The sequence below is a fragment of the Pseudophryne corroboree genome, chromosome 2 (genome assembly GCF_028390025.1).
Source record: "Pseudophryne corroboree isolate aPseCor3 chromosome 2, aPseCor3.hap2, whole genome shotgun sequence".
Classification (NCBI taxonomy): Eukaryota; Metazoa; Chordata; class Amphibia; order Anura; family Myobatrachidae; genus Pseudophryne; species Pseudophryne corroboree.
In genome coordinates, this window is record NC_086445.1 from 371,000,210 (window position 1) to 371,144,388 (window position 144,179).

A 144,179-nucleotide genomic window follows, 5' to 3' on the forward strand; every position below is an offset into this window, starting at 1 on the left:
TACTATATAGCAGTACGGTACAGAAGGCCACTGCTCTACCTACCTCTGTGTCGTCCAGTATACTATCCATCCATACCTGTGGTGCATTTCAGTTTTGCACAGTTTGCTGACCACCAGTATATACTATATAGCAGTACGGTACAGTATGCCACTGCTCTACCTATCTCTGTGTCGTCAAGTATACTATCCATAAATACCTGTGGTGCATTTCAGTTTTGCACAGTTTGATGACCACCAGTATATACTATATAGCAGTACGGTACAGTAGGCCACTGCTCTACCTACCTCTGTGTCGTCAAGTATACTATCCATCCATACCTGTGTTGCATTTCAGTTTTGCACAGTTTGCTGATCACCAGTATATACTATATAGCAGTACGGTACAGAAGGCCACTGCTCTACCTACCTCTGTGTCGTCAAGTATACTATCCATCCATACCTGTGGTGCATTTCAGTTTTGCACAGTTTGCTGACCACCAGTATATAATATATAGCAGTACGGTACAGTAGGCCACTGCTTTACCTACCTCTGTGTCGTCAAGTATACTATCCATCCATACCTGTGTTGCATTTCAGTTTTGCACAGTTTGCTGACCACCAGTTTATACTATATAGCAGAACGGTACAGTAGTCCACTGCTCTACCTACCTCTGTGTCGTCAAGTATACTATCCATCCATACCTGTGGTGCATTTCAGTTTTGCACAGTTTGCTGACCAACAGTATATACTATATAGCAGTACGGTACAGAAGGCCACTGCTCTACCTACCTCTGTGTCGTCAAGTATACTATCCATCAGTTGTGCGCAGTATATATAGTAGTAGGCCATTGCTATTGATATATTACTGGAATATAATTCCACTCATTAAAAAATGGAGAACAAAAATGTGGAGGGTAAAATAGGGAAAGATCAAGATCCATTTCCACCTCGTGCTGAAGCTGCTGCCACTAGTCATGGCCGAGATGATGAAATGCCATCAACGTCGTCTGCCAAGGCCGATGCCCAATGTCATAGTAGAGAGCATGTAAAATCCAAAAAAATAGAGCTCAGTAAAATGACCCAAAAATCTAAATAAAAATCGTCTGAGGAGAAGCGTAAACTTGCCAATGTGCCATTTACGACACGGAGTGGCAAAGAACGGCTGAGGGCCTGGCCTATGTTCAAGGCTAGTGGTTCAGCTTCACATGAGGATGGAAGCACTCATCCTCCTGCTAGAAAACTTAAAAGAGTTAAGATGGCAAAAGCACAGCAAAAAACTGTGCGTTCTTCTAAATCACAAATCCCCAAGGAGAGTCCAATTGTGTCGGTTGCGATGCCTGCACCTCTTTTTTCTTTCATTTTTCTTTGCAACATGTGCTGTTTGGGGACTATTTTTTGAAGTGCCATCCTGTCTGATACTGCAGTGCCACTCCTAGATGGGCCAGGTGTTTGTGTCGGCCACTTGGGTCGCTTAGCTTAGTCACACAGCTACCTCATTGCGCCTCTTATTTTCTTTGCATCATGTGCTGTTTGGGGACTATTTTTTGAAGTGCCATCCTGTCTGACACTGCAGTGCCACTCCTAGATGGGCCAGGTGTTTGTGTCAGCCACTTGGGTCGCTTAGCTTAGTCACACAGCTACCTCATTGCGCCTCTTTTTTTCTTTGCATCATGTGCTGTTTGGGGACTATTTTTTAAATCTGCCATCCTGTCTGACACTGCAGTGCTACTCCTAGATGGGCCAGGTGTTTGTGTCGGCGACTTGGGTCGCTTAGCTTAGTCATCCAGTGACCTCGGTGCAAATTTTAGGACTAAAAATAATATTGTGAGGTGTGAGGTGTTCAGAATAGACTGAAAATGAGTGGAAATTATGGTTATTGAGGTTAATAATACTATGGGATCAAAATGACCCCCAAATTCTATGATTTAAGCTGTTTTTGAGGGTTTTTTGTAAAAAAACACCAGAATCCAAAACACACCCGAATCCGACAAAAAATTTTCAGGGAGGTTTTGCCAAAACGCGTCCGAATCCAAAACACGGCCGCGGAACCGAATCCAAAACCAAAACACAAAACCCGAAAAATTTCCAGTGCACATCACTAGTATGTATGCACATACCTGGGGGCCCCACCTATATACAGACACACCTAGGGACCCGACCTGTGTGCACACACCTAAGGGGCAACCCGTGTACACACACCTAGAGGGCCACCTGTGTACACCTGCTGTGTGCCATTGTCAGTAGGTTGTAATAGACACCCCTATATGTATCTGTCACAGGCACCTATACCTACTGCTGGACTAAGTTACCACTCACACTCAGGGGACATTTATAGTAGTGCTGCAGTGAGTGTGTGTGGGCCAGGCAAGCAACCCCTGGTCAGTGCTAACATCGCATGTCCCCAGGCTTGGCCACCTCCCCCGTCTAACCAGGTGCTGGCCACTGCAAAACAAGTGCGGCAAATTTTTAAAATCAGAGACATCTCCATGCTGCAGCTGAAGCAAGTGACTCAACTCACATAAATATCAAGAACGGCTATGCATATAACAATATATTTCTAAGATGATTTTGAACATATAACTTTACCAATGACGTTCTGATAATTCATCCTGCCCCAAAAGAAAGATATACATATGGACTTAACCAATTCTAATATAATGACATACGTTATGTCTGCATAAATACAAATTGAAAAAGCTTGTATATACTATGCTTTACGTGATGCATCCCAAAAGCACATAAATAATAAACATGTGCTAACACGAATACATAAAGACTTCATGATGTTATAATGAGGTGTTCCAAGAGATGATTTCGTTTAACCATACGGTGCCACTGTATGTAATCTATAAATCCATGATGCTTCTCTTTTAATTAACATAGCCATCCTATCACCACCGCATGCCAGTTGAGGGATATGATCCATAATTTTATATTTTAATGATGACATTTGATGCTCTTTCTCCCTGAAATGTGATGCCACAGGTTGGTCCATTGGTTTGCCCTCTAATGCTGCCTTGATTGCCAAACGGTAGAGTGCCATCTGTTCCTTAAAGGCGCACAATGTCATGCCCACTTAATATAGTCTGCAAGGACAAATTATAATGTACACAACAAATCTGGTGTTACAGGATACTACATGTCGGATATTCATAATTTTGCCAGAAAGTGGATGTGAAAACGTTGTTCCTGGTACCATATAATTACATGTAGTACAAGAGGGACATTTATAACATACTGGATTCTTATTAGAATAATTCAACAGACTATAATCAGTGACATCTGTATGAACTAGCCATTCACGAATGTTGCAATTCCTTTTATAACAGGTGATTTGACGAAGTTTCTGTAGTCCAGGTAAACTTTTATCTATTGCTATAATCGGCCATATGGCTCTTGAGGCTCTAGGAACAACAGCACTCGATGAATCATAGGTAGTGACCCACGTAAAATTCTGTGTCTCATGTGTACAGTATTTGTTTTAGACTTCAATAATTCCTCACGCTGAAGATTCAGTACACGTTTCTTAATGTCCAATACATCTGTATAACAACAGCCTCTCTCACGGCACTTCAATATCATCTTGTCTAATTGCACTGATACTTCCATTCGATTACTAGTAATTCTTTCCACACGGAGCATTTAGGAAAATGCCAAACCTTTTTTAAGCGGAGGTGGGTGCTGACTGCTGGCATGCAAAAGGGTATTTCTATCTGACAGTCTGTCAGTATTAATGTTACTGAAGCACTCAATCTATACGTAAACTTCACAGGAGAATCTATGTTATTAATAGATGACATAAAAGTCTCAAAGAGATTTGGTCCCCATGCCAAAGCATGTGAATAGGCCAATATGAACCGGAAATTCCAACTGCTGAAAAAACAATAATTCCTGCTGATGAAACATGAAAACATTAATATTTTCTTGAAATTGTTGCAATTTGTCCTAACTAAAATAATTTTCTTTTTGATGGTCAATATTTTTTGCAAACACCAGTCATCCTAAGGAAGCAAAATACAGCTGTATTTTGCTTCCTTAGGATGACTGGTGTTTGTCAACCACCCTGACACTGCTAGATAAGTACTACTACTACAATTACCACACTGTTGGTTAAGATATGCATATCCCAGTCTCCTGTTTCTGATATTGTATACCTTTTTGATATGCACTGCACTTTTTTTTTTTGATATGCAGTAATAAAATAACTTTTGGATTGAATTGGATGCTGCTGGCTTTTTTCTCTATTTATTGAAACATATTATGAGCCTTGCAATCCTGGAGTTGGATTTGTTTATGTGTGCGGCTTGACATATATATATATATATATATATTGTATAACTAACACACTAGCCTTCATCCTGTCTGGTCCCACCCTCTACTCTGTCAGTCACCCCCATCTGTTTTTTTGACACCCCCCACCCCCATTCTTGTGAAGTGCTGGGGGCCCTTTCAAAATTTTGCTATGGGGCCCACAAAGGACTAGATATTCCCCTGCTTCCATCTCTGGAATCTCTGCTGCCTTAATGTAAATAAAGGGGCAGGGCCAGGAGTGGGAACTGCTGCAGCTGATGTCACCATGGTGACTATCAGCACCACCATGGACATAAAAAAATCAGGATCACATAACAAAATTAATTAAAGCAGACAAACTTATATGACAAAATAAATAAGATATGGCAGAAATTTAGTGTAAAATTGCACAAGGCAGCACTTCTCTGTCAGTGCCACTAAATTTCCAGTAGACAAGAGGGGAATTGCCAGCCAACAGCTTTTTATGAATAAAACCCCTCAAATCTGACTGGGTAAAAAACACTGTCAATTAATTGACTAAACCATAACTTAAAGTAGCAATATCAAAAAAGGGGCCTCACTCAAATACACCAAAGGGTTTAATAATTATGCTCTGCCAGATCCCTAACTTGTGCTTTCACATTTTAAGTGGCTAATGTTAACTGGTTATATTTGAAAAGTGCAGTTTTACATGCTACTTATTAATTTGAATAAAGTAACTGTATGGCACCCTAAATGTATTAACTTCTTGAATGGTCAGTTTGTTTATGAAAATTACACTAAATTGCATTTTTTGTTAAAACAAATTATACAGTACATTATTTGATCCATGAATTAAATAATAAAACATTAATGTTATCATGCATAAAGTACTATAATAGTCACTGATGCAGAAACGTACTAATTTATATACATGTACTCAATATACATACAAGTTAACAAAATAACAATAATAGCCTAAAATAAATTTGTAAAAGGAAGGTTTATAGTTGACTATTTTAATTATTAATATGTATTTAAACATGATCAAAGTTTTGTAGCTGGCATAACAATAAAAGTCTAATGGGGTAATGCAATTTTTTTTGTACGCCGCTGAGTAACTGGCGTCTGACAAAGCTATTCAACTGTTAACCCAATAGGGCGTGAGTGCCACCGGTGCCCATCATTTCTGCTCACACCCTCCTGAGGTGACAAGCAGAAATGTGTGAAAAGCCGGGCTTTTGTGAGCCAAACAATATTTTCCTAGTCGCGCTCAATATGTAATTTGGTGAAGCCACTTTACACAGCAAAACCATGGGCATTTGTGCACAACAAGCACGATTAGTTAGGCACCCAAAAACTACTTAATAGCTACGTCGGGAACACATTACTTATGGTCGTGCAAAAAACAATTGAATTCCCACCCAAGTTGTCATGATAATTGTCTAATGGGGATTCTTAGAAAACTAATATATTAATGTTGTGATCACTCCCAAATATATCAGTTGTAAACATGCAGATGATTCTCAGATATATCTATCAGTTCAATATCTTTTACCATGGTCTTGGATTGTGTTATGAAATATCTTTCTACCACCTCATCTTGGATATCTTCTTGCACAATGCAAGCATTATCTTTCCAAAACTGAGTTACTATTCCCACCAATCAACAGGAGCGGCCTTCTTGATATTTGTTAATCTGTTTAAAACACAAAAAGAAACACTTCCTCTGAATTCAGTGTCTTTCTTGATTCAGAACTGATTTTTGTTCCACACATATTGTATTGTAATTTGTATTCAAATGCTTTTACAGCTACTAAACATTTCTCAAATATTCTCATATCTCATATTAGATAATGCAAAACTTTAATCTTCATGTACTAATAATCTCATGTACTGACTATTGTAATTCCTTCCTTACAGTACTAGTCTTCCCGTAACCAGATTTTCGTCCCTGCAATCAATTTTCCTGCTCTGCTCTGTAATTCCTTACATTGGTTACTTGTAATTACAAAATCAGATATAAAATACTGTACTTTTACTGATGTACATAGAAACTGACAAAACTAACTGTACTAATATACATATCTTCCCTTGTCTATTGCTACTGTAGAGATCACTGATAGCACTGTTAGCTTAGCTACCTTAAGATGATTGGTAACTTGTTTTGTTGTGGCACAAACAAACAAACAAAGCACTTCAGCCACAAAAGTGTCAGTCCTTGTTGCTGGTTGGCTTGTTAAACTGTGTATGTGTAACACCCCTGGGATTGGCAGGGTATGTCTAAGTGGTTGAGATAGGTATTATAGTTGTTGGATGGCTATGTGATGCACCTTTCCCTTGAAAGGTTTTTCCCGTAACTTGTCTTGTAGTACCATGCTCAGAGATGAAAGCTAGATTAATATGTATCAGAAATGAGTCAGCAATTTAAACAGGAGGTATGTTTATTGAGCTGCAATGTACTCTAGATTGAAGATGATTGGTTGATTAATTGACTTTTGAATTTAAAGAAACAAAAAAGAATTGGGCAAGAGAAGACAATTTGCTACAGTTCACAAAAACAAACGATCATTCAGCAATCATAAACAATAACTTCCTAGCTTTCCCTAGCCAAGGGAGAGTTATCATCACTAGCAAATATTGTTGGAGCTCTGGTAGAAGTCTGCTGTGCCACAGCGTGTCAATGGGGAAAGGGGCACACAGATGCATGAGGGTCATCCTGGATTGGGGTAATGTCAATGGTACTAAGTACATTTATCCAAAAAGGGAGCAGCTAGTGAAAAAAGAGTAGAGTCACTTGACAACAGCAAGTATATACCTCATGGACCTGCTTCAAATGGTTCCTCGCTGACAAAAGATACTTGTGGAATCCACATCTCTCACCAGGCCTGGTAGTGTCCAGTCTCTGGCTGCAGCATCTCAACACTCACTCTCCACCACTTGAATCCCTGACCACACCCTGCTGCTTAAACTTCTGCAGCACTGCTCTCACCACCCAGCGTCCTGCAGCTGGCCTTGTACTCAGCTCCTGCGTTGCCTGCATCTCCATCACCTCCTGTCTGTACACTCCTGGAACCTCCTTCTTCTTACCACCAGGCTCTGGTCTACCCAAGCTGCATCTGTCCAATCAGCTCTCCTCCTTCAGACAACATGGGTGGGCCACGGGCTCAGCTTAACTTTTGCTATGCCAGTGCCTTCTCCTGAAGGGGCAGAACTAGCACATCCTGTCTGTACCCTTCTGACACCTCCTTCTTACCACCAGGCTCTGGTATACCCAAACTGCCTCTGTCCAATCAGCTCTCCTCCTTCAGACAACATGAGTGGACCATGGGCTCAGCTTACTGTAACTCCTGTTGTGCCAGTGCCTTCCCCTAAAGAGGCAGAGCCAGCAGTGGGAACTGATGCTGTCACCACCATGGTAGGCCAGAGCCTGCTCCGGATCGGTAAGCACTCTTAAAGGGACATGCACACCAAGTTTCCCGGGTACCACACATGTCCTTTTTTATATCCAACATGAGAGTGGGTGGGAGGGCACAGGACAATTCCATCTTGCACCACTTTTCTGCCACTAAAAATAGAGCTTCAAAACCAAAAGATGTGAGGGTGGTTTTGGCAAAACCAAAACATGGTGTCATTTTTCATCTCTAGTACATAGGTTGCTTCTGTACCGCATGATGTCCTATATGTATACTGAATAAAGGCTTAAGACACTGCACTGGAAGGCTCAATTTCTTCAGAGGTCCCCCATTGCAGAGAAACCACCATATAGGAAAGACAAGACTCTCAGGAAGATGTAATACATAAAGGTTTCAAAAAATAAAAAAAAACATGGGGGCACTCTAGTGACAAAAACTTGTTTGAATGAACCACATAAATAAAAACCTCAGTGGTATAGCAGAAAAATAATGAGTGACACTACACTGATGGCATCAAGTCCTTTTTTTCCATTTACTTGACCTAACATAGTTTCAGCTGTTAAAAAAGCATCTAAAATGTGTTTCACACTGTCATATTCCCTAAAGCTTCTGGGTGCCTGGGATGACCCCTAACTGTTCAATTCAAATTTCCATACCCCCACTTCTAATTTCCTACTTCATGCACTAAAAATAGTTATAACACTTACATGTGTTCAGCCTCATCTTACCAGCAATAATTCTCAATTTGCTGTGACTAGTGTGCCTGTGAATATATGCTGCATATGCACATGTGACCCTTAGGTTTGCTTGATAATGTACGCTTCTATGAATGCAAACTTGTTTGCGTCAAGGATGAACATGGACCTAACTGTACTTTTACTCTCATAGGGGAGGCAATTTTTAGTTACAAGTGACATGCTATTGCTGCTCACATGCAGCTCACTATCACAGATGCAAGGGACCTGTACAGGTCAATCCATTTCCATCGTAGCCTGTTGGCAATTTACCATATTGCAGTAACCCATATAATTTAGCCAAGCAAAGAAAGAAATTAGCATTATTAGCTGCACTGAATCTCACAATACAGTAAGGTCTGCCATCGACAATCAATGTTTCCAAATTATCGATGGTTAATGGCTGATGGTGAATACTTTTGCCATTGATGGGGGAGAAACAGATAATTTACCACCATCAGTATTATAACTAATTTTTCTTTTTTCTACAAGGTGACAGGACATGGAGCATAGCTCTGCCACAAAACCCATGAAGCCCCACCCCCAGGTACTGATTAGCCCATGGTCCAGTCAGTGAAAGAACAGGGATGACCCTTGGTTGGTGAAACCATTGATGGTCATCCATTGAAATTTGCAAACATCAATGGTCACTTGCCATTTCAAACACACTGATGGCCAGCCCTACATTACAGTAGCATTGCCATGGGACTAACCAGACTATCTGACACTCCCATGTTTATTCCACAAGACTGCCATCATACTCCAAATTTTCACATAAATTTACATTTCTTTTTCAGTTAAAAAATGATTGGTTCACATAGCCCCAATACAAACTTATGGAAAATGGGTGTGTGTAACTGCTGTTTTCTTTGAGTACCAAGGCCAACTTCCTGGCCTTGGCTATCGTGCTGCCTAGGCTAAGCTCAGGGTTATTTATATGGCCAATGGTCTCGCAAATGATCCAGTACTGTATCACAGCATGCAGCACTCAGATCTGCAATTCTGGTAGCAGGCATCTTTTTTCCTCAGATGCCCCCTGCTAAATTATTTCTTCTGGGGATTTAGCAACGTGGTGAGGGGTGAACCTGTATGCTCAATAGTGCAGTCCCCCACATCTGACTCAACTAATTTCTTTGTGTGTTAGATTCAGAAATAATATGCACCATTTATTTTTCTGAGATTCATGTACTGTATTTCTGTCCATATTTACAATCTAATATTTTTTGTTACAATCATACCTTGGATTATTTTGTTCAAATTAAAAGATAATTAAATCTAGCATATTGTCCATGTCTCTTGGTGAATATGCGACCCAGTGAGGCCAGAGATGCTACCGAAGCATAAGTGAATGTGAAATGAATAATTCTATATGAAAGTAAGAGCAAGAGCTTACCTAGGGTGGTATCAACAGACAGAGAGGAGGGGGGTGCAAATCCCCACCTCTAAATTCCCTTCCGCACACTGAAAATTACCTGTAACCATCCCTGAACCTATCTGGTAATAAAATTCAGAGAATTAGTCACAAATGTTTGCAAACACATGTTTAGCTGCTGGCCACGTGTTATGCACACCAGTGCTAACAGGAGTATACCGGTGTATGAACAGAGAGGGATGCGAGGCAAAACGAACTCACAGACAGTATAACACAACATACACAGGAGGTGATGGAATAACTAATAAACACAAAATGAACGGGGAAGAACAAAGGCTCAGGAATCGGGTGTCTCCCTAGTGTCAGGAATGCTCAGATGGAATAGAGCGGACAATGAAGCGAGATGTAGTGATTTAACATGTGGAGCACCCAAAATGATGTTGCTAAGAGCAACAGGAAAAACCCCAAAGGGTTACCAACGGGTGTGGGAATAAACTCCTTGGTCAGAGATAGAAATATAGACACAATGAGAGTATCCACAATCCTAACCCCCACTTGCAGGACACAGGTTCAGCTTACTGCCACTAAACTGACACCTGGACGCCCTGCACAGTGAGGGAGGATTAAGCAAGCAGGTCTGAGAGTACAGCCGCAAACCTGCTGGGTTCACAGAATAGCAAAAGAACCCCAGCAGGTTAAACAACTGACTCCAGTCTTACTGCTAGGTCCGGATTGGCAGAATGAAGTACCGAATCCCAAGGCCTATTCGCAGTAAGCAACAAGTAAATACAAAGTCACACAGTACTAGCTAACTCTCTGGAACTGACTAACAAACAAAGATTCAGCAGCATTTGCCTAGCCTGAGAGGATGGTTTATATAGCAGGTGCTGTCCACGCCCCATTCAGACCTCACAGACTGTGAGCACAAAACCAGCGCCGGATTCCCTGCCGTGCACAGAGCCTGTAGCCACTACACAGTAAAAACCCGGACCGGAGTATCAGCTGCGCTCAGGTTACTTCGCTAACACTTGCCTCCCGGTTGCCATGGCGACGTGGCAGTACAGAACAGGAGATCCTAACAGTACCCCCCCTCTGATGAGGGGTCAAAGAACCCCTACCACCGGGTTTATCGGGGGAACTGCGAGAAGAAAGAGCGTATCAGTCTGGGGGCATGAAGATCACAACTGCGCACCCACGACCGCTCCTCCGGGCCATACCCCTTCCAGTGCACCAAAAATAACAGCCGACCCCGAACCATCTTGGAGTCAAGAACCCTTTCAACCACAAACTCCCTCTGACCCCGTATCAGAAGAGGAGAAGGTCTACCACTGGAAGAAGGATTACTAACCGCCAGTTTTAAAAGGGAACAATGAAATGTTTTATTGATACCCAATGAACGGGGCAGATCTAACTGAAATGCCACCGGATTGATAACCCTGGTGATCTTATAAGGGCCGATGAACCGGGGGCCTAACTTATGAGATGGCTGTCTCAACTTCAAATTCTTGGTGGACAACCAGACGAAGTCTCCTAATTTAAAGCTGCAGGGTCTTCTCCGCTTATCAAAAACCCTTTTGGTCACTAATGACACAGACACAAGGGCTTTCTTAACTTTCCTCCAAATACCCCTAAGGGCCGAAACCACAGAGGAACCACCAGGCGTGGAATCCAGGGGGTCAAAAGAATTGGCCTTAGGATGATGCCCATACACACAAAGGAAGGGAGAGATCCCTGTAGCAGAGTGAGCCGCGTTGTTATAGGCAAACTCCGCCATGGACAGATGAGCAACCCAGTCAGTATGACACTTGGAGACATAACACCTGAGGAACTGCTCCAAGGACTGGTTCACCCTCTCAGTCTGCCCATTAGACTGTGGATGGTAGCCTGACGACAAGCTCACAGAAATCTGGAGATCAGAACAAAATGCCCTCCAGAATTTGGCCACAAACTGGGATCCACGGTCAGAGACCACATCAAGTGGCAACCCGTGGAGGCGCACAACATGCTGCATAAATAACTCAGACAGGCGTCTGGCCGATGGCAACCCAACCAGTGGAACGAAATGCGCCATCTTCGAAAACCTGTCAACGACAGCCCAAATGGCTGTCATCCCCGAGGATTTGGGCAAGTCCACCACAAAATCCATGGAAATGTGGGTCCATGGCTTAGATGGAATAGAGAGTGGATGTAATGGGCCGACAGGAACCCCTCTAGGAGTTTTATTTCGGGCACAAACGTCACATGCCCGAACCCACTGATCCACATCCCTATCCACCGAGGGCCACCACACCGCCCTAGACAGCAACTCCCGAGTTCTGGCAATACCCGGATGCCCTGCCGACCTCTTGGCATGGAATTCCAGGAACACTCGCTGTCTTAACCTAGGAGGCACAAACAAGAGACCTACCGGAAGGTCTGGAGGAGCCTGCTCCTGTGCTCTAAGGACTAATGACAAGAGGTCCTGGGTAATGCCCACTTTAATACATGATGGGGACACAATGGGCAATGGCTCCTCGGTGGTCTCTTGGACTGGAGCAAAACTCCGCGAGAGCGCATCAGCCTTGATGTTTTTTGACCCAGGGCGATATGTTATCAAAAAATTAAAGCGAGCAAAAAACAAAGCCCATCGTGCTTGCCTGGCATTGAGCCGCTTCGCTGACTCTAAATATGCCAGATTCTTATGGTCGGTGAGAATTGAGACCACAAACTAAGCCCCCTCAAGCCAGTGTCTCCACTCCCCGAGTGCATCCTTTATAGCCAACAATTCCCGGTTACCCACATCATAATTCATCTCGGCAGACGAAAATTTACGGGGAAAAGTAAGCACAGGGATGAAGGCGATTATCAGACACCCCCATCTGAGAGAGCACTGCCCCAATACCTATCTCAGAGGCATCCACTTCTACCACAAAAGGACGCTCTGGATCTGGGTGTCGCAGCACCTTGGCCGAGACAAATGCCCTTTTGAGACGGGCAAAGGCCGCTTTGGCCTCACAAGACCAGTGAGCAACATCCGCCCCTTTCTTAGTGAGTTCCACCAAGGGGGCCACTATAGACGAAAATCCAGCGATGAACCGTCTATAAAAATTCGCAAAGCCCAGAAAACGCTGAAGCGCCTTCAAACTAGTGGGCTGCACCCAATCCAGGACTGCCTGTACCTTAGAACCCTCCATTTGGAAACCTTCTGAGGAGATAATATACCCTAGAAATGCGATTTGCTGGACTTCAAATTCGCACTTCTCCAGCTTCGCCCCAACATGGTGGTCTCTGAGTTTCTGGAGGACTAAGCGTACATGCTTCCGATGTTCCTCCAGGGAATGGGAGAAGATTAGGATGTCATCTAGATAAACAACTAAAAATCTATCCAAATATTCCCTGAGCACATCGTTCATGAATTCCTGGAAGACTGCCGGGGCATTACAAAGCCCAAAAGGCATCACCAAATATTCATAATGCCATGAGTGGGTATTAAAGGCAGTCTTCCATTCATCCCCCTCTCTTATTCGGATTAGATTGTAAACACTGCGTAGGTCAATCTTAGAAAAAATGGTGGCAGTACGAAGCTGGTCAAACAAAATCGAAATGAGAGGCAGTGGGTACGAGTTTTTAATCGTGATACGGTTCAATTCCCTGAAGTCGATGCAGGGTCGCAACGAACCGTCCTTTTTACCCACGAAGAAGAACCCCGACCCAACTGGGGACTGTGAGGGTCTGATAAATCCCTTAGCCAAGTTCTCCTGAATGTACTCTGCCATAGCCTGAGTCTCAGGACGTGACAGGGAGTACAACCTGCTCTTGGGAAGCTTAGCATCCGGCAACAAATCAATGGCACAGTCATAGGGGCGATGGGGAGGTAGTACCTCCGCAACTTTTTTGGAGAACACATCCACAAAATCTGCATAACATCCTGGCAATCCTGGCAAACTTAGCTGCGAGAGCCTGACTGGAAGGCTCAAGCAACTCCTGAAACAATCACTACCCCAACTAAGAATCTCCCCAGAGACCCAGTTAAATTGAGGGTTATGGGCCCTTAACCAGGGTAACCCCAAAACCAATGGGGCAAAAGAACAGACAGTCACATAGAAAGACAATTTTTCAGAGTGTGTGGCTCCAATAAACAAAGGAATTTGGCTGGTGCAGGAGGTAATTTTACCCTGGGACAATGGTTCCCCGTTTAACCCACAGATCTCAATCTCTGATGCCAAAGGTACTGAGGGAACAGAGTGTTCCAGGGCGAATTGACGGTCCATGAAAACCCCATCGGCCCCACTGTCAACAAAGGCCTCAGTCTTGACAGTTTGACCGAGGATCTCCAAAGTCACCGGAATGAGAAAAGTCTTTTTGGGAAAATCTGACTTCTGGCCTGACAGGATATTTCCCATCACCCTCAGGCCCTGAAGTTTTCCGGCTTTTCTGGGCATGATACTACGACATGACCTTTATTCCCACAGTACAAACACAAACCCTGCTGTCTCCTCCGCGTCTTCTCACGTGAGGAGAGGCGGGTAGCCCCAATCTGCATAGGCTCCGTGGAATATTCCTCAGAGTCTGAGGTTCCCTTGGGAAAAAAGGAAACTGCGGTCTCCCTTTCACGCCTACGCTCTCTCAGCCGTCTATCCACCCGGATGGATAACTGTATGAGCTGATCTAAGCTATCAGGCGAGGGATATTGTACCAGTTGGTCCTTTATCTGGTCAGAAAGGCCCCTTCGGTACTGGTTTCTCAGGGCTGGGTCATTCCACTGGGTATCATGAGCCAACCTCCGAAACTCTGTACTATAAACCTCAGCTGGGCGTCGCCCTTGCTTTAGGACCGTAATCTGAGCCTCGGCTGAAGCCATCTTGTCAGGGTCATCATACAAAATGCCCAGTGCCGTAAAAAAAGCATCAACACTTTTAAGCGACGGACAGTCAGGCTGCAACCCATATGCCCAGACCTGTGGGTCTCCTTGTAGCAAGGAAATCACCATGCCCACCCACTGAATCTCCGACCCAGAAGACTGGGGCCTAAGACTGAAATATAGCTTACAGCTCTCCTTGAAACAAAAAAACTGCGAGCGATCTCCAGAAAAACGATCCGGGAGATTTACTTTCGGCTCCTTAACCCCTAAACTTGCTGCTGCTGCGGGAGCTCCGCTAGCGGCCTGCGAGGTGTTCATTTTAATGGACATCTCATTAAATTGTCGAGTCAGGACCTGCACCTGATCGACCACCTGTTGCAAAGTATTTTGAGGGGTATGCTCCATATTCCCACAAAATTTCAACAGGAGTAGGGCTGCTGAATATGTTACGCACACCAGTGCTAACAGGAGTATACCGGTGTATGAACAGAGAGGGATGCGAGGCAAAACGAACTCACAGACAGTATAACACAACATACACAGGAGGTGATGGAATAACTAATAAACACAAAATGAACGGGGAAGCCCAAAGGCTCAGGAATTGGGTGTCTCCCTAGTGTCAGGAATGCTCAGATGGAATAGAGCGGACAATGAAGCGAGATGTAGTGATTTAACATGTGGAGCACCCAAAATGATGTTGCTAAGAGCAACAGGAAAAACCCCAAAGGGTTACCAACGGGTGTGGGAATAAACTCCTTGGTCAGAGATAGAAATATAGACACAAGGAGAGTATCCACAATCCTAACCCCCACTTGCAGGGCACAGGTTCAGCTTACTGCCACTAAACTGACACCTGGACGCCCTGCACAGTGAGGGAGGATTAAGCAAGCAGGTCTGAGAGTACAGCCGCAAACCTGCTGGGTTCACAGAATAGCAAAAGAACCCCAGCAGGTTAAACAACTGACTCCAGTCTTACTGCTAGGTCCGGATTGGCAGAATGAAGTACCGAATCCCAAGGCCTATTCGCAGTAAGCAACAAGTAAATACAAAGTCACACAGTACTAGCTAACTCTCTGGAACTGACTAACAAACAAAGATTCAGCAGCATTTGCCTAGCCTGAGAGGATGGTTCATATAGCAGGTGCTGTCCACGCCCCACTCAGACCTCACAGACTGTGAGCACAAAACCAGCGCTGGATTCCCTGCCGTGCACAGAGCCTGTAGCCACTACACAGTAAAAACCCGGACCGGAGTGTCAGCTGATCTCAGGTTACTTCGCTAACACTTGCCTCCCGGTTGCCATGGCGATGTGGCAGTACAGAACAGGAGATCCTAACACCACGTCACGGCTTCTCCGATACAGCAGTCCTAACCTACATAATAGCAGTGCCCACATAGGGCCATGTAATTTGTCACAGTAGGCCTCATGATAAAGGCTATTACTAAAACACTTCCAGACAGAGAGCTAACTTACCCAGGAGCAACCCCCAGGATCTCCCATTGGCACTACAAGGAACAGAATGCCTTCCAAATGCTGCTCCCATTCAATGCCTCTTGCACACAAGCAGACAAACAATTTGGCAGTTGCTCAATCATACCTGGAGATAATTATATATCAGGTGCTGGAAGGGGGAGGGGTGTTCAAACAACAGACAGAGAGGAGGGGGGTGCAAATCCCCACCTCTAAATTCCCTTCCGCACACTGAAAATTACCTGTAACCATGCTACCGAAGCATAAGTGAATGTGAATTTAATAATTCTATATGAAAGTAAGAGCAAGAGCTTACCTAGGGTGGTATCACTAAATTAACTTTTGCTGGTGACAGTTACTGGGTTTTAATAAACCCCATGTGCTGAGGTAACCATAAGTCACTGGTAGCTATTTTCAGATTGAAGTATCTGGGAATCGGCTGGCCGTTCGTGAGAAAAGTTGTGACAAAATATTAGCATATTTTCACATCACTTGTACGTCCAAAGGCACAGCAGTGATGTGAGCTCTGTCCATCTCTAAATTAGGCCCTCTGTACAAATTTGAAAACAGCAGAATTAGTACATGACATAGTATGTTTAGTAAAGATTCCATACAATGTATTATTTTTCTTGTAAATATATGCAGGAAGTCATAACTGATATAGTAAACCTATAATCATATACCTGATTTTTCCTAATTGGGACAAAATTAGGCATTCCTCAAGAAATCTTGAAAAATTGGTAGAAAGCTACCCACTCGAGTCAAAATTGTTTAAAATATTCCTTGAAATGTATTTCTACTATACAGTATAAGAGTTTTGTATAAAAGAGCAAAAAATAAGCTTGGTTCATATAACACACCATATAAGGCGAATAATTATTTGTACACAGTAACACTGATTACATTAGGCTATAATTCTTGTTTGGGATCTTTCACACCCACATGTCACACGTCATGCCACTCCGTTGGCAATCTGTTACTAATAAGTATAATAGGTTATCTAACAACATCCTAAGCGGGTAAAGATACAGACATCTAAAAAAGTACCAAAGAGACATCATAGGAACCATTTTATTTCGAAGTCTATATTTAACCCTCCAGGTTGCAAGGTGCCTATTTCGTATATAGTTTTCATTCCCGTTTTGGCCAACTGGCTTGGTATATCATTTTGACGCCAGTTGCCCTTCACATGTTTTAGACCACAAAACCTAGTTATTGCTGTACTGCTACTATAATGGCATCTTCTAAATGGCATCTTCTAAAGTGCTCTGATAAGGCATGCGTGGTTTATCCTTTCTTAATATTACGCTCTCCAATGCGTACTTTCAATGGTCTTGATGTTCTACCTATATGCCATAAGCCGCATTTACATTATATGCCATAAATGACATTGCTGGTATTATGGGTCACAAAGTCCCGTATTTTAAACACATATTGATTAATTGTTTTTTTTCCGATAATTTTTTTCCACTGCCTTGTATCCCTTTTGCAGCCCAGGCATAAACCACATCTAAAGAAACCTTCAGATTTAACTGTTGTCATAGATTTCTTCGGAGGTAATGCACCAAATTAGTGCTGATATTAGGGACTCTTTTATAAATGCATCTTGGTTTAGATGGTAACAGGTCTCCTATTGTGGGTTCTTTTTTTTAAGATATTCCAATGTCTTTTTAAAGATCCTTCTTTATGTTTATATTGGCTGCTGACTGTTGTTACAAAAGCCCATTCAAAATCTGACAATTTTTTAAATCTTTTTTTAGGTTTAATAACAGTACAATATACTGTACATAAATATTTGGTTTACAAAAATGAGTAATTTTCCAGTACAAAAGCCCACCAATATGCTGTCTTACTATAAAATGATTACTGACTAATCTTATGCAAACATGTAAATGAAAGTGTTTTGCATGTCAAACATTTACAGTAGCTACACAAAGTCACATCACTGACTCTAATACTTAATATATAGAGTGTCAGCTAGCTGTCAGACATTCTTCTGGTAGTTTAACCTATAAACCCATCTTATATTCTTGAATTAGCAGGTGAAACAATGACAGGGCATATTAATAATGAATCTATAATAGTAGCAACACATCTGAGAAATCCTTTACTGTCTTAATTCTACAGCAAATTAATGCTGACAATTCAACATTTAATTTCACTCTAGACCAGGGTCATGATTTACATTTGTGCAATAAAAAATAACTGCATGACAAAATGTATTAAAATGATCACTAAACCATTAGCCATGTTCCTATTATAGTCACAACTTTCAAATCTTTATTAAAATTATTTATCAATCTGTTATAGATAATACAAGTACAACTGATTAGTAAACAATGGCAGCAATTAGTTTTCATTTTATGAGATGAGATAGTCTAATAGACTTCAAGGGAAGGAAAATTCACATTATTTAGACACTAGTATATAGGACCCCATACTGTTTCACGTCAGTCTGCCCCTCCGTCCCTGCTCACCCCTGCTATGTCTGGCTCCATATCCATAGTGCTGCAGCTGCTTATCCTGTCCCCTTGCTCCATCCTGCACCCTTCCTGATCCCATACTAACCGGCCCACCTTACCTGTTCCTCTGACATGTCTGTCCTATCTCCCTAGTTGTTAGAGATATCAGAGAACACAACCAGGATTCCACTGCACACAAATTGAGGAGAAGGGACAGACTTTCTGAAATTACTATGTAGAGTCCCATTTTAGCAAGTTCACACAGAACCTGTTTATTACTGTAGAATGACTTAATTTTTATGTTATGTCTGTGACAGGGATTATTGGACTTTAAAATTTACGGTTAATTGACACATTTTGCTACAGGAGAATCAAGGGGATCCCCAACATTTGTTAGGCTCAGCTACAAAGATCATAAATACAGTGTTGAAGCATTGAGATTATGGTAAATTGAATGTCTAACAAAAGAACCATTGGAAGTTATATAATAAAGACAAATAGCACTGCTTGTGAAGTAACAGCTGAAGGCCATAAACCAAATGATAATAACCACTAAACAATCAATATTCTTTTTTTATTTGAAGAAAATAAAAGGAAAAGAAAACAATGGGTAGAAAATCTATTACTTTTCAGATAGTAGATAACAATGTATAATGGGGGTAATTCAGACCTGATCGTAGCAGCAAATTTGTTAGCAGTTGAGCAAAACCATGTGCACTGCAGGAGGGGAAGAATTGGGTATAGTATGTGTTGCCGGCGGCCGGGCTCCCGGCGACCAGCATACCGGCGCCGGAATCCCGACCACCGGCATACTGACAGCTGGGCAAGCGCCACGCTATCTATTCTTCCTCCAGGGGGGTCATGGACCCCCAAGAGGGAGAACAACTGTCTGTATGCCGGTGGATCGGGATTCTGCCGCCTGTATACTGGTCGCCGGGAGCCTGACATCCGGCAAACTGAAGACCACCCGAAGATATAACATGTGCAGTGAGAGTTAGATTTGGGTGGGGTGTGTTCAAACTGAAATCTAAATTGCAGTGTAGAAATAAAGCAGCCAGTATTTACTCTGCATAGAAACAATATAACCCACCCAAATCTAACTCTCTCTGCACATGTTATATCTGCCACACCTGCAGTGCACATGGTTTTGCCCAACTGCTAAAAAATTTCTGCTGCAATCAGGTCTGAATTACCCCCTATGTCTGTATGTAGTTTTTGCTGAAATCCTTCTGCTTTACTTGCAAATGTGTGAAGGTTATGTGGGTGTTCTAGATGTGTGTGTGATAAGTAAAGTTACATTTATATATTAAGATACTCTGCACACGTTTAAAAGCCATGATAGCATTTAAATATTTTCCACGGAATATGAAAATAAATAACTACTCTGGATCTTAAACAATGCTATATAAACACAACTACATGCTAAAAACTAAATATGTATATTTATATTGTTTTTTTCTGCTCAGCGGTGACGTCACTTTAGGTCAACCGCAGGGCAGAAAGTTCCCACCATTGGTTACAATGGAGCGCATGGGCGCTACATTGTAACACTGCCGTGTGCCGCCTGTCAGACAGTACAGGAGCACACAGCCGATCAGGAGGGTGCTACAACGTAGCGCTCCCTGATTGGCTGAAGAAACCCACTTAGACATCAGTCAGAGTGGGTTTCTGGCATTCGGGGAAAGGAGTCCCATGTGAAAACATGGGGCCCCTTTCAGTTCTTGGCTCGGCTTTCCGTTTTGTTATTTTATTCATGTACCTGGATTACAAATGGTTGCCCCGAGGACCCTGGGACACGGGATCTGGTGAGTAGAATTTATTCAACAGGTACCCCTTGGATTCTACTGGAGAAGAGGACAGACCCTCGTGTGAACATAAGGTAAGTATGTATGTATGTTTGTGTGCATGTATGTAATAAATCTTTACTTTCACGGTGTGTGTGTCTTGTCTTTTTTTGGGTATTTTTTTAGTAGTAGTACTACAGGTACCAGCGGGCCCGTTTTTCCGCCGCATGCTGGTACTTGTGGTTCTCCAAGTACCAGCATGCGGGGGAGGCTTGCTGGGACTTGTAGTACTGCTACTAAAAACAATATCTTTTCATTATCACAAAAGGCTATCAGCCCCCCCATCCGCAGCCCATTGGATGGGGGGGACAGCCTCGGGCTTCACCCCTGGCCCTTGGGTGGCTGGGGGGGGGACCCCTTGATTGAAGGGGTCCCCACTCCCCCAGGGTACCCCGGCCAGGGGTGACTAGTTGGATATTTGATGCCACGGCCGCAGGGCACTATATAAAAGTGACCCCCGGCTGTGGCATTATCTGTCCAGCTAGTGGAGCCCGGTGCTGGTTTTAAAAATACGGGGGACCCTTACTCTTTTCCCCCCCGTATTTTTGGAACCAGGACCAGGCGCAGAGCCCGATGCTGGTTGCTTAAATATGGGGGAACCCCTGTCAATTTTTTTCCCATATTTCTGCAACCAGGATCGGCTCAAGGAGCCCGAGGCTGGTTATGCTTAGGAGGGGGGACCCCACGCAATTTTTTTTTGGGATTTTACAGTGTTTAATTTAAAAAAAAAAAAAAAATGAACCCCAGCACGGATCACACAGATCCGGCCGAGATTCATTGTAAAAAAGTCGGCAGTGTTTTGCTAATCACTGCCGTAAAAAACAGAAAAAAAAAAACGAATGACATCGACATCGGAAAACCCGAAAAGGCTAAATACGGCAGCTTAGTAAATTAGACGTAATCAATTCAAAAAGTTGCAATTTTACACTGTCGATGTCATTCGTGATTGAACTTTGACCTGAAACGGGAAAATACGAATCTTAGTAAATTTACCCCACTGAATTTAATTTAATCAGTTTTTACCAGGGACCAGAACAAAGAATATGTAATGGCAAACTGCTCAAATCAAATTGATAACATTCCTCAGGTGCTGCTGGTGAGGGTTGTTCTAGACAAGAAAAACCAAAAGGTTTTTTCCCATGCACCCCAAGGGCTATTAGTAACTAGACCTGTACACTATATGGTAATAGAAAATTCAGAGATCTTGGTTACATGTATTTATGATGAGCCTCCTGGCCATTTCAAGGCATCTCTATTACTGGAGGTTTCTAATACTAAGTATAAGTCCAGGGTGCGGACCCCACAAAGCTGGCTCAGATCCAACCACCCCAGTGCAGCACACCATTGAAATACTAAAGTGTTAATATGTCTTAATAGGAAAGAAACAGGAGCTATATGTTAAAAAGTGATAAAAAAATAAGGGTGTTAGTAAAATACTTAAAAGAGTAGTGTTAGTAAAAAAAAAATAGGAGTGTTAAAAAAGTGCTAAATACATATTATGGTGTGCTACCCAAAGGCAGCCCGGCCACACCAAATCCAGAGGGGCACCATACCCCAAACTCACACACAGCAATAATCATTGTATCCACTATGGGTCATATAATTGCTTAATGTAAGTCCACATGATAATGGCACATACAAAAATATATCCAGATTGAGAACTAGCTTATCTGGAGTCACCCCTGTATCCTCCAAATCACTACATTACCCAGCATGCGCTCCTAATGCTGGCCCCATCTATGCCTCTCTGAACTGCAATATATAATGGAAAACTGCTTACATCAAACTTTTTACATTCCACAGTTGCAGTGGAAGGGGGTTGTTCTAGACAAAAAAAATCCAAAACGGTTTTCCCATGCACCCCAAGAGCTATTAGTAACATGACCTGTACACTATATGGTAATAAAGTGATCTTGGTTACATATATTTTGAAACAAATATGATAAGCCTCCAGGCCACTTCAAGACGTTTCTATTACTGGAGGTCCCTAATGCTAAGAAGTTTGAGCTCCACTACAAGGTGATATGCAGCTAACAACCAGCTGCAGATTTACCGCTATGCAACCTAAGCGGTCACTTAGGGCATGGCGGGTCCAAGAGGGCCCGTGCCACCACCAGAGCAGTTTAAAGCATTTTTTACTCGCAGGCCCCTGCAGACTGTCAGCACATTGATTGGAATGTGTCTTGTTACGTCTCATGCATGGCAGAGAGAGAGAGCGAGGAGCTGAGAGGAGGTGTGCTGTTATCACACTCCCGAGTCCTGACAGACTTAAAGTGGCTCTGCAGAAGCTGCTTCAGTGTCTGAGTGGTTTCTCAGCTGCTCTAATGGCTTTGCTACACAGCCTGCTCCCCCTTGTATGAGCTGGGATAAATCAGACTCAGGACTCCCAATCAGAAGATAGGAAGCTTTCACTCTTGAACATTCTTTAGTACCATATCCTTTCCAATACACAGAAAATGTGCAATGGCAAATTTAGGATTTCATTAACTTCAAATTCATTATGATATTAGATTTTTTCAACAGATGTAATAGCAGGAATTGATGAGAACAATTTGAAAATCAGCTGGTAATCCACTTATGCCTACTTGGTCTTGTAGAAAAGATACAGGTAGTTTAAAATTTACCACTGTCTTTCAACTTTTGATCCAAACACTCTCTCCAAATACTGACCCATCTCTATCCTTTATTTTGCCTCCAAACTCCTTAAGCATATTGTCAAAAACTGCCTTACTGCCTTTTTTTCCTCCCACTAACTGCTTGGCTCATTCTAGTTGGGCTTCTGTCCTCTACACTCTACTGAAACTGCCTTCATGAAAGTCTGAAATGATCTCCATGCTGCTAATCCGAAGGCCACTACTCTCTGCTTATTCTCCTCGACCTCTCTGCTGCTTTTGACAATGTGAACCACCCTCTCCTTCTGCAAAACCTTAATTAATTTGGTCTGCGTGATACTGCCCTAATTTTGACTGTCCTCGTAACTCTCTGACCGTATCTTCTCTGACACCTCTCAAGACTCCATCTCCTGCCCACTTCAGTAAAAGTAGGTATCCCTCAAGGTTCTGTTATGGTCCTCTCCTTATCTCTCTCCATGCATACTCTTTATGTGAGCTCATGAGCTCTTTTGCCTTACAATATTATCTCTGTGCTGATGATATTCAAATCTAACTTTCCTCCCCTGACCTCTCCCCCACACTTCTCACTTGTATCTATAACTGTCTCTCTGCTAAGAATGAGCTGATCATCTTCACAGCGTCCTACACAACCTCACCTCCTACAATTTCATTATTTTTTGATGTCTTGGAGTAATACTTGACTATTCCCTCTCCTTCAAACCACACATTCCTTCAAACCACACATTGAGTTCCTCTCACAAACCTGCCATTTTTAAATAAAAAATATTTCCAGTATTAGATCCTTTCTCACCCAGGACACTACTAAAACCATTCTCCACTCACTGGACATCCCCAGACTGGACTACTGTAATCTCATCCTACTTTATGTGGCATCCCTAACAAATGCCTCTCTCCGCTCCAATCTTTCTTCAATGATGCAGCCTGCTCATCTTCCTAATGAAATGTACTACATCCACCTCTCCTCTCTTATAAAACGTTCACTGGCTCCCCTTCCCTTTCAGAATCCAATTAAAGCTTCTCACACTCACTTACAAAACCTTCACCACTCTTCTCCCATTAACACCTCTGACCTTATCTCCCTTTACACTCCTACCCATCCTCTTCGCTCTGCTAATGCATGCCACCTCTCCTGCCCACTGGTTACTTCCTCCCACTCCTACCCCCAAGATTTTTCACGTGCTGCTCCTTGTTTCTGGAATACTCTACCTTTCCCCATCATACTCTCTACCTCTCTACAAAACTTTAAACAGGCTCTCAAGACCCACTTCTTCACCAAACACAGCAAACTGTTATCCTAACCCTCTGTTCCATACTTACTGTTTACCCCATCTGCATCACCCCTGTCTGTCTGCTCCTCCCCTTTATAATGTAAGCTCTCATGTGCAGGGCCCTCTTCCCTCATGTGCCTTTCCTTCTCTTAAACAATCTTATACTCGTTACTCCCTTCGATGGCACCAAATGCTTGAGTTTTCTGTCACCCTAATACTTATTTCAGTGTCGTCTGCTGATGCAGATATGTTATTTACCCTATACTATATTGTCTTGAACCCTAAGTCACTTTTTTCTTGTCTTACTTCATTGTTTACATACTGGGTGCCACGAATCCCTCGTGGCACCATATAAATAAAGAATAATAATAACAACTCACTATGGAGCAAATGTATTAAGCACATTTCTTGAAAATTCCTCTGAGACATTTGGAAAATCACATTGTCCCGAGAGTCTTTGACATGGCATGATGAACTATTCTGCAACACACTATAGGCTACCATGCCACACTGTGCCATTTTTCTTTATTCTGTATGTAGCATGGTAGTATCAAAATAATGTCTCATGGTCAATTTTCTGTAACATTTTGGCTAGGGCACATTTTGAGGGAATTTTTCTGTAATTCTCTTAAAGTATAGTTTGTTGCTGGTTAAAGAAGTGTGCACTACTGCACATACTTCAGTCTTCCTGTCCTCCAGGGACACTTCATGCCCTGATCCAAGATGGCTGCTGAGATGACTACTAAGCATGTGCAGGGGCCATCTTGTCTTTTCATTGTGTAAAGTGACCTGATCGGAGACAGTTGTCTCCTACTTAGCTTCTTTGAAAGACCCGGTTAATTACCTGCTATAACGCTGTTACAGCATCCTGCACTGCTACCCTTTTGCAGTCTGCACTCACTGGTTGGTGAGCTGTATGAAACCCCACACCACTCAAGCTCCCCTTCACCTCCAGTCCAGTGTACATGTAACAGTAAGTACGATGGTACCTGCTATCTATCAACGCCACTACGTACTGTAAGTAACTGGGCTTTTCATAATTTGAGTCATCTGCTGGTGTTTGCTTATATAACTGCAATATCAATATCTGCAACCAAATCATTTCAACAGTTGGCATTTTTCTTAGAACACGCACTATTTTGGATTGTACTCATTTGCATTACTTGTTGGGACCAGCATGTGTTGAAGTTGTAGTGACTACAGTATGTCATCTGATACTTGTTTGTTGATCCTCGTTTCTAGGTTGAAAGAAATCAACCTGAAGGTTTTACATCATTTTCAATGTTTCTTGTAATATGATCTGCAGTGAATGCAGATCTTGATATGTGGAGAATAGTTGAAGATTGTGAATAATTTCATTTAATTTTCTTGTGTTATTTTGTGCAGGCCAACATGGATCTGGATTTTCTTTTTAAATTGTACAGTATGCGAAGAGAACTAGTACATATATTGAGCATTACAGTCCATATGTATTTATTTTGTTCATTTATTTATAGGAATATTTGTAGCAATTAAAGACTTATCCCTAAAAGGAAGTAATGATTATGATATCTTAATGAAGATATGCAAGCTCCAGGTTCTGAATATGTCCAATATACTTGGTGTGGGGTGTAGCCATAGTAGTAGGCACTTTATGGAGGTTTTTCTAATCTTTTTTAAGATCTCAGAGTATAGTCTGAGAATATAAAGGGCAGTGAGTCAGGCACGACTGCAAAAATAGGATTTTAATTACCTACCGGTAAATCCTTTTCTCGTAGTCCGCAAGTTGCTCAGTGTCCTGTCAGTGGAGATAGGGGCATAGAGGGAGGAGCCAGCCCACACTATTAAACTCTTAAAGTGCCAGTGGCTCCTAGTGGACAATGGCATCCTGGCCATCAGTATGCCAGCAGTGGGCTCGCTGTACTTACCATGCTGCGGGATCAGTGACTCGTTGCGCTCGCCACAGGATCTATTCCCACTCTATGGGTGTTGTGGAGAGCCACAAGTGGGAATAGTCCTGTAGAACCGGTGTTCCGGCCGGCGGGATTTCCTGCTGTTGGGATTCCGGTATCGGTATCCTGACCGCCACAATCCCCGAGAGCCAACAAATTAAACATATCCCCTTTGTACATCACACATAACATCCTGTTAAGAACTATACAATGCAGATGTACTCACCTCACTCCTAAGACTAAGTGCTCTGTAATGGCTCTGCAGTCGGAGACAGTTTGGCAGCAAATCAAAATGTAGCTACAGTACTTTATGGTCATTGCCTTTTAACTGTACCTGTAGACAAAGACAGCTGTAAATAAAAAAATGAAAAAGTATATTGACAGCTGGCATCCCGGACGCCGGTAAATCTTACTGAATCCATACAAAGATCCCTAGAACACTCTCTGTATTGTGTACTATAGCAGCCATGAGAATGTTGTTGTTGTTTTTTTTGTATGGAGGTCACAAGGTTGCTTTCTGTATTGAACAGTGGTCACAATGATGTACTCTGTTATATATCAGCCTCAAAATTGATGTGAATCCTTCATACCTCAGTGAAAGCTAGTTATAGAGTTCAGTTATTTAAAAAAAATAAACATAAGATAGACATTTGGTGGATAGTATTTTTCTGTATTATTTAATTTTGAGATAAGTTGTTTGTGTACACTACAACAAAAATATTTTTCTCACAGATTACTGTTGTGTACACAATGCTTAAAAACTATTTTGTACAATATTAATGACCTTTATTAACTTTCTAGACCAGTGGTTTCCAAACTTTTTTTAATCACGGCGCCCTAGAATATCAGAATTTTTTTCGATCACTATTTCTGACGCACACATGTATTGTGTGATGCTGTGGGTGAAGGTGGTTCCACAGTAATGTTTTTTTATTTCCTACTCATACACGTATTGTGCAACACTGTTGGTGAAGTTCAACCGCAGTGTTTCATTACTATTCCTAGTGGGTGGGAGTGTCCAAGGACAATTCCATCTTGCACCTCTTTTCTTTGCATTATGTGCTGTTTGGAGCATTGCTGACTGTTGTGTAGACAACAAACATTTGTCTAGTTAATTAAACTGCCATTCTGTCTACCACTGCAGTGCCATTCTGTTTCCTTGATGTGCCATGTTGGAAGTTTAAGTGCCACATGTTGGTGCCACCCACTGCTGTCACTTAGCTTAGTTATCCAGCTACCTCGGTGCATCCTTTTGGTCTAAAGTGGATGAAAACAATATTGCGAGCCATGGGTGGTCAAAATTGAGTGGAAATGAAGGTTATTGGGGCTAATAATACTGTTGGGACAAACAAAAGGCCCAAATTCTGTGTTTTTAGCTGTTTTATGATTAAAAAAAAACAGATCCAAAGCATTTTCTGCGGGAAGGGGTGCAGTCGCGGGGCGGAGGGGGGGGGGGGAGCAACGTTCCGTTTTCAGGGAGGAGACGGAGCACTGCAGGGGTGGCGTGAATGGGGCAGAGGCGGCCAGACTGGGGCATGTCGGGGACGTGATAACGGTGGCAGGAGGCTTCCTTAGTTTCTGCTAACAAGCAGAAATTGAGATGCAGTCAGTGGCGCACGCAGGGGGGGTTTCTGAGTACCCAGAAACCCCCCCTGATGGACCAAACATTTTTTTTTTCATCTGTGGTCCGGACGGCCGTCAATTGTAGCCCCGCCCCCTTGCGGCTATATGCCGCGATTCGCGGGTCTGTCGGGAGGGGGCGGAGCCAATGTGACAAGATTCTCATGTAATTGAGTCATATTGGCTCCCCCCCCTCAATGCCGACCCACTAATCGCGGCATTTAGCCACGAGGGGGCGGGGCTACAGTTTCCGGACCAATTATGTCATGGTGGCTAATTTCTGAAACGTGCTCCAGTCCAGCCCTGCATTAATAACAACTGCAGCATCCTCTTACTTCAGGACAGGGCAGTTTCCAAATGTAAGTGTACTGTATGTGGTGTGTAATTGTGTATATGTGTGTGTATATGTATGTGTTCCATGTGTGTATTTATGTGTACGTGTTCTATGTATGCATTGTATATCTATGTATGTATTGATGTGTTCTATGAGTGTGTGTACTGTATATATGTATGTTTGTGTGTTCTATGTGTGCATTTGTGTGTATGTGTTCTATGTAATATAAATATTATATATATCTACGTGTGTGTGTGTGTGTGTGTGTGCGTGCACATAGAAGTAACACCCCTTCCCCATTAATCCTGCGTTTACCCCTGAGGGGGGTATCCTGTGCACAGGATCTAGAGTGTTAATATACATATAATGAATGTATCTGCAGATGACATATGGGGACAAGCATAGGTAAACGCAGGGGGGATTTCCAGTTGCCCGATGGTCGGCACAGTGGGAAATTGCGGATTGCATTTGGAAACCCCCCTCTAGAAATCCTGCGTTTGCCCCTGGCAGTCGCAATTTCTGCTTGTTCAACTGGGGAAGGCTCCAGTCAGCATGCTGGGTAGACTTGCCCAGAGTTGAGCGGCCACCAGCATTGAGATCCAAAGGATTCCAAATTCTGCTAATTAGCAGTATCTGCAATCCTTACTGAATTAGGCCCCAAATACAGATCCAAAACTTGCATGGGAGGTTTTGGCCAAACAAATACAGATCCAAAACACGAAGGAGATTCAGATCCAAAACAAGAACCCAAAACCAGAGATTTGGGCTGGCGCACTTCCCTAGTACTAACCTTGGAGAGTCATAAAGTGGAAAGAGATAAAGAACCAACCAACCAGTTTCTAACTGTCATTTTTCAAACACAGCCTATAACATGGCAGCTAGGAGCTTATTGGCTTGTACTTTATCTCACTTCACTTTATCTCTCAACAAGGCTTAGTACATAGACCCTATCTCTGTTTAAATTCCACAACCATGCAGGGATGTTAGATTACCTGTCCACGACACTCATATGAAATTGGGGTTGCTCCTTACATGGTTGCCACCCAGTTACCGTCCACAAAATGTCCACTTCATTGAAAGTGTGGTCTGTCAACAGACAAATCATCTAGAGATGTGCGCCGGCCCAAATCTCGGTATGGGATTCCGACAGCCGGTATATTAACTGAATCCCCAGTAACTGATAACTTTCTTTTGTGCATGCGCATTATGCTGACATTCCTGCAAATTGTCCACTTTCCCACTTACTTTTGACTCAGATTCAGGCCAAATATCCCTAATGATTATATAGTATATTTATTTAAGTTACATACAGTATGTAAAAATTGTTTTTGCAAATAATTTTTTTATATTTGTAATTTACATTTTCAAAAAAGTAACAAACAAGTAACATAAACATTGACCTATACTAATGACAAACACATTTCTAATCTCTCCTAAATAAAAGAATTGGTAAATTGTGATACTATTTTCATAGTAAAATAGCATGTTTACAGGTGCTATGGGAGCTTCTGTAGCGGTTGTTTTGTGGTTCAGAACATTACAATGGTTTGCAATAATCTTAAATTAAACCCATTTTGCCAACAAGTTTACATTAATCAAATCTTAACATCTGGGCAGGGTTTCCTGCTATTGGCACACATGTTGTGTTCACATGAATAGCTGGCACAGAATTAGTTTCTATTATTTTGTAAATCAATGAGTTACTAGAATATTCTATCACTGTTTTTCTTTTCTTTTACAATTACCTCAGAATTTTGATTTTGCAGACACATATGGCTAAAGCATGACAAAAAGCTTACTAACACAATAAATATGTAGAATTGTAATTAAAACTCAAACCAAGTACAAAGTTTGAAGTTTTGTTTGCTGCTTTGCACAACTAAAGTTATTTATGTGTTAAAAAAATATCTTCAACTTTTTTAGGTCTGTATTTCATTCATAATGTAAAAAGTGGCTAGAGCGATAATTAGAATAAAACCCATAATTAAAAATGTAATCCTGGAAATCTGCAACATGCTCAATATATTGTTAAAAAATTATAGCAAGGAGCAGTGTAGAGTTAAGGGGGGTACTCACGGAGCGATCGCTGCTTAAAATCTAAGCAATCTGACTAGATTGCTTAGATTTTAAGCAGGATCGCTCCGTTTGTAGCCCCCACAGCAATAGTGATGCGCAGCCCTGCGCATCGCTATCGCTGGTGCTAGATTGGCCTACCATGCAGGCCAATCTAGCAGGTCGCTCTTTTCACCTGCTGGGTGAAATGAGCGCCCCCCCGTCTCCCCCCACACGCTCAGCACACATTGCCCTGTGCTGAGCGGCGGGAGAGATGTGTGCTGAGCGGTTTGCTCAGCACACATCTCTCCCACATCGGCCCGTGAGTACTGGGCTTTAGAATGACTAAGGTCCAATGGGCCTAATTCAGATCTGATCACAGCAACAAATTTGTTAGCTAATAGACAAAACCATGTGCACTGCAGGGGAGACAGATATAACATGTGCACAGAGAGTTAGATCTGGATGGGTTATATTGTTTCTGCACAGGGTTAATACTGGCTGCTTTATTTTTACACTGCAATTTAGATTTAAATTTGAACACACCCCACCCAAATCTCACTCTCTCTGCACATGTTATATCTGCCACCCCCCCCCCCCCCACCCCCCCGTACCCCTGCTCTGCACATGGGGGAGTAATTCCAAGTAGATCGCAGCAGGAATTTTGGGGGTCATTCCGAGTTGTTCGCTCATTATTTTTTTCTTGCAACGGAGCGATTAGTCGCTAATGCGCATGCGCAATGTCCGCAGTGCGACTGCGCCAAGTAAATTTGCTATGCAGTTAGGTATTTTACTCACGGCATTAGGAGGTTTTTTCTTCGTTCTGGTGATCGTAATGTGATTGACAGGAAGTGGGTGTTTCTGGGCGGAAACTGGCCGTTTTATGGGTGTGTGTGAAAAAATGCTACCGTTTCTGGGAAAAACGCGGGAGTGGCAGGAGAAACGGAGGAGTGTCTGGCCGAACGCTGGGTGTGTTTGTGACGTCAAACCAGGAACGAAACTGGCTGAACTGATCGCAGATGCCGAGTAAGTCTGGAGCTACTCAGAAACTGCTAAGAAGTGTCTATTCGCAATTCTGCTAATCTTTCGTTCGCAATTTTGATAAGCTAAGATTCACTCCCAGTAGGCGGCGGCTTAGCGTGTGCAAAGCTGCTAAAAGCAGCTTGCAAGCGAACAACTCGGAATGACCCCCCTTGTTAGCAGTTGGGCAAAACCATGTGCACTGCAGGGGAGGCAGATATAACGTGTGCAGAGAGAGTTAGATTTGGGTGTGGTGTGTTCAATCTGCAATCTAAATTGCAGTGTAAAAATAAAGCAGCCAGTATTTACCCTGCACAGAAACAAAATAACCCACCCAAAATTCCTGCTGCGATCAACTTTGAATTACCCCCCATGGTTTTGACCGTTAGCTAACAAATTTGCTCCTGCGATCAGATCTGAATTAGGTCCAATGCTTAGGTATGACTTTGGCTTAACATAAAATGAAACAGCTGTGGGACTAAGGTAAAAATATATATCATATAAAGGGAGAGCATACAATTATACAACAATATATAAAAAAATATATATTTAAAATTACATATAATAAAGTATCAATATAAAAATACATACAGTATAATATATATGTTCCCCTGAGTGAGGAAACAATACAAACAATGAAACAGCACCAATCATTAGTTCTTAATCAGATGATTCAATCCAGGTGAGTCCAAATAAGCCCTTTTACTTGCTGAATCAACTATTCCATAATTATTATGGTAGAAATATTTCCAGAGTGAGTGGCAACCACTTTGCGGTGCCTGCTAATAGTTCAAGTCGCTCTTATGGGCGTATATATGTAGAAGCCAAGCCAGTGACATCAGAATCAATGCTGTGCTATAGTCAACCTCCCCTTTGAGCCTTTGGAATATACAGTGAGTACAATGCCGATGTGATGGGACTAAAATTGGATCAAGTCTCAGTTCCTGCTGGAAACTAGTGTCTATATAGAACTGTCCTATGAATGCAGCGGGAAGTGCAGCCAGTAATGTGGATGACTTGAGATATGCTCAACCTCACCCCTCGCAAAAGTTGTCAATATTCAGTGGTGGTGTTACTGCAGGGAGAGAGGGAGAGCGCAGCCAGTAATGTGCAATTTAGACAGGCTGCACTATGCTGAATCTAACCCCTCACACATGTTATGTGAGCAGCACCAGCAGCACAAATGATCAGCTGTGAACTGCTTACCCCAACAGAAGAACAGTGTACTTACTGTAGGTGATATGATCAAAGTCCTTCAGTCTACTAGACAAGGGAAGGGAGAGCACAGCCTTCCAGTGCAAACTTTGTAGCAGGCAAACAATTAGCAAAGTGTCTCAGGGGAATTCAGGAATCATAACCTAACTGTTCTTTCTGCCTAAAGGTGCATACAATTACACACTATGCGATTTTGAGCTCAAAGTAGCTCAAAACGCCAAAAGTGAGCTACTTTGAGTTCAAAATCGCCTAGTGTGTATGCATCTTAACTAAAAAATATTTTTGTTTGCCAAGGTAACGGAGCCTTATTCAGACCTTATCGCAGCACCAAAATTTTTCTCTAATGGGCAAAACCATGTGCACTGCAGGTGAGGCAGATATAATATGTGCAGAGAGAGTTAGATTTGGGTGGGGTGTGGTCAAACTGAAATGTAAATTGCATTGTAAAAATAAAGAAGCCAGTATTTACCCTGTACAGAAACAATATAACCCACTCAAATCTAACTCTCTCTGCACATGTTATATCTCCCCCACCTGCACTGCACATGATTTTGCTGCTGTGATCAGGTCTGAATTAGACCCTACATTTTGAATATTTCCATACTGCGACCCAAGTATGTGAAATTATGAGCAATGCATCCACACTTCTGAGTCAAATGGTGTAACTGGGTTGTTGCAGGCAATCTCAAATAAGCAAACTATAATGAGGGCAATCGCATACAACTACAGGCTATGCAGACTCAGAGTTGGACAGAAATGTTAATATGCATGTTTTCATGTGTTTCTATTGCTCCTAATTTACCGATGTAAGTGAGCCTTGATTAGGATGGTGACTAGTAGCATATTATGCATAGGTAGTGGGTGCACCACAAGATGCATATATTGTAAATCTTCATACAGACAGACATACATTAACCTTCATTAGCATTCTTTTCTGGCTTGTTGAAGATCTCTTCAGTACATTTGTAAACAAAGACATCTTGTTACACAGGAGACGGGTGTGGTATAATGGATCGACAATTTTGTGGTCAACAACAGTGGCGTAACTAGGGGTCTGCAGCCACTGCGAGCGCTTGGAGGTGCGCAGGTCTGCGGGGCGCCCTAGCCACCACTGATTTCTGCTGGGAAGGACACGGATGGCACAGCGCACGCCTCTCCTGTGTTTCCTTCCTGCGTCTCCTGCGGCAGCAGCGTTTCTGTTTAATGAAGTGCCCATTCATGAGCTCTGATTGGCTCACGAACCAGAACCAGACACGCCGCTGATGCTGGAGACGCAGGAAGGACACACAGGAGAGGCGCGCGCTATGCTCTCTTTCCAAAAACTCACAGCACAGCAGCGAAGGAGCCCGGAGGGGGCGGGGGGTTGTACCTGGCACTGGGGGGGAGCATATTTGGCACTTGGTGGGGGCATATTTGCGACATAGGGAGGCATATTTGTCACTGGGGGAGCATATTTGGCCCTGGGGGAGCATATATGGCACTGGGGGGCATAGTTGACACTAGGGGGCATATTTGGCATGGGGGGAGCATATTTGGCACGGGGGGGGGGGGCATATTTGGCATGGGGGCATATTTGGCACTGGGGAATATATGTGTATCTGGCACTGGGGGGGCATATGTGTACGTGGCACTGTTGGGGAATATATGGTACTGGGGCATATGTGGCACTGGGAGCACAGCCCTAGCAACAAGCATTACCCCCTGGTTACAAGCACAACAACCAGTTCATGAAATCCCTGGCAATAAGCAATACCCCCTAGCAATGAGCATGACACCCAGTGCATGAAACCCCTACAACGAATATTACCACCTGGCAACAAGCTTGAAACCCAGCACATGATACCTCTGGCAACAAGCATAACACCTACCGCATGAAATCCCTGGCAACGAGCATGTGTTAACCAAAGATTAACCCCACAATATACAAACAAATATATATATATTGCGGAGTTAATCTTTGGTTAACTCTTATTAACTGTGGCCACAGGCCTTTTTCATGCCCCCCTGTGTAAACTCATTTGTTCTAAACCTGTGTCAGCTGCTCCTTAGTAATTTATCAGCCAGTGTCAGGTGACTAGTGTACCTTTAAAAGCCATAAGATATGTGGCAGGTATACCTTAAAACTAGTGGGCATATTTGCAGTTATATTATGTGTGATACAGTTGCCAGGTTTGAATTTTTAAGACTTTGTGATAGTGTAGGACCTGCAAGAAGGTGGGGTACCTTGGCGAGCGGTTTGCAGGCTTCCATGCATTGGCCAATTCACTAACTAAACCCCCATCATTTATTTATTGATGTTGTGAGGACAAGTGAGCTTGCTATGGTGAGTGCTGAATTTCCTGTTTCCAAATGGCACCACAGGACCCAGCATGCCCTCCTAATGCTGGCTCCATCTATGCCTCTCTGAACTGCAATAAATAGTGGAAAACTGCTCTAATCAAGCTGGTAACAATCCCCAGGTGCTGCGGGAGGGGGTTACTCTAGACAAGAAATACAAAAGGGATTTTTCCCACGCACTCTGCTGGCTGTTAGTAAGAAGAACTATATACTATGTAATAATAGGAAATTTAGAGCTCTTCGTTACATATGTTTTGCAAAAGATATGTCAAGCCTCCAGGCCACTTCACGGCTGCTCTATTACTGGAGGTCCCTAACTAAGCATAGGTCCAGGGCTTGGACCCCACAAAGTCGGCTCAGGCCCGACCACCCCAGGGCAGCACACCATTGAAATACTAAAGTGTTAATATGTGTTAAGAAAGAAGCAGAAGCTATGGGTTAGAAAGTGCTACAAAAATAAGGGTGTTAATAAAATACTCAAAAGAGTAATATTAGTGAAAAAATAGGAGTGTTACATAAGTGCTAAATAAATAATATGGCATGCTACCCCAAGGTGGCCCAGCCCCACCAGACCCGGGGGGTACCACTCTCCAAACCCATACACAGCATAACAATAATAATAATAACATCCACTATGGGTCATACAATTGCTTAATGTATGGCCACATGATAATGGCACATACAGAACATATCCAGATTGAGAGCTAGTTTACCTGGAGGCACCCCTGTATCCTCCAAATGGCACCACAGGACCCAGCATGCCCTCCTAATGCTGGCTCCATCTATGCCTCTCTGAACTGCAATAAATAGTGGAAAACTGCTCTAATCAAGCTGGTAACAATCCCCAGGTGCTGCGGGAGGGGGTTACTCTAGACAAGAAATACAAAAGGGATTTTTCCCACGCACTCTGCTGGCTGTTAGTAAGAAGAACTATATACTATGTAATAAAAGGAAATTTAGAGCTCTTCGTTACATATGTTTTGCAAAAGATATGTCAAGCCTCCAGGCCACTTCACGGCTGCTCTATTACTGGAGGTCCCTAACTAAGCATAGGTCCAGGGCTTGGACCCCACAAAGTCGGCTCAGGCCCGACCACCCCAGGGCAGCACACCATTGAAATACTAAAGTGTTAATATGTGTTAAGAAAGAAGCAGAAGCTATGGGTTAGAAAGTGCTTCAAAAATAAGGGTGTTAATAAAATACTCAAAAGAGTAATATTAGTGAAAAAATAGGAGTGTTACATAAGTGCTAAATAAATAATATGGCATGCTACCCCAAGGTGGCCCAGCCCCACCAGACCCGGGGGGTACCACTCCCCAAACCCATACACAGCATAATAATAATAATAATAACATCCACTATGGGTCATACAATTGCTTAATGTATGGCCACATGATAATGGCACATACAGAACATATCCAGATTGAGAGCTAGTTTACCTGGAGGCACGCCTGTATCCTCCAAATGGCACCACAGGACCCAGCATGCCCTCCTAATGCTGGCTCGATCTATGCCTCTCTGAACTGCAATAAATAGTGGAAAACTGCTCTAATCAAGCTGGTAACAATCCCCAGGTGCTGCGGGAGGGGGTTACTCTAGACAAGAAATACAAAAGGGATTTTTCCCACGCACTCTGCTGGCTGTTAGTAAGAAGAACTATATACTATGTAATAATAGGAAATTTAGAGCTCTTCGTTACATATGTTTTGCAAAAGATATGTCAAGCCTCCAGGCCACTTCACGGCTGCTCTATTACTGGAGGTCCCTAACTAAGCATAGGTCCAATGCTTGGACCCCACAAAGTCGGCTCAGGCCCGACCACCCCAGGGCAGCACACCATTGAAATACTAAAGTGTTAATATGTGCTACGGGTGCTCCTCACGTAACACCAAGAACCATGGATTAATTATTTACTTATATTAAGATGTCTCAAATCTACATCTCTATAGATTTACCAAATTTTTAACACTCATTTATATTTACAACCATGAAAATCAGAAACTTTCATGCAAAGAACAGGAAGAACAGCTAGTCTTGTATATTTCATATTCTGTAACCACCATCGGCATAAACATGGAACCTCAGAGGCTTGCCTTGCCTGCTATGCTTTCGCCAAGGTTACTATTCCCAATAGTGGTCCATGTGGATAGTGAATCAAGCAGATTCTGAAAAACATTTGAAAAACCACAAAAAAATGTGTTGTTCATCGGTGTCAACCATTGTTATGTCGACCTTTTGAACTTGTTGAGCTTTTGTACCTTCAACCTTAAGCACTGTCGACCATTTTCACCATGCCAGACTTTTTTACCTGTGATACTAATGCATATTAACCATATGGTGTCGATCTATTGACTGTTGACCAATAAGTTTTTGATCTAACATCTGGATACCATAAGACTTTGATAACTTACTGTATTCATGCTCTGAAGGATTATTGGCTTCCCTGCAGTGCCTACTCTACCATACCTAGTTATTCCTGCAATTCATTATTTTTCCTTGATCTTAGATCTTCACAACTTCATGGTGCCAGGCATTATCTGTAATCCTTTTGTGCTGGTTTCCTAGTATCCTTTGTGCCTCATGCCTCATTCAAACCTAGTCATTATTGCTGGTGGAAGCCACAGTACTGTGCCTCATTCAATATGCACCTACAGTAATTCAGCCAGTTCCCTTCTAGTGATCATACAGGTGAAGCCATGCTCATCTTTTCTGCAACTCCATACAGATGTCCTAGTCATGCTATACAAATAGAGCAGGTAGGTCAAGTAAGGCATGATAAGGTGCAAGAGGATCAACAGCATGAATACACAGCTTCACCATTGGGTGGTGATTGTTCCCCTAATGAAAACTATAGTACAGTACTAAAAAAGGAAAAAATGGAAGGCTCACCTATTTGGCGCAAAGCAGACCGTACACTAAAAATATAAAAAATAGATGTCACCACATCTATGCACCAAATTCAAAATGAAGAAAAGATATTAATTTGTGTCCAGGGCACTCTAACACAAAACCACTGTACATGAACTAGTGAATAAACAAACAGAATTAGATACATTCCTTTTGTATAAAAGATGACTGATACATCTTGTTGGTCTTCAGTTCAAGTGATAAAAGTTCAATGCAGGTTCTGAATTTTCCAGCTCATTTAGAATGACTTCTCCAGACTCATGCAGAGGGGGGGGGGGGGGGGTATAAAAAACAACATATGTGTAGACCAGCTTCATAAGAAATGAGGACAGAAATTCCTTAGCATATCCAATAGATAGGAGTGTACCCCGCTCACACAAATTATAACTAATATAAACACATAAAGGTATCTTTAGATGGAAAATGCTTCATGTATTCAACCTCAAGCTGTGTCAATCATATCCACAGGGAGAGACATCCATTCAAATGGAGTTCAATAGCTTAGCGTACCCAGCACTCAATCAGGGTCTAGCTGGAAACTCCTATAAAGGTATCTTTAACACTGGTATGGATAGCCAAGATGCGTACCCCAACTCGCATAGATCATGGATGGTCAAATCTCATCAAGGTATCTTTAGTCAGTCCTCCCCAAGATGTAATGTTGTCACTTTAGATCAAGTAGTGTATTCCACAATCACCAAAAAAGGGAGGAAGTTTTTCTCCAAAACTACAGATTTATGTTGTGTAGGTGTGGGATGTGGTGCCCCTGAATTGGCAGAGCAGGATGGCTTTAGTGTGGCATACCCTTACATTAACACATATAGTAACATAGTAACATAGTATCTAAGGTTAAAAAAAGACAATTGTCCATCGAGTTCAACCTATTTGTGGTCTCCTATGCACGATTGTTTTGTATAAAATTTTGACTGAAGTTGATGACTGACGTTAAGTTTTACCCCTCTTTTTTATAATAACCATAGTGCGTGACTATGCCCCGTAACCCTAGATATCCTTATCCATTAGGAATTTATCTAACCCATTCTTAAAGGTGTTGACTGAGTCGGCCATTACAACTCCCTCAGGCAGGGAATTCCAAACACGTATCGTCCTTACCGTAAAAAAAGCCTTTATGCCAGATTGTGCGGAATCTCCTCTCCTCTAACCTGAGCGAGTGTCCACGAATTTTCTGTGTTGATCTAACCAAAAACAGGTCCTGCGCAAGATCTGTATATTGTCCCCTTATATATTTGTAAATGTTGATCATGTCCCCTCTTAATCTCCTCTTTTCCAGTGTAAACAGTATCACATACTAATTTCTGTAGCACTATTTCTTGTTTTAATTACATCTGATTTTTGTATCACTTTCTCAATAGCTTTGGCTTCTTAAACGCTAATCTATTAATATTATATTTTTTTCACTGGTATACTGCCCTGGGCTGTCTGGCTTATGCTGATTTTTTTTGGGTGCCACGCCCTGCTCCTAGATATACTGCTGGGGACCCTAATATATATACAGAGAGGCCTTGACATGGCTTGGGGGCTTACACATACATTTGCGCAGATATATGTAACCGAGATCTCTGAATCCTATGATATGGTATGGGATTTAAATCTGATCTATGCGTTTAGGTCAACACTGACCTTTATCAAGACAGTCTTAGATGTCTTAACAAAGGTCAGTGTTGACCGGAACACATCGACTTTTGCACTGTGAGTAGCCTTAACGAAATATACTCTGGACTTTTGTGTACATATATATATATATATATATATATATATATATTAGCTTTTTTAAATATTTTTTAGCTTTTTTTCTGTGTGTCGTTCATGGAAATGCTGTGGATTTTTTTATGGTGCAGCCTGTGTCATTAAAACATTTTTATTTTTGGAGAAAAACTTCCTTCTTTTTTAGTTATTGTGGAATACACTACTTGATCTAAAGTGACAACATCACATCTTGGGGAGGACTGACTAAAGATACCTTGATGAGATTTGACCATCCATGATCTATGCGAGTTGGGGTACGCATCTTGGCTATCCATACCAGTGTTAAAGATACCTTTATAGGAGTTTCCAGCTAGACCCTGAGTGAGTGCTGGGTACGCTAAGCTATTGAACTCCATTTGAATGGATGTCTCTCCCTGTGGATATGATTGACACAGCTTTAGGTTGAATACATGAAGCATTTTCCATCTAAAGATACCTTGATGTGTTTATATTAGTTATAATTTGTGTGAGTGGGGTACGCTCCTATCTATTGGATATGCTAAGGAATTTATGTCCTCATTTCTTATGAAGCTGGTCTACACATACTGTATGTTGTTTTTTTATATTTTTCCCCCTCTCTGCATGAGTCTGGAGAAGTCATTCTAAACGAGCTGGAAAATTCAGAACCTGCATTGAACTTTTATCTGAAGACCAACAAGATGTATCAGTCATCTTTTATACAAAAGGAATGTATCTAATTCTGTTTGTTTATTCACTAGTTCATGTACAGTGGTTTTGTGTTAGAGCACCCTGGACACAAATTAATATGGTACAGTGTTGAATAGCAGTTTATGGCACTACAGAATACTGTACAATGTAGCAAGACCTGATAAGCGGACCAGTGCACAGTAAATATAGTAGTTCTTTTTTGATACAATAATACTGCAGAGCGGAGTATGAAATCACCAGAATGGCAGGCACCCAGTGACAACATGTGTAACAACTGAAAGCTTCCCTGGTATACTGTATAAAATGATACCTACTGTATATTAAGTAGAAATGTGAACACAGAAAAAGGTTTGTGCAGGTGGGGGTGTGTTCTGCGCTCCCTCCAATAAATGTTCTCTATGTGTGGAGGGATTCTATCCGTGCAGCCTAGGTCCCAGGGGTAGGAATTCTTTTCAAGTATTCCTTATTCTGACAGAGAGCAAGAAAGGAGAAAAGGAACCTCCGGCGCTACTGGATAGGTTGTAAATCGTTATTGAAAAACTCCAGTGGTGTTTTATGTATAAAGAAAAATATTTTTAATTTTGATTTACATGAGTAAATATGGGTATGTAAAACAACAGTAATAAAAAAACAGTAATATAATCAGTAATATAAAATGTGGTTGTTGTTGAAACCTAATGCTATCAATAATTGCCTATTGTCAATGTGAATCAAATATGAATACATGTACTGTACATAAAAAATTCCTTAAAAACACATAGATTCAGAGTGTCATTAATCTCAGTTGCATGTGAGACGGTTCTAAAAACTGTGAACACCATGCAACTGTGATTCCTTTGAGGTTATTTACAAAAGGTTTGCAGCAGATACAGATTGATACATTTCTGACACAGTGTTCTAAAACAGAATACGGGTAGATACTGTTGCTGGAATGTTTCTCTGTTAAAACTCTTTAGAGTGCATGCACAGTCTAGTGAGAGGGGGAGGGTTGTCTTTCCATTCCTAGGATTTCTGTAATGTCGCTCCTGTCTCATGTGAATAGTGGTGTCTTTTAATGTTTATTAGCGGCTTTTAACTGATGCAAAGAACTCACATATCTTCGTCCCCTACGGGACTGGTGAGCTCAGTTCCGAGCAGTGGCTGGTCATGTGCGCCTTTTTCCTCTGGAGCCGCGATGTTACTGCAGGCGACTGCACTGCTGATCCTCGTGGAGCTTGAGCGGCCGGCGTCTTCCAGGGGGGTCAGGATCTCCGGATCTGAGGCGGGTGTCAGGGGGCGTGGTCCAACGCGTTTCACTCGGCTAAGGCTGCCGTGCTTCGCCAGGGACTGTGTAATGCCGTGTCCTTCAGGTTTCCTTCTTATAGGGCCCAGTCTCTGTTAATTGGTTGGCCCAGCTGTCAGTCACACAAAGTTCTCCCGTTCTGGGTCCATTGTATCAAACTGATTTGGACAGTTGCAGTATTTTTGTCACTGACAGTTAAAAATAAATATAAATAAGATGTGGAATGGAAATAAAAATAAATATGGAATAAATATGGAATAAATGAAAAGTGACATTATTTAAGCACATCTGTAGATGTGTTTCTCCTTTAGCTGTTCGGTATTCCTTTTCCTTACGTTGTTTGAGATTGGCAGGGGTATCATTTATGTGTGTTGGTATTCCTCTTTGGGGGGGTATTCATTTGTATTCCCCAGAATATTTTGTATGCATTATATTTGTCATAAAGCATTTATAATTTTGTAGAATATTGAAATTTATAAAAATAAAAAAGTGGGATGAGGGTAAATGAAAAGTAAATAATGATAGTAATAATAGTAGTGAAAAAATAATAAAAATAGAATTAAAGATAAAAATAAATAAAAATAATAAAAATAAAAATAATAAAAATAATGATAATAATAATAAAAATAAAAATAAAAAATAAAAATGAGAAATGGGCATATGGTTCTTCAAGTATGGCTTGGCATTGTCTCTGTTATGGTATTTGGAAGAGCTGCATTTAAATGCTTATGTTCGGATGGGTTATTTTGTGTTAGATAGTGTGTTTTATGAAAAACAGCTATATTTTATTGATACTGTTATGTGTATTTTTTATTATTGTTTTTCCTTTTATTCTCCTCGCTTTTTTCTTCTCTTTTTTTCTTTTGCTTTTTTCTCCTTTGTTTTCTCCTTTCTTCCCTTTTTGCAGCTACCTGGTTTGCCATTTTCCACTCCCTAGGCATCCCTACCAATTCCTCGCGTCATTCTCACTACCTATATGTGCCCTGCTAATGATACTGTACCTAGGGTTCGGAAATGGTCCCCCATTTCTTACTTGCTAGGCTCACTCAATTTAACTTCCAAGTTCGGAATGGAATTGGGTGGTGTGTGGGTGGTATGACAGTATCAAATGCATATGGCTATTTCTGATAGTGAGGGCACAATTTCTTGGCTTGGCGCCCACAGAGCAGGTCAGTCTCCCAGGAAGCTGCTGAGCTCAAAGTCGATGTTGAGCCCTTTTGGGGCTAGGGTTTGCATATTGTATATCCATTTGGTCTCTACCTTGGACATGATCTTGATGTAGTCTCTTCCTCTCCAGGGCATTTTTACCTTCTTGATTGCTATAAAATTGAGAAGTTTTCCATCATGTTTATGTACTTTCCTAAAATGGTCTGGAACGCTGTGGGTTTCTATTTCTTTTTCGATGTTCCTGAGGTGTTCCCCTATCCTTATTTTTAGGCTCCTTGCTGTTCGTCCTATGTATTGTAGATTGCATGGGCATGTCAGTAAATAGATAATTCATTTTGTGTCACAGGTGATTTTTTCTTTTATTTTGAATGTTTTCTTGTTTGTGTTTGACGTGAAAGTTGTTATGGGTTTTGTGCTCCTTGTATTGCATGTCTTGCATGCTTTGCATTTTGTGCAGTAATAGAACCCTGGGGAGGTGTCTTTAAGCCAAGTTGTTTCTGCATTCTTGTTTTCTGGTGTATAGCTGGATACTAGTTCTTGTTTGATGTTTGGTGCTTTTCTGTATATTATTTTTGGTCGGTCTTGTATGAATTCTTGAATTTCTACATCTTTTCTAAGGATAGGCCAATTCCTTTTGATTATTTTCTCCAAATGTCTGTACTGACTGTTGTAAGTTGTGATAAATGTTGTTTCTTTAAATTCTTCTGAGTTCTTTTCTTTGTATTTGAGTAGGTCTTCTCTTTTGGTTTCTCTCGCCGTTTCTATTGATTTCTGGACAGTCTCTTTGTTGTAACTTCTTTCAATGAATTTTTCTTTTAGAGTTCTAGTTTTTCTTCAAAAGTTTTATTATTTGAACAATTCCTTTTGATTCTCTTGAACTGTCCCCCAGGGATTCCTTTTAGCCAATTATTATGGTGATTACTGGTGGCTGGTATATAGTTGTTGCAGTCAACTGATTTGATGAAGGTTTTGGTGTGTATCTCTTTATTCTCAATGTAGATGGTTAGATCCAAGAAGTTGATGGTTTTATTGCTACATGTTTCTGTGAATTCAAGATTCAAGCTGTTAGTGTTGATGTGGTTGGTGAATTCCATAAGTTCGTTTGGTGTTCCTTTCCAAATGACTATGATGTCGTCGATGTAGCGTTTCCACAGTGCTATGTGCTCTAAAGAAGGGTTGTTTTTCCAAATGAAGTCTTCTTCCCACAGTGACATAAACAGGTTCGCGTAACTTGGAGCGAATTTCGTGCCCATAGCGGTTTTCGGTTCCGCGGACCTGTCTATAGTGGGTGTTGTTGTACCAAAATGTGTTATGGCTAAGGATGAATTTAATGCCTTCTATTATAAAGTTGATTTGATCTTCTGGTAAATCTGCTTGTCCTTCCAAGGTCTGTGCTATGGCTTTGCATCCATTTTGGTGATCTATACATGTGTAAAGTGCCTTTACATCGTATGTTACTAGAGTGAAGTTTTCATTCCAATGTATTTCATCCAGTAGCTTCAGTATTTGTGTGGTGTCTCTGAGGTAGCTTTTTTGTGATGTCACTATGGGCTGTAGTATTTTGTCTATATATTCTGACAGATGTGTGGTTAGTGATCTGATTCCTGAGACTATTGGTCTTCCTGGCAGATTTGTGATGTCTTTGTGAATTTTGGGTAGGAAGTAGAAAACCGGTGTTCTAGGGTTTGCCTGTTGAAGAAATGTTGTTTCTTTCTTGTTTAGAATCCCTTTTGTGGTTCCTGTTTTGATGAGCAGGTTACATTCTTTCTTGTATCCTTCAATGGGGTTTTTTGAGAGTTCCTCATATGTTTCTTTGTCTGCCAGTAGCCTCATTGCTTCTTGTTGATACTTGTCTTTGTCTAAAATTACTACCCCTCCTCCCTTGTCGGCAGGTTTTATTATTATTTGTTTGTTGTCTTTCAATTCTTTAAGTCCTTTCCTCTCTTCCTTAGTTAGGTTCAGTGTTTCTTTGTTTCCTTGAATGTTCAAATTTTCAATGTCTCGTTCCACGGATTTCTCAAATGCTTCGAGGAATGGTCCCTTAATGTGTTTTGGATAAAATTTTGATTTTTCTTTTAGGTGCGTGTGTTTGTATTTATCCATATGTGGTTGACTGGTGTCTGGTTCTTCTTGAGCTTTCTTGTTTCTTTTGAAGAATTTCTTCAGAGTAAGTTTCCTCATGAACCGGTGGAGGTCTATAAATGATTGGTAATTGTTGAATTTGATAGATGGTGCAAACTTTAGGCCCTTTTTCAGAATGTTCCTTTGTGTGTCCGTGAGTTTATGTTTGCTTATGTTGTATATACCTATGGATTCTTCTTCTTCTTCTTGGTAAATTTTTCTGCATTAATTTTTCTTTGTTTTTGTTTTCCTCTTTCCACCTCTAGTTCCTCTTCTGATGACTATGTGTCTGGACATTTCCTTTTTGTCAGGTTTGTTGCTGGTTTTGTTTGGTCCGTTTGTGTTTCTGCATCTGGTAGAAATTCTTCTTCCTGTATCAATTCTAAAAAAGTGTTCAGGTTTTCTTCTGGGTCGTTTACTTCTTTATTTTGTATGGAGTGGGTGTTTTCTGAAAGTTTTTCATAATTTCTTTAGTTCTTTCTTCTTCCTGTCTGATCGCCTCGGTCATTCCTTTTCTACAGAAAAAGGTTTGCTCAGCATCTCCCATGCCCACAAATAAAATCACAGTTGTTATTATTATCCTTTATTTATATAGTGCCACAAGGGTTTCGGAGCTTACAATCTATATTCCCTACCACATGTACACACACACACATTCACGCTAGGGTTAAGTTTGTAGAGAGCCAATTCACCTACCAGTATATTTTTTGGGATTGTGGGAGGAAACCCACGCAAGTACGGGGAGAATATCCAAACTCCACACAGTTAGACCCATGGTGGGAATCAAACCCATGACCTCAGTGCTGTGAGGCAGTAATTCTAACCATTACACCATCTGCATCTGCACCATCTAACCATTACACCATTCAACATGACAAGGAACTCAAAAATTTGAAACAGACCAGAATCATATACTGTTGTAAATGAGGTAGAAACATTAGGGATTGGATCATCAAAACCAACATTACCTGTCATCTCCCTCCTACTCTTCAAATAAAACAGGAATTTGTTATACCTGTCTTGGCTGTACCATTTGTCATTATTTGATACAAACGAATTACTTTTTTCATCACCTCTCGGGACACTGCTATACTATACGCTATCCCCTCACATGCTTCAATATCTATGTGGTATACATCATCTTGCAGACTCTATTACATTGGCAAGACTATTAGTCCATTCAAAGATCATATGGCACTACACCATTCTGCCATTAAAGGGGCACTAGCTAACAAGGAAATTGACCAGCCTGTAGCCAGGCACTTTGTGAGTGCCAAACACAATCTATTATCACTCCGCCACATCATTATTGGGGTGTGGTTCATCAAATCAACAGTATCTAGGTCGACAATGTTTAGGTCGACCACTATAGGTCGACAGTCACTAGGTCAACATGGATGGAAGGTCGACAGGGTTTCTAGGTCGACATGTGCTAGGTCGACAGGTCTAAAGGTCGACATGAGGTTTTTGGTTGTTTTTATGTGTCGTTTTCTTCGTAGAGTGACCGGGATCCCAAATTAGTGCACCGCGTCCCCTCGCATGGCTCGCTTCGCTCACCATGCTTCGGGCATGGTGCCTTCGCTCTGCTACCGCTTCGCTCGGCACACTTTACCGTTCCAATCGTAGTCCACGTGGATCGTTAAGTATGAAAAAATTCAAAAAAAGAAAAAAAATGTGAAAAACTCATGTCGACCTTTAGACCTGTCGACCTAGCACATGTCGACCTAGAAACCCTGTCGACCTTCCATCCATGTCGACCTAGTGACTGTCGACCTATAGTGGTCGACCTAAACATTGTAGACCTAGATACTGTCGATCTTCAGACCGGATCCCCATTATTGATCAGGTCCAGTATGATGGTAGAGGCTGTGATCGAGGAAAGAAACTACTACAGCTTGAGACATCTTGGATCATCAGATTGGATATAGTCCACCCTCATGGATTTAATGAACAATTACATTTTAATGTGTTCATATAATATGTGTATTTTTTGTTACGCTATGCTTTGGGAATTGGTCCCCATGCTTGTGTTACCTGTTTGCCTCTATATTTATTTCCAGCGTTATACTCTCCATCGATTCCTGCTCTGAATTATCATGATCTATCGTGGTCTCTATTATAATACTGTATGTCTGTATTGTTTAATCCCTATTTTCTTGATTTATATGATTACAAGCCATTGGATGTATATACTTGCTGACAGTATATGTTATTTTTTAATGTTGGACACTGTGTTTACTTTTGTGTTTACTTCTAGCTATTGCTTGTGCAAATGTGGCCGTGGTTACGTCAAGCACTCCGTGTGACTGAGCCCAATAGTGACGTGACCAGAAGTGATGTCACAGGGGTGAGTATGAACCCGGAAGTGGTGGGGAACCTGGCCCCACCATCGCTACACAAGCCATTTCCCATGCAATCCTTTATAGGTGAGTAATTATGACTATGGGAGTTATTCAGGTTTGTTAGCAAACCATAAATGCACACTAATGGGAAAAACCTTGTTGAACTGCAGTTGAGGCAGATATAACACATGCAGATAGATTTAGATTTGGGTGGGTTATATTATCTCTGTGCATGGTAAATGCTGGCTGCTTATTTTTACACTGCAATTTAGAGTGCATTTTGAACACACCCCACCCAAATCTAACTCTCTCTGTACATTTTACTTATGTACCACCTGCAGTGCAACATGGTTTTGCCCATTAGTGTGTTTTTTTGGTGTGCTAACAAACCTGAATAGGGTCCAATGGGGGTAATTCCAAGTTGATTGCAGCAGCAAATTTGTTAGGAGTTGGGCAAAACCATTTGCATTGCAGGTGTGGCAGATATAACATTTGCAGAGAGAGTTAGATTTTGGTGGGGTGCGTTCAAACTGAAATCTAAATTGCAGTGTAAAAATTAAGCAGGCAGTATTTACCCTGCACAGAAACAAAATAACCCACCCAAATCTAACTCTCTCTGCAAATGTTATATCTGCCTCCCCTGCAGTACACATGGTTTTGCCTAACTGCTAACAAAGTTCCTGCTGCGATCAACTCGGAATTACCCCCAATGTCTGTTCTGTTCTGCTTGAAAATGGATTTAAATTCTGAAACATTGCATCTACAGTACTTGGTGATTGACTTGTGATGTTATTCAGACCGGTTGAATGCAGGCTTATCCGACTCCTGCCTACTTGTGCCTGAGCACCCCGGCATGTTGTTCAGTTTTGGAGGAGTGCCTCACTTGTGTACAGTGAGGTGTGCCTCACTCAGGGCCGTTTCTTGGGGCAGGCGAGCAGTGCAACCGCACTGGGCGCCCGCCGCGGCACTAACTGTGGCTCCCTGCTTCCCCCTCCTATTTCTCCCCGAGTAACCCGACGCAACCCAGTCACTCCGCGAAACTCCCCCCCCCCGTGCGGAGTACAGAGGGGGATCCAAGTTAGGAAGAGGGAAAGGCCGGCGCGATGAGCGACTGGTGAGGCGGGCCGAAGAGCGGTAATCACCTCTGTAAGTATTCTCTCTCTCTTTCTCTCAATGTGTAAAATGGGGACACCTGCCGTAATGTGTGAAATGGGGACTCTTGCCTGCCGTAGTGTGGGGATTTAATGTATCAAGGGCATTGCGGTATGTGGCATAATATGGTGCAGGGGGCATTACTGTGTGGGGCTTAATATGGTAGAATTTTTTTTTCCTGTGGTGGTCGTGATCTGTTGGAGCAGGGTCAAAAACTGGATTGTGAGGTAGTCTTTTCAGACGAGGCCATGCCCATTTAAATGAGGCCACACCCATTTAGATGAGGCCACACACCCTTGCCGTGTGCGCGCGCAAGTTTTTTTTTATCTAGGCGTGGGGGGGGGGCACATTTTTTTATGTCATGGGGGGGCACATTATTAAATCTCGCACTGGGAGCCAAATTGGCTAGAAACAGCCCTGGCCTCACTGTATATATACTGTGTGTGTGAGGGTTTTTTTTTCTTTTGTTTTTATGGTTGTGCTCTCTATAATTTTTTTTCTTTCCTGTTCACATATCCGACAACTGCAGTATCTCAACCCCTGGCACATGTTTCTGTCTCCCTCCCACTTACTATTGAGGTCCCAGAAGGCTGTGTTGTTGGCCATCTGCTTTAGTCTCTATGTATTTCTAATCTTCGTGAGCTACTGTAACTAGCTAATTCTGCCTTGAATTACAACCTCAACCCTGATGAAACAAACAAACAAACCTTCCTTCTCTATTATCTCGTTGACCAACTTTCTCTTTGCTATCAACACTTAAAGTTCAACATATCCTCCATCACCCCCAGCTGATAGCAGACCAGAGTGCATCTACACAAGTGTATAAAGATAACAGAGCACACCAATTATTTATTTTTATTTACTACTATCTTTCATTTGTTCATGGGAGTAGTGCAAACAGATGATGTGATAGACAGTTAAAACTCTTTGGTGCTTCTCTTTTTATAAAAAGACTATAACAGTATCTCAGGTGGATATAGTGTTAATTAGAGATGTGCACCGGACATTTTTCGGGTTTTGTGTTTTGGTTTTGGATTCGGTTTCGCGGCCGTGTTTTGGATTCAGACGTGTTTTGGCAAACCCTCTCTGAAAATTTTTTGTCGGATTCGGGTGTGTTTTGGATTCGGGTGTTTTTTTCCAAAAAACCCTCAAAAACAGCTTAAATCATAGAATTTGGGAGTCATTTTGATCCTATAGTATTATTAACCTCAATAACCACAATTTCCACTCATTTCCAGTCTATTCTGAACACCTCACACCTCACAATACTATTTTTAGTCCTAAAATTTGCACCGAGGTCGCTGGATGACTAAGCAAAGCGACCCAAGAGGGCGGCACAAACACCTGGCCCTTCTAGGAGTGGCACTGCAGTGTCAGACAGGATGGCACTTAAAAAATTGGCCCCAAACAGCACATTATGCAAAGAAAAGAGAAAATGAGGTGCACTGTTGTCGCTGGACGGCTAAGCTAAGCGACACAAACACCGCAATATCACAGGAATTATTTGTTTTAATCAATGATATTATTGGTCCAAATCACTGGAAGAAAATGACAAATTCACTGGAATTATTTGTTCTAATCATTCAATGGTATTATTGGTCCAAATCACTGGAAGAAAATGACAAAATCACTGGAATTATTCGTTCTAATCAATGGTATTATTGGTCCAAATCACTGGAAGAAAATGACAAAATAACTGGAATTATTTGTTCTAATCAATGGTATTATTGGTCCAAATCACTGGAAGAAAATGGAATGGATGGATACTTGCAGTGACACAGAGCTGCAAGATACAGCAATGGCCTACTGTACAACTATATACTGTTAGTCACCAAAATGCTGCACTGTAATACTAGAAGCTATAGAAAAGTATATATATTATTGTATATATCAGTACAGACAGAGCGGTGTAACTGTGACACGTGTCCTGACAAGCAGTATAGAAGCTATTGAAAATAAGAAAAGTATATATATTATTGTATATATCAGTACAGACAGAGCGGTGTAACTGTGACCCATGTGTCCTGACAAGCAGTATAGAAGCTATAGAAAAGTATATATATTACTGTATATCAGTAGTAGTACAGAGCGATGTAACTGTGGCACATGTGTGTCCTGACAAGCAGTATAGAAGCTATAGAAAAGTATATATAATATTACTGTAAATCAGTACAGAGCGGTGTAACTGTGACACATGTGTCCTGACAAGCAATATAGAAGCTATAAAAAAGTATATATATTACTGTATATCAGTAGTAGTACAGTGCGGTGTAACTGTGACACGTGTGTCCTGACAAGCAGTATAGAAGCTATAGAAAAGTATATATATTACTGTATATATCAGTACAGAGCAGTGTAACTGTGACACATGTGTCCTGACAAGCAGTATAGAGGCTATAGAAAAGTATATATTATTGTATATATCAGTACAGAGCGGTGTAACTGTGACCATGTGTCCTGACAAGCAGTATAGAAGCTATAGAAAAGTATATATATATTACTGTATATCAGTAGTAGTACAGAGCGGTGTAACTGTGACACATGTGTGTCCTGACAAGCAGTATAGAAGCTATAGAAAACTATATATATTACTGTATATATCAGTACAGAGCAGTGTAACTGTGACACATGTGTCCTGACAAGCAGTATAGAGGCTATAGAAAAGTATATATATTATTGTATATATCAGTACAGAGCGGTGTAACTGTGACCATGTGTCCTGACAAGCAGTATAGAAGCTATAGAAAAGTATATATATTATATACTGGGGTCCCCAGTCCCCAAAATGCAGCACACTGATCAGATATTTGCAGCACACTGAGCACAGATATGGAGCGTTTTCAGGCAGAGAACGTAGATATTTTCAGCACACTGAGCACAGATTATTTTCAGCACACTGAGCACAGATATTTTCAGCACACTGAGCACAGATTATGGAGCTTTTCAGGGAGAGAACGCAGCCACGTCCTCTCCGTTCAATCTCCAAAGCACGAGTGAAAATGGCGGCGATGCGCGGCTCCTTACATAGAATACGAATCTCGCAAGAATCCGACAACGGGATGATGACGTTCGGGCGCGTTCTGGTTAACCGAGCAAGGCGGAAAGATCCGAGGCTGCCTCGGAACCGTGTAAAATGGGTGTGGTTCAGGGGGGTTTGGATCCCGAGGAACCGAACCCGCTCATCTCTAGTGTTAATAGGGCAAAAGTACCACTGGTGGTCATTCCGAGTTGTTTGCTCGTTGCCGATTTTCGCTATGCTGCGATTTGTTGCTAAATGCGCATGCGCATGGTACACAGAGCGCATGCGCTAAGTTATTTAACACAAAACTTAGTAGATTTGCTGGTGTTCGTGCAACGCTTTTCAGTCGCACTGCTGATCGGTGAATGATTGACAGGAAAGGGGCGTTTCTGGGTGGTAACTTAGCGTTTTCCGGGAGTGTGCTAAAAAACGCAGGCGTGTCAGGGAAAAACGTGAGAGTGTCTGGAGAAACGGGGGAGTGGCTGGCCGAACGCAGGGCATGTTTGTGGCATCAAACCAGGAACTAAACGGACTGAGCTGATCGCAATCTAGGAGTAGGTCTGGAGCTACTCAGAAACTGCAAATAATTATTTAGTAGCAATTCTGCTAATCTTTCGTTCGCAATTCTGCTAAGCTAAGATACACTCCCAGAGGGCGGCGGCCTAGCGTTTGCAATGCTGCTAAAAGCAGCTAGCGAGCGAACAACTCGGAATGAGGGCCTTTGCCCTCAACTTGTTCCAAAACTCTTTGCTTTACTTAGTTTCTTTCACATCTAAGTGATATCAGAACCTTGTTGCTTGTAGAACTCTGAATGGGAGACCTATCAAAGCTTGGAGAGACAGCAAGAACTAACCAATCAGCACTTAACTTTGCGTTTTTAAAAAAAGGAGCTCATTGGTTGGTACTTTGTTTTCACTTTATTTCTCTCCAAGGTTTGATACATCTCCCCCAGCATCTAGAAAATCTGACCAGAGTGCATAGAAATTAAGTACGGATCTCTCAAGGTATAAGGTGCCGGCGACAGAAATGCGCTGTCCCCTGAGCCGCTATCGCCGGCTCTAGATTTGGCATGCATGCATGCCAAAACTAGTGAGATCGCTCATTTCACCGCTGGGTGAAATGAGCGGCCAGCCACCCCTCCCCCCCCCCCTTCCTGGACTCAGCCCACATCGCGCTGAGTGCTGAGAGGGGCGAGAGATGTGTGCTGAGAGGTCTGTGCTAGATCACTCAGCACTTATCTCCTCCGTGTGTACTGTGCTTTAGCAGCTGATTAGCAGGTGAGTTATCACGTTCCACATATTACTGCTTTGTCACTGCTTTATCACTTCTCCAGGCTTAATACATCAGCCCCATGTTTTTTCTATCTGGTTCTGTGATGCTCTTTAGTAGTTATGTGTACCGGACATTTTTCGGGTTTTGTGTTTTGGTTTTGGATTCGGTTCCGCGGCCGTGTTTTGGATTCGGACGCGTTTTGGCAAAACCTCCCTGAAATTTTTTTGTCGGATTCGGGTGTGTTTTGGATTCGGGTGTTTTCTTTACAAAAAACCCTCAAAAACAGCTTAAATCATAGAATTTGGGGGTCATTTTGATCCTATAGTATTATTAACCTCAATAACCACAATTTCCACTCATTTTCAGTCTATTCTGAACACCTCACACCTCACAATATTATTTTTAGTCCTAAAATTTGCACCAAGGTCGCTGGATGGCTAAGCTAAGTGACACAAGTGGCCGACACAAACACCTGGCCCATCTAGGAGTGGCACTGCAGTGTCAGGCAGGATGGCACTTCAAAAAAATAGTCCCCAAACAGCACATGATGCAAAGAAAAAAAGAGGCGCACCAAGGTCGCTGTGTGACTAAGCTAAGCGACACAAGTGGCCGACACAAACACCTGGCCCATCTAGGAGTGGCACTGCAGTGTCAGGCAGGATGGCACTTCAAAAAAATTGTCCCCAAAATGCACATGATGCAAAGAAAAATTAAAGTAAAAAGAGGTGCAAGATGGAATTGTCCTTGGGCCCTCCCACCCACCCTTTTGTTGTATAAACAGGACATGCACACTTTAACAAACCCATCATTTCAGCGACAGGGTCTGCCACGCGACTGTGACTGAAATGACTGGTTGGTTTGGGCCCCCACCAAAAAAGAAGCAATCAATCTCTCCTTGCACAAACTGGCTCTACAGAGGCAAGATGTCCACCTCATCATCATCCTCCGATTCCTCACCCCTTTCACTGTGTACATCCCCCTCCTCACAGATTATTAATTCGTCCCCACTGGAATCCACCATCTCAGGTCCCTGTGTACTTTCTGGAGGCAATTGCTGGGGAATGTCTCCACGGAGGAATTGATTATAATTCATTTTGATGAACATCATCTTCTCCACATTTTCTGGAAGTAACCGTGTATGCCGATTGCTGACAAGGTGAGCGGCTGCACTAAACACTCTTTCGGAGTACACACTGGAGGGGGGGCAACTTAGGTAAAATAAAGCCAGTTTGTGCAAGGGCCTCCAAATTGCCTCTTTTTCCTGCCAGTATATGTTCGGACTGTCTGACGTGCCTACTTGGATGCGGTCACTCATTTAATCCTTCACCATTCTTTCAATGGTGACAGAATCATATGCAGTGACAGTAGACGACATGTCAGTAATCGTTGGCAGGTCCTTCAGTCCGGACCAGATGTCAGCACTCGCTCCAGACTGCCCTGCATCACCGCCAGCGGGTGGGCTCAGAATTCTTAGCCTTTTCCTCGCACCCCCAGTTGCGGGAGAATGTGAAGGAGGAGCTGTTGACGGGTCATGTTCCGCTTGACTTGACAATTTTCTCACCAGCAGGTCTTTGAACCTCTGCAGACTTGTGTCTGCCGGAAAGAGAGATACAACGTAGGTTTTAAATCTAGGATCGAGCACGGTGGCCAAAATGTAGTGCTCTGATTTCAACAGATTGACCACCCGTGAATCCTGGTTAAGCGAATTAAGGGCTCCATCCACAAGTCCCACATGCCTAGTGGAATCGCTCTGTTTTAGCTCCTCCTTCAATGTCTCCAGCTTCTTCTGCAAAAGCCTGATGAGGGGAATGACCTGACTCAGGCTGGCAGTGTCTGAACTGACTTCACGTGTGGCAAGTTCAAAGGGTTGCAGAACCTTGCACAATATTGAAATCAATATACACTGCGCTTGATTCAGGTGCATTCCCCCTCCTTTGCCTATATCGTGGGCAGATGTATAGGCTTGAATGGCCTTTTGTTGCTCCTCCATCCTCTGAAGCATATAGAGGGTTGAATTCCACCTTGTTACCACCTCTTGCTTCAGATGATGGCAGGGCAGGTTCAGGAGTGTTTGGTGGTGCTCCAGTCTTCGGCACGCGGTGGCTGAATGAAGAAAGTGGCCCGCAATTCTTCGGGCCACCGACAGCATCTCTTGCACGCCCCTGTCGTTTTTTAAATAATTCTGCACCACCAAATTCAATGTATGTGCAAAACATGGGACGTGCTGGAATTTGCCCAGATGTAATGCACGCACAATATTGGTGGCGTTGTCCGATGTCACAAATCCCCAGGAGAGTCCAATTGGGGTAAGCCATTCTGCGATGATGTTCCTCAGTTTCCGTAAGAGGTTGTCAGCTGTGTGCCTCTTCTGGAAAGCGGTGATACAAAGCGTAGCCTGCCTAGGAACGAGTTGGCGTTTGCGAGATGCTGCTACTGGTGCCGCCGCTGCTGTTCTTGCTGCGGGAGGCAATACATCTACCCAGTGGGCTGTCACAGTCATATAGTCCTGAGTCTGCCCTGCTCCACTTGTCCACATGTCTGTGGTTAAGTGGACATTAGGTACAACTGCATTTTTTAGGACACTGGTGACTCTTTTTCTGAGGTCTGTGTACATTTTCGGTATCGCCTGCCTAGAGAAATGGAACCTAGATGGTATTTGGTACCGGGGACACAGTACCTCAATCAAGTCTCTAGTTGCCTCTGAATTAATGGTGGATACCGGAACCACGTTTCTCACCACCCAGGCTGACAAGACCTGAGTTATCCGCTTTGCAGCAGGATGACTGCTGTGATATTTCATCTTCCTCGCAAAGGACTGTTGGACAGTCAATTGCTTACTGAAAGTAGTACAAGTGGTCTTCCGACTTCCCCTCTGGGATGCCGATCGACTCCCAGCAGCAACAACAGCAGCGCCAGCAGCAGTAGGCGTTACACTCAAGGATGCATCGGAGGAATCCCAGGCAGGAGAGGACTCGTCAGACTTGCCAGTGACATGGACTGCCAATAGTCCTGCAGGACTATTGGCTTTCCTGTGTTAGGTGGAAATTGACACTGAGGGAGTTGGTGGTGTGGTTTGCAGGAGCTTGGTTACAAGAGGAAGGGATTTAGTTGTCAGTGGACTGCTTCCGCTGTCATCCAAAGTTTTTGAACTTGTCACTGACATGATGAATGCGCTGCAGGTGACGTATAAGGGAGGATGTTCCGAGGTGGTTAACGTCCTTACCCCTACTTATTACAGTTTGACAAAGGCAACACACGGCTTGACACCTGTTGTCCGCATTTGTGTTGAAATAATTCCACACAGAAGAGTTGATTTTTTTTTGTATTTTGACCAGGCATGTCAATGGCCATATTCTTCCCACGGACAACAGGTGTCTCCCCGGGTGCCTGACTTAAACAAACAACCTCACCATCAGAATCCTCCTTGTCAATTTCCTCCCCAGCGCCAGCAACACCCATATCCTCATCCTGGTGTACTTCAACAGTGACATCTTCAATTTTACTATCAGGAACAGGACTGCGGGTGCTCCTTCCAGCACTTGCAGGGGGCGTGCAAATGGTGGAAGGCGCAAGCTCTTCCCGTCCAGTGTTGGGAAGGTCAGGCATCGCAACCGACACAATTGGACTCTCCTTGGGGATTTGTGATTTAGAAGAACGCACAGTTCTTTGCTGTGCATTTGCCAGCTTAAGTCTTTTAATTTTTCTAGCAAGAGGATGAGTGCTTCCATCCTCATGTGAAGCTGAACCACTAGCCATGAACATAGGCCAGGGCCTCAGCCGTTCCTTGCCACTCCGTGTCGTAAATGGCATATTGGCAAGTTTACGCTTCTCATCAGACGCTTTCAATTTTGATTTTTGGGTCATTTTACTGAACTTTTGTTTTTTGGATTTTACATGTTCTCTACTATGACATTGGGCATCGGCCTTGGCAGACGACATTGATGGCATTTCATCGTCTTGGCCATGACTTGTGGCAGCAGCTTCAGCACGAGGTGGAAGTGGATCTTGATCTTTCCCTATTTTAACCTCCACATTTTTGTTCTCCATTTTTTAATGTGTGGAATTATATGCCAGTATCAATAGCAATGGCCTACTACTATATATACTGCGCACAACTGAAATGCACCACAGGTATGGATGGATAGTATACTCGACGACACAGAGGTAGGTAGAGCAGTGGCCTTCCGTACCGTACTGCTATATATACTGGTGGTCACTGTCAGCAAAACTCTGCACTGTACTCCTCCTATATAATACAGCTGCTCCCCAGTCCCCACAATTAAGCAGTTTGAGCACAGATATATGCAGCACACTGAGCACAGATATGGAGTGATTTTCAGGCAGACAACGTATACTGGTGGTCACTGGTCAGCAAAAGTCTGCACTGTACTCCTCCTATAAAATACAGCTGCTCCCCAGTCCCCACAATTAAGCAGTGTGAGCACAGATATATGCAGCACACTGAGTACAGATATGGAGTGTTTTTCAGGCAGACAACGTATACTGGTGGTCACTGGTCAGCAAAACTCTGCACTGTACTCCTCCTATATAATACAGCTGCTCCCCAGTCCCCACAATTAAGCAATAAGCACTGCAGTAGCACAAATATTATTAATAAATGGAGAGGACGCCAGCCACGTCCTCTCCCTAACATTTCCAATGCACGAGTGAAAATGGCGGCGATGCGCGGCTGCTTATATAGAATCCGAATCTCGCGAGAATCCGACAGCGGGATGATGACGTTCGGGAGTGCTCGGATTAACTGAGCCATACGGGAGAATCCGAGTATGCCTCGGACCCGTGTAAAATGGGTAAAGTTCGGGGGGGTTCGGTTTCCGAGGAACCGAACCCGCTCATCACTACTCTTTAGGTACACATGCCATATTGTGATGCAGTGCTCCCAATTCTGCATGGCCATGACCCCTTCATTGGCCACAAACCATCTCTAGCACTGGGGCCCTTCTGATGTCTCTGTGGCTCAGTCTCTCTTCAAATCTATATGCTTAATTCTCATGTCATCTTAAATCTACTTGTGACATCCATCCCTTTGTCTCTGATAACCACATATAATTTCCACTTTTAAAATGCTGTCTGTTTAAATATTTCTGAAAACCTTCAGTAACTTTACATTAGAGCAGCCTACCCTACACCTACCTGCACTACTCATACTGGAACACATACCTGTTGTGTTAATAAACTTCATTATTGGCCATACCCACACCTTTTTCTCAGATGTGACCTTTTCTCATTATCACTCTGTATTTGTCGACATATACTGTATGTGCCTGTTTAATACAGTATATGTCCTGTGTTTTGCAGTGTCCATTGACTCAAGTTACCCAATGTTTAGAACCCTTATTTTCCAGTTACATTATAGAAATTAGTCATTCTCAGCTCTGATTAGTACAAAGTCATTGGGACTTAATTAGGTCCCATTGCATTAGTACCAATGTTCAGAACTTTGCACATGTGCCATACCTGTACTATGCATGTGCAGTACGGGGCTGCAATGAAGAATGCAGTATGACAGTATGATGCTGTTTGGGGGTTGGGCAGGGGCCAGCATTGGCCTCAGCTTCCCAAAATGGAGGCATTTCACCACTGTTGTTGGGGAGGGCCAGGGCCAGGATCTCTGTCTGAGGACAGAGATATAATACAAATACTAATAATAATACTTTATTGCAATCAATGGTTCACATGCATGAGCAACCAATGAAATTTAAACATGAGCAAGTACAGAAACGATAAGAACAAAGTACATCCTCTCCAGAATATCTCCATTATCTAAGATTTGTCCTATTTAACATATTTATTGCTGTCGTAAAAAGCTGCCTCTTAGACGGCTAGTCAGACAAAGAATAGATCAATATCGCTTATTCGATGGCAACATAGAAAACATCCCGAGATTTGGATGTGATCAATCTCCCAGGATGCTTTTCACCTTTGTCAAAGTCGAAAAATATTGCAGTACACACATCATGTACAAACTACGCACAGATTGCCTCCGTGCGCGTACTTGCTCTGCTGTGCGTGCACATATTCGCAATTTGCGTATGGTCGCTCCCACGGTCCTGCACATTAGCGCGTGGTATGGGTATTTACGGTAGAGTTTGTGAACGCATGGAAGGCTAGCAAAACACATTACATATTTAATCCAAATAGTGCACAATGTACACATAGTATCCCTGCACCACATCAGAAAGTAACAACAGTGTAAATGGTATCGGAACAAAGGGATTCACCTTTACAGGATAGGAGGGGACAAACAAGGTTATAAGGTGGTGTTTGGTATCCAGCTGAAGGGTATTTTAAGGGCAACATTCCGGTGTTGGTTTGAGAAAGATTGCATGTTCCTGCGGATAGTTATGTGCAGGAGCAGAATATAGATATAAACTGTATTTACTGTACATTATGTATGCGGCGGGAATCCAGAGAAGACCAACCACAAGAGCAGTTGGGAAAGACATCGCCTACCTATTCAAACCGACCTATAACCTCTCCTGTACTGTAAATGTGCATCCCTGTGTCCAATGGCCAAAGAGATTACAGTATCTATTGTATTGCTTTTTGGAAGAATTGTATAAAGAGAGCCTGCTGCAGGCCTGGTCAGACACAAGACTCACAACGTTATCTATCAGATGATGGAGGACCGGACCGGGTAGCGCAAGCGAATCCACTCACGTATGTACCATTGAATGTAGCCATTTACTCTGTTATATTGTATTGTGTTATTTGTATTGTACCCCTTTTCAGCAATAATATGCTGTGGTGTCGGAACCCAGTGGTTTAGCCACAGACTGGTGTCGTGTCTTTCTTTCCCTGCTAAGGTTTAAAGTGTAATAGCATCACACTGCATTGCTGCATAAAGTTTAAAGTGTAATAACATCACACTGCATTGCTGCATAAGGTTTAAAGTGTATTAGTAATGCATCACATTGCTGTATAAGGTTTAAAGTGTGTTTATTGGGTGTGTACGCGCTGTGTGTACTTTGTGCCGTCAGCGCGGCGTTTGTACGCTAAGTCTGTACACAGCACGGGACTTTGTACGCTAATAGCGTACAAAGTATGTAGAGTGTGTATTAAGTACAGCAGCCGCAGCAGCTCCATGGTAAAGTGTATTTGTGTTTAAGGTATAGCTTTCATTCCTGCATATAAAACGGTATTGTCAATTGGGGGCTCTCATGGGATATCACGTTCTTAATGATGCACTGTACATTACAAACGCGGATGTAATTGACCGGCTCCAATGGACGCATTGAGAAGCTGATGAAAATGACATCCACGTTAATGTATTGTTGTGGTATCAGTAAGCCGCTGATATGAAATTCAAGGGACAATGCGTTTCTCATAATCTTTAAGATGCTAAAATGTATTTTTATTGTTGCAAAACAAGGTTCAAATAAGTCATATTGTGTTTGATTCAGATTGGATTGTTTATTTGTTAAGTAGGTTTAAAAGTACATTTAAAAGTTGCTGCATAGCCTTGATATAGTTTTTAGTTTTAACTCAGGCCTAAAATAACTTCTGGTGCTTGTATGATGTGGGATTTCTTTGTGACAAAGGAAGCCGCATGGTCTGTCCTCCATTTTGGACTAACCACATGGCCTGTCCACCATTTTGTGTAACCCTCATGGATGTGGAAGGGGGAGGAGCAGCGGCCATTTGGGAAGGTCATTTTTCTAAATGGCTGATTTTCAGTCTGATCAGAATAATCAGCTTTCCTTGGTCACATGAAACACGATTTATGAGTTATTAATGCATTTATTTAACCCATACCATAGTCAATTACAAATAGTTTCAATGGGGCCCAGTGAAAGTTAATAGTGAGATGAATACTTGATGTAAGAATTACACACAGATATTAACAAAGTTTTTTTTTCTTTTACCTCTAGGATTTAGTTAACTCTGCTTTGATATAAGATAGCCATTGAAATACAAATTAACCTGTGTAACTGCTTTTTCCTAGCAGTGAAAAACCACCTTTACAGGCAGCCAAAAGCACATAGCATTGATATGCAAATTAGAAGCACTGAATGGGTAAATGAGTCCCATAGGAGACCAGTGAATGGTACATGTATATAATATTATAATTATGTGTGTTTATATCAATGTATGTTCTGCAAGTGGGCTATCCAATCGGAATCATATCATTTAAATTATTGATCATTGCTAAATTCATTTAGACCTGTGTGAAACCGGAGATATTTGTTGCTATATAGTTAAAACTAAAATAACTGTTTAAGGAAGTAAATGTAAAAGACACAAAACGCAGGTCTGGCCCAGTCGTAATAGGGTTTATACAGAAAGAATGTGTTTTGTTAAGTGAGCAATTATAGTTGGTATTGCTCACATTTATAGAAGATGTGGGATTTGTTTAATTGCGGACGTATGGTTTTGTACACGTGTCTCGGACAAAGTACGGAACTGCACACGCAGCGTAAGAGACACGCACGGTCGCGTGCTTATGCAAATTGCGTAAGAGTATGGTCGCTAAGTATAAATTACACAATAGTTCGTTTAGTTTAAAGGTGGGATAGTAGCTACGCTACAATAGCACCAAACTACCCGGTTTCTAAAGAAATTTAGTATAAAAACAAAATCTAGTATAAATATTTTTTTTAAATTGCCTCTGGGGGTAAAGCTGCCAACTTGAATGAATCCTAATTTTCTGTACAGAAAAACCAAGTATACCTGAGTGAGCAAACGTAGGAGTGAGTGAAATTCGAACCCAGTAATTCGGGATCCCGTCGTTCGGTACATCAAGTGAGTGGAGGCTTGGTGGCGTGAGAAGGCTGACTGACGTTAGTATAAGGTTTAATACGCAAATCGTGAGGTGATTTGTAGAGGAGCGTGATAGTGCATTGTATTGCGAAGTATTGAAGTTAAAAGGTTTTTTTTGGTATTACGCTCCGGACTGAGGGTCCCAGTTTGTATAACGACCCGTGGTCGTACGGCAGATAAGTAACAAGTACCTATATGCTGTGCGATTGGACTGCGCATTCATGGGTGCGATAGATAGCGCAACTTGATACCCTTTTTACAAGCTTTTGCGTAAAATCGCGGTATCATTAGCGCTGTATAGAGCATACGCAAGCGTGATTTGTGTATAATGAAGTGCATAGGGAGTTTTCGCTGGTCTCTCTCAGGAAAATCTCCAACAACCGATACTTTACTGGAAAGGGTAAGTTATTCCTAAAAACTTCAAGTAAAATAAGAATTTACTTACCGATAATTCTATTTCTCATAGTCCGTAGTGGATGCTGGGGACTCCGAAAGGACATGGGGAATAGCGGCTCCGCAGGAGACTGGGCACAAAAGTAAAAGCTTTAGGACTACCTGGTGTGCACTGGCTCCTCCCCCTATGACCCTCCTCCAAGCCTCAGTTAGGATACTGTGCCCGGACGAGCGTACACAATAAGGAAGTATTTTGAATCCCGGGTAAGACTCATACCAGCCACACCAATCACACCGTACAACTTGTGATTTGAACCCAGTTAACAGCATGATAACAGAGGAGCCTCTGAAAAGATGGCTCACAACAATAATAACCCGATTTTTGTAACAATAACTATGTACAAGTATTGCAGACAATCCGCACTTGGGATGGGCGCCCAGCATCCACTACGGACTATGAGAAATAGAATTATCGGTAAGTAAATTCTTATTTTCTCTAACGTCCTAGTGGATGCTGGGGACTCCGAAAGGACCATGGGGATTATACCAAAGCTCCCAAATGGGCGGGAGAGTGCGGATGACTCTGCAGCACCGAATGAGAGAACTCCAGGTCCTCCTCAGCCAGGGTATCAAATTTGTAGAATTTTGCAAACGTATTTGCCCCTGACCAAGTAGCTGCTCGGCAAAGTTGTAAAGCCGAGACCCCTCAGGCAGCCGCCCAAGATGAGCCCACTTTCCGTGTGGAATGGGCTTTTACAGATTTTGGCTGTGGCAAGCCTGCCACAGAATGTGCAAGCTGAATTGTACTACAAATCCAACGAGCAATCGTCTGCTTAGAAGCAGGGGCACCCAGCTTGTTGGGTGCATACAGGATAAACAGCGAGTCAGATTTTCTGACTCCAGCCGTCCTGGAAACATATATTTTCAGGGCCCTGACTACGTCCAGCAACTTGGAATCCTCCAAGTTCCTAGTAGCCGCAGGCACCACAATAGGCTGGTTTAAGTGAAATGCTGAAACCACCTTAGGGAGAAATTGAGGACGAGTCCTCAATTCTGCCCTGTCTGTATGAAAAATTAGGTAAGGGCTTTTATAGGATAAAGCCGCCAATTCTGATACACGCCTGGCTGAAGCCAGGGCTAACAGCATTACCACTTTCCATGTGAGGTATTTTAAGTCCACAGTGGTGAGTGGTTCAAACCAATGTGATTTTAGGAATCCCAAAACTACATTGAGATCCCAAGGTGCCACTGGAGGCACAAAAGGAGGCTGTATATGCAGTACCCCCTTGACAAACGTCTGAACTTCAGGAACTGAAGCTAGTTCTTTTTGGAAGAATATTGACAGGGCCGAAATTTGAACCTTAATGGACCCTAATTTGAGGCCCATAGACAGTCCTGTTTGCAGGAAATGCAGGAATCGACCCAGTTGAAATTCCTCTGTAGGGGCCTTCCTGGCCTCACACCACGCAACATATTTACGCCAAATACGGTGATAATGTTGCACAGTTACATTCTTCCTGGCTTTGATCAGGGTAGGGATAACTTCATCCGGAATGCCTTTTTCCTTCATGATCCGGCGTTCAACCACCATCCTGTCAAACGCAGCCGCGGTAAGTCTTGGAACAGACATGGTCCCTGCTGGAGCAGGTCCTTTCTTAGAGGTAGAAGCCACGGGTCTTCCGTGAGCATCTCTTGAATTTCCGGGTACCAAGTCCTTCTTGGCCAATCCGGAGCCACGAGTATAGTCTTTACACCTCTCCTTCTTATGATTCTCAGTACCTTGGGTATGAGAGGCAGAGGAGGGAACACATATACTGACTGGTACACCCACGGTGTTACCAGAGCGTCCACAGCTATTGCCTGAGGGTCCCTTGACCTGGCGCAATATCTGTCCAGTTTTTTGTTGAGGCGGGACGCCATCATGTCCACCTTTGGTTTTCCGTCATTGCCCTCCTGCTTCTTGTGCCGCCCTGTCTGTTTACGTGGGCGACTGCCGTGATGTTGTCCGACTGGATCAACACCGGCTGACCCTGAAGCAGAGGCCTTGCCTGACTTAGGGCATTGTAAATGGCCCTTAGTTCCAGGATATTTATGTGAAGTGACGTTTCCATGCTTGACCACAAGCCCTGGAAATTTTTTCCCTGTGTGACTGCTCCCCAGCCTCTCAGGCTGGCATCCGTGGTCACCAGGACCCAATCCTGAATGCCGAATCTGCGGCCCTCTAGGAGATGAGCACTCTGTAACCACCACAGGAGAGACACCCTTGTCCTTGGAGACAGGGTTATCCGCTGATGCATTTGAAGATGCGATCCGGACCATTTGTCCAGCAGATCCCACTGAAAAGTTCTTGCGTGGAATCTGCCGAAAAGAATCGCTTCGTAAGAAGCCACCATCTTTCCCAGGACCCTTGCGCATTGATGCACTGACACTTGGCCTGGTATTAGGAGGTTCCTGATTAGGTCGGATAACTCCCTGGCTTTCTCCTCCGGGAGAAACACCTTTTTCTGTACTGTGTCCAGAATCATCCCTAGGAACAGCAGACGTGTCGTCGGAATCAGCTGCAATTTTGGAATATTTAGAATCCATCCGTGCTGTCGTAGTACTACTTGAGATAGTGCTACTCCGACCTCTAACTGTTCTCTGGACCTTGCCCTTATCAGGAGATCGTCCAAGTAAGGGATAATTAAGACGCCTTTTCTTCGAAGAAGAATCATCATTTCGGCCATTACCTTGGTAAAGACCCGGGGTGCCGTGGACAATCCAAACGGCAGCGTCTGAAACTGATAGTGACAGTTCTGTACCACAAACCTGAGGTACCCTTGGTGAGAAGGGCAAATTGGGACATGGAGGTAAGCATCCTTGATGTCCAGAGACACCATATAGTCCCCTTCTTCCAGGTTCGCTATCACTGCTCTGAGTGACTCCATCTTGAACTTGAACCTTTTTATGTAAGTGTTCAAGGATTTCAGATTTAAAGTGGGTCTCACCGAGCCGTCCGGCTTCGGTACCACAAACAGCGTGGAATAATACCCCTTTCCCTGTTGTAGGAGGGGTACCTTGATTATCACCTGCTGGGAATACAGCTTGTGAATGGCTTCCAATACCGCCTCCCTGTCGGGGGGAGACGTTGGTAAAGCAGACTTCAGGAACCGGCGAGGGGGAGACGTCTCGAATTCCAATTTGTACCCCTGAGATACTACCTGCAGGATCCAGGGGTCCACTTGCGAGTGAGCCCACTGCGCGCTGAAATTCTTGAGACGGGCCCCCACCGTGCCTGAGTCTGCTTGTAAGGCCCCAGCGTCATGCTGAGGACTTGGCAGAAGCGGGGGAGGGCTTCTGTTCGTGGGAAGAGGCTGTCTGCTGCAGTCTTTTTCCCCTTCCTCTGCCCCGGGGCAGATATGAGTGGCCTTTTTCCCGCTTGCCCTTATGGGGACGAAAGGACTGAGCCTGAAAAGACGGTATCTTTTTCTGCTGAGAGGTGGCCTGGGGTAAAAAGGTGGATTTCCCAGCCGTTGCCGTGGCCACCAGGTCCGATTGACCGACCCCAAATAACTCCTCCCCTTTATACGGCAATACTTCCATATGCCGTTTGGAATCCGCATCACCTGACCACTGTCGCGTCCATAACCGTCTTCTGGCAGAAATGGACATCGCACTTACTCTTGATGCCAGAGTGCAAATATCCCTCTGTGCATCTCGCATATATAGAAATGCATCCTTTAAATGCTCTATAGTCAATAATATATTGTCCCTGTCCAGGGTATCAATATTTTCAGTCAGGGAATCCGACCAAGCCACCCCAGCACTGCACATCCAGGCTGAGGCGATTGCTGGTCGCAGTATAATACCAGTATGTGTGTATATACTTTTTAGGATATTTTCCAGCTTCCTATCAGCTGGTTCCTTGAGGGCGGCCGTATCAGGAGACGGTAACGCCACTTGTTTTGATAAGCGTGTGAGCGCCTTATCTACCCTAGGGGGTGTTTCCCAACGTGCCCTAACCTCTGGCGGGAAAGGGTATAATGCCAATAATTTTTTAGAAATTAGCAGTTTTTTATCGGGGGAAACCCACCCTCATTTAATTCATCTGATTCAGGAAAAACTACGGGTAGTTTTTTCACACCCCACATAATAACCTTTTTTGTGGTACTTGTAGTATCAGAAATGTTCAAAACCTCCTTCATTGCCATGATCATGTAACGTGTGGCCCTACTGGAAAATACGTTTGTTTCCTCACCGTCGACACTGGAGTCAGTGTCCGTGTCAGTGTCTGTATCGACCTGAGGTAACGGGCATTTTAGATCCCCTGACGGTGTTTGAGACGCCTGTACAGGTATTAACTGATTTGCCGGCTGTCTCATGTCGTCAACAGTCTTTTGTAAAGTGCTGACACTATCACGTAATCCTTTCCATAAGACCATCCAGTCAGGTGTCGACTCCCTAGGGGGTGACATCACTAACACAGGCAATTGCTCCGCCTCCACACCATTTTCCTCCTCATACATGTCGACACAACGTACCGACACACAGCACACACACAGGGAATGCTCTGACAGAGGACAGGACCCCACTAGCCCTTTGGGGAGACAGAGGGAGAGTTTGCCAGCACACACCAGAGCGCTATATATATATATATAGGGATAACCTTATATAAGTGTTTTTCCCTGATATAGCTGCTGTATATATTTATCTGCCAAATTAGTGCCCCCCCTCTCTTGTTTTACCCTGTTTCTGTAGTTCAGGACTGCAGGGGAGAGTCAGGGAGCCTTCCTCCAACGGAGCTGTGAGGAAAAAATGGCGCCAGTGTGCTGAGGAGATAGGCTCCGCCCCCTTCTCGGCGGCCTTTCTCCCGCTTTTTTATGGAAAAATTGGCAGGGGTTAAATGCATCCATATAGCCCAGGAGCTATATGTGATGTATTTTTTGCCAAAAAAGGTGTTTTTATTGCGTCTCAGGGCGCCCCCCCCCCAGCGCCCTGCACCCTCAGTGACCGGAGTGTGAAGTGTGCTGAGAGCAATGGCGCACAGCTGCGGTGCTGTGCGCTACCTTATTGAAGACAGGACGTCTTCTGCCGCCGATTTTCCGGACCTCTTCAGTCTTCTGGCTCTGTAAGGGGGCCGGCGGCGCGGCTCTGGGACCCATCCATGGCTGGGCCTGTGATCGTCCCTCTGGAGCTAATGTCCAGTAGCCTAAGAAGCCCAATCCACTCTGCACGCAGGTGAGTTCGCTTCTTCTCCCCTTAGTCCCTCGGTGCAGTGAGCCTGTTGCCAGCAGGTCTCACTGAAAATAAAAAACCTACTTTAAACTTTTACTCTAAGCAGCTCAGGAGAGCCCCTTAGTATGCACCCTTCTCGTTCGGGCACAAAAATCTAACTGAGGCTTGGAGGAGGGTCATAGGGGGAGGAGCCAGTGCACACCAGGTAGTCCTAAAGCTTTTACTTTTGTGCCCAGTCTCCTGCGGAGCCGCTATTCCCCATGGTCCTTTCGGAGTCCCCAGCATCCACTAGGACGTTAGAGAAATATAGGTTACTATAGGGCCCTAGGTTGGGTACATTGCCTTCGCTATCGACAGTGTATGGTAGTACTGGCCAACGTGGGCGTGAGTGGGTGGAAGCGCTCGGAGAACTTTCACCGTCTATTCGTATTGTGCATTGGGGATTGTGTAAAATGAAAAAGTCCGCGATGGGATCCAATTGCACAAGCAGTGGACGTTTTGTAACCAGGGTTCAGGTTGAATAGCCGCGGCCCAGGGGGTCAGCGAGGATTGTTATGTGTGGTAAATATGGATCACACACTGCAGACTTTTTGTCTGAATGGGTACGTATGACTGACAAAGATAGGATACCATTCCCTAAGGTGAGCAGGTTTGAACCAGAGGTATTACAGAACTTAAGGTTAAGGATATGTCTGATAAAATCCAAGAAAACAAAGGATTAGACATACAGATTGTTTAAATTTATGGCAACAAGAGGGGGATATACAAAGAGAATTAGCTCGCGCAGCAAGTTCCAAACCTAGCGGGAAAGCAATGGCGACCGCACCACCACCACTACCGTATATTGCGGAGGAGAAGATGGCTACAGTCAATGGTATATCCGTAAAATATAGTAGTATGTAAAAACAATGTATTAACCCTAATTATTTTTTGCAAGATGTATCCTATTTTTGAAGTCTTTTCAAGGTTATACGTCACAAGAGGATGATGGACTTGCTGGCAGATCAGTTCCTGTATTTATTTACAGAGAGAGAGAAACATAAGATGCATTGGAGGGAATGGTAATTGTATCGCTGGCCTGTAACTGTAATTGTATGTAACTGTATGTTTTAACTGCTTACTGTATGAGTTGTAACTATAGGTATACTGTACTTTGTAATATATATATTGAATCTATATATATATTTTTTTTTAATAACAAATATATCCAGCCAAATCGCAGCTCTCCTCCAAGCAGTCACCTTGCTGCAGGAAACTCAGGTGGGGCCTGTCCAACCATTTAGAGCAGTAACAATATTCCCCAATGAAAGAACTGGTGAGGTCACAGCTACCGGTAAGTGTGAGACAGTTCATTGCACAGAGACAACAACACCTCACAGTAAACAGATTAGGAACGGAATGGTAGGATTACACCCTGTCTTGGAAATAGTAACCCCCAATGGGGGAACCGATAGTCAGGGAATAATCCTCACCAGGAATAATGCAATGTATTGCCCGTGGCCCAGAGATGAGCTGCGATCAATCATTTCAGAATTCCCCAACCCTCGGAAGCATTAAGCCAGATGTCAGAAATTTTTCAGAGATCTGGGTAATGCGTATGAACCGACAAACAAACACTGGCGGATATTTTTGAAAGCGTGCCTACCTCCTAATATTGACACCCAAAAATGTATCACTGATTGTAGATTAGAGTCGGATAGTCTTATGACTGACAAAACACAATCAGGAGAACTTAGAGCAAATTAACATGCAACTAGAGTTGTATTTCCCCACAACTGTTAAGTGGAGAAAAATTTTCTCCATAAAACAGAGGGAAAATTAAATGACATCTGAATACTTCCATCAGGACCTGCAAATAATAGATAGATACATGGGGGTATAAGATACAGGGAACAATGCGAATTACAGGGAGGTAGCTGTTTCTGTATTAATGGACAGGCGCAATCAGACAGTAAGGGACAGGGCACAAACATTTTTTGCCTGATTGGAGAGGGGCCACAGTAGCTTGTCGTAGAGAGTGCACGATTGAACACCATAAGAATATTGCTAGGCACAGAGAACTGCAGGAGGAGAGGCTGGGGATTGAAAGTATACAGGCTCTTACACCAGAGTCTCATCAGCCTAAACCCCAAAAACCCTGGTGGTAAGAAAAGACCGAGAAATTGTTACATTTGTAAAAAAATAAAGGACATTTTGCTAGAGATTGTAAGAGTAGTAGAGCACATAGCCAATATAGACCCCTAGACAGAGAAAACAAGCCACGTTATTAAACACACAGACGGGATCAAGGGACATATAGTAAGGAGTCACGAGCCATATAGAAAACACAGATTCGGTTAATGGGAAGAATGGAAAAAATGCAACATTACCCTTTTGACAGAACTTACTGGGGTTAGGTGGAGGTCTCTAAACTTCTGCTTCTTTCTCTAGCAGAAGTGACCTCTAATTAATTTAGCAGAAGTTTTGTTAGAGATGGTATACATATAGCGTGCTCCTGCCCAGGAAGTACGAATTATGTTGGATACCCACGAAGACTAAGGTTGCATTTCACTGTTCTAGATACATGTCCATCACAGGTAGAGGAAATTATCTCAAAGATACCGGGTTCCCTATGAATTTAGAATGGACAGGACACTGGATTGATGGCTGGGATAGTCCCAGTAGAGATATAACACACATAGATTTTTTTTGGGGGGAGCAGACCGAGTAGAGAATCATCCCCCTTAGTGCCCAATCCAGATGTCAAACTTTGTAAAATCTTCTTTGCCTCTACCAACTTATCTGTTACTAAACTCTATGTGATTTGTCTTCAAAGCTTCATCTTCATCTCTTACGTTCACCGACAGGGTTACAGTTCAGACGCCACAGGCCTACTCGGTCTTTCAGAGTTCTGCCCAATTCCAGTATATCTCACCAGCATAGGGACACCAGTATTAGTGTGCCTGGTCATGCACAAAGGGTGGAGAATGGGAATACGGGTGAAGGGAGACTGTATATAGACACCGATATGCATGATGGCGTGACAGCCTGATGGTGAACGCAAATCGGAAAAATGTTCTTTTTATTATTTCCTTTCTCTTTTCACTTTCCACAGATGGTTTACTTCACACAACTGATAATACGGGTGTGGTTCATCAAATCGACAGTGTCTAGGTCGACAATGTTGAGGTCGACCACTATAGGTCGACAGTCACTAGGTCGACATGGATGGAAGGTCGACAGGGTTTCTAGGTCGACATGTGCTAGGTCGACAGGTCTAAAGGTCGACATGAGGATTTTTTTTGTGTGTGTCGTTTTCTTCGTAGAGTGACCGGGATCCCAAATTAGTGCACCGCGTCCCCTCGCATGGCTCGCTTCGCTCGCCATGCTTCGGGCATGGTGCCTTCGCTTCGCTCGGCACACTTTACCATTCCAATCGTAGTCCACGTGAATCATTAAGTATGAAAAAATTAAAACAAAGAAAAAAAATGTGAAAAACTCATGTCGACGTTTAGACCTGTCGACCTAGCACATGTCGACCTAGAAACCCTGTCAACCTTCCATCCATGTCGACCTAGTGACTGTCGACCTATAGTGGTCGACCTAAACATTGTCGACCTAGACACTGTCGATCTTCAGACCGGATCCCGATAATACACAACATTTAAACACATTGAAATGCAATATTTATGTTCCCTACAGAATGGCCGCTGATCCGGAGAGAACTCGTGACAAAGAGCAGAGTGTAGAGAACCTCGTAACACTGGAGTGTCTGTTCCGGGAAGGTTGAGAGGCAGGACTGTTGAAGGGCATCCGAGCACAGATCTAGAACGGTTGTAGTATCATTCTTTTTTTTTTCACCTCCCCCTGCATTTTTCTGTCTTTTCCTCTTCTATTTTTCCTCCTTTCCCTAAACGAAATGGATCGATCACAATAGACTGCGTTTAGGGTTCTATTAGTAATTCTGGTTTTGCTCAAGGACAGTTTGTTTTGGTGAGGGTCCCAGAGAGGTCGAGCAGTGATCTGGAATGGGTTCTGATGGCAACATTAATTTGTAAGATCTCAGGATCAGCACATCGCTCAAGTAAAGGCTAGCATCAGTAAGCGCTCTGGTAGTCAGGGAGCTCGGAGGCACTGTGAGGGGTTATTGTCTGATGAATATTGTATTTGTAGGAATTGTGAGAATATAGTTGAGGATGGGTGCATCCAGAGATGTCAGTCCAACCTTAATATCGACATGGACCGTCATCCGTTGAGTGATTACCACTCACTAGTGGGTAAGGTCTTAAACCAGACAGAATGTTGGGTGTGCTCACAGGTACCTCAAGGTCAGAGCAAGTCAGGATTAGTATCATACCCTTTAGCAATAGATGAGGTACTCGAATTACGTGGTAGGCCCCCTAGTTTGAAGCTCCACCAGTATCATGTAGACAGATCCTTATTATGTTTTAATATTTCCAATTACCGAAAACTGGGAAATTGGGAAGTGACGTGGAATAACCAGACAATGACCTTTTCACACAGAGCTGATAGGATACCCATAGACTCTGAACTTGTATGCCAAATAGCCAATAGTGGGAGGTATTTTCGGTATAGGTATACTTGTGGAAGCAAGACCATGTGGGTTGGAAAAGTATCGCCAGGGTATTGTGCTCATATCATCCAGCCCGATACTTGTACTGAGCAAATGGAAGAACTAGGGATGGGTTTCTTTACTTGGAAAGATTATAATATGGTGATGTTATATTTTGTCCCCTATGTTCTCCCAGATGATGCCTATTTCATATGTGGGAGGAAGGCGTACAAGTGGCTTGCCCCGAGCTCAGAGGGATTGTGTTATATTGGGAGAGTACTGCCAGAGGTCATGACCATAACCCATGATAAGATGAAAGACGTTCACCGCAGTGCTCAGGCTCCTTATACTCATACTCACTATGAACACATCATCAAGAGACACCTCATAGATAGGACAGAGCACGCAGCCTCTGATTTGATCCACGAATCCACCGGGATTCAATTCCTTCTCGCATTAGACATCACCCGTACTGCCAGAGGAATTATAAATTATAGGTATATCCATGCGCTAGCGAACTTGACAGATAATATCACTGAGATGTATGACGACACCTTCATGCATACGGGAAGGGAGTTACAAGCTTACAAGCAGGAACTGATTCCACGCAATTCGTTCTCAGGTTTAGGAGAGTGGGCTCAAAATGTCATCATGAGTGTAGGGAAGTTTCTCCTTTGTATCCTGGGAGGCGTCATAATTATTGGTTTGATACTTAGGTGTGTTTGAATTCTGACACGGCGCAAGCACGGCACAAAATTGATGAGTCTAAGGAGCAAGGGTACTGTTACAGCAGCAGATTTAGTTTACGACCCATCCATAGGGACTGTGATATGATAAGGATTGTAAATTAATTTTATGGCCTGTTTCGTTCACCCATTTTTCTTTTGTCTCCCCCTCTGCCCAGATACATCCATCTAGAAAAAGACATCAGCCCTACCCAAAATGTTTATGTGAATGTATTTTATTTATATGTCTTATCTTCATCTCTGCAACCTTCAGTTAATGGCACACATTGTCGACAGGTGATATCCACATATACTAGCACTCACATATGTTTCCCCCTCCATGTATCATCAACTAAATGTGCACCCCATTTGTTGGAACAAGAAGCCGAAAAGAGCTCGGTAGTGTTTGTTGGCCCACTTACAGACCCTTAAAACGGGATAAGAAGGATTTAATGTATACTTTGCAATACCTTGAAGCTTATTTAGAACATATATGGCACGATAATACATGCCCCTTAGACATGGATTCATACATACATGCTTTTTACTATCCCACTAGGTCATACATTTCCTACCTACCACTCTCCCCCGACCATCCAAACTTCTGTAGATATTGTGTAGATATTTTTCTGTTTAGTGATTAGATAGTGGCAGTTATTGGTGACTGCCAAAGGGTGGACTGTCAAAGTCGAAAAATATTGCAGTACACACATCACGTACAAACTATGCACAGATAGCCTCCATGCGCGTACTTGCTCTGCTGTGCATGCACATATTCGCAATTTGCGTATGGTCGCTCCCGCGGTCATGCGCATTAGCGCGTGGTATGGGTATTTACGGTAGAGTTTGTGAACGCATGGAAGGCTAGCAAAACACATTACATATTTAATCCAAATAGTGCACAATGTACACATAGTATCCCTGCACCACATCAGAAAGTAACAGCAGTTTGAATGGTATCAAAACAAAGGGATACACCTTTACAGGATAGGAGGGGACAGAACAAGGTTATAAGGTGGTGTTTGGTATCCAGCTGAAGGGTATTTTAAGGGTAACATTCCGGTGTTGGTTTGAGAAAGATCGCATGTTCCTGCGGATAGTTATGTGCAGGAGCAGAATATAGATATAAACTGTATTTACTGTACATTATGTATGCGGCGGGAATCCAGAGGAGACCACCCACAAGAGCAGTTGGGAAAGACATCGCCTACCTATTCAAACCGACCTATAACCTCTCCTGTACTGTAAATGTGAATCCCTGTGTCCAATGGCCAAAGAGATTACAGTATCTATTGTATTGCTTTTTGGAAGAATTGTATAAAGAGAGCCTGCTGCAGGCCTTGTCAGACACAAGACTCACAACGTTATCTATCAGATGATGGAGGACCGGACCGGGTAGCGCAAGCGAATCCACTCACGTATGTACCATTGAATGTAGCCATTTACTCTGTTATATTGTATTGTATTATTTGTATTGTAACCCCCTTTCAACAATAATACGCTGTGGTGTCAGAACCCAGTGGTTTAGCCACAGACTGGTGTCGTGTCTTTCTTTCCCTGCTAAGGTTTAAAGTGTAATAGCATCACACTGCATTTCTGCATAAGGTTTAAAGTGTAATAACATCACACTGCATTGCTGCATAAGGTTTAAAGTGTATTAGTAACGCATCACATTGCTGTATAAGGTTTAAAGTGTGTTCATTGGGTGTGTACACGCTGTGTGTACTTTGTACCGTCAGCGCGGCGTTTGTACGCTAAGTCCATACACAGCACGGGACTTTGTACGCTAATAGCGTACAAAGTATGTTGAGTGTGTATTAAGTACAGCGGCCGCAGCGGCTCCATGGTAAAGTGTATTTAAGGTGTGTTTATGGTATAGCTTTCATTCCTGCATATAAAACGGCATTGTCACCTTGATGAGAAGCCTTTTCTAATATACATCCTGAATACTGGGTAGACTAACTCCAATAGTTCTACATGCGCTTTACTAACCTCTGAAGAGACGTACTGTACGCTCTGCTGCAGTGCAGGTTCCAAACCACACTACAATTCCATATGTAAGAATACTCTCTAAAACACATGAGCAGAAGTTAACTAGGATTTCCTTACATATTCCTGACGTGCATCTTCCTATCTGGCCTCTTGGTTGTACTGTGGTAGCAGGCTTGCATAACCCCATGGGTCATGCATTGCAGCCGGATGATGACATTGCACTAGGGCCCTCATTCCGAGTTGTTCGCTCGGTAATTTTCTTCGCATCGCAGCGATTTTCCGCTAATTGCGCATGCGCAATGTTCGCACTGCGACTGCGCCAAGTAAATTTGCTATGCAGTTAGATATTTTACTCACGGCATTACGAGGTTTTTTCTTCGTTCTGGTGATCGTAATGTGATTGACAGGAAGTGGGTGTTTCTGGGCGGAAACTGGCCGTTTTATGGGTGTGTGTGAAAAAAAAACGCTGCCGTTTCTGGGAAAAACGCGGGAGTGTCTGAAGAAACGGGGGAGTGTCTGGGTGAACGCTGGGTGTGTTTGTGTCGTCAAACCAGGAACGAAACTGACTGAACTGATCGCAGTGGCAGAGTAAGTCTCGAGCTACTCAGAAACTGCTAAGAACTGTCTATTCGCAAATCTGCTAATCTTTCGTTCGCAAATCTACTATGCTAAGATTCACTCCCAGTAGGCGGCGGCTTAGCGTGTGCAATGCTGCTAAAAGCAGCTTGCGAGCGAACAACTCGGAATGAGGGCCTAGATCTGATGCTGCGTCCTAAAACACAGCTTGGATCAGTAATGCATTCAGGAGGTGTGAATTGATGCCGCCTCCTGCATTACAATATTACTGCAATTGCTGCTGCTTCCATGTAAGCAGCAGCGATAGCTCCTCCGTTCACGTCTGAATCAGGCCCATTGCTGGTATGTAGGAAAATAAAATATTGTAAGCTAATATTGCAAACTTGGGACTAACAATGCAGAACCCAGACACACTGAGTTCTACAGTATGTTAAGATCAGGAAATCTAGCATTAAGCATGAAACATATTATATCTTCTGAATCATTAACAAAATAATGACATCAAATTATCTTTTGTTAAACCAGACATTCATAAGCTCAAAGCCAGTCAAAATCAATGATATAATTCCTCAAAATTAAAAAAGGATGTTCGGTTTATTTCCCCCCACCTGTTTGCATGTTTTCAAATAGGAAGCTATACTGTATGTCAAAGTAAAGCTACAGCTTAAAAAGACAGACAATATAAATTGTTCCAGACAGATCTTTGGAAATTCCATATAAACCACTAATGATTTCTGTGATAATATGGAAGACATTATCAAACCCATTAAAATTTTCTTTGATCAAAAACCACAGATAGCACATGGTCTCTTTTATTCTAATATTAAGATGTCTAATGAGAGTGCATTCTGTGGTTAATTAATATGTTAGCAGTGTATCATCAGACAGAAGATGTATTATGTCTTTGAAAACAACATGAAACACATGCAAAGAAGTATTAAATAAAATAATGAATGATGTTCAAGCCGTACAAAGAAGTTAATCAGAGGGAGAATATAACAATATTTGCTAGGAAGTTCCTAGTAAATAAAATGTTCGTGTTTTGTATAATCAAGTCTAAAGCACTCTAAATGCGAATAAGTAAATATACTTCAAAATGACTGACTGTAGCCTTTATAGATTGAAACAGTAGAATTTTCTACACATTTCAACCAATTACTGGCGCAACTAATTTTTTTCTATTTTATTTTTTACAACTTCCTGGTTCTCCCTTTTTTACCAACTCATTTCAATCCAGTTTACATTGTTAAATCAGAGTCATAACTAGACATTTTGGTGCCCTGTGCCAGAAACAAAATGGTGCCCCTTCCCCCCATATATAAACAGGAACAGTGTGCACCAAAGGGGCACACCAAAAATATAGTGGTGTGGCTTCATGGGGAATGGACGTGGCTACACAATGGTACCAATTCACATTACACAGCACAGTAGTCTCCATTATTCAAATTATGCCACACAGTAGTGCGACTTATACACATTACACCAGTTAGTGCGCCTTATACACAGTATGCCTGGTAGAGCCCCCTTTTACGCATTATGACAGGTAGAGCCCCTGTTACATATTATGCCAGGTAGAACCCCTATTACACATTATGCCAGGTATATCCCCTATTACACAATATGCCAGGTATAGTGCCTTTTGCGCAATACACCAGGTAAAGCCCCCTTTTACACATTATGCCAGGTAGTGCCCCTGTTACACATTATGCCAGGTAGAGCCCCTGTTACACATTATGCCAGGTATAGCCCCTGTAACCCAATATGCCTGGTAGAGTCCCTTTTGCACAGTACACCAGGTAGAGTCCCCTTTTACATATTTTGTCAGGTAGAGTCCCTTTTACAAATTAAGTTAGAGCCCATGTTACACATTATGCCAGGTAGAGTCGCTGTTACACATTATGCTAGGTATAGCCCTTATTACACATTACGGCATGTACAGTTCTTTTTACATATGGGTGTACGTGTGTATATGTTTGTATGTATGCTGTACAGATGGAGCCGTGGTCATCTGATGCGGCTCCATTGTGAACGTGTACTCCCATGCGGCGAGGTGATCTGGCATCTAGCCACACTATGGGAGTGCACTGAGACACTCCCATTGCAGTGAATGGGGTGTTTGTGCATCTCACACACACACACGTCCCATACGCTGCGATAGGCGCACTTAGGCGGGCACGCCCGGCAGACATGATTAGCGTGGCTTCATCTGTATGTTGTGTGTATGTGGTGTGTACATATGTCTTCAGAGCAGCAGCTTCTACCATCTGACTACTCCTGCCCAAACATTGTGGATCTTCATGGCACAGAGCACTGTAGGAGGGCTGGGAGCAAGCTGAGTGAGATGTCATGACATTTCTCCCAGAAGACTCTGCAGACACAGAAGAGTAAATTGGGAGGGGCAAAGCTTGACAAGGGACAGGAAGCTGCAGTGCTGCCCAGCTACCTAAGTGAAAAGTAGCCAGGCACTGCAGCTAACATGAGGCTGGCTGACGGACGGACAGTACTAGTGTGGTGGCGCAGCTGTGCGGGTGTTGCCATTGGTTCTGTGCCAACAGTGCATATATGCTGCACATGCACTGTGTGCCCAGTATTGCTGGCACAGCGCTAGTTACAGCCCTGCATTAAACATCATTAATTCAGGACTGGAAGGACTCACAAAGCATTCACTGGTTGGGGAGCATATTTCCAAGTGGTAGATTTAAGCACATAAGTAAAGTAGTTAAATTCTAAGCTGTCATGTGAGAGATTCTGTGTGCTTAAAGGGACATAAGAAGAAGTATCCTAGGCCCTGATTCAGAGGTGCACAAAGTTGCATTAGCAGCTGCAATTTCATGCAAAGCAGACTTGTGAAATATGCTAATGATTCAAACGCCATATTCTGCATAGAGATGGCCACTGCCAGTGTCTCACATCCACCGCTTACTAACCAAAGTGGAAACCATTGGGAATTTTGGGGACACATTGGTTGCACCATTGAACCTGTGAGAAACCCTATGTTGTCTTAGAATGAGCATCTCACCTAAGACACCTAGCCTCTTCAGCTTCATAGGAATTTGCAGTAGCTGGCTATGGCACACCCAGACAATGCTCTGTTGTTTTAGCCACCCCTAAATGCTACTACCTGTCACTCACTTTACAAATAAGTCATATGTGCATATGCAATAGCTACACCATCACCACACATGCACATTGTGGTTTTGGCATATGTGCAGTAGCAAAACATAATTTCACTGCGTCCACCTCTGAATGAGACCATTAGAGTACAATATATAAAATCAAATTCTAAAGATAGGTGGTACAAGCACAAACATTTTTTTTATACAGTTTTTACCAAAATGTTAATTAGATTATAATGCAAGGAAGGAAGACAGTAAAGCTCACAACTTTAATATTTATATAGTGCACTAAAGGACTAAAGAGTTGGGCAAACTCTGTGTTTTCCTTCTACTCATGGGCAGAAATAAAATCTATGTACACATCTGTATGCAGGTTGGAACACATTGTTCACTTGTAACTTTTCATGCTTATAGAGGAAACATAGGGAAGGGGAATACATAGTAAAGTTGTTGCGGCACATTTAGTTGTGGGAAGCACCCTGCTGGGAAGTGTATCTGTGTGGGTTGTTAGATCTATGGTGTACAGGACAAAAAAAAATAGAAAGTATGTGGGCCACCTCCTCTAGGGGAAATTGGACCATCTTGAAGCATTGGCACTCCAATGGTTAATTGAGATAAATCAGCATTTGTTTTTACCTGTCTTATATTATATTAGTCCTGCAAGGACTGGCAGCTATAAACTACTTGCTGTGGTGATATTTGTAGCATTACAGTAGCTAGCATACCCCTGGCTTCCAGGGCTTTCTGGTGCTTCTACATACTGTATGTATTTATTTAGTATACTAAATAACTAAAGAGAATATACTAAATAACTAAAGAGAAGTATGCAAGTACTACAAGCACCAGCATGCCCTGACATCAAGGTTCTGGTTGGACCTGTAAATGCACCAAGAAAAAATTCTGTAAATGAAAAACATTCACTCTAATAAAAAATAGTCTCCCTTACACACTCTTCTACCCATTTATTAATCATCTATATCCAAGTAGTCATCTTAAGTTTTGCAGTTATTAATGCAAAAGTATAGTAATAAAAAAAAACAGAAAAACAATTTGAGTGATGCTGATTTATTTCCCGGCTTCTCAATTCACTTTGATTGGACAGAATGTGGTTATTACCAGCTGAAAACCATATTCAGACTCCATTGAACTTTAATGACACAATATAGTTAATTCATAAATTGTAATGAATCATTGTATATCAACATGATGCTACCCCAACTTGATCATAATGACTCTAAAGACAAGCTTAAAGCATGTGATACACTTTAAATGTACATACTGTACCTTCATATATACAGTGGTGCAAGTAGAAAAAACGTCTTATGGGTACTGTGTGCGCGCAAAAAAATTGGGTGTGGCCAAATGCCACATGGGGCGTGGCCAATGAAAATGGGGGCGTGATACACATATGGGGGAGGGGCAGATACACGTATGACCCCAATAGTGCCAGATACGCGTTGCCCCACAGTGCCAGATATACATTGCCCCACAGTGCCAGATACACATTGACTAACAGTGCCAGATACACATTGCCCCACAGTGCCAGATACAGAAATGCCCCCAGAGTGCCAGATAGACATTGCCTCGCAGTGTCAGATACACGTTGCCCCACAGTGCCAGATATACATTGCCCCACAGTGCCAGATACACATTGCCCCACAGTGCCAGATACACAAATGCTCCCACTGTGTCAGATATACATTGCCCCCCGTGCCAGATACAGAAATGCCCCTACAGTGCCAGATATGCCCCCAGTGCCAGATATCCCCCAGTACCAGGTATACATGCCCCCCCAGTGCCAGATATCCCCCAGTGCCAGGTATACATGCCCCCCTGTGCCAGATATCCCCCAGTGCCAGGTATACATGCCCCCCTGTGCCAGATATCCCCCAGAGCCAGGTATATATGCCCCCCAGTGCCAGATATCCCCCAGTGCCAGGTATATATGCCCCCCAGTGCCAGATATCCCCCAGTGCCAGGTACATATGCCCCCCTGTGCCAGATATCCCCCAGTGCCAGGTTTATATGCCCCCCAGTGCCAGATATCCCCCAGTGCCAGATAGAAATGCCCCCCCCAGTGCCAGGTATAACATGCCCCCCTCCCCCCCCCTTCCCTGCCCACCGCTGCCGCTGGCCGCTGCCGTCCTGTGTGAGGGAAGGAGAGCGCAGCCTGTGCCTCTCCTTCCCCTCAGTCTCCGGCGGGTGTCTCACAGTTTAATTCAGCGCCGATCCGTGAGCCAATCAGAGCTCGCACGGCGAGCTCTGATTGGCTCACGGATCGGCGCTGAATTAAACTATGACACCCGCTGGAGACTGAGGGGAAGGAGAGGCACAGGCTGCGCTCTCCTTCCCTCACATCAGCGGCGGTGCGAGGAGCGGCGGCCCGTCGGTGTGGGTACGGCGTACCCACGGCTAAATTCTTACGGGTACGCCGTACCCACCCGTACCCGCCCACTTGCACCACTGCATATATATCAAACCTGGCAAAATCCTAATAAATGGTCCTCTCCACCTATTACTTAATATTTAAACATATTTTCCTGCAAAAAGAAGACTTCATATTTGCATGTAGGCATAACATGAGACACACATAACATGTGACCAGTCTGCATTCATTTTGTTTTTAAAGGCCCAATATTAATTATTATTATTATTATTAATTATTATTTTTCACAAAGGCTCCACAGCACCATAAATAGAGGCATCCTACTAGCAAAATTGAGTGCATTAATTTAAAAGCACATAGCAAAGCAACATTTGCATTGCACATTTTTTTGTGCATTTAGAAATTATCATTATTACTACTGGTGGTAAAAAAAAACGATATGCGGTTATTTGACCAGCTGTCGGGAGACTGCCGGTCACATTACCGATGCTGGGATCCCGAGCGCTGAATAGCCCGCCAGTCGGCATGCCGACCAACAGGGACTATTCCCACTCCTCGACACCCACAGAGTGGGAATAGAACCTGTGGCAAGTGCAGCGAGCCACCATACCAGCTGCGTGGCGAGCACAGTGAGTCCGCAAAAGGCTACGTTCCACCCGCCTCACCCTTCCCCCCCAGGCCATCTAAAAGCCGGGTTCTTGGCTTCGGTATGGTGACTGGCAGTCTCCCAAGTGCCGGTCACCCATACCCAACCAAAAAAACCTTCATTGGGTGATGATATGTGTTCTTCTTTTGACATTTTTTGTCCCAGGTCTATGTTCAGACCCGTGATACTAATTGTGTGATCAAAGGAGGTAAAAATAATTTATTATCGCTATTAAAGCTGACCAGGTGGATCTCATAGTTGAATAATATCAGTTAGGACTAGTGATGAGAGGGTTCGGATCCTCGGGATCCGAACCCTCCCAAACTTCACCCATTTTACACGGGTCCGAGGCAAACTCGGATACTCCCGCCTTGCCCGGTTAACCCGAGTGCGCACGAACGTCATCATCCCGCAGTCGGATTCTCGCGAGATTCGTATTCTATATAAGGAGCCGCGCGTCGCTGCCATTTTTCACTCGTGCATTGGAGATGATCGTGAGAGGACGTGGCTGGCGTCCTCTCAGTTTCTATGTTCAGTGGGCTGCAAATTGTGCTGCAAATATCTGTGCTCAGTGTGCTGCAAGTGCAAATATCTACGTTCTCAGCCTGAAAAATGCTCCATATCTGACTGTGCTCAGTGTGCTGCAAATATCTGTGCTCAGTGTGCTAATTGCTTTATTGTGGGGACTGGGGACCAGCAGTATTATATAGTAGGAGGACAGTGCAGAGTTTTGCTGACCAGTGACCAGTGACCACCAGTATTATACGTTCTCTGCCTGAAAAACGCTCCATATCTGTGCTGCATTGTAGTATATAGTAGGAGGACAGTGCAGAATTTTGATGACCAACAGTATAACTATATATATAGCAGTACAGTATAGTAGTCCACTGCTCTACCTACCTCTGTGTCGTCAAGTATACTATCCATCCATACCTGTGGTGCATTTCAGTTTTGCACAGTTTGCTGACCACCAGTATATACTATATAGCAGTACGGTACAGAAGGCCACTGCTCTACCTACCTCTGTGTCATCAAGTATACTATCCATCCATACCTGTGGTGCATTTCAGTTTTGCACAGTTTGCTGTCCACCAGTATATAATATATAGCAGTACGGTACAGTAGGCCACTGCTGTACCTATCTCTGTGTCGTCAAGTATACTATCCATCCATACCTGTGGTGCATTTCAGTTTTGCACAGTTTGCTGTCCACCAATATATAATATATAGCAGTACAATACAGTAGGCCACTGCTCTACCTACCTCTGTGTCGTCAAGTATACTATCCATCCATACCTGTGGTGCATTTCAGTTTTGCACAGTTTGCTGTCCACCAGTATATAATATATATCAGTACGGTACAGTAGGCCACTGCTCTACCTACCTCTGAGTCGTCAAGTATACTATCCATCCATACCTGTGGTGCATTTCAGTTTTGCACAGTTTGCTGATCACCAGTTTATACTATATAGCAGTACGGTACAGCAGGCCACTGCTCTACCTACCTCTGTGTCGTCAAGTATACTATCCATCCATACCTGTGGTGCATTTCAGTTTTGCACAGTTTGCTGTCCACCAGTATATAATATATATCAGTACGGTACAGTAGGCCACTGCTCTACCTACCTCTGAGTCGTCAAGTAAACTATCCATCCATACCTGTGGTGCATTTCAGTTTTGCACAGTTTGCTGACCACCAGTATATACTATATAGCAGTACGGTACAGCAGGCCACTGCTCTACCTACCTCTGTGTCGTCAAGTATACTATCCATCCATACCTGTGGTGCATTTCAGTTTTGCACAGTTTGCTGTCCACCAGTGTATAATATATAGCAGTACGGTACAGTAGGCCACTGCTGTACCTACCTCTGTGTCATCAAGTATACTATCCATCCATACCTGTGGTGCATTTCAGTTTTGCACAGATTGCTGACCACCAGTATATACTATATAGCAGTACGGTACAGTAGGCCACTGCTCTACCTACCTCTGTGTCGTCAAGTATACTATCCATCCATACCTGTGGTGCATTTCAGTTGTGCGCAGTATATATAGTAGTAGGCCATTGCTATTGATATATTACTGGCATATAATTCCACACATTAAAAAATGGAGAACAAAAATGTGGATGGTAAAATAGGGAAAGATCAAGATCCACTTCCACCTCGTGCTGAAGCTGCTGCCACTAGTCATGGCCGAGACGATGAAATGCCATCAACGTCGTCTGCCAAGGCCGATGCCCAATGTCATAGTAGAGAGCATGTAAAATCCAAAAAATAAAGCTCAGTAAAATGACCCAAAAATCTAAATCAAAATCGTCTGAGGAGAAGCGTAAATTTGCCAATGTGCCATTTACGACACGGAGTGGCAAGGAACGGCTGAGGCCCTAGCCTATGTTCAAGGCTAGTGGTTCAGCTACACCTGAGGATGGAAGCACTCATCCTCCTGCTAGAAAACTTAAAAGAGTTAAGATGGCAAAAGCACAGCAAAGAACTGTGCATTCTTCTAAATCACAAATCCCCAAGGAGAGTCCAATTGTGTCGGTTGCGATGCCTGACCTTCCCAACACTGGACGGGAAGAGCTTGCGCCTTTCACCATTTGCACGCCCCCTGCAAGTGCTGGAAGGAGCACCCGCAGTCCAGTTCCTGATAGTCAAATTGAAGATGTCACTGTTGAAGTACACCAGGATGAGGATATGGGTGTTGCTGGCACTGGGGAGGAAATTGACTAGGAGGATTCTGATGGTGAGGTGGTTTGTTTAAGTCAGGCACCCGGGGAGACACCTGTTGTCCGTGGGACGAATATGACCATTTACATGCCTGGTCAAAATACGAAAAAAATTATTTCAACAGAAATGCGGACAACTTGTGTCAAGCCGTGTGTTGCCTTTGTCAAGCTGTAATAAGTAGTGGTAAGGACATTAACCACCTAGGAACATCCTCCCTTATACGTCAGCTGGACCGCATTCATCAAAAGTCAGTGACAAGTTCAAAAACTTTGGATGACAGCGGAAGCAGTCCACTGACCACTAAATCCCTTCCTCTTATAACCAAGCTCCTGCAAACCACACCACCAACTCCCTCAGTGTCAATTTCCTTCTTAGACAGGAAAGCCAATAGTCCTGCAGGCCATGTCACTGTCAAGTCTGACGAGTCCTCTCCTGCCTGGAATTCCTCCGATGCATCCTTGAGTGTAACGCCTACTGCTGCTGGCGCTGCTGTTGTTGCTGCTGGGAGTCGATCGTCATCCCAGAGGGGAAGTCGGAAGACCACTTGTACTACTTCCAGTAAGCAATTGACTGTCCAACAGTCCTTTGCGAGGAAGATGAAATATCACAGCAGTCATTCTGCTGCAAAGCGGATAACTCAGGCCTTGGCAGCCTGGGTGGTGAGAAACGTGGTTCCGGTATCTACTGTTAATTCACAGGCAACTAGAGACTTGATTAAGGTACTGTGTCCCCGGTACCAAATACCATCTAGGTTCCATTTCTCTAGGCAGGCGACACCGAAAATGTACCACAGACGTCAGAAAAAGAGCCACCAGTGTCCTAAAAAATGCAGTTGTACCCAATGTCCACTTAACCACGGACATGTGGACAAGTGGAGCAGGGCAGACTCAGGACTATATGACTGTGACAGCCCATTGGGTAGATGTATTGCCTCACGCAGCAAGAACAGCAGCGGCGGCACCAGTAGCAGCATCTCGCAAACTCGTTCCTAGGCAGGCTACGCTTTGTATCACCGCTTTCCATAAGAGGCACACAGCTGACAACCTCTTACGGAAACTGAGGAACATCATCGCAGAATGGCTTACCCCAACTGGACTCTCCTGGGGATTTGTGACATCGGACAACGCCACCAATATTGTGCGTGCATTACATCTGGGCAAATTCCAGCACGTCCCATGTTTTGCACATACATTGAATTTGGTGGTGCAGAATTATTTAAAAAACAACAGGGGCGTGCAAGAGATGCTGTCGGTGGCCCGAAGAATTGCGGGCCACTTTCAGCATTCAGCCACCGCGTGCCGAAGACTGGAGCACCAGCAAACACTCCTGAACCTGCCCTGCCATCATCTGAAGCAAGAGGTGGTAACGAGGTGGATTTCAACCCTCTATATGCTTCAGAGGATGGAGGAGCAGCAAAAGGCAATTCAAGCCTATACATCTGCCTACGATATAGGCAAAGGAGGGGGAATGCACCTGACTCAAGCGCAGTGGAGAATGATTTCAACGTTGTGCAAGGTTCTGCAACCCTTTGAACTTGCCACACGTGAAGTCAGTTCAGACACTGCCAGCCTGAGTCAGGTCATTCCCCTCATCAGGCTTTTGCAGAAGAAGCTGGAGACATTGAAGGAGGAGCTAAAACAGAGCGATTCCGCTAGGCATGTGGGACTTGTGGATGGAGCCCTTAATTCGCTTAACCAGGATTCATGGGTGGTCAATCTGTTGAAATCAGAGCACTACATTTTGGCCACCGTGCTCGATCCTAGATTTAAAACCTATGTTGTATCTCTCTTTCCGGCAGACACAGGTCTGCAGAGGTTCAAAGACCTGCTGGTGAGAAAATTGTCAAGTCAAGCGGAACATGACCCGTCAACAGCTCCTCCTTCACATTCTCCCGCAACTGGGGCTGAGAGGAAAAGGCTAAGAATTCCGAGCCCACCCGCTGGCGGTTATGCAGGGCAGTCTGGAGCGAGTGCTGACATCTGGTCCGGACTGAAGGACCTGACAACGATTACTGACATGTCTTCTACTGTCACTGCATATGATTCTGTCACCATTGAAAGAATGGTGGAGGATTATATGAGTGACCGCATCCAAGTAGGCACGTCAGACAGTCCGTACGTATACAGGCAGGAAAAAGAGGCAATTTGGAGGCCCTTGCACAAACTGGCTTTATTTTACCTAAGTTGCCCCCCCTCCAGTGTGTACTCCGAAAGAGTGTTTAGTTCAGCCACTCACCTTGTCAGCAATCGGCTTACGAGGTTACTTCCAGAAAATGTGGAGAAGATGATGTTCATCAAAATGAATTATAATCAATTCCTCCGTGGAGACATTCACCCGCAACAATTGCCTCCAGAAAGTACACAGGGACCTGAGATGGTGGATTCCAGTGGGGACGAATTAATAATCTGTGAGCAGGGGGATGTACACAGTGAAAGGGGTTAGGAATCGGACGATGAGGAGGTGGACATCTTGCCTCTGTAGAGCCAGTTTGTGCAAGGAGAGATTGATTGCTTCTTTTTTTGGTCGGGGCCCAAACCAACCAGTCATTTCAGTCACAGTCGTGTGGCAGACCCTGTCGCTGAAATGATGGGTTCGTTAAAGTGTGCATGTCCTGTTTATACAACATAAGGGTGGGTGGGAGGGCCCAAGGACAATTCCATCTTGCACCTCTTTTTTCTTTCATTTTTCTTTGCATCATGTGCTGTTTGGGGACTATTTTTTTGAAGTGCCATCCTACCTGACACTGCAGTGCCACTCCTGGATGGGCCAGGTGTTTGTGTCGGCCACTTGTATCGCTTAGCTTAGCCATCCAGCGACCTTTGTGCACCTCTTTTTTTCTTTGCATCATGTGCTGTTTGGGGACTATTTTTTGGAAGTGCCATCCTGTCTGACACTGCAGTGCCACTCCTAGATGGGCCAGGTGTTTGTGTCGGCCACTTGTGTCGCTTAGCTTAGTCATCCAGTGACCTCGGTGCAAATTTTAGGACTAAAAATAATATTGTGAGGTGTAAGGTGTTCAGAATAGACTGGAAATGAGTGGAAATTATGGTTATTGAGGTTAATAATACTATGGGATCAAAATGACCCCCAAATTCTATGATTTAAGCTGTTTTTGAGGGTTTTTTTGTAAAAAAAACACCCAAATCCAAAACACACCCGAATCCAACAAAAAATTTTCAGGGATGTTTTGCCAAAACGCGTCCGAATCCAAAACACGGCCGCGGAACCGAATCCAAAACCAAAACACAAAACCCGAAAAATTTCCGGTGCACATCACTAGTTAGGACTGGCCCAGGGAAGAAACAGTATACTATCTTGGCCTACTCTTCATCCTGAGCCTGAAAAAGGTTTGGCCTAATTCAGACCTTTTTGCTGAATGTTTGTTGGTTAGATTAGCACACAGGCACTCCCATTTGCGGTTTTCTTCACACTTAAGTCACCAGACTGCTGATAATGATTTTAATTTAGTTTGCCAAAACATCATTACAGCCCTTTTCTACCCATACAAGCAATAATATTGCACCATGTATGTATAACCAGCATTACTAGCCAATTATTTTGTGCTTTGCTATCATATGTACGTGTGATTTGATTACTATAATTTCAAATAACTAAATAATTGAATTTATGCAATAAATATATGGTACCATTATACTGTAAATAAAGGTGTAAAATTTATTAATGTTGTACAAATAAATTATTGAAATAATAACATTTAGAATTAGTATTACTATTTATTCTTTCTGTAGCCTTTCTAACCAGACTATAGAAATAAGAGGATGTTAGATGAAGAAAGTTAAATTAAAAAAAAAAGTATGAAGAAAACAATTGTTGGAGACAAACAAAGACATGAATTGAATCCAACTATTAGTTCTTTCGGAATGGATACTGAACAGCACAGATGGTATTTTTTAATCAGTTGCTAAGCAGTGCCATGAAAATAAAGTGACATATATGTATTGTTTTGACTGTCTGTCACATTAAGCGTTGAAGAATGTTTTCTATGTGGTAGACATTATTAAGGTTAAAAAATAAGTTTAACAATGCAAATTTCTATCAAAAGGCTGTTGTGTGAATTTGGACTTAGTGCTTAAAAATATTTATAATGACAAAAATTGTAATGACAGCAAGTTAAAGAGCTGTCCACTTTTGTGTTGCCCCAGGTGTCATAGTCAGAGAATAAAGCCAACTGCTTGTTTACCCAAATGTTACCCAAATGTCTGCTTCAGTTATACATAAAACTACAACTTGATAAAAATTATAGTTCTCATATGTCTTTATTATACATATGTAAGTTTATAATCAGGGTACTGAAGCCTTCATTAGGAAGTATATTTACTAAAGGTCAATTTTGTGTTTTGGATTGTTATACCTACCATCTACCGTTTATATTTGAATGGACTACCTTAAGGGTGGCTATCATTCATATAAACATTGAATTTGATGGCAGATAAGAACCACTTGGCCCATCTAGTCTGCCTTTTTTTTACCATATTTTTATCTCAAACCTTATTTGATCCTTATTTCTTTGTAAGGATATCCTTATGTCTATACCATGCATGTTTAAATTGCTCTACTGTCTTAGCCTGTACCACCTCTGATGGGAGGCTATTTCACTTGTCTAGTACCCTTTCTGTTTTTTTTAAATAAAACATGGTTATTGCTTAGTGCCATTGTATTAGATTTCAACAATGTTAGAATCACGACATTTTGTCTGGTGACTTTGTTTCTCCTGGTGACTACAGCTTCAGACTACAGAAGTTGCACCTTCTGGGTCTCAGCGGTGATGTGACTGTCACTTCCAGGTCAGGTCTATGAGGCTCCAGCAGTCCAATATGTATTTCTACCCTATCCCAAACCGTAATCCCTACCTCTAGCCCTAACCCTTCCTCTAGTGCCTATCTCTAAACTGTCCACCACAGCCTAACCTTAAACCTTCCGCCTTCAGACTAACCCTAATGTTGACATTCTGGCAAAGTTCACATGTGGGCTTTTAACATTTTAACAATGCAAAATCATATTTCTTGACATTGTGGTGTTGACGTTATGAATGTTGATATTGCATTTATAGATGTTTTGACTCCATCTCATCCAAGCATGATTATACAAATGAACGTATGATTGTAGATGAATCTTCTGAAGGAATTAAGTGTTTGGTACTGGCTATGTTCCTCAGATGAACAAGCTTCCGTATACAGTATGTTTAGTGTTTTGCAATTCTGAATCCCCAAGTGTAGTTCCAGTTGGTTAGCTAAGCTGTAGTTTTGTTCTTTGACATTGAGCTCCTAACACAAAAACCTCTGTTTTATCAGGGTTGGGTCACAGCCAATCTGCACTCATCTACTGCTGGAGGTCAGCTAGACAGCTATTTAGGATTGGTATTGGGAGGGATGTGGGGGCTGGAGAGACAGAAAGCAGCTTGAAAAACCCTGGGTGTTGGAAAGATACCGTGGCACTATAAAAACACTGTGGGGCTGGGGTAGAAAAGACAGAAAGGAGATGGAGAGACAATGTTTGGGCTGGGGAGACACTGTAAGGGTTGGAGAAAGAGAAGGGAGCTGGGGCTGTGGAGACACAAGGGATCAGTAAATAATTACTGGGTGGCTGGAGCTACAGGGGAATGAGAATGGAGAGACAAGGAAAAAAGGCTAAAGAGACACAAGCGGGGATGAGGCTGAAGAGAACTGGGCGTAGTGGTTGAAGATTATCCATAATTGGCACCATTAGAAGGAAAACGCTTGGTGACATTAATCTTTATTCTAAAGAAACATTACTGATACAAATAGTATCAAAGTAGCCAAAAGAGTTTAATAATATAAAATTGTTTGAACAGGGAATATCACATTTTGCCATTCACCAAAACTTCTGTTACTATTTATTATCTGGTTGAACCTCTGTATTGGTTATATTCCTATGCAAACAGGCATCTTCCAGACCATGTGATCTCTTTTGTGAATAGTAAATACTGAATTAAGTCACCATCTGCTCAGGGAGGAACAATTTCTTCAGAGGTTCCCCATTGTAGAGAAACCACATATAAGTAATTCAGACTCAGGGATCCCCATGATCTCTGTTGCTTGCAACAGCCTTTGGGTAATTATAGCTTTGTCTTCTACATCCATTCGGTTAAAGCTGGTCCACAAAATAGGTCCCTTACATTTGCAGGCTTGAAGTTTTGACACTCATTTGACAGTTTGGTTGGGATTCCAACCCATACAAAGAAGTTAGCAAACTGACTGTTTCATGACTTGGAGAGTGTTGCATCAAGCTGCAGAATTCTGGTTTGTAAAGCATCTCCACTGTACAGAATATCTGAGCTGGTATATTGTTTGCTGTCATAATCTCACTTGACAGGGTTATGGATTGGTATTCTACAGTATACTTGACTAGTAATCTTATACTCTATCAAGTGAGCCTTTCTCCACTGTCTTTCACATCTGCGACTCCTCCTCTTAGACTCCTTGACACTGCTGGCAAACCATGGAGCTTGGCAGTGTGGTATGTTGGGTTGTATATGCATAGGAGCAATAGGTTTCATTGAAGCCCTCACATCACTATTGTAGTAAACAAAGTTGAGCGGGTTCGGTTTCATGATAACCAAACCCCCCCAAACTTCACTACCTGAGTCCGGATCCGAGCCCGGCTCGGGTTTTCCCGCCAGACTCGGAAAACAGAATGAGGCAAAAGTCATCATCCCGCTATTGGATTCTCGCGGGTTTTGGATTTCATATAAGAAGCCGCACGTCGCCGCCATTTTCACTTCAGCATTGGAAAGTGTAGCGAGACGATGTGTCTTCGTCCTCAGTGTCTATGCGAGAGGGAAAGTGGGTTGGCGATTCCAGTGCTGTCTTGTGCTGCTCAGTCCAGTGTAGTGTATAATGCTGCATTCGTCCAGTCACAGTGGTGGTGTCCTCTGCTGTCATAAGTCCAGTGTAGCTGTATAAGTCCAGTGCAGTGGTGCTGGTTTGTCCTGCATCAGTACAGTGGTAGTGTCTTGTGCTGCATCAGTCCAGTCACAGTGGAGGTGTCCTCTGCTGCATATGTCCAGTGCTGCTGTATAGGTCCAGTCCAGTGGTGCTGAGTTTTGCTGCATCAGTCCAGTGGTGGTATCCCTGTGCTGCTGTATAAGTCCATTGGTACTGCCGTATATTTCCAGTGATACTGCTGTATATGTCCAGTGATACTGTCGTATATGTCCAGTGATACTGCCGTATAAATCCAGTGGTACTGGCGTATAAATCCAGACCAGTTATACTGCTGTATAAGGCCAGTGATTCTGCCTTATAAGTCTAGGGGTACTGCCATATAAATCCAGTGATACTGTCATATATGTCCAGTGGTACTGCCAATTAATTCCAGTGATACTGCCATATATGTCCAGTGGTACTGCCGTATTAATCCAGTGGTACTGCCGTATTAATCCAGTGGTACTGGTGCATAAATCCAGTCCAGTGATACTGCTGTATATGTCCAGTGGTACTGCCATATATGTCCAGTGGTACTGCCGTATAAATCCAGTCCAGTGGTACTGCCATTTAAGTCCAGTGGTACTGCCATATATATCCAGTGTTACTGCCATATAAGTCCAGTGATACGGCCGTATATGTCCAGTGGTACTGCAATATAATTCCAGTGATACTGCCGTATAATTCCAGTGATACTGCCGTATAAATCAAGTGATGCTGCCATATAATTCCAGTGGTACTGGCGTATAAGTCCGGTGGTACTACCATATAAATCCAGTGATACTGCCATATAATTCCACTAATACTGCTGTATAAATCCAGTAATGCTGCCGTATAATTCCAGTGGTACTGCCGTATATGTCCAGTGGTACTGCCGTATATGTCCAGTGGTACTGCCGTTTATGTCCAGTGATACTGCCGTATATGTCCAGTGGTACTGCCAAATAATTCCAGTGATACTGCCATATAATTCCAGTGGTACTGCCGTATAATTCCAGTGATATTGCCATATAGTTGCAGTGATACTGCCGCATAATTCCAGTGGTAATACCGTATAAATCCAGTGGTATTGGCATATAAATCCAGTTCAGTGGTATTGCCATATAAGTCCAGTGATACTGCCATATATGTCCAGTGGTACTGCCATATAAATCCAGTGATACTGCCGTATATATCCAGTGGTACTGCCATATAATTCCAGTGATACTGCCGTATAAATCCAGTGGTACTGGCATATAATTATAGTCATACTGCCGTATAAATCCAGTCATACTGCCGTATATGTACAATGGTACTGCCATATAATTCCAGTGATACTGCCGTATAGTTCCAGTGATACTGCCATATAATTCCAGTGGTAATGCCGTATAAATCCAGTGGTACTGCAATATAATTCCAGTGATATTGCTGTATAATTCCAGTGATACTGCCGTATAAATCAAGTGATGCTGCCATATAATTCCAGTGGTACTGGCGTATAAATCCAGAGGTACTGCCATATAATTCCAGTGATACTGCCGTATAATTCCACTAATACTGCAGTATAAATCCAGTGATGCTGCCGTATAATTCCAGTGGTACTGCCATATATGTCCAGTGGTACTGCCGTATATGTCCAGTGATACTGCCATATGTGTCCAGTGGTACTGCCATATAATTCCAGTGATACTGCCATATAATTCCAGTGGTACTGCCGTATAATTCCAGTGATACTGCCATATAGTTGCAGTGATACTGACGTATAATTCCAGTGGTAATACCGTATAAATCCAGTGGTATTGGCATATAAATCCAGTCCAGTGGTATTGCCATATAAATCCAGTGATACTGCCATATATGTCCAGTGGTACTGCCATATAAATCCAGTGATACTGCCGTATATGTTTAGTGGTACTGCCATATAATAACAGTGATACTGCCGTATAAATCCAGTGGTACTGGCATATAAATACAGTCATACTGCCATATAAGTCCAGTCATACGGCCGTATATGTCCAGTGGTACTGCCATATAATTCCAGTGATACTGCCGTATAAATCCAGTGGTACTGGCATATAAATACAGTCATACTGCCGTATAAGTCCAGTCATACTGCGTTATATGTCCAGTGGTACTGCCATATAATTCCAGTGATACTGCTGAATAGTTCCAGTGATACTGCCATATAATTCCAGTGATACTGCTGAATAGTTCCAGTGATACTGCCATATAATTCCAGTGGTAATGCCGTATAAATCCAGTGGTACTGCAATATAATTCCAGTGATACTGCCGTATAATTCCAGTGATACTGCTGTATAAATCCAGTGATGCTGCCGTATAATTCCAGTGGTACTGCCGTATATGTCCAGTGGTACTGCCGTAAATGTCCAGTGATACTGCCGTATATGTCCAGTGGTACTGCCATATAATTCCAGTGATACTGCCATATAATTCCAGTGGTACTGCTGTATTATTCCAGTGATACTGCCATATAGTTGCAGTGATACTGCCAAATAAATCCAGTGGTAATACCGTATAAATCCAGTGGTATTGGCATATAAATCCAGTCCAGTGGTATTGCCATATAAATCCAGTGATACTGCCATATATGTCCAGTGGTACTGCCTTATAAATCCAGTGATACTGCCGTATATGTTCAGTGGTACTGCCATATAAATCCAGTGGTACTGGCATATAAATCCAGTCATACTGCTTTTTAAGTCCAGTCGTACTGCCGTATATGTCCTGGTGTACTGCCATATATTTCCAGTGATCGTGCCGTATATGTCCATTGATACTGCCGTATATGTCCAGCGGTACTACCGTATAAATCCAGTGATCCTGCCGTATAATTCCAGTGGTATTGGTATATAAATCCAGTCTAGTGGTATTGTCGTATAAATCCAGTGATACTGTTGTATATGTCCATTGGTACTGCCGTATATGTCCAGTGGTACTGCCATATAATTCCAGTGATACTGCCGTATAAATCCAGTGGTACTGGCATATAATTCCAATGGTACTTTCGTATAAGTACCTGAAAATGCTTGGGAACATCTGTGTTTTTCTGGACACTACCTGTAAACGGTCAGTTACCACCCACAAATGGTCTCTTCCTGTCAATCATCTTGCGAACACCCATGCAATCAGAATTTTTGCACCATCATGTCGCTGACCAGTGATGCTAGTTGTTGGCCGACGCGCATGCGCATTTTTGGTGCATACACATGTGCAGTTACTACCTGATTGTCCACTGTGTGAAAACGCATAGCAGCTATCAGGTCTGATTCACCCCCATTGTCTGTGTGAAGCAGCAACATCATTACATACTGTGTGCTATGTTCAGCATATGGGCGAAAATAAGTCATTTTTTTTTGGATGTAAATTATTGGATGTAAATTATATTACTTTTGCTATCAACTTTACATCAGGGGGGTCATTCCGAGTTGATTGCTCGCTAGCTAGCTTTAGCAGCCATGCAAACGCTATGCCGCCGCCCACTGGGGAGTTTATTTTAGCTTAGCAGAAGTGCAAACGCATGTGCAACCGTGCTCTGCAAAAACAGTTTGTACAGTTTCTGAGTAGCTCTGAACCTACTCAGCACTTCCGATCACTTCAGCCTATTCGTGTCCGGATTTGACGTTATACACCCGCCCAGCGAACGCCTAGACACACTTGCGTTTTTGCAAACACTCTCTGAAAACAGTCAGTTGACACCCAGAAACGCCCCCTTCCTGTCAATCTTCTTGCGGCCGTCAGTGCGATTGAAAACTTCGCTAGAACCTGTGCAAAACAACAAATACCTTTGTACCCGTACGACATGCGTGTGTATTGCGGTGCATACGCATGCGCAGAAATGCAGATTTTTAGCCTGATAGCTGCGCTGTGAACAACGGCAGCTAGCGATCAACTCGGAATGACCCCCCAGGTCCAGAAAGTATAAAGCTTGCATTGCTACCAGATGAACTTTGGACTAGGTTGGGCCATCTTTACTAACGGTTTAACTTTATTGAACAACTAAGTGGAGATGAATAGGGCCCAGTTCTCAGGGAACCGAGCCCATCTAATTTCTAGGATCCGAGGAGATCCAAGACACAGCTTGGACCTCTCTGCGTTGACTGGATCCCTACCTGAGGCATAACCACGACATCCCGCTGTCGGATATTGCGGTTTCACCTCGGGTGCCAATTTACAAAGTCCCATTGAATACAATGGTCTTACCGTTGATTGGCTGAGAGAGATGTCTTTCACAGCTCTCAGCAGTGGTAACCAATTGGATTCAATGGGACTTTGAAAAAACAAAGTGCCATGGCTGCTACTTGTACTCCTGCAGACTCCGCAGCCACCCCCCACTGCATATGCTGCCCCGGCACCCCCCTCCCCCATGCTGCCGGCACTCCCACACTGAGGACACCACCTGCACCCCACCCGACTCCAATGGCACTCTGCTCAGGTAACACTGCTGGCACCCCACTATGCCAACACCGCCAACACCCCTGCACTGAGGCTACCGCCAGCATGTCAACACCGCCGGCACCACCGCACTGAGGACACTGTCAGCAACCCCACACTGCCAACATCCCCACATTGCTGACACCACTGGCAACCTTAAACAAAGGACACTGATGGCACCCCCACATTGCTGACCCCCTGCTATGAGGACACTGTCAGCAACCCCACACTGCTGACATAACTATTACCCCTGCACTGCGAACACTGCCGCCACCCCTGCACTGAAGCCACTGCCAGCATGCCAATACTGCCGCCACCGCCAGCATGTCAACACCACTAGCACCACCGCACTCAGGACACTGTCAGCAACCTCACACTGCCAACACCCCCACACTGAGGACACTGCCGTCACCTCCATACTGCTGACACCACTGGCAACCTTGAACAAAGGGCACTGAGGGGCAACACTATATTCAACCTACATTGTATTAATTCCTCACCATGTCCCGCACGGTGGGCCTAATTATGAGTTGATCACAGCAGCAGATTTGTTAGCAGTTGGGCAAAACCATGTGCACTGCAGGGGGGACAGATATAACATGTGCAGAGAGAGTTAGATTTGGGTGGGGTGTGTTCAAACTGAAATCTAAATTGCAGTGTAAAAATAAAGCAGCCAGTATTTACCCTGCACAGAAACAAAATAACTCACCCAAATCTAACTCTCTCTGCACATGGCACATGTTATATCTGCACCCCCCCCCCCTGCAGTGCACATGGTTTTGCCCAATTGCTAACAAACTTGCTGCTGCGATCAACTCAGAGTTACCCCCTGTATCTGACCTGCCCTGTATCCAATCTACACTATATCCAATGTGCACTGTATCCAAGCTGCACTGTATTCATCCCATACAATATTCCGCACTGTGACCGATCTGCCTTGTATCCGGTCCACACTGTATCCAATCTGCACTGTATTCATCCCACTATTTCCCACACTGTATCCAACTTGCCCTGTATCTGACCCACACTGTCTCTGACCCGCACTTTATCCAACTCACACTGTTTCCAACATACATCTTATCCTGCACTGTATCCGACACACACTATATCCGATCTGACTATAACCTACATCGTATCCGACACGCACTGTATCTAACATGCACTGTAACCTGCAGTGTATCCGACGTTCACTGTTTTTATGGCTGGGGATATTTTGGTTGAACTGCTCATTGATTGGCGCTTGACATTGTCACAGAGTTCCAGTCATCAGTGCTCAAGCGCCCCCAGGAGGGAGATACAGATTGGGCACTAAGAATAGAATGTGCTGGGGGGCATTTCCACTTGTCTAGGGGGAATTCAAATCTGCTGTGCTGTTGCTATTTTACACATGGTTCTGTTTTTTTTATTTGTTGCTTGTTAGCTACTACTACTTTTGCTTTGAGCAATGCTATTGCACAGACAATTGTTAGTAAATTTATGTGTTAGATTGCTTTCTATTGAAATTACTTACAAGTTAGTTCGATTGATTATTGCTAATACATTACTATTTTTCCAAACCTTTTTTAACAGAATTAACTGCCATGTGTTTGTGCCGCTGCTCTGTTGCTTAATTTAGTCAGCCAGCCTTTGGCTTATATTGGTGAACAAACTGTGAGCTGTTAGGTGGTCAAAATTGTCCGTAAATGACTGGAAATAAATGTTGTTGAGGTTAATAATACTGTAGGAACAAAAAGGCCCAAATTACTTGATTTTAGCAGTTTTTATCATTTTTTTTTAACTACATATCAAAAAAACAAAACATGCAGGGGTGGTTTTGCCAAAACCAAATACAGATATGAAACATGAAAGAAATGTAGATCCAAATCCCCCAAAAAAACCCATGACTGGGGCCATCACACTTCCCTAAAAATAAGTATATTAAATGATCAACACTTGTATCAAATTATGGCCCTCATTCCGAGTTGTTCGCTCGGTAAAAATCTTCGCATCGCAGCGATTTTCCGCTTAATGCGCATGCGCAATGTTCGCACTGCGACTGCGCCAAGTAAATTTGCTATGCAGTTAGGAATTTTACTCACGGCTTTTTCATCGTTCTGGCGATCGTAATGTGATTGACAAGAAATGGGTGTTACTGGGCGGAAACAGGCCGTTTTATGGGCGTGTGGGAAAAAACGCTACCGTTTCCGGAAAAAACGCAGGAGTGGCCGGAGAAACGGAGGAGTGTCTGGGCGAACGCTGGGTGTGTTTGTGACGTCAAACCAGGAACGACAAGCACTGAACTGATCGCAGATGCCGAGTAAGTCTGGAGCTACTCAGAAACTGCTACGAGGTGTGTAATCGCAATATTGCGAATACATCGTTCGCAATTTTAAGATGCTAAGATTCACTCCCAGTAGGCGGCGGCTTAGCATGAGCAAATCTGCTAAAATCCGCTTGCGAGCGAACAACTCGGAATGACCTCCTATGTACATACGATAATGCAGGTAAGTGTGTAAGTTTGAGATAATTTTTCTGATCATTTCAGTACCACAGAGAAGCTTACAAACTGTCACGTATCTCAATTTTGTTTAAAGGTTATTATGAAATCAAATCACCCACAATTTGTAAAACAAAATTGCATGTTATAAACACCATTACCTGTTTGTCAAAATTCCAGAAATTTGATTCTTGTGCCAATTGAATTCACAATGACTTATGTTCAGCCAGCCATGGTGTAATAGCTGGTTTGATTTTCTTGACATTCTATATTTTAGCTTGTCTCTACTGAAGCATTGTTTGCATTTTTTCATTTTTGTTTCACACCTATGCAAACAAAACTGGAAAGAATCATATTCCATTAAATTTTCATCCATCTGAACTAACAATAATTTGTAGGTAGCGTTAAACCTATTTTCTTTGTGACATCATGTACACATTACTGCTTTGTTTGTGAATGTTATCATGGTGTCACACAAAACTGTTAAATTATTGCTTGATGGGCAGAACTAGCTTGATGCTCTCAAGTGTTCCATACTTACTAGGGTAGACCCATTTTATACCTAGAAATAATGAAATTGCAATGCTAATTTTTTTTAAATGTAGACAGCTGACACATTCAAATAATGAGAATAAGTGATTTTCTTATAATTGTTTTAACTTATTTTGTCCGCCAGCCAGGTCTCAGCACCTGCACGGGTAGCAGTCAGGATCCCGGCTGTCTGTATACCGGCAGTTAGGATACCGATGCGGAATAACGACCCTATTCTGAATGCCGACACCGGCATCCAGAATGGGTACACCTGCACCATCTGCCAGAGTACCGACAGACGAAATGAGAAGTGACCACGGCACAAGGCTGAGAAGCCGCGGTTGGGGGAGTTTAGGTTTAGGCTGCGGGAGGGGGGGGAGAGTTAGTGTTTAGGCTGTGGGGGGGTTAGGTTTTGGCACCTATAGGGGGTGGTTAGTGTTAGGCTAAAGGGAGGGAGGGTTAGGGGGTTGGGGAGAGGGTAGAACTCACCTTACTCAACCCTGAAGGCTTCAGAAAAATCATGATCCCAGCATTGGTATTTCGACCACCGGGATCCCAGACATCGGTAACTCATACTGCTCCCACCTGTATAATGTAGTTAACAGATGCTGGGACCAGCGCATGTGCAGTAGCGGCAACGGTACTGCAGATGCGCAAAACCCTGGCTTCTATCGACTGCATTGGCTGCTGCCCATAGAAGCCATCTAGGACTGCTAATAGCTTCCTACAGGAAGCCAGCTCTCTGCTAATCACAGCCCAGTCTGGCAGTCCCAGAGAGAGGAAACACCTCCCAATGGGGCTGTCTGTAGTGTTTGTAACTGGCAGGAAGGACTTCCAATAGGAAGACTGACAGTCACAGTGAAGGCAGTGAGCTGAGGTGGTGGAAATTACTGTGGGGTCTGCAGTCCTGCAGCCCATAGGTAAAATCTTCCACTGTTTGTGACCTAAGATGAACTATTGAGTGGAACATATAGTCTCAGAAATCTTCCCTGGAAGTTGAGACACTATGTTATAGATTACTGAGCAGCTTTGCAACGTAAGCAACCTCCTTTTTTCCCGCCAGTCTTATATGAGTCACTTTTCTCCAATTTTGGCAAAACTGAGATAAGCCTGTAGCAGAACAGTGATTCACTGGCCTGGTCATGCATAGTTGAGACCGGCTGATACAGAGGAGTGGAGTGTAGACTGGGGTGATGTACTGCAGGTCTGCTGTGAGAAACAAAAAACAGGGCAAAGCATTTTCCCTGAAGTGGTGAGGGTGACAGAAGTCACTGAGTAACTGCAGATGATATGTTAAGCGGTGTGGTACCCTCACACTGCCGACACCGCTGGCACCCCTGCATTGAGGACAACACCAACATACCCTGCCACAGTAAGTGTACTATTGTTGTATCCGACTGGCACTGTATCTTGCACTGTATCCGACACACACTGTATCTAACTTTGCACTGTAGCCAACCCACACTGCATCCGACCTGCACTGTATCCGATCCACACTGTAAACTGCACTGTATCTGAATCACAGTGTATTCCACACTGTATTCGACGTGCACTGTATCCAACCTGCACTGTAACCTACACTGTGTCCAACCAACACTGCATCCGACCTGCACTGTATCCGATCCACACTGTAAACTGCACTGTATCTGAATCACAGTGTATTTCACACTGTATTCGACGTGCACTGTATCCAACCTGCACTGTAACCTACACTGTGTCCAACCCACACTGAACCCAACCTGCACTCCAAAGTGCACTGTATCTGACCAGAACTGTATCCCACACTGTATCTGACCTGCACTGTATCTTGCACTGTATCTGTCCTTGCACTGTAGTCAATGCGCACTGTATCCAACCCAAGCTGTATCCTGCACTATATCCAATCCGCACTCTGACCTGCAGTGTATCCAACTCGCACTGTAATCTGCACTGTATCTGACCAACACTGTATCCAACCAGCACTATATCCATCGGCCTTGTATATGACCTACACAGTAACATGCATTGTATCCAACCAGCACTGTATACGACCAGCACTGTAACCTGGTTGATATTTTTCTGTGTGTCCCAAAGTATTCCACACTGTACGACACAGGTACGGAATGCTGTTCTTTTGTGATTGGGGAGATTTTGGGGAGCTGCTCAACAAAAAGGGAGATTGATGGGACTTTACATGGGCACAGAGTGCCAGTTATCAGTAACCGAGGGCCCCCAGAAGGGAGGTACAGACTTGGCACTTAGAATAGGTATGTGCTGGTGGCATGTCCACTTGTGTAGGGGGCATCAATGTCTGCTGTTGTTATTTTACACATGATTTTGTTTTTTTTCTTCTTTGCTGTTTGTTAACTACTTTAGAGCAGTGATATTCTACACACGATTCTCAGGAAATTTCTGTGTTGGATTGTTTTCTATTGATAGTACTTATGAGTTGGTTTGATTGATTATTCTAATACATTATTCATTTCTAAAACATTTTTAAACAGAAATAACCGCTGTGTGTTTGTGCCGCTGCTCTATTGCTTAGTTAGCCAGCCAGGCGTGTTGGTGAACAATATTGTGAGCTGTGACGTGGTCAAAACTGACTGATAATGAGTAGAAATTAATGTTATTGAGGTTATTAGTACTGTAGGAACAAAAACACCCCACCATTTTGTGACTGCATGCAGTGGTGCAGGTTCTATGGCTCCTGGGCCAATATGCATACATAATGCCCACATCACATAAAAAAGTCACGTGGAAGAGTGTGATTGAACCAATGAATGCAGTCAGGTCCTGCCACTGTGATGTCCACAATGTCAAAAAGCATTGAAACAATGGGGGTCATTCCAAGTTGATCGCAGCAGGATTTTTTATAGCAATTGGGCAAAACCATGTGCACTGCAGGGGAGGCAGATATAACATGTGCAGAAAGAGTAAGATTTGGGTGGGTTATTTTGTTTCTGTGGAGGGTAAATACTGGCTGCTTTATTTTTACACTGCAAATTAGATTGCAGATTGAACACACCCCACCCAAATCTAAATCTCTCTGCAGTGCACATGGTTTTGCCCAATTGCTATCAAAAATCCTGCTGCGATCAACTTGGAATTACCCCCAATGTCGAGTGGGTGCTGAAGGGGAAACTTGCATGAATTCCACAAGACAAGGGCCCTCATTCCGAGTTGTTCGCTCGCAAGGCGAATGTAGCAGAGTTACACACGCTAAGCCGCCGCCTACTGGGAGTGAATCTTAGCTTCTTAAAATTGCGACCGACGTACGCGCAATATTGCGATTACAAACGAGTTAGCAGTTTCTGAGTAGCTTCAGACTTACTCTGCCTGTGCGATCAGTTCAGTGCTTTTCGTTCCTGGCTGACATCATAAACACACCCAGCGTTCGCCCAGGCACTCCCACCGTTTCTCCGGCCACTCCTGCGTTTTTTCCGGAAACGGTAGCGTTTCCAGCCACACGCCCCTAAAACGCCGTGCATCCGCCCAGTAACACCCATTTCCTGTCAATCACAATGCGAACGTCGGAGCGATGAAAATGCCGTGAGTAAACTTACTTTCATCATAGTAAAGTTACTTGGCGCAGTCGCAGTGCGAACATTGCGCATGCGCACTAAGAGAATTCTCACTGCGATGCGATGAAAAACTCCAAGCGAACAACTCGGAATGAGGGCCAAGGTGTGTAGGAATTGTTGCAGTCTGGTACAACAGTTATGAGAAGGAGCTTAAGCAGGTGATCCCCCCAGAAATTCTGCCTGGTACCAACACTGAGTACACAGACCATACACCAGCCCCAAAGTGTCCTGTGAGTAAACAAATGTCTCCCATTTAACTGTACCCACCTAAATCAGTGTCAACTGTTCCTTTTTTAACCTCTTAAGAGACAAATTAATATGTTACAGATATATATTTTTTTTATTTAACTGTGTCACCTGCAAATAGATTTTAATATTGAATATAACCACCAATTTTGTTAAAAATATAGGCCCAGATTTATCAAGCCATGGAGAGTGATAAATTGCACAGTGATAAAGTACCAGCCAATTAGATCCTAACTGCCATGTTACAGGCTGGGTTTGAAAAATGACAGGTAGAAGCTGATTGGTTGGTACTTTATCATCGTGCAATTTATCATTCTCCAAGGCTTGATAAATCTGTGCCATTGTTTCATAGTTAAAAAGTAATTAAATTAAAATTAGCCATAATTTTTATTTACAAATATACATACACATATGTGCTAATATCCCAGAAGAAGTTAAGTTTGTGTTTGGAAATCCTTAAAATGTTATACTTTCAATTGTATATGAGCCACCCTAGCAGAGTAAGGGAAATTTGCAAATGTACACAATGTGTGCCCTAGAAAATGTGCACAATGGACCCTACTCAGTAAGGATTGCAAATTCTGCTTTTTAGCAAAATTTGCAATTTTTGGACACGCATGCTGCCCATTGCAGGGCAAGGTCGCCCCGCATGCTAACCGCAGCCCCCCATCTGTAACCACACACTAATTGCGATTGCGCCGCAATTAGTGCGTGGTCGCAGAAATTAGGGAAGACTCCTGTCGACACCCTCCACCCCTTCTCTGCACCAATGTGGACAGGCAAACTATGCTAATGGATGCCATTGCACTTCAGCTGCGCAAGCTGAATCTGACCACCACAATGGCCCAGGGGAGCTGCACTAATCAGCCTGCAAAGGGAGCTGGTGTGCCAAAGGGCCATAAGGGATGGCTCTATGGTGAGCTCCATAATGGCTTCACTGGTCACTCCACCTGGGTGCAGTGCACACACACACGGGAAGGTGTGCCTAACGGGGCAGGGAGGAGCAGAGGGAAATTTGTGTCTGTCTTTATTTTTAAAATATGTTAAGTTATTTATGTAAATTGGTTTTTAATTTTTGGTATTTTTTATTGTACATGTGGGTACACTATTTAGGGGTAAATGAAAGGGGCTCATTTGCGCTCGCCCAGCTGTTGGTATGCTTGCGATTGGGATTCCGGAGCCGGTAGGCTGGTCGCTGGGAGCCCGGCCGCCGGCATACCATACTACACCCAATGAAAGTATTTTTTTTATCATACATGTAGGTACACTATTTAGGGGGTACATTATGGATAACAAGTTTGGTGGTGGGTTTTTAACACTTACATGTAGCAGCGATCGGGTCTGAATTAGGCTCACTATTTAGGGATTAAATTATTGTGAATTACTTTTTAACATGTATATATTTAGATGTTTCATTATTGTAAATTGGGTTTTAGGTTCAAGTTTACACTCTCACACTATTAAATTGGGTGAGTTGAATGTAAAAAATGAGAAAATATCTGTATGCGAGATTGTCCATTGTGAGTTGCAGGATTTTGAGAAACATGCAAGTTTGCAAGTTCTCGCACCCTATTACACTGGCTTTGTTCTAAAAAAGTGAGTTTTTGCATTAAACTTGCACAATTTCAGGACTCGCACCCTACTGCATTTAGCTACTTGTGTCCTATCTTATGACACTTGTATTAAGGATTTATGGGTTTTGTGTAGAGATGTGCACTTGAAATTTTTCGGGTTTTGTGTTTTGGTTTTGGGTTCGGTTCCGCGGCCGTGTTTTGGGTTCGACCGCGTTTTGGCAAAACCTCACCGAATTTTTTTTGTCGGATTCGGGTGTGTTTTGGATTCGGGTGTTTTTTTCAAAAAACACTAAAAAACAGCTTAAATCATAGAATTTCGGGGTCATTTTGATCCCAAAGTATTATTAACCTCAAAAACCATAATTTCCACTCATTTTCAGTCTATTCTGAACACCTCACACCTCACAATATTATTTTTAGTCCTAAAATTTGCACCGAGGTCGCTGGATGACTAAGCTAAGCGACCCTAGTGGCCGACACAAACACCTGGCCCATCTAGGAGTGGCACTGCAGTGTCACGCAGGATGGCCCTTCCAAAAAACACTCCCCAAACAGCACATGACGCAAAGAAAAAAAGAGGCGCAATGAGGTAGCTGTGTGAGTAAGCTAAGCGACCCTAGTGGCCGACACAAACACCTGGCCCATCTAGGAGTGGCACTGCAGTGTCACGCAGGATGGCCCTTCCAAAAAACACTCCCCAAACAGCACATGATGCAAAGAAAAAAAGAGGCGCAATGAGGTAGCTGTGTGAGTAAGCTAAGCGACCCTAGTGGCCGACACAAACACCTGGCCCATCTAGGAGTGGCACTGCAGTGTCACGCAGGATGGCCCTTCTAAAAAACACTCCCCAAACAGCACATGACGCAAAGAAAAAAAGAGGCGCAATGAGGTAGCTGTGTGAGTAAGATAAGCGACCCTAGTGGCCGACACAAACACCTGGCCCATCTAGGAGTGGCACTGCAGTGTCACGCAGGATGGCCCTTCAAAAAAATACTCCCCAAACAGCACATGACGCAAAGAAAAATGAAAGAAAAAAGAGGTGCAAGATGGAATTGTCCTTGGGCCCTCCCACCCACCCTTATGTTGTATAAACAGGACATGCACACTTTAACCAACCCATCATTTCAGTGACAGGGTCTGCCACACGACTGTGACTGAAATGACGGGTTGGTTTGGACCCCCACCAAAAAAGAAGCAATTAATCTCTGAAGCTGAACCACTAGCCATGAACATAGGCCTGGGCCTCAGCCGTTCCTTGCCACTCCGTGTGGTAAATGGCATATTGGCAAGTTTACGCTTCTCCTCCGACAATTTTATTTTAGATTTTTGAGTCCTTTTTTTTTACTGATATTTGGTGTTTTGGATTTTACATGCTCTGTACTATGACATTGGGCATCGGCCTTGGCAGACGACGTTGCTGGCATTTCATCGTCTCGGCCATGACTAGTGGCAGCAGCTTCAGCACGAGGTGGAAGTCGATCTTGATCTTTCCCTATTTTTGGAACCTCAACATTTTTGTTCTCCATATTTTAATAGGCACAACTAAAAGGCACCTCAGGTAAACAATGGAGATGGATGGATACTAGTATACTTATGGATGACGAGCGACTGCCGACACAGAGGTAGCTACAGCCGTGGACTACCGTACTGTGTCTGCTGCTAATATAGACTGGATGATAATGAGATAAAATTAAAAAATATATATATATCACACTAGTACTGCAGCCGGACAGGTATATATTATGTAATGACGGACCTGCTGGACACTGTCTGTCAGACTCAGCACTGCAGACTCCTAAAGTAAGCTACTAGTATCAAGAAGATAGAAAAAAAAAAAAACCACGGGTAGGTGGTATACAATTATGGATGGACGAGCGACTGCCGACACAGAGGTAGCTACAGCCGTGGACTACCGTACTGTGTCTGCTGCTAATATAGACTGGATGATAATGAGATAAAATTAAAATATGTATATATCACACTAGTACTGCAGCCGGACAGGTATATATTATGTAATGACGGACCTGCTGGACACTGTCTGCAGAATGCGTTTATAAAAACACCACACGACGAGTGTTTAACTTTTTCAGGCAGACAATCACACAATATACTGGTGGTCAGCAGACAATCACAATACTGGTGGTCAGTGGTCACTGGTCAGTCACACTGGCAGTGGCACTCTGGCAGCAAAAGTGTGCACTGTACTTAAAATATGTACTCCTGCTATAACTGCTCCCCAGTCTCCCCCACAATTAAGCTGTGTGAGCAGTGAGCACTCAGCACAGTCAGATAATGATATACAGTATTACATATGATGCAGCACACTGGGCTGAGCACAGATATGGTATGTGACTGTGTCACACTGTGTATCGTTTTTTTTCAGGCAGAGAACGGATTAATTAAACTGGTGGTCACTGGTCACACTATCAGCAGCAAGTAGTACTCCTCCTAATAATATGCTCCCCAAAATTTGTGTCTCTCTCTCTAGTACTCTAGTCTAAACGGAGAGGACGCCAGCCACGTCCTCTCCCTATCAATCTCAATGCACGTGTGAAAATGGCGGCGATGCGCGGCTCCTTATATAGAATCCGAGTCTCGCGATAGAATACGAGCCTCGCGAGAATCCGACAGCGGGATGATGACGTTCGGGCGCGCTCGGGTTAACCGAGCAAGGCGGGAAGATCCGAGTCGCTCGGCCCCGTGTAAAAAAACCTGAAGTTCGGGCGGGTTCGGATTCCGAGGAACCGAACCCGCTCATCTCTAGTTTTGTGCCCTTTGACAGTGGAATAGAATAGTCAGAATTAGTTTTAACATGTGTACTCTCTTAAAAATGCAGTAGCTTGGTAGCCTAATAGTTTGGCAGCACATGACTCCAGAGCCACTGTTAGAAAATGATACTCCTTTGTTGTGCCCCAACTATTAGTGTTGTCTCATAAACTGTCTCATTTACCACTGGGGCAGGTGAGAGACACTGTTTACTGCTCATTGACAGCAGCATGATCTGCTGCCTGATACTGTACTACATTGGCTGCAGTGTGTGTAAAGCCAGCGCATGGACATGAACTGAGACACTCTCCCACACGCTGGCTCTGTAGCAGCTCGTGACCCCTGGCGGGAAGCATCCGGGCACAGGAGCAGAGTCCATTAGAAGTGCGGAGGGGGACCTGCTGAAGAGAAAGGTGTTGCGCACAAAGATTTACGGTAGCGCTGACAGAGTCATGCGCTACCAGTGTTATTCCCCAACAGCCCCAGTGCGACAGTCCAGGTCAGAGGGCCCAGTTGTGAGTGACAGGAGTTGGCGGGGACATTTATCCGGCCCCAGCAACGAGAAGTATAGTCCCGCTGATAGTAATGCTGGCCATACATCTAAAGCTCTGTCAGATCTGGGTGGTTGGAATGAAAATCTGGTAATGGATGAGAGCAAATGGCAATTTACCATTTGCTTCTAAATGCCGTAAAACGGACAAAAAGGTCGTTCAGACAAATTGGTTAAATCAAATAGATTTAACCAATTTGTCTGATTAACCAATTTGGTCTGTTTTCCAGTGTTTGGGAGCAAATGATAATTGTCATTTGCTCTCATCCATTACCAGATTTTCATTCCAACTAGAAAGATCTGACAGTTAAATCTTTAGGTGTATGGCCAGCTTAAGGCTGGACCCGGATCCTCATAACAAGGTATACGGCAGAGAACATCCTTGGCCGCCTCGTCAGGAGAGGTAAAAGGTACCAGCAGTACAGGTCACCTCATAAGTTAGGGGCTACAATACACTAAGTTATATCCAAGCGGGGTCACGTTTACAGTCCTTACCCTCAAGTGAGTTTCATATGTTCAATTACTGAGCTAAATAGGGAACTGCAGCATAGGATTGATTGGCGAAAGTTAAGTGGACTATAATAAACATATATTAACCGCATAAATCAGTCAGGAATTAAGGCTACTAATTCTAGTCATTGAACTCCTAATAAACCCTGAGCTCCCAGAGGCAGAAAGTCACCTCACAGAGAGAGGATTAACAGTACAAAGTTCTGCAGCGACAGAGATGCATCCAGTAAACCACTAATCCACATTAACACTTATTAGGAGCAGCTATTACTACCATCAGTCAGGAACTGATAACTATTCACCTCGTTAGCTTTTCCCGAGGACAGGCAGAGATAGAGCTGGAGTATAAGCTAAAATATTTCTGCACTTGCAAAGTACTGTTACTTGAGTGCATTAACTCTCACCATCCCTGTGGATTTACAAATACAAGCCAGAGAGGTTAAGGAGTCTGAAACAGTGCGGTTGACTGTCTAGGAACTGATGACACAAAAGTTGCTTTAGTGAGATGAGGCTTAGTTAATAGAGATTTAACAAGGATTTATTGGAACCACAAAGGGTCCCTCAAATGTGCACCACCCACAGTGAGCTCAGGTAGACTAAGGGTACTTACCTCAAGGTAAAATATTAGTACTTGATAGTACCGATACCAGAACTTGAATTGTAATGTCAGACCATTGTTGGTATATATATATATATATATATATATATATATATATATATATATATATATATATTGAAGAGGTTTAATTGTATTCTCCATTATTGTGAATGTTAGTGTGTACTATCGTCACCTTCTACTTTCTTTTGTGCTGTACAAGAAGAAATGACAACTTGTTCCAGAATAATAAAAGTTGTTTATTGTATTTGGTGTAACAGTCATTATATTAAATGCATTGTTAAACCTCATATAGTATGAGGATTGTCCGTAACATAAACCATAACATCTTAACACTTAATTATAATAAATAAAGACATGGAGATTTGAATTTGGCAGAAATTGTTAGCTATTTATTTAAGTGAACCATTAACTGTGAATAATTAAACAAAAGTATGGTGGCCAGAAAGAACGGCTAAACAACCCTATCCCATAGATAACTATCTTATAAAAAAGAACTGACGTAAACCTTCCAACAAACAAATAGATATCCGCTCAACCTCCATCCTGACTACCCACCCGTGAAGGTGATGAGGCTGCCACCCGAGAAGGCGGTCCAGCAGATGTAAACCAGTCAGCGAAGTTAAGCGCACCTAAAAATCAACAACCAAACGACCTCCAATCCACTCTTTAATACAACAATTGTTAACTTGCCGTTCTTTCCTGCCACAACCAAACCGTGACAAACCACAGTACGAAAATAGCCAACGCAACAACATAAAGCAAACACCACCAGTAGGGAGGGAGGGTGGGACGACAAAAGCAGAAGAGGCTGACCAAGCCCCTTTCTCAGGCTTAAGAACCAATTCCACCTACCCCCAACATTCATTCCTATTGGCTAACAATAAAACTCCCATAATGCCTTACCGTCCTGCCCCCAGACTACCTGAGGTTTAACCCACTCCTCTCCTATTCTGTCAATTCATTCTCCTAAACCTCATATAGTCTGAGGATTGTCCGTAACATAAATCATAACATCTTAACACTTAATTATAATAAATAAAGACATGGAGACTTGAATTTGGCAGAAATTGTTAGCTATTTATTTAAGTGAACCATTAACTGTGAATAATTAAACAAAAGTATGGTGGCCAGAAAGAACGGCTAAACAACCCTATCCCATAGATAACTATCTTATAAAAAAGAACTGACGTAAACCTTCCAACAAACAAATAGGTATCCGCTCGACCTCCATCCTGACTACCCACCCGTGAAGGTGATGAGGCTGCCACCTGAGAAGGCGGTCCAGCAGATGTAAACCAGTCAGCAAAGGAGAGCGCATCTAAAAATCAACAACCAAACGACCTCCAATCCACTCTTTAATACAACAAATGTTAACTTGCCGTTCTTTCCCGCCAACAGCGAAGTTCTGTTCCACAGAAACTACGCCCCGCCACCATACCCCTAACCTACCGAACCAACCACCGAAAACAGATCCTCCAAAAACATAGATAGTCCCTGTCCTGTCAAGTGCACACCATCAGGTCTAAACAAGTAGAAGTACCGAAACTTGATCAGCTGATGCCAAACCACAGCACCGCCATGGGCCACCACAAACTTAGCCACCGCGGCATTCACCTACCGGTGAGCCACATCGATCGCCCGACAATCCACCACTCCACGCCAACACAACCGCGGCACTATACAAGACCAGATAAGCCTACAGCCTGGCCAAGCGCCCGAAATCACTTGCAGATCCTGAATAATGGCCAATCGAAGATTCACTGCCTTCCTCCTACCTAGGTCGTTCCCTCCTAAGTGAATCACCAACAGTTTGGGGATGCCAAACCGCCGAACCTGCTCCATAAGCTTCGCTTTCAGGTCATGCCAAAGCATACCACGAACACCTATCCACCGCAAATCATCCGAACCCACAAAGCAAGGAGCCCCTTCCGTAGCCAAAAAATTGGCTGCCCAATAAACATAGGAATGGCCAATCACCCACACATCACACACATCCTCCCGCCAACCTAAAAGGGAAAAAACAGATAAACAAATGTGAATATGGGAGATAAAACCAAACCCAGCCCAGAACAGGAACCAACTATCAGAACGAGGATTTGCCAAAAAGAAAAAATGAATAGAGGACTATAACTTTCCTCTTGAACAAGCTTCAGGCCAATCGAAGCAACAGAAAGAAACAAAAGGAAAAAAGAAAATAACAAAAAGGGGGGGGTGGAGGTTAGAGCTGGGAGGGGGGGGGGTTTGGGGGAACACAGAATAACTCGGCTGCGGTGAAACGTAAAAACCTGCTGAGGAACTTGTAATTAGATGGCAATTAGCCAAATTGAATAAATTAAGCCAAATCAATTCGTCAGTTCAGGCAAAAAATCGTGAAGCACTCCAGACCCCCACTGCCAGCAGTGGCGAGTAGCTAGCCATCCGAGTAGGGAGGACAGGGGAGACAAACAATACAACACGAACACACTGAACTGAAACACACAACGCAGTAACACAAACAACATGTTAGTAGAACAAACTCGCTTACGCAACAACGGGCCAAATGTAACGCTTATAAGCCACCGACTTCCAGCGGCCCAAAGCCTTAATTTCGTCCACAGCGCGCCCTGCAGATGCTGCGGAAGTGGCGGCCCAGATTCTAAAGGAATGGGAACCAAAGTCCCTAGGCAAGAGGCCCAAACTGGACAGGCAGCGCCGCATCATCCATGTAAACTGGTACTTCGTCAATGGCGACCCGTCGTAATGCAGGAGTCAAGACCCCTCAGACGAGGGCCTGACCTCCGCATACCGACCAGCCAATGCCACCGGACAACAGTCCCCACCACCCGATGGTGTCAAAGTGAGCCAATGCCCTCTACCCATCTGATCAGTTTTGGAGCGGCGCAGCCTGCACAGCACGGACCCCCCACCCACAATAACATCCACGCGCTGCATAAAGGTCTTGGTTTTCTTAGAAACCGCAACCAGCTCAGAAACCCTGAATGCACCATGGAACGCCATGGAAAAGGCCAGCTGAAACAGGAGCGTTTCAAAACGGGAGTCCGCCACCCCCGCCACCGCCCCTAAGAGGGAAGAAAGCAGGGACGCATCAATAAGGCGCCGGCCATCGGGAGGCACCGGAGCTGAACGCGCCCAACCTCTAAGCGCCCTTGCCAGCTGGAAACCCTTCGTAAAATCCGGCATACCCTTCAATTTAGAATAAAAGGATATCCCGGCGAGGTACCGGGACACCACGGCCCTCGATCTCCCCGTTACGAAGAGTTGCCAAACAAAGTCTAGAAACAAGCTCTGTCCCCTCTTACCTCTAGGCCCTTGGTCACGGGAAAAGTCTTCCCACTCCTTCCAGGCCCGACGGTATCCAGCGAGAGTGGACGGAGCCAAAGACAGCTCTGCTAGCCCTTCCAATCCGCCATGATGACCTGCCAAACATAAGAAAACCTACCGAATCAGCCTCCGGGGCCAACAAACGGAACCTATCCCACTGCCCACTGGACAATGCGTCGGCGATCCTACCCGGGGACGTGTTGCGCCCGAAACAGAATATTGCAGCGCAAACAGGTTAGCACGAGCCGTGCCAACACTCGGAGGACCCGCAGGGCCGTAGCCCTTTGGTTGTTAACCGCGTGCACGACCCCCAAGTTATCGCAATGGAAGCGAATACTGCGATGGGAAAGAGCTCCAGCAACAACAGGTCGCCGGTCAGCCCCTCCCTCGACCAAGACTCGGGCCAAGAGGCCGCGCACCAAGCCCCGTCCAGGTAACAACTGAACCCCGAGGAGCCCGCCGCATATCTAAACAACTGCAATTCGAGACTGTCAACGAGCAGGGCCATCCAGATCCGTACACCATTGAAATCCGCCAGGAACGAAACCCACATAGCGAGGTCCCGCCTAATCTCTGCCGAGATACGGACAAAATGGTGCGGCCTGGACACCCCGGCCATGGACCGCTCCAACTTCCGGCAAAAAACCCTGCCCATGGGAATCACCCGACAGGCAAAGTTCAACCGACCTAAGAGGGATTGCGCCTCCCGCAACGTAACCTTACTTCATTCCGAGCACTGCACAATGGACTCCCGTAGCTGCACGACCTTGTCCTGAGGCAGCCGACACGCCCCCGCGACCGTATCGATCTCGATACCTAAAAATGACAAGCAGGAGAGGGGCCCCTCCGTCTTATCCTCGGCCACCGGGATGCCAAAATGCCCCAGCAATGCCCGCAGCAAGAACAGCAGGAAACCACAGCGAGGAGAATGCGCGGGCCCCATGCACAAAAAATCATCCAGGTAATGTGCAATCCCGCTACCTCCGCAAGAAAACTCCACACACCAATGTAAAAAGGTGCTGAACTTTTCGAAAAAGTCACACAAAACGGAACACCCCATAGGCAGACACTTGTCAATTAAGTATTCCTTCCCGACGCGGAAACCCATGAATCAAAACGACTCCGGGTGCAAAGGGAGCAAGCGAAAAGCCGATTCAACATCCACCTTAGCCATGAGGGCCCCCGGGCCACACTCCCGGACCAAGTCCAGAGCATCCTCAAAGGACTGATACACCACCGAACAATCTTCCGACGAAATCGCATCGTTCACCGAGGAACCCGATGGATAAGACAAATGCTGAATGAGCCGAAACTTACCTGGAGCCTTTTTGGGCACAACCCCCACCGGGGAAATAATCAAATCCTCGATAGGTGGCTGCGCAAAGGGGCCCGCCATTCTCCCTAAGCGAACCTCCTGTTCCACTTTACCTCGAAGCACGTCAGGGAAATCCCGGGCAGGCTGCAGGTTCCTGGTGACCCGAACTAAAACATCCCCCACCACAGGCAAACGAAAACCCGACGCAAAACCCTCCCACAGAAATCTTGCGTCGTCTGTGTTTGGGTACCATCCTAACCATTTTAGCATGTCCCCAAACGAACCGGGGTCGGCGCCCTAACTAGCGGCAAGCCCGCCCGTTGCTCTTCCAGCAGGGCCAGCGGCCGCCTTGGCACCAGGACGCCCCCCGCGAAAGCAATTGGAAGCAGGGTGGGATCCGTTACATCGCAAGCAAAGGTGTCGAAAACGACTCCGTTGCCCCAGGGGGCACGTGGCATTGTTGAATGCGAAACACTTCCCCTTCGCCGGCGTCTACTGCGGAGAACGGGCCGCGTTCCAAGGGCGACGCGGCGGACCCACAACCGCTGGTCGAAACTGACTCGTCGTTGCGGCCTGCGCCACCAACGCCCCCTTAGCCACCATCTTCACATCCTGCGCTCGCGTGACCCAAAGCCATACCTCCACGTCTTTGCATCATAAGTCAATGACGTGTAGGCAATTGTGCTTCTGACGGAACTGTTTGTCGTACTGCAGCCACGAATCGTCCTTAGACTGACGCTGCATGTCATGCACGAGGTGAATATACCTGATGACGTTCATGTGTTCATCATGGCGAACCTCCAAGTAGCACGCCGCGAAAACACAGAAATCCGCCAACCAGTTGTCATACGATCGAAAGGCCTCCGTCTTAATACTGCCCTTCGCGAGCGCTTCCTTACCTTCCCTCTCGGTGTTCTCCGTCAACGTAAAGAGGTCAACGTATTCCCCCATCTAATCTTCCTCCTGCAACTCTCCCGCAATCCCCGCAAGACTGCCGTGTACTCGCAGCGAACCACGCCCGGTAAATTACGCCTCCTCCTTTCCCGTCGAGAACTACCACTACTTTTCCGAGACCGCTTATCCCGGTGCCGCGCCTCACGCCGCGCGTACCTGATAGCCCTCTTCCTAGCCTTCGCGGTGCTACTAACCGCAGACTGGCACGATGAAGAAGAGGAAGATCTACTCGACGTACTGCCGTACGAGGAAGAAGAGGACCCCAGCGACATAGCAACAGTATCGGCATCCCACTCACCGGCGAGCCCGCTTCCGGAAGGCGATACGACGGCCACGACCGGCTCCTCGTCCCGATCGCTATCCGGATCCGCACCTGAAAAAGAAGGGACAACCGCCCCCGGAGCCGAAGCCCCCCTGGCGGGAATGAAAGCAGACGCCCCCACGGGCGATGGGGTAGTGCTACCCAGCAACGCAGCGGCGGAGCCCAGACTGCAACACGCCTGAAGAAACTGCACCATGGCTGGGTCAGACGCACTTGGGGGAATGGCCACGTCGCCCGAAGCGGGAACCAATGAAACGCCACCCGGGGACAAAGCCGACAAAAACGGCGCAAATGCCGCCGTCATGGCCGACAGTGCCGACGCAACGGCAGAGGGATCCGGAGCCGCAGCTCCAGAGGTCCCCCCAGCCCCGGGGTCTACAGCCGGGATGGTTCGAACCGCGCCGCCACGCCACCCAGGTCGGCCCCGCCGGGAACCGGCACTAGCCGCCCCAATAACCCCCGTTCCCTCCTGCGATGCATCTCGAGCCACCGAGCCGCTCCGGCCCCCACCCACCGGGAGAACCCGCTGCCTTCTGCCACCAGCCAGAAACCCCACCCCTCCGGCCCCCCGCCGTCACTACCAGAGGCCCCCGGGAGCCCGCCCTGTCAGAGCGGGGAGAGCGCCCCGGGAGTCCAGCTGCCCCACGATCCGGACTGCGCCAGCCTCACCGGAAGGCCCGTGGAAGGTTCACCGTCCCCCTTCATAGAGGCAATCCCCTCATGCTCTGGGGAGCCTCTGGTGACTCTCAGCGGTGGAGAGCGCAGGGAACGCGCGTGCGCACGTCCCCGCACCGCAGCAGCCGGCGGAGAATCCACGCCAGCAGGCTCCCCGGCTGGCTCTCCCCGCCGGCTGCCGGCTGCACCACGTACATGTCCGCCGCCCAGCCCAACTTCAGCCGCCGGCGCGCCGGAGGGATCCCCCGGCGGCCGCGGCCTAGCCGGCGACGGGGCGGACGCACGCGCCGCCACGCGCGCCCGAGAACGAGCACCCACCGCAGCGCCAGCAGGCACAGACCCGGCCGCGAGCAGAGCGATCCGGCCCGTTGCACCGGAGGCCGACTCCCGAGTAGGGGCCGCATCAAGGAAGCGGGGGGGGGGGGGGGGGGCAGAGGAGCGGCGAGGACGGGTCATGTCAGGCTAATGTATAATCCCGGGCAATGAGGACAGAGGGGGCACAGCAACAGCAGCTATTACAAGAGCACTCAAAAATAAGATGCAGCACAGCAAGAGACAAAGGGGGGTAGAGCACTCACCCTCACCACGACAAAAGCAGAAGAGGCTTACCCAGCCCCTTTCTCAGGCTTAAGAACCCATTCCACCTACCCCCCAACATTCATTCCTATTGGCCAACAATAAAACACCCATAATGCCTTACCGTCCTGCCCCCAGACTAGCTGAGGTTTAACCCACTCCTCTCCTATTCTGTCAATTCGTTCTCCTTTCAGTTTTATGATAAAGTGCCATAGCGTTCATGCTGAGTTTACTCCTGGTGGTGGCTTATTCAATATCTGCAGAAGAAGGAATCGTAGAGCTGGGAAGACTACAGCGGTTAAATAGTCATGTGACTAGATGAACTTCCAATAAAAGGGTGATTTATCCAAATACTTACATTCTACACGAACAGCAATCCGTTATTGAGTTATACTATAGTGATACGTACCTTACCTAAGCACTCACCTCTAATGGAGAGCATCACACTGGTACAGGGCCGTAACTAGCAATGTGCCAATGGTACCTTGCCCACAGCGCATGTGCAATGTGGGTGCACCATCCGGCAGCACCCGTGCGGCCACTCATCACTGCCACCCATTGCCACTGTCACCCACCACCATTAGCTGCAGCTTTGTCCTGTATGTAGTGGTGTACGTGGCTCCTTCTCTGCAATGCGCACCACTTTATACAAGGCAGCTCATAGCGATGCAGCTTCTCCCCAGATGCTCCGCCCCCCTGCAGTGTCTCCAGAGTCCAGGCAGAGACATGATGATGTGTCTCCCAGCCCCAGCTCACTCCCACAGTGCCCAGTGCTGTGAGGATCCTTGGCATTTGGTGTGGGGCACTGAGCAGGATGCAAGAAAGGCATACCGAGAAAGCCAGCTCAGGACAGGTGCAGCCAGGCATGTCAGACATCTCAGCTCAGCCAAGCAGCAGAGTTAGGTCCTGGGTGTGTCATCTCTAGCCACACTGCCCTTACCTCTGTACTGGCCCTGTTACCCCTGCCCTTGCCCTTTTCCTCCTGGTCCTGTCATCTCTATCCTAGTCCCTCTGTCTTTGTCCTGTCCCTTTCTCCTCTCTCCTGGCCCTCTTACCCCTCTCCTGGCCCAGGCCCTCCTGGTTCTGTCATATTTAATCTAGCCCCTCTGTCCTGGCAGTGTCCCTGTCACATTTGTCCTTATTCTGTTTATTTCACCTCTGTCCTGGCCCTATGCACATCACTTTTATTCTGTGTCTTTCACTTTTGTCATTTCACAAGTATATTTAAAAATTATCCTCTGAATAATTATAGCAGGTACAGCTATAATGTACTACACTACTCACTGTATCGTGCAATGTGAATAACGGACACTACTGTGCGGTGTACAATGACTAATGGACACTACTGTGTGGTGTACAGTAGCATGACTAATGGAAACTACTCTACAGTGTAATGTGAATTTCTACTGTTCTATGACCATGCCCTACCCCACAATTTTTTTTCTGGCACAGGGCGCCAACATTTCTAGTTAGGGCACTGCAATGATTTAAAGTTTTGCAGCATCACCACTTCAACCTGTGTATTTTTATTAAATATACTGTATATAGAGTGCATCTGGAAAGTATTCACAGCGCTTCACTTTTTCCACATTTAGTTATGTTACAGCCTTATTCCAAAATGGAATAAATTCATCTCTTCCCTCAAAATTCGACATATAATACCCCATAATGACGACATGAAAAAAGTTCTTTTGAGATTTTTGCAAATTTATTTAAAATAAAAAATTATGAAAATCACATGTACATAAGTATTCACAGCCTTTGCTCAATACTTTGTTGATGCACCTTTGGCAGCAATTATAGCCTCAAGTCTTTTTGATTATGATGCCACAAGCTTGGCACACCTATCTTTGGGCAGTTTCGCCCATTCCTCTTTGCAGTACCTCTTAAGCTCCATCAGGTTGGATGGGTAGCGTCGGTGCACAGCCATTTTCAGATCTCTTCAGAGATGTTCAAAAGGATTTAAGTTTGGGCTCTGGCTGGGCCACTCAAGGACAATTACAGAGTTGTCCTAAAGCCACTCCTTTGATATCTTGGCTGTGTGCTTAGGGTCGTTGTCCTGCTGAAAGATGAACCGTCACCCCAGTCTGAGGTCAAGAGCGCTCTGGAGCATGTTTTCATCTAGGATGTCTCTGTACATTGCTGCATTCTTTCCCTCTATCCTGACTAGTCTCCCAGTTCTGATGCTGAATAATATCCCCACAGCATGATGCTGCCACCACCATGCTTCGCTGTAGGGGTGGTATTAGCCTGGTGATGAGCAGTGCATGGTTTTCTCCAAACATGAAGCCTGGCATTTATGCCAAAAAGTTCAATCTTTGTCTCATCAGACCAGAGAATTTTGTTTCACAGGGTCTGATAGGCGGGCGGGCTGCCATGTGATGTTTACTAAGGAGTGGCTTCAGAGCCGGCCCTAACCAATATGCCCTAGGCAAGCTTTTGGCTGGTGCCCCCTTGCACAGACCCAAGTTCTGCCTCTGACCTTGTACCCCTTTCCCAGCACCATCACCCCTCACCCATAGCAGTCCTCATTTTGGTGCTCCTACCCCCTCTATTTTAAATAGGAACAGTGGCCCTCATACCGAGTTGTTCGCTCGGTAAAAATCTTCGCATCGCAGCGATTTTCCGCTTAATGCGCATGCGCAATGTTCGCACTGCAACTGCGCCAAGTAAATTTGCTATGCACTTAGTAATTTTACTCACGGCTTTTTCATCGTTCTGGCGATCGTAATGTGATTGACAGGAAATGGGTGTTACTGGGCGGAAACAGGCCGTTTTATGGGCGTGTGGGAAAAAATGCTACCGTTTCTGGAAAAAACGCAGGAGTGGCCGGAGAAACGGAGGAGTGTCTGGGCGAACGCTGGGTGTGTTTGTGACGTCAAACCAGGAACGACAAGCAGTGAAATGATCGCAGATGCCGAGTAAGTCTGGAGCTACTCAGAAACTGCTACGAGGTGTGTAATCGCAATATTGCGAATACATCGTTCGCAATTTTAAGATGCTAAGATTCACTCCCAGTAGGCGGCGGCTTAGCATGAGCAAATCTGCTAAAATCCGCTTGCGAGCGAACAACCCGGAATGACCTCCAGTGTGCACATTCAGTGCGCAGCCCAAAACGGTGCGTGTTTTTGCTGGGAAGGGGCATGGCCACACAATAATACCCCCAGTTAAAATTACTCCACTCAAGACTGCAACTTTATTCACATTATATCATGCAATAGTGTCTTTTATTCACATTACATCACACAGTAGTACCATGTTACTCCTCACAGTAGTGCCCCTTATTCACATTAAAGCACACCATATTGCTTTTTATTCACATTAGACCACACAGAAGTGCCCTTTCTACACGTTTCACCACCAAGTACTGTAGTACACCTTATAGACATAATGCCGAACATTAGTAAGGCATTTTGTATGCAGATAGAGCCACAGTCACACACAGAATATAGGCATGCTGCATATCATTTTAATCAGCAGAAGTTGTTTGTGCTCCTAGATATTTGCCTAGTCTGCATACGCCTAGGGCCGGCTCTGAGTGGCTTTCCTCTGGCCACTCTACAATACAGGCCTGATTGGTGGATTGCTGCAGAGATGTTTGTTCTTCTGGAAGGTTCTCCTCTCTCCACAGAGGAATGCTTTAGCTCTGACAGAGTGACCATCGGGTTCTTATTCACCTCCCTTACTAGGGGCCCTCCTCCCTTGATTGCTCAGTTTAGATGGCTGGCCAGCTCTAGATAGAGTCCTGGTGATCCTGAACTTCTTCCATTTACGGATGATGGAGGCCACTGTGCTCATTGGGACTTCAAAGCAGCAGATACAGTATTTTTCTGTACGTAAAAAACTCAGCCTTTTATTGGCCACCCTGCCTATGTGTCAAACCCATGGATCAGGTACAAGTGTGTTGATGACTGCAACACGTCATCATCAAACCCGGATCATCACCGTGGTTACCAATATAAATATACAAACATTTAAAACCAACCATAGAGTGGTTTTATGGCATATATAATCACAATAAACATATGAATACAATTTGTATTTAAATAGACCAATGCATGACATACAGAAAAGCACGATCCTCATCAATACACAGATTTATGAATGAAGATCAAATATCAGTCTCACAACAACACTATGCGTTCAGTCAAAATACACATAGTCATGTCTAATACTCCAGACCACCGATCAAAATACATGGAAAGTATGGTACAGGTTGAGTCTCCCTTATCCAAAATGCTTGGGACCAGAGGTATTTTGGATATGGGATTTTTCCGTATTTTGGAATAATTGCATACCATAATGAGATATCATGGTGATTGGACCTAACTCCAAGCACAGAATGCATTTATGTTTCATATACACCTTATACACACAGCCTGAAGGTAATTGTAGCCAATATTTTTTATAACTTTGTGCATTAAAGAAAGTGTGTCTACATTCACACAATTCATTTATGTTTCATATACACCTTATACACACAGCCTGAAGGTCATTTAATACAATATTTTTAATAACTTTGTGTATTAAACAAAGTTTGTGTACATTGAGCCATCAAAAAACAAAGGTTTCACTATCTCACTCTCACTCAAAAAAGTCCGTATTTCGGAATATTCCGTATTTCGGAATATTTGGATATGGGATACTCAACCTGTACTTAATAAAAGATATAAGCTCACAAAAAAATCAGAAAAAAATAATGCAAACCCCTTTGCTCGTTAAGTACCCTTTGCGATAGAGTTTCTAACCTGTGGATCCAAGTTGATTAACATAGCAAAAGACATAATGCTCGATTACCCCCACGTACTGACTGTGGTATGTGGTCAATCATAATGTACCTCAATGTGGCCAAACTGTGCCCAGCATTAACATAATGCCGAGCCACAGGTTGATCACTGTGTCCTGTCTCAATAGCAGCTTTAATGGCGGATCTATGTTGAGCCATACGCTCACACAATGTCCTCTCCGTACTGCCCACATGTGACAGCCCGCATGGGCATGTCAACATGTAGACAATAAATTTGGTCATACAGGAAAAACAATGTTTAATAATATATCTTTTGCAGCTATGTGGATGACAAAAACTGGTCCCCACTGAAAGGTACCTAGAGGTCAAATAGCCCAAACAGTGATAACAACCTTTTTTTAGAAGAAAGGAAATTGGACTATAAACTTTATTTGTCTATGTAAACCTGTGATGTCCGTTTTTATCACTGTATCCCTGATGTTCCTGCTTCTTGTATAGCAGGGAATAATGGATGCATCCTGCAAATTAAGGTCCACATCAGTACTCACAATGGACCATAATTTTTTAGCAATTTGTTTAATTCAATTACTTGCAGTACAGTAGTGGTTGACCCATGGCATCCGCTTTCTTTCCTGTTTGCTATTTCTAGGTTTCAATAATGATTCCCTAGTAATTGAAAGCCCATTTGCATTTAACAATAAATGGTGATCTTAACCCTTAGCCAGGAAATTCTTAACCATTTCATCTATATGCTGTTCAGCAACATTGGTATCTGTGCAAATCCTACGCGCCCGGAGGAACTGCGAATATGGTAACCCATATTTTAAAGTATTGGCGTGGAAGCTTTTTGCATGCAATATAGTATTTCTGTCAGTATCCTTCTTGAAAAGTGATGCTGATATAATACTAGAGATGTGCACCGAAAATTTTTCGGGTTTTGTGTTTTGGTTTTGGATACGGTTCCGCGGCCGTGTTTTGGATTCGGAAGCATTTTGGCAAAACCTCCCTGAAAATTATTTGTCGTATTCGGGTGTGTTTTAGATTCGGGTGTTTTTTTCAAACACCCCTCAAAAACAGCTTAAATCATAGAATTTGGGGGTAATTTTAATCATATAGTATTATTAACCTAAATAACCACAATTTTCACTCATTTCCAGTCTATTCTGAACACCTCACAATACTATTTTTAGTCCTAACATTTGCACCGAGGTCGCTGGATGACTAAGCAAAGCGACCAAAGAGGGTGGCACAAACACCTGGCCCATCTAGGAGTGGCAATGCAGTGTCAGACAGGATGGCACTTAAAAAAATTGCCCCCAAACAGCACATGATGCTAAGAAAAGAGAAAAAGAGGTGCACTGTGGTTGCTGGATGGCTAAGCAAAGCGACACAAACACCTCAATATCACAGGAATTATTCGTTCTAATCAATGGTATTATTGGTCCAAATCACTGGAAGAAAATGACAAAATCACTGGAATTATTCGTTCTAATCAATGGTATTAGTGGTCCAAATCACTGGAAGAAAATGACAAAATCACTGGAATTATTCATAAACATTTGGTTACAGAAATGCTCAGATATTCCTGCGAATCCACAATCCCTTCCCAGAGCAAAAAGAAATTGAGAAACCGTTGTTTGAGAACGTTTGTTCTCTTTCCCTTACAAAGGAACAAACCACTTTCCAAGAAGACTGACGTTTTTAGGATAATGGAGACATAATGTTTTTGAATATAAATCCTAAAGCAGGTGGTGTATTAGAGGAAAAGAGTGCAAGAGACCAGCCATGCAGTTTCTGAAATATTATGACAAAATGTTACTGTATTTCATAAGCACTCATTCCTAACTCTGCTAAGTACTGTTTGGTATACTGTATCTGGCTTCCATGAGGTAGTTGTCCATTATTTCAGCTTCCATTGACCTTTTTGAAAGCGGTAGAAGTTATCAATTCCCCCCCCCCCCCTATTTTAAATTTTCTCCTGCATAGCCCAGTAAAATGTTGCAATGTTAAGTATTGACTTGTGCCTTCTGAGGGTCCACTTCGTCACCAAACCCAGCCAAATCTCATCCTAACCCTCTGTTCCACGTTCTCTATGTACCCCATCTGTGTCACCCATGTCTGTCTACCCCTCCCTTTCAGATTGTAAACTCTCACGAGCAGGGTCCTCTTCCCTCATGTGCTTATCCTTTGTCTTACTTTAATAATCTTCAACTGTACAACATCCAGCACTCTTCTGCTACCTGATACTTATTCCAGTGTCATCTGCTGATGTAACTATGTGTATTTACCCTGTACTTGTCCTATACTGTCATCAACTGTAAGTTGCCGTTTTCCTGTTTGATTGTACTCTGTAATTGGGCGCTGCAGAACCCTTGTGGTGCCATATAAATAAAGGATAATAATAATAATATAGGGTGTATAATCCACCAGGTGTATCTCACACATCACACAGTACAGTATATAGGGTGTATAATCCCCAGGTGTATCTCACACATCGCTCAGTACAGATTACAGGATGTATATCGCACAGTACAGTATACATACTGGTCACAACAATGCAGCAGATATTGAGCACTGATCAGGATACTAGAAGTGACACAGAGCTGCAAGATACAGCAATGGCCTACTGTACTGTACTATATATGTATACTGCTGGTCACCAAAATGCTGCACTGTCCTACTATATACTGCTCACAAAAATGCAGCACAGATATGGAATGGATACTTGCAGTGACACAGAGCTGCAAGAGACAGCAATGGCCTACTGTACACAACTATATACTGTTGGGTCACCAAAATGCTGCACTGTAATACTATATATACTGCTCACAAAAATGCAGCACAGATATGGAATGGATACTTGCAGTGACACAGAGCTGCAAGATACAGCAAAGGCCTACTGTACACAACTATATACTGTTGGTCACCAAAATGCTGCACTGTAATACTATATATACTGCTCACAAAAATTCTGCACAGATATGGAATGGATACTTGCTGTGACACAGAGCTGCAAGATACAGCAATGGCCTACTGTACTGTACTACTATAAGTATAATTATATACTGGTGGTCCCCAGTCCCCACAATAAAGCACACTGAGCACAGATATTTGCAGCACACTGAGCACAGATATGGAGCGTTTTCAGGCAGAGAACGTAGATATTTTCAACACACTGAGCACAGATATTTGCAGCACACTGAGCATGAGCACACATTACGGAGCTTTCCAGGGAGAGAACGCAACCACGTCCTCTCCGTTCAATCTCCAATGCATGAGTGAAAATGGCATCGACGCACGGCTATTTATATAGAATACAAATCTCGCGAGAATCCGACAGCGGGATGATGACGTTCGGCCGCTTTCGGGTTAACCGAGCAAGGCGGGAAGATCCGAGGCTTCCTCGGAACTGTGTTAGATGGGTGAAGTTCGGGGGGTTCGGATCTCGGAGAACCGAACCCGCTCATCTCTATATAATACCATCCCGCAATGTCACTTCTACGCCCCAAAAATGGACAGTGGTATTATCCATGACATATGTAAATTTTGCAGGATGGTTAGATTTATTATATATCTCTATAAAAGGATACAAATTGCTCTTTACTACCTGTCCAGATGATGAACAAGTCATCTATACAGTATATCTGCAGTAAAATTTTATATCGCAGGATACATTTTCAGCTTCTAATAGCAAATATTTTTCCACTTCAAACATGTACAAATTGGTGTATGATGGGGCCACATCTGACCCCATCGCACAGCCAATCCGCTGCAAGTAAAATTTTCCATCATAATAGAAATAGTTGGGAGTGAGGACCATATCCTATAAACTTATTAACGCATCAGTTGCTGGACCCTTATATAAAGGATTATTATCTATTACTTTACGGATGGCCAACAAACCCTCAGTGTTGGGGATTACAGTGTATAAGCAGGATATATCCACACTACACAACATACTGCCTGACGGACTATCTGTTATTGCTGCTAACTTGTTCAAAAAGGAAGTAGTATCAAGTAGATAATACTGCTGCTCAACAATACATGGCTGTAATATGGCCGGTTGAAATAGACTCCTCCTGGCCGCAATTATCGGGTGACAGTGGGAAATTCTAAAGACTTGTGTATCTTTGGTAGTGAATATAGTAACGGCACAGTAGGGCATGCAGGAATTAATGCTTTACACAAATCAGATGAAAAAAAGCCATTAGATACTGCTGTTTCCAAAACATTTGTGCTGTCGGATCCCCATACAGACAACAATATACCTGTCCATCGCAAAGCTGCCAATCTAATTCAGCTTTATACTGACTAAGATCTTGTATAATTATAGCTCCGCCCTTATCGGCGTGGCGGATGACAATGTCAGTATACCTGGATAAGTTCTGGCAGCGCATCCCATTCTATTTTACTTAAATTACTACATTTGTTAGAAACAGTTTTTGGGATAACATTCAATGTGCCTTCATTGTTCAATATGTGGCTAAAAGTTTTTATGGCCGCATTATTGGACAACGGGTCATAAGAGGATCTAGGTTGTAATTTCTGTAACTGGGGGGGGGGGTGTCACTCGTATTCAACTTACATGACTGCAATCTTAACCCTTTAAAAGGTTCATGTAGTTTCAACTGGCGATGGATTTTAAACTTTTCCGCCTCCCATTTCATACTGTCCATATGTACAGTCAGAACGAATGACAGGCCTCTTTCAAGGACAGACTTTTCGGCATCAGAGAGATAATGAGTAGATAAATTTACAATTATGTCCTCTTTGGTAACGGGTGTCTCCCCACTCTTCCCAGACCTCTGCCTCTATATCCCTCTCCGCATTGGCCGGTTTTGAACCCGGACCGGCCTGTGCGGGTACGCACCCCTAAAGGGGATGTAGAGTGAAAGCCTCTAATGGAATTAGCAGCATTATCAGAGTCACTTGTGTTAATTCCATTGTATGAAGACTCGGAGACTGGTGTTCTCATATAATCTCGGTGACAAAATTGCAGACCTCGTTCACGTTGGCTGTTATTAACCCATTGGTATATTGTTTTCTGCTCGTAATCAAGATTGACTTTGTCAAGTTTATGTTTTTTAAACTGTATCATTAAGTCTCTTTTATACGTAGCCACCTGGCCAGATAGCCTTTCAAGCCAATTAGATGTTTAATCTGCCTTAAACAACTGACGGTGTGCAGTTTCAAATGTAGAGATTTTTTCACATGTAATTTTTAACTCGGTGGTCGCCTCCTTAATCACCAACAAGATTTAGTCCAGGCTGCACTTGTTACGTATGGCAATCCATCGTTTGCAGAAGCTCACATTAAAACGGCCAATCGTTGGGGTATTAAACAACGGAACCCGACTTAAAGTGACTGCTCTGCAGTGGAAACTAATTGAGATTCAGCACAGGTGAGACTGTCAGTTAGGGACCACCAGCATCAGAGAAGCCCTGTCGGGGCCTGGTGATCTTTCATATATTTGCAAATGTACATTATGTAACTAAGACCTCTGGATTTTTAGTATATATAGTCTTTCAAGTCTTGGTACAAGTACAGCTTGGTGTGTGGGGGGACACCAGGGGTTAAACCCCTAATGAATTTCTAGCTTAGACTACACCCTCCTTTTCATGCACCTAAAATGTATTGCCCAGGGGCAAACGCAGGATTTACTCAGGGGGGTTTCCATGGGGGGGAGGGTGTGTGTGTGTGTGTGTGTATAATATATATATAAAAAAAAATAAATATATATATATAAACAAAAGAGGGGGCACTAGGAGACTTGTATCCAAACTAGTGATGTGCACCGGACATTTTTCGGGTTTTGTGTTTTGGTTTTGGATTCGGTTCCGCGGCCGTGTTTTGGATTCGGACGCGTTTTGGCAAAACCTCCCTGAAAATTTTTTGTCGGATTCGGGTGTGTTTTGGATTCGTTTTTTTTTTTTTTACAAAAAACCCTCAAAAACAGCTTAAATCATAGAATTTGGGGGTAATTTTGATCCCATAGTCTTAATAACCTCAATAACCATAATTTACACTCATTTTCAGTCTATTCTGAACACCTCACACCTCACAATATTATTTTTAGTCCTAAAATTTGCACCGAGGTCGCTGGATGGCTAAGCTAAGCGACACAAGTGGCCGACACAAACACCTGGCCCATCTAGGAGTGGCACTACAGTGTCAGGCAGGATGGCACTTCAAAAAAATTGTCCCCAAACAGCACATGATGCAAAGAAAAAAAGAGGCGCACCAAGGTCACTGTGTGACTAAGCTAAGCAACACAAGTGGCCGACACAAACACCTGGCCCATCTAGGAGTGGCACTGCAGTGTCAGGCAGGATGGCACTTCAAAAAAATTGTCCCCAAACAGCACATGATGCAAAGAAAAAAAGAGGCACACCAAGATCGCTATGTGACTAAGCTAAGCGACCCAAGTGGCCGACACAAACACCTGGCCCATCTAGGAGTGGCACTGCAGTGTCAGACAGGATGGCAGATTAATAAAATTGTCCCCAAACAGCACATGATGTAAGGAAAAAAAGAGGCGCAATGAGGTAGCTGTGTGACTAAGCTAAGCGACCCAAGTGGCCGACACAAACACCTGGCCCATCTAGGAGTGGCATTGCAGTGACAGACAGGATGGCACTTCAAAAAAATAGTCCCCAAACAGCACATGATGCAAAGAAAAAAAGAGGCGCACCAAGGTCGCTGTGTGACTAAGCTAAGCAACACAAGTGGCCGACACAAACACCTGGCCCATCTAGGAGTGGCACTGCAGTGTCAGACAGGATGGCAGATTAAAAAAATTGTCCCCAAACAGCACATGATGCAAAGAAAAAAAGAGGCGCAATGAGGTAGCTGTGTGACTAAGCTAAGCGACCCAAGTGGCCAACACAAACACCTGGCCCATCTAGGAGTGGCACTGCAGTGTCAGACATTATGACAGATTAAAAAAATTGTCCCCAAACAGCACATGATGCAAAGAAAAAATGGGGCGCAATGAGGTAGCTGTGTGACTAAGCTAAGCGACCCAAGTGGCCGACACAAACACCTGGCCCATCTAGGAGTGGCATTGCAGTGTCAGACAGGATGGCACTTCAAAAAAATAGTCCCCAAACATCACATGATGCAAAGAAAAATGAAAGAAAAAAGAGGTGCAATATGGAATTGTCCTTGGGCCCTCCCACCCACCCTTATGTTGTATAAACAGGACATGCACACTTTAACGAACCCATCATTTCAGCGACAGGGTCTGCCACACGACTGTGACTGAAATGACTGGTTGGTTTGGGCCCCAACCACCAAAAAAAGAAGCAATCAATCTCTCCTTGCACAAACTGGCTCTACAGAGGCAAGATGTCCACCTCATCATCATCCTCCGATTCCTCACCCCTTTAACTGTGTACATCCCCCTCCTCACAGATTATTAATTCGTCCCCACTGGAATCCACCATCTCAGGTCCCTGTGTACTTTCTGGAGGCAATTGCTGCTGGTGAATGTCTCCACGGAGGAATTGATTATAATTAATTTTGATGAACATCATCTTCTCCACATTTTCTGGAAGTAACCTCGTACGCCGATTGCTGACAAGGTGAGCGGCTGCACTAAACACTCTTTCGGAGTACACACTGGAGGGAGGGCAACTTAGGTAGAATAAAGCCAGTTTGTGCAAGGGCCTCCAAATTGCCTCTTTTTCCTGCCAGTATACGTACGGACTGTCTGACGTGCCTACTTGGATGCGGTCACTCATATAATCCTCCACCATTCTTTCAATGGTGAGAGAATCATATGCAGTGACAGTAGACGACATGTCAGTAATCGTTGGCAGGTCCTTCAGTCCGGACCAGATCTCAGCACTCGCTCCAGACTGCCCTGCATCACCGCCAGCGGGTGGGCTCGGAATTCTTAGCCTTTTCCTCGCACCCCCCAGTTGCGGGAGAATGTGAAGGAGGAGATGTTGACGGGTCATGTTCCGCTTGACTTGACAATTTTCTCACCAGCAGGTCTTTGAACCTCTGCAGACTTGTGTCTGCCGGAAAGAGAGATACAACGTAGGTTTTAAATCTAGGATCGAGCACGGTGGCCAAAATGTAGTGCTCTGATTTCAACAGATTGACCACCCGTGAATCCTGGTTAAGCGAATTAAGGGCTCCATCCACAAGTCCTACATGCCTAGCGGAATCGCTCTGTTTTAGCTCCTCCTTCAATTTCTCCAGCTTCTTCTGCAAAAGCCTGATGAGGGGAATGACCTGACTCAGGCTGGCAGTGTCTGAACTGACTTCACGTGTGGCAAGATCAAAGGGTTGCAGAACCTTGCACAACGTTGAAATCATTCTCCACTGCGCTTGAGTCAGGTGCATTCCCCCTCCTTTGCCTATATCGTGGGCAGATGTATAGGCTTGAATGGCCTTTTGCTGCTCCTCCATCCTCTGAAGCATATAGAGGGTTGAATTCCACCTCGTTACCACCTCTTGCTTCAGATGATGGCAGGGCAGGTTCAGGAATGTTTGGTGGTGCTCCAGTCTTTGGCACGCGGTGGCTGAATGCCGAAAGTGGCCCGCAATTCTTCGGGCCACCGACAGCATCTCTTGCACGCCTCTGTCGTTTTTTAAATAATTCTGCACTACCAAATTCAATGTATGTGCAAAACATGGGATGTGCTGGAATTTGCCCAGATGTAATGCACGCACAATTTTGGTGGCGTTGTCCGATGTCACAAATCCCCAGGAGAGTCCAATTGGGGTAAGCCATTCTGCGATGATGTTCCTCAGTTTCCGTAAGAGGTTGTCAGCTGTGTGCCTCTTCTGGAAAGCAGTGATACAAAGCGTAGCCTGCCTAGGAACGAGTTGGCGTTTGCGAGATGCTGCTACTGGTGCCGCCACTGCTGTTCTTGCTGTGGGAGGCAATACATCTACCCAGTGGACTGTCACAGTCATATAGTCCTGAGTCTGCCCTGCGCCACTTGTCCACATGTCCGTGGTTAAGTGGACATTGGGTACAACTACATTTTTTAGGACACTGGTGACTCTTTTTCTGAGGTCTGTGTACATTTTCGGTATCGCCTGCCTAGAGAAATGGAACCTAGATGGTATTTGGTACCGGGGACACAGTACCTCAATCAAGTCTCTAGTTGCCTCTGAATTAACGGTGGATACCGGTACCACGTTTCTCACCGCCCAGGCTGCCAAGGCCTGAGTTATCCGCTTTGCAGCAGGATGACTGCTGTGATATTTCATCTTCCTCGCAAAGAACTCTTGGACAGTCAATTGCTTACTGGAAGTAGTACAAGTGGTCTTCCGACTTCCCCTCTGGGATGACGATCGACTCCCAGCAGCAACAACAGCAGCGCCAGCAGCAGTAGGCGTTACACTCAAGGATGCATTGGAGGAATCCCAGGCAGGAGAGGACTCATCAGACTTGCCAGTGGCATGGCCTGCAGGATTATTGGCTTTCCTGTGTAAGGTGGAAATTGACACTGAGGGAGTTGGTGGTGTGGTTTGCAGGAGCTTGGTTACAAGAGGAAGGGATTTAGTTGTCAGTGGACTCCTTCCGCTGTCACCCAAAGTTTTTGAACTTGTCACTGACTTCTGATGAATGCGGTCCAGGTGACGTATAAGGGAGGATGTTCCTAGGTGGTTAACGTCCTTACCCCTACTTATTACAGCTTGACAAAGGCAACACACGGCTTGACACCTGTTGTCCGCATTTGTGTTGAAATAATTCCACACCGAAGAGCTGATTTTTTTTGTATTTTGACCAGGCATGTCAATGGCCATATTCGCCCCATGGACAACAGGTGTCTCCCCGTTTGCCTGACTTAAACAAACCACCTCACCATCAGAATTCTCCTTGTCAATTTCCTCCCCAGCGCCAGCAACACCCATATCCTCATCCTGGTGTACTTCAACAGTGACATCTTCAATTTGACTATCAGGAACTGGACTGCGGGTACTCTTTCCAGCACTTGCAGGGGGCGTGCAAATGGTGGAAGGCACAAGCTCTTCCCGTCCAGTGTTGGGAAGGTGAGGCATCGCAACCGACACAATTGGACTCTCCTTGGGGATTTGTGATTTAGAAGAACGCACAGTTCTTTGCTGTGCTTTTGCCAGCTTAAGTCTTTTCATTTTTCTAGAGAGAGGATGAGTGTTTCCATCCTCATGTGAATCTGAACCACTAGCCATGAACATAGGCCAGGGCCTCAGCCGTTCCTTGCCACTCCGTGTCGTAAATGGCATATTGGCAAGTTTACGCTTCTCCTTAGACGCTTTTAATTTTGATTTTTGGGTCATTTTACTGAACTTTTTTTTTTTTTGGATTTTACATGCTCTCTACTATGATATTGGGCATCGGCCTTGGCAGACGACGTTGATGGCATTTCATCGTCTCGGCCATGACTAGTGGCAGCAGCTTCAGCACGAGGTGGAAGTGGATCTTGATCTTTCCCTATTTTACCCTCCACATTTTTGTTCTCCATCTTTTAATGTGTGGAATTATATGCCAATATCAATAGCAATGGCCTACTACTATATATACTGCGCACAACTGAAATGCACCACAGGTATAGAATGTAGATGGATAGTATACTTGACGACACAGAGGTAGGTACAGCAGTGGCCTTCCGTACCGTACTGCTATATATGCTGGTGGTCACTGTGTCAGCAAACTGCAAAACTAAAATGCACCACAGGTATAGAATGTAGATGGATAGTATACTTGACAACACAGAGGTAGGTACAGCAGTGGCCTTCTGTACCGTACTACTATATATACTGGTGGTCACTGTGTTAGAAAACTGCAAAACTAAAATGCACCACAGGTATAGAATGTAGATGGATAGTATACTTGACGACACAGAGGTAGGTACAGCAGTGGCCTTCCGTACCGTACTGCTATATATACTGGTGGTCACTGTGTCAGCAAACTGCAAAACTAAAATGCACCACAGGTATAGAATGTAGATGGATAGTATACTTGACGACACAGAGGTAGGTACAGCAGTGGCCTTCCGTACCGTACTGCTATATATGCTGGTGGTCAATGTGTTAGCAAACTGCAAAACTAAAATGCACCACAGGTATAGAATGTAGATGGATAGTATACTTGACGACACAGAGGTAGGTACAGCAGTGGCCTTCCGTACCGTACTGCTATATATACTGGTGGTCACTGTGTCAGCAAACTGCACCACTAAAATGCAATACAGGTATAGAATGTAGATGGATAGTGTACTTGACGACACAGAGGTAGGTACAGCAGTGGCCTTCCGTACCATACTGCTATATATACTGGTGGCCTTCTGTACCGTACTACTATATATACTGGTGGTCACTGTGTCAGCAACTGCAAAACTAAAATACACCACAGGTATAGAATGTAGATGGATAGTATACTTGACGACACAGAGGTAGGTACAGCAGTGGCCTTCCGTACCGTACAACTATATATACTGGTAGTCACTGTGTTAGCAAACTGCAAAACTAAAATGCACCACAGGTATAGAATGTAGATGGATAGTATACTTGACGACACAGAGGTAGGTACAGCAGTGGCCTTCCGTACCGTACTGCTATATATGCTGGTGGTCAATGTGTTAGCAAACTGCAAAACTAAAATGCACCACAGGTATAGAATGTAGATGGATAGTATACTTGACGACACAGAGGTAGGTACAGCAGTGGCCTTCCGTACCGTACTGCTATATATACTGGTGGTCACTGTGTCAGCAAACTGCACCACTAAAATGCAATACAGGTATAGAATGTAGATGGATAGTGTACTTGACGACACAGAGGTAGGTACAGCAGTGGCCTTCCGTACCGTACTACTATATATGCTGGTGGTCACTGTGACAGCAAACTGCAAAACTAAAATGCACCACAGGTATAGAATGTAGATGGATAGTATACTTGATGACACAGAGGTAGGTACAGCAGTGGCCTTCCGTACCGTACTGCTATATATACTGGTGGTCACTGTGTCAGCAAACTGCAAAACTAAAATGCACCACAGGTATAGAATGTAGATGGATAGTATACTTGACGACACAGAGGTAGGTACAGCAGTGGCCTTCCGTACCATACTGCTATATATACTGGTGGTCACTGTGTCAGCAAACTGCACAACTCAAATGCACCACAGGTATAGAATGTAGATGGATAGTATACTTGACGACACAGAGGTAGGTACAGCAGTGGCCTTCCGTACCGTACTGCTATATATACTGGTGGTCACTGTGTCAGCAAACTGCAAAATTAAATGCACCACAGGTATAGAATCTAGATGGATAGTATACTTGACGACACAGAGGTAGGTACAGCAGTGGCCTTCCGTACCGTACTGCTATATAAACTGGTGGTCACTGTGTCAGCAAACTGCAAAACTAAAATGCAATACAGGTATAGAATGTAGATGGATAGTATACTTGATGACACAGAGGTAGGTACAGCAGTGGCCTTCCGTACCGTACTGCTATATATGCTGGTGCTCACTGTGTCAGCAAACTGCAAAACTTAAATGCACCACAAGTATAGAATGTAGATGGTTAGTATACTTGACGACACAGAGGTAGGTACAGCAGTGGCCTTCCGTACCGTACTGATATATATACTAGTGGTCACTGTGTCAGCAAACTGCAAAACTAAAATGCACCACTGGTATAGAATGTAGATGGATAGTATACTTGACGACACAGAGGTAGGTACAGCAGTGGCCTTCCGTACCGTACTGCTATATATACTGGTGGTCACTGTGTCAGCAAACTGCAAAACTAAAATGCACCACAGGTATAGAATGTAGATGGATAGTATACTTGACGACACAGAGGTAGGTACAGCAGTGGCCTTCCGTACCGTACTGCTATATATACTGGTGGTCACTGTGTCAGCAAACTGCAAAACTAAAATGCACCACAGGTATAGAATGTAGATGGATAGTATACTTGACGACACAGAGGTAGGTACAGCAGTGGCCTTCCGTACCGTACTGCTATATATACTGGTGGTCACTGTGTCAGCAAACTGCAAAACTAAAATGCACCACAGGTATAGAATTTAGATGGATAGTATACTTGATGACACAGAGGTAGGTACAGCAGTGGCCTTCCGTACCGTACTGCTATATATGCTGGTGGTCACTGTGTCAGCAAACTGCAAAACTAAAATGCACCACAGGTATAGAATGTAGATGGATAGTATACCTGACGACACAGAGGTAGGTACAGCAGTGGCCTTCCGTACCGTACTGCTATATATATTGGTGGTCACTGTGTCAGCAAACTGGACAACTGAAATGCACCACAGGTATAGAATCTAGATGGATAGTATACTTGACGACACAGAGGTAGGTACAGCAGTGGCCTTCCGTACCGTACTGCTATATATACTGGTGGTCACTGTGTCAGCAAACTGCAAAACTAAAATGCACCACAGGTATAGAATCCAGATGGATAGTATACTTGACGACACAGAGGTAGGTACAGCAGTGGCCTACTGTACCGTAATGCTATATATTATATACTGGTGGTCAGCAAACTGTGCAAAACTGAAATGCACCACAGGTATGGATGGATAGTATACTTGACGACACAGAGGTAGGTACAGCAGTGCCTACTGTACTGTAATGCTATATATTATATACTGGTGGTCAGCAAACTGTGCAAAACTGAAATGCACCACAGGTATGGATGGATAGTATACTTGACGACACAGAGGTATGTACAGCAGTGGCCTACTGTACCGTAATGCTATATATTATATACTGGTGGTCAGCAAACTGTGCAAAACTGAAATGCACCACATGTATGGATGGATAGTATACTTGACGACACAGAGGTAGGTACAGCAGTGGCCTTCTGTACCGTACTCCTATATATTATATACTGGTGGTCAGCAAAATTATGCACTGTACTCCTACTATATACTGTCTACAATGCAGCACAGATATGGAGTGTTTTTCAGGCAGACAACGTATACTGGTGGTCACTGGTCAGCAAAACTCTGCACTGTACTCTTCCTATATAATATTATACTGGTGGTCCCCAGTCCCCACAATAAAGCAGCACACTGAGCACAGATATGGAGTGTTTTTCTGGCAGACAACGTATACTGGTGGTCACTGTCAGCAAAACTCTGCACTGTACTCCTGCTATATAATACAGCTGCTCCCCAGTCCCCACAATTAAGCAGTGTGAGCACAGATATATGCAGCACACTGAGCACAGATAAGGAGCGTTTTTTTCATGCAGAGAATGGATAAAACTGGTGGTCACTGATCAGCAAAACTCTGCACTGTACTCCTCCTATATAATACTGCTGGTCCCCAGTCCCCACAATAAAGCAGTGTGAGCACAGATATATGCAGCACACTGAGCACAGATATGGAGTGTTTTTCTGGCAGACAACGTATACTGGTGGTCACTGTCAGCAAAACTCTGCACTGTACTCCTGCTATATAATACAGCTGCTCCCCAGTCCCCACAATTAAGCAGTGTGAGCACAGATATATGCAGCACACTGAGCACAGATAAGGAGCGTTTTTTTCATGCAGAGAACGGATAAAACTGGTGGTCACTGATCAGCAAAACTCTGCACTGTACTCCTCCTATATTAATATACAGCTGCTCCCCAGTCCCCACAATTAACCAATAAGTAAAGCAAGCATAAATATTTGCATCAACAATACACGGCGAGGACGCCAGCCACGTCCTCTCCCTAACATTTCCAATGCACGAGTGAAAATGGCGGCGACGCGCGGCTGCATATATAGAATCCGAATCTCGCGAGAATCCGACAGCGGGAGGATGACGGTTGGGCGCGCTCGGGTTAACCGAGCCATACGGGAGAATCCGAGTATGCCTCGGAACCGTGTAAAAAGGGTGAAGTTCGGGGGGTTCGGTTTCCGAGAAACCGAACCCGCTCATCACTAATCCAAACACAAACGTGTATTGTGAGGTTAACGTTTCAGGGACGTGCTCCCCTTCTTCAGAACAAATTACAAGTGACAAATAAATGCCTTAACTTACCCCCACGGACCTTCCCATCGGCGTTCTCCTCTGTCATGGCACCCGCGGGTCCGCCATTACACTTCCGGCTGCCATTCATTCCAGCGGAAGTGACGTTGCGGGTCCTGGCTGCGTGACATAGCTAACGCTGAAAACAATAACAAACAGCGTTACAGACACTAGCCGCTCATACACGTAATTTTACATGAATGAGCGGCCAGTGTCTGTAACGATGTAAGTTATTGTTTTCAGCGTTGCCTAGGTCACGCATCCGGGACCCGCAACGTCACTTCCGCCGGACTAGTGACGTTAACCTCACAATACACGTTTGTGTTTGGATACAAGTCTCCTAGTGCCGCCTCTTTTGTTCATAGCTGTATAGTATGGGTACATCCCCTAGTGGAGGGCACATATACTATACATATATATAACAACAGAACAACTATTAAGCAGTAACAGTAGCGACCAGCCTGTAGCACGTCATTTTGCCAAACTGAGACATGGGATGGCGACGCTGAAGTATCGCATTATCGACCATGTGCCTGAATCCATTAGGGGGGCAACAGGGCCCTTAAACTGCTCCAGGTGGAGACCCGATGGATTTTTAGACTCGACACCATTAGACCTAGAGGTCTTAATGAATCTTTGGGCCTGAGCAATTTTTTGTAAAAAAAGTTTTCCGCTTAATAGTTGTTCTGTTGCAGTGATGGGGTGGCTTAAGAATGAGTCCTGATCCGCATAAGAGGGGGTGTCTATCCGAGGTATGTGGGTGGCTGGATAATGATGAAGTAGTACTAGTGATAAAGGGTCGATATAGGCTTGTGGAGTTTCATTTTGGGGATGCTGCCGACAACTGTGTGGGGTTTATATGTACTCTGTTTTTTCATGTGTATATGTATATGTTATGTGTTTATTTTAATTTATGTAGTGTGATTATATGTTAACAATGCTGCTGGGTATAATACGTGGGGAGGGAATGGTCTGCTGTGGGGTTCATGTATGGTACTACTGAAAAAGAGCTAAGAATGGTGTTTCATTGTGAGTACAGAATTCTTTTAATTGTATGTCGTGAGTGGGTTTTAAGCACACTGGTTTGAGATTTTTTCTATTTTTCTATTTTTGTGTTTTTACACTTGAGTATTGTGACGTGATGTTGGTTCACACTCTAGATTGCATTTTGAATGAGCAGGAAGCACTATGGGAACTCTCTAATGTTTCACTCAGGACGGTGTTGTTTCACTGCCAGTGGTTTCATTCTGATATATAATTTTTTTTAAACTGTTACTATAACTATTTATTTATGCACTTTGCACTTTATTCATGCTGTCATAGTAGTGATATTTAGCACAGCACTGTTTCAGTGTACCATGCGTGGGGCCTCACAGATCCGTTCCTTTACATGTGTGCTTTTGTTGGGTTTCGCAGGGTTGCCGTGGCAACGTGGTCGGGACCCGTGACGTCACTTCCGGCGGACGTGTCCTGCTCGTGGAGACGGATGCCGGGCCTGGGGCACGGCGGCAGCGGCAACCTGTGGGGGACAATCTTGAGGGGTGAGTGCACCTATAAATGTTGGTTTGGTTACAATGTGGGTTATCCTGATGAAGGGGCTACGGGCCCCGAAACGTTGATGATGTAACTTTGCAGTTTTTTCACTAAACAGTTTTCTCTGCATCTTCAAGTCTCTGGGTGCCTCCTTTCTTACCTGGTTTATATATATATATATATATATATATATATATACATCAAACAAGAAAAAGGCGGCACTCCCAGGTTTTTAAGGTGAAGAAACTTTAAGTTTGCAGTATATATGAGACTCACCACTCGTGCGCTGGGGCCGTGTGAGGACGGAGGGAGCTGCTGTGGCTGAGCATGTGCGGCCAGCAGCTCCCCCCAGACACGCTCTTTGCAGAGAGCTACACTGCTCTCTGCTACTGTAGCAGCTCCACGGTCGCGATCGCGGCTTTTACAGAGATGGAGACACTTCTGTCTCCGTCTCAGAAATGTAAAGTTTAGCTCATCAGGGGGGTTTCCAGGTACTTGGAAACCCCCCTGCGTGCACCACTGTTGCCTAATTGATATGAGCAAATTTCATTTTATGCAGGTGAGACTGTGTTTATACTATGTATACCCTTTTCCCCAACAATTTTCCTTTTCAATTCAAGTTCCTGCAGTCAGTACTAGATTAACAATGGGGTAGATGGAGCTACATGTAAAAATATGCCCATTATCAGGACACCATGATGATGATGATCAGCCACCAGCTGACCACACGATCAGCCATAAATCATAAGCATTAAAATGTATTTCTATTTTTAACAAAAAATTATGCAATTTTTATAATTTTACATGTTTAGGGAGACATTGGAGCACTGCTTCTCCTAATAGGCCCTTAACAATTTTCAGCACCATGCCCATGAGGCCCTTAATCCAGCCCTAGCTGCAGTTTCCAGTAAGCGAGGCTGCCATCAGAAATTGTGTGGCCCAGGACTGACAAAATAGACTGGGTCCCACCACCCCCTTATCTTTACACCAAATATTTTAGATCAATATATATTTTTCTTTTTCTTTTTTGAACTCGCAGCTTGGTTCAAACTGTGTGGAGTCACAGTACTTTGGGGGTCATTCCGAGTTGATTGCTAGCTGCCGTTGTTCGCAGTGCAGCGATCAGGCAAAAAATCCGCATTTCTGCGCATGCGTACGGGCCGCAGTGCGCACGCGCAACGTACTTTCACAAAAAACTATGCAGTATCACACAAGGCCGAGCGACGCTTTTCAGTCACTCTGCTGATCGTAGAGTGATTGACAGGAAGTGGGTGTTTCTGGGTGGTAACTGGTCGTTTTCCGGGAGTGTGCTAAAAAACACAGGCGTGTCAGGTAAAAACGCAGGCGTAACTGGGGAAATGGGGGAGTGGCTGGAACCAAACAGTCTGAAGTGATCGCAAGGTAGAAGTAGGTCTGCAGCTACTCTGAAACTGCTAGAAAAAATGTCACCACTATTCTGCTAACCTTTCGTTCGCACTTCTGCTAAGCTAAGATACACTCCCAGAGGAAGGCAGCTTAGCGTTTGCACTGCTGCTAAAAGCAGCTAGCGAGCAATCAACTCGGAATAAGGGCCTTTGAACAAAGGGCACTACTGTAAATCGCACCAAACAGTACAAACAAAAGATCTATATACAGTATATACATGTATAGCTATGTGTGTTTGTTAATCTGGCGTGGTATTTAGCAGGGACCTGGGAGGCATGGTCCCATATTCCTGTTCCCCTGCTGCTATTTGGATGCTTAGGTTTTGCTTCGTTGCCTCTGCTGTATACCTTGATAAAGGTACCTCGTTGGGACTGAAACGTTGATACACTTTTGGAACTGGTATGTGCTCTTTTTTCTTAATACATTTTTCTATATCTTATGTGCATTTAAAAAGCCCGGAAAGAGCTATCATTGGCTATCATTTCCACGTGTATATACATATATATATATATATCTGTTTATATTTATTCTGTTTTTTATCTTGCAGTTTGGAACAAACTGCGCGGATCACAGGGCTTATAGGTGCACTTGAACAAATCGCACTTGGGTAAAGTGCACCAAAAGTACAATAAACAGCAGAGTACAGTGCAGTGTATAACAGTGTGCCCCCTATACAGAGCACAGCAACTTGTGAGTCTGGACACAGTACAGCCAATACAGCAGACTATAGTGCAGCACACAGCAGCATGCAGTGTGCTCCCATACACAGTCACTATAGGGGTGTGGTATGGAACAACGACCACACTTAGGTCGACAGAGTCTAGGTCAACCAGTATTGGTTGACAGTAACTAGGTCGACAGCGATTCTAGGTCGACAGGGTTTCTATGTCGACATGTTCTTGGTCAACAGGTCAAAAGTCGACATGATTTTTTTTAAAAAAATTGGTGCCGTTTTCTCCGTACAGTGACCGGGAAACCCAATTAGAGCACCATGTTCCCTTGCATGGCTTGCTTCACTCACCATGCTTTGGGCAAGGTGTCTCGCTCCACTACTGCTGCGCTCGGCACAGGTTACTATTTCCAATATTAGTCCACGTGGATCGTTAAGTATAAAAAGTAAAAAAAAAGAAAAAAAATGTGAAAAACTCACATCAACCTTGTGACCTGTCAACCTAGAACATGTCGACCTAGAGACCCTGACAACCTAGAAACCCTGTCGACCTAGTTACTGTCAACCAATAGTGGTCAACCTAGACATTGTTGACCTAATTGTGGTCGGCCTAGAGACCGGATACCTCACTATAGAGCACAGCCACTTGTGAGACTCCGGACACAACACAGCCAATACAGCAAAGTAAAACGCAGCTCACAGCAGCATGCAGTGTGCCATCATACATCGTCACTATGGAGCACATATACTATTGTCTCATTGTTTTTTGTACAGAGCTAAAGACTAATGTTCCCTTCCCAGCTAGCCCTGTGCCCCCTACTGCCTCTTTCAGCAATTCTAAATTTACCACCCTTCTTATATCAAGCATCTCGGCGTCTTGTCTGATTCTCTCTCTCGTTGCTTCTCAATCCCAGGCAGCGGCTAATCTCATCTTCACTGGTGCAGCATTACGTCATGATGTCATGCTGCACAATACACTAAACTTTATTGTGCAGCAGCTGCCAGTGCATGGCTATGTCGTTTGTAGTGTAATTGCTACTTTGCTGCAAGGGTGGTGGGCAGCAGGAGAACAGGGGGCCCGCCATAATTTTACTGCAGGGATTGTGGTGGATGGTACGACTATGAGTCAGAATGGCCGGGTCCGGGACAGTTGTCCTTACAGTACCGCCTTAATGGTGGCCCTGTCTGTAAGCGTTTTCTTTACTATGGCGATCATCATGTCGCAGGGGCAAACACTTAGTGCTGCAGGCATAGATCTCAGAACCAGCTGCTTCTCCCATGGGCAGCTTTATGTGGCGTGCTCAAGAGTTAGCGTGCTCACTTTGTTTAGTGTGCACGCGCAGTGGCCACACTGCGTGTGGGCACACAGTGAGATGCAAAAGCATCTCACTGCTACAATCACCTCTGCCTGATTGACAGGCAGAGGCAGTTGCAGGACAGGAGGGTGTGTGTCAGCTGCATTTCGGACAATGTAGGCGTGTCTGGACCATTACTGGGATGGGCAGCAGCTGGTGATGTCACATGCAGTCCCTTTGCCCCAAAACCTGGTGGGTAGCTGCCCGACTCCGCAGCTAGGCTTTGTAGGCAGGGAGCTACTCGCTGGGTGCATAAGTATCGCCGCTGTGTGATGCTTTCGCACCTCTGCGGGGGGTAGGGACAGGGGTTAATGGGCCTAATTTAGACCCGATCTCTAAAACGCCAGCAATCACAGCCTGAATCCCTTTCTGTAGTGCACACGCGCAGCAGCCGCACTACGTGTGCTCACACAGTGAGATGCGAAAACATCACACTGCTGCAATCGCCTCTCCCTGATTGACAGGCAGAGGTGGTCGCATAATGTGAGAAGGCGTGACAGCGGCGCTTCAACACCGTTGGGGGGGGCACGATCCGGATAACACAGTCGTGTCCAGACCGGTGCTAGGGCGGCCCACTGCGGCTGCGTGATGTCACACGCAAATGCTGCGACCCAACACATGGCAGGTAGCTGCTTGGCACCGCAGCTAGGCTGCGTGGGCAGGGAGATGCTCACCGGGTGCAAAAGTACCGCTGCCGTATGATGCTTTCGCACCGCTGCGGGGGGATAGGGCTTGACATGTGGGGCGGATTAGCCTTGTGCTGGGCGTCCCACTGCATGTCAGAGATTCTGATCGTAGATGTGCTAATTTTAGCACATCTACGATCAGCTCTAAATTAGGTCCTATGGGGGTAATTCTGAGTTGATCGCAGCAGGAATTTTGTTAGCAGTTGGGCAAAACCATGTGCACAGCAGGGGAGGCAGATATAACATGTGCAGAGAGAGATAGATTTGGGTGTGGTGAGTTCAATCTGCAATCTAAAGTGCAGTGTAAAAATAAAGCAGCCAGTATTTACCCTGCACAGAAACAAAATAACCCACTCAAATCTAACTCTCTCTGCACATGTTATATCTGCCCCCCCCCCCCCTGCAGTGCACATGGTTTTGCCCAACTGCTAAAATATTTCCTGCTGCGATCAACTTGGAATTACCCCCTATGTGTGTCAATACCTGAAGGAAAACTGCAAATATTGTTTACAAAGAAATTATATAAAATATGCATCACAATATTAGATGGCACTACTGTCTTTGTAAAATTAGTTCCACTGAGCAACAATAGGCATCCACATGACCAAAGCCGTGGGCAAATGCTAAAAATCTATCTATCTATCTATCTATCTATCTATCTACTCAACAGTATATATACTGAAGAAATCCATTACCATAGAGTTGTAAAGACCAAGAAGACAAATGTACGTAAGACCTAAATCTACCCTGTCATTACCTGAGCTATTGCAGATGTGATATTACAATCTTACAATATTTCACCTCAAACTGAACATACTGTACCTTACAAACGTAGTGATCTGTTAAAGCTTAGTCCTCTATACTGTAAATCTACTGAAGAGTACAGAACAATTGCAGGATGTAAAGCTCATTGCACACATTTCGTATTAATTAAATACAACTACCACACACACACACATATATAACTTTGATTGTGATTGTAATTATGTGGGAGTGAAATAAATGATTCTGCTTGAAAATGTGATGAATTTATTGCAATCAACAACAGCTTCTTCATGTTCAAAGTTTAGATTGTTCAAAGCTCTTCAAGAACATATGTGATTGCAAACAGCATAACAAGTCAGGTTGATATATTGTCATGTATAGGATTCCAATAATCATTCCAGACAAGTAACTAAATGGAAACTGCATTAACTTAGATAGCTGCATATGTTAGGGAGAAAATCTTTATTACATAAGTCAACTGCTATATTTTGTTTGTTTTAGTAATATGAAGTCCTTCTCTTGTTAACCACTTAGTGATCTTTCCTCCCATTATAACAAAGCAATTATTCATATTTGTTCCGCCTCTGTTTCATCAGAAATATGTTGTTTATTTACTTTTTTAATAGCATCTTTTCAACTTTTGTTGATCCTGGCTTATTTGACAGATCTCCCTTTTTCCAGATTCTGCATAATTTCTTTCTAGTTGATACCCCTTTCAGACCACCAGCTTCTAACACGGGTTATTGCACATGAGTGCGCATAACCCAGGTTGCTGTGTAGTCTGAAAGGGCCCAGGGGTAATATCCTGGGTCTATGTGCGGTGTGAACGGGTTGCTTGGAGTCTACCTGTTTACCGTTCACACTTAATGGACAGGCGGTGCTTGGAGATCATCTGATCTCCAAGTGCCGCCCCCACACGCGTCACCAACCCGGCAATATGCCAGGCTGGAGACGCCAGTATAAAGGGACCTGAGGCGGGTCACACCTGGGAAGAACACATCTACGGCTCCCTGGTGTGACCCGCCAATAGCAGTATGAAAGGGTTATGAGTTGCTTCTATTGGAATTAGCATGCATGAATATATTGTATATGGAGCTAAGAATACTAGCAGACAGGAAGGACATGATAAAGGTCTATTCTTCCCTGTCCTTCTACTTCCTTTTACAAGAATGTCTTCAGGGATCTGAGTAAATCTGAGCGGTGGCTCTGATTTCCCCACCTTGCTGAGATTCCAAATCAAGGCAAAACGTCATCATCCTGTTTCTCTGGGGTTTTGGATTCTATATAAGTGCCTGTGGTTGTAATAAGGTGCCATTTCACAGCAGACTGTGGAGATAGCTGTATTGTCTAATGGTCTGTGCTGTCTCCATGCTGTTGAGCTCACCAATCTTTGTCCAAAGTATGCATGCACTCCAGTAGCTGAGCTGACCTGTGTCCAGTCCACTATGTCTATTCACTCCAGTGGCTGAGTTGACCTATCTTTGTCCTGTGTGCATCCGCTCCAGTGGCTGAACCGCGCTGACTTATCTGTGTCCACTGTGTCTCTTCACTACAGTGGCTGACCTCACCTAGCTGTGGCCACTCCACACTGTGTCCATTCACTCTAGAGGCCGAGCTGACCTGACCTATCTGTGTCCATTGTGTCCATTTACTCCAGTGCTAATTAGTGTTAATATTGGCTGAGCTAGAGTACAATACAGGCAGTTATACAGTGCATGATTTTAGTTACATGTATTGTCACACTGGTGCTGTATTGTGACACTGCAGGACGTGCCCCACTCCACCTTTGTTGACATAATGAATACAAGTGTTGTGACTCGCAGCTTTGGGTTGTCATTTTCAAAAAAAGAAACAATTGTTTTTTTATACAAGTTGTGTGTGCTGTACCCACTGTGCTTTTGTTGTCAATAATAAATATAAGCAGGTAGACTCATTGCTTTTAGTTGTTTTTTTTAAACAAATTGCTCTTTTTCATACAAGCTGTGTGCACTGTACCATGCCCCTATTGACATAATAATAAATATAAGTGGTTTGAGTCACCGCTTGTGTTGTGACTTAAAAAAAAAAATTTTTTTTTATACAAGCTGTGTGTGCTGTACACCTCTGCACCTTTATTGGCATAATAACTATTATCCTTGTGATTAGCTGTGAGTTATCATGTTCAAAAAAGTTCAAAAGAATTGGCTCTCTTTTAGTATACAACCTGTGGGTGCTATAACTGATTGCAAAATAGTTCACATAAATATAAGTGGTGTGACTCCCTGCTGTGTGAGTTGTCATATGTAAAAAAAAGTATAAAAAGAAATGCTCTCTTATTGTACAGCTTGTGTGTGTTGAGTTCATCAATATGGATAATTATAAGTCGAGAGAAAAGGAGCAGCAACCAAATACTAGCACTATAGCTGCTGCCACCAGTCATGACAATACAAGTCCTTCACCATCATCTACTTAAGCCAATGCTCAAGAGCATACAGGGTCTAAGTCAGGGCATCTGAAATTAAAAAAAAACTATATTTTACAGTGGTAATGAAAGAAACACCTCTTATAAAAGGAAAGTTTGCTACAGAAAAACATAAAATTGCCAACATGCCATTCACCATATGCAGTGACATGGAAAGGCTAAAACTTTGGCCTTTATTTATGAGTGATAGTTCTGAAACTTTTTTATACCAAAGAGAAGGGTTCTCACTCTAAGAATAATTATGATTTATTTAATCTCAAGGGAATTTATGTTATCTATTCATATGGACAATATTAATTTATTTAGAATATGATACAGGTGCTACCCACTGACTCAATACATATATCCAGTACTACAAAAAGAAAAAGAAGAATCAGTAGAAAAGTGTTGGGTGCACTCTTTCCCTTCTGCAAAAAAAGATCATTTTAAAATATAATTTTGTGGAAGGGAAAGAGTTCACCCAAAACTTTTATACTAATTCTTCTTTTCTTCTTCTAGTTCTGGGTAGTTCTGAAAGTGTCAGTGAGGCATCTTCTG